This window comes from Microtus pennsylvanicus, chromosome 2, assembly GCF_037038515.1.
Source record: "Microtus pennsylvanicus isolate mMicPen1 chromosome 2, mMicPen1.hap1, whole genome shotgun sequence".
NCBI classification, from domain to species: Eukaryota; Metazoa; Chordata; class Mammalia; order Rodentia; family Cricetidae; genus Microtus; species Microtus pennsylvanicus.
Window position 1 is genome coordinate 129,370,047 of NC_134580.1, and position 142,582 is coordinate 129,512,628.

Here is a 142,582-nt window from a genome sequence, read left to right on the forward strand (position 1 = left end):
TTACATACCATGCCTGTCAAAACAGCTGACATCATACTCGAGGGAGATAAAATCTGGTTAGCTCCAGATTCCTGCGCCCATCTTTCTCATCCCTATGTAGACATTTCCGGTGCACAGACATACATATTTCCCTGAAATTGCTGGGACCTCATTTTGTTGGAATCAAGTTCCTTTCTCTGACAGTTAAAAATAATGCTTTCACAGGTGACAAAAAGCCAGACTAGCTCTGTTGAGCAGACGGAAGACAGAGTTCTTCTGGAAAGGAGGGCACAAAGCCTGGTGTGAGCTGAGTGCCAGCACAGGGCCTGGCAAGATGGCATTCTTGTCATTACTGTTGTTCCGTGGGCCCAGTGGGAACAGACCTGCTTCTTGCTACTTCAGCACGGTGTCAGATGCGCAAAGTCGTTTGCAGAACTGAGTTCAGGCTCCAGCAGTGGGTGGGGGAAGCTGAGTCAGGAGCCAAGAGCTGTGGATGGGGGTGATTACTAAGCTGGGTCTTTAACAATTATTAATTTAATAATTGATATAAATAATTAGTTATTATATGAGCTCCATTTATCTGTCCACTTTATAGGAGCGATAATTCCCATCTACTTCATCCTCAGGGTCCTTCAGTGGGAACTTAAATGTCATCAGTTGCATAACGGCCACGTTCCTGCATATGCGTACATTTGTGACATGCAATCCTACTTGAGAGTAAAATAAGGAAAAACATGCTTTTGAGCTAGTGAGATGTGGTAATGGGAATCATGATAATGTGGTAGAGATGACCAAACTCCTGTCCCTCAAGGGGCTGTGAGTGACTACTCTCTTCTCTCTCCATCCATCCATCCATCCATCCATCCATCCATCCATCCATCCCTTCCTCCCTCCGTCCTTTCCTTTTTCCCTGCCCTTTCGTTCCTTTTTTCTTGTCATTTCATGTATTGAAAGTCCTGATGCCATGATACCCCAAACAACTAGTATGTGTTGGCTCCTTTGTGTACTTCACCGACAAGCTTTGCACTCCACAAACACTTGCGGAAGACTCAAACAAAGTTTGCTTACACAGTTCTGTGCACTTCTAGTAACACACACATGATATTGATTATATTAAAACTTTCCGAGTAATTGCTTATGAGGCAATTGTTTGGAATACACAAACAGACACTTAAGTGGCCCTTGACTTCATTAAGACTTGATTTCCTTAGCAGTTCAAAGTTGATGAAGTCAGAAAAACCACAATCATCTTGATAAAGCGTAAAATTGCCCTAAGGCATTTTTCCCAAATGTTACTAAGAACAAAGCAATATTCTTGAGAATAACTTGTTACTTTAGCTACAGATAATTAAACTTCCCCCAGGTTTGCACCAGTGCATTGAATCTTGACCTTAGAAAGTTTAAATCATTTTGAAATAAATACCTTTACAACAATTGAATTTAGAAAATTTTATTTCATACTTTTTTATAGTTTTCTCACCATCACGCCTTCATTCTTCATATTTTCTAAACATGCTAATCATATTTGTAAACTTTTATTTTGTTTCATGTGTATGGGTGTTTTGCCTCTGTGTGTTTATATGGACCAGACATGTGCAGTGCCCACAGAGGCCAGCAAAAGGTGTTAGATCCCCTGGAGCTGGAGGTACAGATGGTTGGAAGTCACTAGGTGAGTGCCGGGAATCGAACCCTGGCCCTCTGGAAGAGTAGACAGTGCTCTTAACACTGAACCATTTTTCCAGCTCTGCTAGTTAGTATTAACCTCAATAACATTAATCTTGGGGAAGATCCAGAAAAAAGCAATCTTAGAACCAATTTCTCTATGCATTAGTAATCTATAAAAACACATTTGTTAATAGTCCCAAAGACTCTACAAAGTGGAGCTGAATCCGGATGAAATTTATGATGGAATGGGACATGTTAAGACCACCCGTCGTCACAGGCAAGCTTGAAGATGCCTGTTGCGAGCCTCTAAGGAGTCAACAATAACTTGCCTTTAAAATGACCAGTTTTATTCTTTATCCTTCAGCTCCATGCTAAGAGAGCAATTCCTGCAGAGTGAGGCTCTGGTTAAGACCTTGAGTAACAGGCAGATTCAGAAATGGGAGGGGGTGGGCAAAAATGTAGAGGAAACAGCCCCTATATATTAGTGCCATGAGGAAGGCACAAAACCATGCCCAAAATATTTATGATACTTTTTTTTTTTTTGATTTTCGAGACAGGGTTTCTCCGTAGCTTTTGGTTCCTGTCCTGGAACTAGCTCTTATAGACCAGGCTGGCCTCGAACTCACAGAGATCCGCCTGCCTCTGCCTCCCGAGTGCTGAGATTAAAGGCGTGCGCCACCACCGCCCGGCTATTTATGATACTTTTTACACATACATACTTTTAATTAGTCATGACAAGAATAAGTTGAAAATAAGCAAAACCCAAGTAGCCATATGTTTGCAACTCAGGTATTTTAAATAATTCTAGGAAGAGGGGAAGATTTCCACCATGTTCTCTTGGGTTAGATGCTCATCTTGGTGACTGAGGCAAGAATTGATTCTAGTGAGTTGTTTTGTCTCATTGCCATGTAATGAAAAGTCCTTCCCGGAGTGCCATAAATGGGCCAGCTAGCAACTCTTGGGGGGTCACATCCCGTGCCCCAAGTCAGGTTTGGCCACCTGCTCTCAGTAGGACAGTTGAAAGAGCCAAATTAATAAGGGAAAGCAGGGAAAAGAACTGATGTGGCCTAGTTTTCATTCTTTTGCTGTGTTAAAAAAGAAAAAACTGTGATCAAAAGTAATACAGGAAGAAAGGGATTTATTTGGCTTACACTGCCAACTCACATACATCATCGAGGGAAGTCTGGGCAGGAAGTACCGATGAAGAAATACTACTTTCTGGCTTGCTCACTAACTTCCTTACATAACCTGGGACCACTTGCTTAGGGATGGTGGCAATCAGAATGGGCTAGGCCTCCTGCATCAAGATAATTGATAATTACCAATTGATAATCAAGACAACTTTCTCATAGACATGCTCACCTGATAAAGATAATGACTCAATTTACACTTTACTTCCCAGGTGATTCTAGACTGTGTCAAGCTGACAATTAATGCTAACTATGACATGGGGCATGGGGCAAGAGGGATGCACAACTGAGCAGTCCTGGTCAATATGTGGTCCGATTGACCATTGTCTCAGCTCTGGTTCTGACAGTTATCTGATCAGGTCAAGGAAGTCCTTACCTCTGCCTCCCCTTGAAGTGATCAGGCTGGTTCTCACAAGATAATTTCTGCTCCAAGGTATGGCCTTATCTTTGTGGATAATTACCTTCATCTGGCAGGTGGATGATTCCCTAACTGCCTGTTACGGGGGGCACCATTGTAATGGACTGCTCTGTCCCTTTAAGAGACAAGCCATGCCCCTGCTCCTGCTTTCTTCTCCCTTTCAAAGAGGCAGCTTCTGTCTCTCCCCACTTCTCCCCTCTCCCTTCTGTCTCTTCTCTCACTCTCTCTCTCTTTCTCCCTGCCTCTCTGCTCTTCTTCCTTTCTTCCTTTCCCCTTCATATCCTACTAAGTAAATATCCAACCTCACTCTGCATGGCTTATCCATGTCTCTGTCTCTCGCCCACCACGTGTCTCCCTGCCCGGGACTAGACACCATCAGAGACCTGAGCGTGGTCTCCTGGCATGCCCATCTGTCCATCTCTCATTGTGGAACTGGCTGCCCCATTGAGGTTTCTCACCCACCACGCAACTCCCTGCCTGGGACTCGTGGCTCTGGGACTGGCTGATCATGGGACCCACTGCCCACTGTTGCTGCTTGAGAACCTGCAGTGCTTCTGCTGCTGCAGCCACTCAGAGATCTGCAGCAATTTTACTTTTACCATTACAGCCATGGCACCAAATACATCCTCCTGACTGTGCTCTTGCTCACTCTGCTGTAACCTCTCACCTAGTCTGTAAGAGAGACTAATGACTTGTCATGCCCTTGGCCCTCAGCTTTGCTGGCAGTTTGGGCCAGGAGAGGGCCACAACACATTCTTCCAGCATTTGTACTCATCCTGACCAAGGTCACAGCTTCAGGACTTTCTGAGTAGTACCAGATGCATGCTTAATCCTACTGTTCCAAGTCCATTCTTCTTCCTGCCCCAGGTGGGTGGACTCTGTTCTCTTCCCTCACCCTCCAGACTCACTGAGGATACCTCCTCCTCCATGTGCTCAGTCCCTCACAGGCTAGGCTTAATGGTCAAGGTAACAGTCCCAGGACAGATAAGTGTAAGACATGTGTGTCTTACAAAGTATTTTACCAATTTTTAAATTTTGAACAATTTGACGGCATATTAAACTCAAGAGCTCCAATCCCTCTTCTTGTTCATAGAGCTGTAAAGTAGACCTTGCTTTAGAGGCTACAGACACGACACTGATCAAACCAACCTTGTCAAAAGGGCCTGATACTCAACAGGCAACTCTATTTTGCATTAGCATGTAAGCACCTGCTTCTCCCAATAGTGAAAAGTGAGAGTAGAATGACCCCATTCCCCACCCAGGAACAGAAGGGCTGTGCCCTGGAACTCCCTTCCTTTATGTGGGCGGCTTGCCATCTCTTTAAGAACCTGATCATTTAATTCCATCATGGTCAAGGCTCTTTCCTCATTATGTGAGTTTGAAGGGCAAAAAAGCAGGGAAGGAGAGGAAAAAGGAAAGAGAGAGAACAGAAGCCATGTCATAGTCACAGAATCACAATGTCGTTTATGTGTGCTCCATTCTTTGAAGCAATCAACAATCCCCCTTGCTCTAGACTTAGGGGTGGAAACATAGCACCTGCCTCTTGGAGGAAGAAGCATCAGTGATGTTATAAGCACACACAAAAGAGAAGATGGCTACTGTGTGATCATCTCTGAAAAGTTCAACCTGTCTCAGCATCCCTCCCTCACCCTCTGGCCCAAGAGGCTAAGGATGAATTCACACAATAATATCTCTTCTGCCCTAGCCCTGTCATTAGCCACTGAGGGACCCTGGCCAGACCACTTTGCTTCCATTTCATCCAATGGTTGTTAGAAGGATTTAATTCTACTAAGTAGTGAATCAAAGGAACATGGCATGGGAATTAATGCAGACTATCTCCTCAGTAAACGGTAGCTTCTGTGTCTATCCACTTTTGCCAATTCATCTGTTAGAACACAGTTGGGTTCTAAACCCAGTCTGCCTGGATTTGGATGTTTTTCCCTGCCACTCACAAGCTGTGTGATATTGGGCAGGTCATTTTACCTCCAATTCCTCATTGCTTCCCTGAATTCTTTCTTTAAAGGACTTGATATTGCCAGGAGGTGGTGGCGCAGGCCTTTAATCCCAGTACTCTGGAGGCAGAGGCAGGCGGATCTCTGTGAGTACGGAGCCAGCCTAGTCTACAAAGTGAGTTCCAGGGCAGCTAGGGTTGTTAAACAGAGAAACTCTGTCTCAAAAAACCGAGAGAGAGAGAGAGAGAGAGAGAGAGAGAGAGAGAGAGAGAGAGAGAGAGAGAACTTGATATTAATTGTCACATAGCAAAGTTGCAGGAAAAAACCTCCCAGTTTTAACTACTTATGCAGAGGAGCTCACTGCCTTGTGGAGACTTCCCCTGCCAGGAACTTTCGTGGAAAGAAAGTAAGAAATTGCTGCTTTTACAGACAGGGAAACTGAGGCTTGACCCATCCATATGGAGAGTGATGGTGAGAATTGCACAAGACCCCAGGACTCTGGGGTCACACAGATGAGTGTTATCTAATTTATCAGCTGTTGTCTCCACAGGTGCTCGCAGTGAACATGAGACTCTTGTGGATGTTCCTCTTCCTCGGCTGTCTGGTTAACAAGAGACATCTTTTATTCAGCTACAGCTTAGGTGAGCCACCCCATCCTTCTTGGAGGTTATGTCAAAGGAAACATCCCAAACGACAAACTGACATCTCTCCTTGTAGCTGACCCATCAGAGTAACAAGATCTGCCAGTGTCTCCGAAAGCTTCTGGAGGCACTGTACTCTCTCTTAGAGACATCTTGTCCCTTTTGGACCACGTCATCCAGATCACCTATTTGATGTAAACTACTTTCTTTCCATTATTGATTGTCTCAACATAGTCTTCCATTTTTATACCCACTTCCCAGGTATGTCTTTCTAGCCTTCAGCTCTAATGATCAAAGTTTTCCCTAAAGAGCAAAAGCCTCAGTTCTGGTGCCCCAACATTGTAGGTCCAGCCACGGCCACAATATGCTCATTACAGACATGAACAATGGTGAGCAAGGCAGAGAGGGGAGATTTAATGGACGCATTTCGAAAGGAACAAATAAAGGAGTCTAGTGCTTTAGGACTAAGTTAGTCATCTTTAGGGCTCTAGCAAGGGGCAAGAGGACTGTATGATGAAGATTCAGGATCAAGGTGGGGTCTAGTTCATCTTTGTCTCCACCCTGGTTCTGTAGGGTGTTCTGAAGCTGTTACTGGTGTCATTACTCAAGGAGATTCATCTGGTTCTCACAAGACATCACTTTTGCTCTGGGGTGTGGCCCCCACTCATAGACAGTGGTTCTCATCTGCAGAGGGTCTGTCTTTTGAGGCTTGCTCTTCCTGGAATCCAGTTTAAGACAACGACCTATCCCTGTGCCTTCAACCTTACAGGGTAAAGAGCTAAGTTAGGAGGACAGATGATTGACATGTCCAGGAGGCAGAAAACAGGAGTCTGAGCCAAAGTCAAAAGCCCAGATGCCAAGCCAGGATTCTATCCTGTGGCCTCAAGCAGTCCTTAAGTGCCTGTTACAAGAACATAGGCAAGGGCTTAAGCAGCTACTAGGAGAACACACAACACAGACTTACAGCTTCTGGTCTTTACAAACCACTCCTACCTTCTGGGTCTACAGCTTGGTTCCATTATCTCTGAAGAGTTCACACCTTGAACCACACTCCTTGAGAAATTTCTATCTTAGGTCTAATTTTGATGGAAAGAACAGAAATTTCATCTAACAAAAGGAAATATATAGTTAGGAAAAACATTGATTAAAAGGGGAGAAGAGCTGTCCTATCTATGATTTCAGACATCCTCTGGGGCTCCTAGGTTGCTAAAGCCAAGATATAGAAGTAGGAGGATAGCCCAGTACTAGAAACAAGTGCTTACCCAACATTAACAAATCCCCAGGTTTCATCTCCAGCATTGAAATAGAAGAATAAGGTGTGTGTGTGTGTGTGTGTGTGTGTGTGTGTGTGTGTGTAAATCAAGATCAGGGAAGCTGTGAGCAGTCAAAGCAGCTACTTCTCTTCACCCTAGATGACCCAGTGTGGTCCTCTATCTGACTTTTCATTGCCTCCTGAGCTCAGGTGCAAGACTAAACCTTGGTTTTCCTTTTGTAAGGAAGCTGGCTCCAGGGTATGATCATAAGTGGCCTCGGGTTGAATACCTAATTTCCTGACCCCAATGGGAGCTTGTGTCCCAGGACTGAACCATGTGTCTTTGTATCAGCAGGCTTTGGAATTGGAGACAATAGTGGGCTGTCTACAGATCTTCTTACTGGTGACAAAAGTGAATACATTGATCTTGGAGCCAACAGTGGAAAACTGGCTCCTCTGACTATTGCTTCATCTGTAAAGGTCCCTGAAGTCAACCAAGACAGTGTGAGTGAACTTGATAATCTCAAGGTCACTGTTTCAGACTCCCTGGACACAGGTGGCATCACCAGCCAAGTATCCTTTGGTCAGTTGGGTCAAAAGAGTATAAGCAGTCCTGGATATTAAGGTCACAAGTGCTCAAGATAGTCCAGCCTTTCAGTGGCAGATGTCATGAACTTCACAGGCAAGGGCTACCGTTATGATGCTCATCCAAGAAGTGCTTCCAGGTCCGAGGTGGTAGCTCTGGTCTGTCTGGGGCTGTGTTATCTGGTGGCCCAGGTTAATCTGAAGCAGGGTCAACAAATGGTCGGCCTGGGATTGGGTCATCTGGTGACGTGGCTCAGTCTGAGCAGTTTGAACAAATGGCCTGACTGGTGGTGATAGGTCATTCTGGTTGTTGTGGTGAAGGTGATGTTGGATCAATTTTATGGAAGGTTTGATCACTCTGGAGCAGGACCGACAAATATCCACTATGGATTTAGGATGGAGAGTCAAGGGATGATCAATTGGGAGCTTGGTTTTCTGGGGATCTATTTAATCTGGAACAGGATTAGTGAGCGGTTTTCCTGGATTTGAGTTCATCCAATCGCCTTAATCAATCTTGATCATGAATGGTTATTCAGTAGACGCTGTTAGTTTGGGCTTAGGGTATCTTTTGGTTTTGGTCCCTTGGGCTGTAGGTTACATAAAGATTATGCAAATTCTAAGTCAAGGTCATCCTTGTGTTAGAAATTAAAGCAGGTTCACTGAAAGGCACTGACAGGAAACTACCTTTGGATGAGCTTTATAAGGAGAGTCACAGGCTCAGCACCAGCTATAAGTCTCAGATGTGGAAGAGCATTCTGGAGAGAGATATCACTAGGGTCACTGGCAGCCATAATTTGGCCTTGAAGCGAGAGAGGACCTTTCCTTCAAAATGATAAGACAAAAGTGTCTGATTCTTATAGGTTTCCAGGGGTGAGTGGGCAAATCTCATATCATATGTACTAGCCTGGTCTGGTTATGTGCCAGAGTCTGGAAGGCATTGATAAAAGTAAAGTTATAACTCAAAATTGACCTGGGTCTAGATATCAGCGGATGTGGATGGGCTCAAAGATGTGAGAGAAGGAGAACTGGATGTGGCAGAGGTTCAGTATGCTCTCTTATGACCTTATGACCTCTGTCTGGAGAGAGCTGTAGCCTGCCACCCTGGATCAAGGCTTGGTATCCCTAACTGCTCTGGTCTCACTGGGGAAGTACCATCTGAAGGTGTTGTCCACATGAAGGCTCCAGGGGATTATGGGGCTGCCCCCATCAGTTCATCACGATTAATGTGAGGGCACCATTTGAGAGAGCTGGCAACCTCCTTAACCAATAGTTGTCAACACCTGTCCTCAACCAGGACATCCTGAGCCAGGAAGGGCTGCTGAGCACTGTTATTCTCAACAACCAGAATCTAGTCCTGGAGAGAGAAGAGCTACTAACGCTTCTCCTGGGTGGCAGTCTATCATTTGGTATCAAAAATGACCTCCTGGAGGCAGCAGGGACCAAGGCTGTGGAAGGCCTGATCTGCAAGGGCTCCCTGGGAGGCCTTTGTGGCCATGGAAGTCTCTCTGGCATGAATGATGTTCTGAAGAACATGAATTCTGGGAAACTCAATGGCTGGTGAGTTTGAGTTCTTTAGCAATAAAACGACTCTATAAAGCATTGATCAGAGATGGTTCCAGACTCCCGGAAGACTTTGGTCGGATTGACTCTCTTTAAGAGGTTGGCACTGGGAAGTCACCACCTGCTCTTCCAAAGCCTTAGTCACTGCCTAGTGTTTCTCTAATGTGGTCCAACTTTTGGGTTTATGTGAGCTTGTCTGAGCTCTGCTATATTCTAAGTCACACCAGGAAAACATATCACAGATGCTCTGACCACTTATCTCTTATCACCTGTCCCCCAGTGAGTAAAAGAATCCCTTTGTTTCAAGATAATCCCATAGTTACCAGATGAGGCTTTCAACAGGGTATCTGCATTTTCTCTTACCATCTTAATCAACTGCAAAGACAGTTAATGGCTGACGCTTTCCTGGTTTAGGATTTGTAGGAATGGGACTCAGAACAGAAATCAAGGTTAAGGAGGGACAGGCATGGAGCAGAGGGAAGGGCAGCCGCTACAACCTGAGCAGAGAGCCAAGGAGACCAAACTGACTTTTCTGCTTCACCTCACTGTTCCTCTTCTGCAGGCTCAATGTCACCCGCTTCGATATTGTCCAATTGTCATGGAAGGTCTTTGCCTCATCTAGCCTTGAACTTGAACTTCAGACCAAGTTGACCATCAACTTTTCCGGGTGAGCAAAATGAGGAATGTTATGGTGTGAATCGGAACTGTCCTCTGCAGGCTCACTCTTTGAACTCTAGTGTGGTTTTGGGGTGCCATGGAACATTTAGGAGTCAGGCTGAAGTTTGTCACTGGAAGCAGGCCTTGGAAGATCACAGCCTGTCCTTGAGCTCCAGCGGCCTCAGCTCTCTTCTCTGCCATGACATGAGCTAGTGCCCTCCACCATATGATCCCATTGCCATGCCTTCCCCAGCAAAAGAATTGAAATGTTTCTAAACTGTAGATCAAAACACCATTTTCTGCCTCAAGCTCTTTCTGTTGGACATTTGATCACAGCGATGCAAAGTAAATAACATGGTGAGAAAAGCAAGCGGAGGAAAGTCCTAGAGATACCAAGTGGTTTTTTTTTTTTTGGTGGTCTTTGGTTTTTCTTAGCATTTTCAAAAGCTCTTGATACTGTCTGAATACGTATACAGTTTCTTGGGATGGCAGTAGTGGCGGGACAGAAATGTAAGGAAAGCTTTTTGCTTTTCTGCTGCATTCTGAGTCTGTGTTGAAGCAAACTTGGGGAGAAAATTAAAATGCAAAAGAAAACAGCCTCCAATCTTACAAAAGAGAGGCAGTGGCCTTTAAGATCTCAGTTGGTGTCTTTTCTGTTCTTTTCCCACAACCATTCTGAAAGATAATAAACATCACCCACAGCATGGTGTTTGTGAACTGTCCTGTGACTAACACCAGGTTGTTCACCACACAGTCTTTTGAATAACTCTGTGATCCGTTCAAGTAATGAATCTGTCAACTCTCCAATTGTTAGAAAGTCTCTTGAATACAATTCATAGCTATCTATCTATCTGTCTGTCTGTCTGTCTGTCTGTCTGTCTGTATGTCTGTCTATCTATCTATCTATCTATCTATCTATCTATCTATCTATCTATCTATCTATCTATCATCTATCTATCTACTATCTATCTATCTATCTATCTATCTATCTATCTATCTATCTATCTATCTATCTTCTATTTATTTGCTGTGCTGGGTGTTGAATCCAGGACCTCATATAAACCAGGCAAATATTCAGTTACTGAACTACATCACCACCTGTAATTTATAGACTTTGATAACCATTGCTAAATTATCTTACAGAGACCTGGCAATTGTGACGAAATGTGTCTAGCATTCTTGAGTACTTCACACAGCCCAGGTTGTGGGTGGTAGTTCCTCTGAGTTCTCTTCTCAATTCCTACCGTAGATCTCCAAGGGACGGAGATACTGCATCCATTTTACCGAACAGCCAATAGGACCTCAGAGACATTCAATCAGATTACACATAAAGACAGGGAGAGCGCTCGGTTGGAAAAATGCCCGTGACACAAGCTTGACGACACAAGTTCAGACCTGGGCCAGGATCTGTGCCTGTCACCCCAGTGCTGCTGAGGACAGAGATAGAGGGATCCCTGAAGCTTATTGACTGGTGGGCTAATCCAAATACATGAGCTTCAGGAACACACCATCAGATATGCATACACACCAACACACACACACACACACACACATAAACTGAATCACCATATTTCTCTCTCTTACATACATCATCATCGTTGCCATCATACATACACACCATCACACATGCACACACATAAACAATTATACACACACATTGCACGTGAATGGTTGTGGGCACACATGTAACTCCAGGAGAAGATACTAACACTGGTGATACTACCTGAGTTCAGCAGAGCTACTGGTGGACAGGGTAGAGGGCAGCCTTTCACTAACACTTTTTATCTTTGAGTTTTAAGCTATGGATAAGCATTACCTATTCAAATAAACTATTTTATTGATTTTATGTATATATATATAATGAAACAAATAAAACTTAGACATAGGAAATTAGGAATCCTTTTTGAATTATATCTATCAGTCACCTCTCACCCACAAGTATCTACCCTCTTTGCAAGTTACTGTAAAACCTTTACAGTATTCCCAGACATGCACGTGACATCTAACAGCCTTCTCCCATGCAGACATGCATGTGACATCTAACAGCCTTCTCCCATGCAGACATGCATGCGACATCTAACAGCCTTCTCCCATGCACCCAGGATGCTCAAATTTCTCAGTGGCTCCACCGTGGATGTGAACATCATGGTCCCCTTGAATTTGGAACAGACTGAGCCTGGTCAAGTCTCATTTTCTGTGAAGAGCTGCAAAGCAGTATTCACTGGGATCCAAGTCGAGACAGGGTAGGTAGAAACCCAGGAAAACTGGGTACCAGCAAACAGAACATGGTGTGCGATGGTGCTATGCATAGAGTAGTCTCCAGTCTCCCTGGTATCTGACCAAGATGCTAGCAAACTCTACCACTAGTGTTTCCTATTTTTTAATTCCCTCCTTCCAGTCAAGCTTCTGTCTCAAGGATCTTGGAATCCCAAGCAGAAGGGGATTCCTGTGGGCCAGAAGCACAGACCTCCCTGACAGTACCCACTTGTGGAGAATACTGGGTGCTCCTTTTTCCAAGTTCTCATGGAGAGATCCTGGGTAGGAGTTTTGCCACATCAATTTTCACGCTAGCCTGTCATTCCTGACATGCCTGTATGAGCTCTGTAGGGAAGAAGTTGCCTTATATTCATCATGCATTTCTGCAGAACATATTGAGCTACTAGATACTGTTGTTCCTGGAGACACACTGGGAAAAAAATCATGGGAGTGAAAATGAGGGGGAAATGAAGGGAAAGTTGGTTGGATGAGAAGTGGATGGATGGATGGAAAGAAGGAAGGAAGGAAGGAAGGAAGGAAGGAAGGAAGGAAGGAAGGAAGGAAGAAAAGTGAGGACAAACATGCATGGATAAATTCAGGGATGGATTAAAGAAAGGGTGGAAAAATCTAATCTTAAAAAGACATTAGTGGCTGGTCGGTGGTGGCGCACCCCTTTAATCCCAGCACTCGGGAGGCAGAGGCAGGCGGATTTCTGGGAGTTCGAGGCCAGCCTGGTCTACAAGAGCTAGTTCCGGGATGGGCACCAAAGCTACAAAGAAACCCTGTCTCGAAAAAAAAAAAAAGACATTAGTGGTCTACCTGAGAGATCTAAGCTAGGTTCACGGGGGAGGTCTGAAAAACACATACTTGTTTAATTTAACAAAGTGGTTCTAACCTTTCTAATGTATTGACACTTTAATACATTTCCTCTTGTTGTGGTGACCTGCAACCATAAAATTATTTTGATTATTACTTCATAACTTAATTTTTTCTATTGTTATAAATCATAATAGAAGTATCTGATATGCAGGATATCTAATATGTGACCCCCGTGAAAGGGTTGTTCAGCCACCAAAGGGGTCACAGCACACAGATTGAGAACCGCTGATTGAACAACAGAGACATAATCATTTTTCAGATTGTACAGCACAGTATTCAAAGCCCTAGTGGTGATGATCATCATCAGTGTTTCCCTTTCCCTTCCTCAGCATGTTCTCCTCAATGATGGAATCGATGATGAAGTGGTCCTTGAGCATGTCCTTGCCCAACATAGTAAGTCTGACAACATGGCCCCGACAGACGCTGAACACGAGATATGGAGAAGGCTCTGTAGCTAGCGGGATGGAGGACTAACCCATGTGGGCATAAGCCTGAGCTGTGTAGAGTCTCTTTCCTGTCCTTTGTCACAACCCCTGCTTCTGAAGAAGGGACAGAAAAAAAGACAACGTTTGAGAGGTGATTGTAGCAGGCAGCTTAGGTCTGTGTAAGAGGAAGATTGTGACGTGTTTACAATAGACTTTCTCCATCTTATGTGGAAGACTCATCCTGCAAAGTGTCCTAGATTACAAAGATTGATTCTGCATGTAAATACTCATCAGGTATGGACAAGTACCCTCTTAGCAAGGCCTCCCATCCTTTGTATTGCAGTTGTGCCCAGTGGTCCGATTCTGGTTTTACATCGTCAACCAACAGTTGGTCATCCTGAAAAGTAAGTAGAGCTGTTGCCTGCTCACGGCTTTGTTGTATTGACTGCTACAGTAGCCACAGCACCGACTTCTATACAGCTGAAGACAGACCTTTCTGTGCCACAACTCAGATCCCCATTTCTTGGGAAATCAATTTCACGCCTCAGGGCATGTTGTCAAGGTCTTTTCTGAAGCTGTCCCTAGTGTCCCCCTCATCTTCCTTTAGTGGAGTACCCAAGCTGCCTCCATATACTTCCTAAGGTTTGAGGACATAACGGCTGAGTTCTGCAGGACTTCCCACTCCAGCTAGTGATGCCTTAAATATCCCTTCTTCCTCCAGTGTAATCACCATGTTTGGTTCATCTCAAAGCCTTTAAAGCTCTCTCCCAGCAAAGCCCCTCCTCAGGACCCCTACAACCTTTGGGGTGTGTCATTATTCACTGCATTGTGTGAAATGTTTACTTCCTGGCTGTCTTTTGCAGTAGGCTGAAGCTCCTTGAGGGGGACTTGCCCTTCCATTTCTCTCACAGTCCAGATTGGGGACAGAGTAGACCTCCCCTCCCCCCCCAAATAAACTCTACTGGTGCATGAAATGGAAAGGGAAGGAATGGATGTGGTGGACATGAGTGAATGGGAAAGCAGAAATGGGAATGAGAGACAGAAAATAGTGAGAAGAAGATGGAGTGGTGGACACTTAGGAGGACTGAGTGGGGTTGCGGTGGATAGTGGAAGGCAGAAGGAGTGATGGAAAGATAAAATAAAATACAGACAAATGGGGATGGAAGGGAAAAGGAAACAGAAATAAAGGGATTTGAGGAAAGGGGAAAGGGAGGATTGATAGACAAAGAGCAATGGCGTTGCAGTGTGCATGCATGATATATTACTGATGGATAAGTGATAGATGGAAGGAAGGGTCTGTTAGCAGACAGGTAGGAAGACCAGGGGAGGTGAGATGGACTGTGACCAAGTCAAGGGAAAAGCAAGCTACTGAGATGGGTAAAGGGGGAAGGAAAAATGGGCAGATGAGTGGAACGAGGCGTGGAAGGGAAGTGGCAAGTGTTGTTGGAGGGAAGGAAGGAGTCTGGCGGGCCTGGGAAAGGAGAGGTCTACCTTGTAGGAAAGATGGTTTGCCATTGCCAGTCCGAGAGCACCCATCACCCTTAGTGGATGACGGTGGGGTTCTGTGTCCTCAGTGCGCACTCAGCAGCTGGGGATTAATCTTTCTGCTAGACACACCTGCTTGTGACAGGGATGCCAAGGGAGATGTATGAGCCTCTGTTTTCATCAGGTGCATGTCTCCTGTCTTTCAAGTTCTTTCTATTGTTCCCCGCTTCTTTTTCTCCGTCAGATATTGCTTCCTTCGGGATGTTGGGAGACAACAACCTGACCAGTACCCCACAGCCTCTACTATATGAACGCTCTTACCACATGGATTTTAAGGTATGAGTAGCCAGTTCTGTTGAGGACTCAGAGGACCCAGGTCTCCCCACCTGAGGTCTCCTTGGTTGGGATATGTGTCCAAGCGGCACCATTAAGAGAGCCAGCCTGAGCTTTGATTTTGAATGTCTGTGTAGCCACAAGCACCATGCCCTCACATCTGAACCGCCGTTTTCTTGTGTCGGGTAGGGTAATTTTCATAGCCACACATTTATCACCGTGGCTCTTCCAGGATACATGCTTCCCTATGTCATAGCATACCTCGAGTTGGTGTCTTGTATTCAACAGGAAAGCATGGTTTAACTGGCAAGTTTTACAATGTCTTACTGGCCCATTAAGTAACATGTACTTCGATTGATGGTGCTCAGTACTGTAAATATGATTCGGTGAGAAAGGGCCTGGCACACGTGGAACAGAGGAGGAACTATAAAACTATTGACTTACACTGTTTTGCCATTGATTTAAAAAAACCAATCAAGTTTATTTCTTGGCATCTTGATACACAGAGCCTTCAGGGTGATGGGGCAGCCATTCTTCATTCTGGTGGCCTTGGCTATATCCTCCCCACCCTAGCTGTCCAGGCTGAGACATGGCCAGGAACTTGGGGCAGTTCCTGGGTTCTTCTACAAGGTGGGATCTCGGGGTCAATAGTCCACTGCCTCTCAGCCCTCAGATGTCCAAGGGCAAAGTCTGGAGTCAAGAATTTAGGAACAGTGTTGTGACTGTTCAATGTTAGGCCTGGGCAAAGCCATTCCCATCTCCAAGTCTGCTTTTTTTGTCTGTTATCCTCATGTTGCAAAGTCGGTGCTATGTTTACATGGAACACCGAGCCTGGAACACAGTAGGTATACACTTGCTATGAGTTTTTTGATTTTTGCTTTATTTTTCCAGGACAAAAGCTTCCCGGCCTCTTTCATCAATTGGCTGATTAAAAGTAAGTTTTCTTTTTCATATTCATCCCAGAATGCCCCAATCCCACCTCTCTCTTCAGTGTTGAATATCCCATGGGAAGGATACTGGAAACAGGTATAAATAAAATCATGAAGCCATAGAACCAATGCCTGGATCAACCTTACCGCACGCAGCTGGGCTCCTGGAAAGTCAACTCTACAGTATTACACTGGGGTTCCTGAGATAGCCCATTCTAGAGGGGTTAGGTTGGTTAGAAGTGGGTTTCTAGGACTATTCACTGATCTATATCAAAGAGAAACTATTGGAGTTGTACACTCCTCAGTGCCTTAGCAAGGTTTCTGAGTTATACTTTAGTCATTAAGATTTTATTGTACAATATCCTTCGCAGTGACCAATGTGACACTGAGGTTCCCGAGACACTCACTCCATAGCAATTATGATTACAATAACTTTCTGAGGCTTTTCTATTGATAGTGACTCTTGTTATAGGGGTATTCCTGAAATAGTTTTTTTTTTCCCCATAGTGTTAAGTGTTAGGATGGAGTTCTGGAATGAACAGAACTGAGCTGGGCATTAGGGACAGACTTAAATCCCGGTTCAGTCGATATGTTAGTTACTTTTCCTAATGCAGTGACCAAATACGTGACAAGAAGCACCTAATGGAAGAAAGGGTTTATTTGGTTGAGGGCACAATCCATTATGGTGGGGAAGGCACGGCAGCAAGAGCTTGGGGTCACATTTTGTCTGTAATCAGGAAGCAAAGGTGAATGCTAGTGTTTCTCTTACTTTGTCCTGAATATGTCTTGGATCCATCTTCAGAATGATGTACGGCACACTCAGGTGGGTCTTCCCATCTCCATTAGTTCAGCATATCAACTATCTACTTGATAGGCCCAGAAGTGGCTCTAGACTCTGTCATGTTGATGATCGGCATTAATCACCACGGTCACCAACTTCCTGTGTCCCTTCTGTGAGCCCCATTCTTTCTTTTTCTGGGCTCCTTTACCCATCTGTTCAGGACCCTTGCTTCCTGATGACTTTTATCTAGTTGAGAGTATTGGGACGTGTAGAGGGGAAGAAGATCAGAACCTAGAGGAGTCTCCAGAAAAATCCAAACTGTGACAAGTATTCCTCATGGTGGCTAGTGTCTTCTAATGTCTAAAGTCTCTTATTTATGTCTTCTTGTCTCTTTGGTGTGAGATACAGATACTCAGTGACCCCCAGTGCCTGTAGGATATTGATGGGACCAGACAGGACTGTGATAAAAATGCTCAATTAAGTGTCACCATGGGACTCTCTGGCCCCAGCTTGGGTGACTCTGGCCTTAATCTCCTTTCTCTCCAGTGATTTTACACAGTCACCCCCTACCAGTCCTTTCTCTAGAGTTTGGGTTTTCACTTACTGAAGCTGACCAGGGGAAAGCATCAACAGACATGTATGTCAGCATAGGGCTGCTTCAGGAGGACCCATCTGTAAGAACAAACCAAAGGCATGAATGTGCTTGAGAAGGGACAGGATGGTGAATGGCCTCTTTAGTTCAGATAGTGGGCAGGACTTGCAGTCCTGACAACTCTCGGGACCATCTGAAGCCAATGCTGGTTCCATCCAGAGAAATGGCATGCCAGGAAGATGTGCCAACCAAGAGGTGGGCCTCATGTTTTAAACAGATGATGGGGAAAAAGCCACACAGAGCCCTGGCCCTGAACCCCAATTAGCTGCGCCTCTGTACCTGACTCTCCTCTCTTGTGTGAGAAATATACTCCCAAGCCGTTTTCTCTGTGTTTAAGTGTCACTTTGGGGTCTGCTTAGGGACAAGTAGAAGGGCAAGATACCGTGCATCTTAGTTGTCGTGACAGGAATGTCTGACTAATGTAACTGAAGGGACAGAGGGTTTATTTAGACTCAAACCTCACAGTGACCATCTATCATATGGGAAGTCACAGAAGCAGCAGCCTGTCACATTGCAGCCGCTCTCAAGAAGCAGGGTGATGAGGACATGCTGAGCTAGGCTAGCCTTTCTACGTAGCCCAGGGATTGGTGAGTGTGTGTGTGTGGGGGGGGGGGGGGATCTCTAACCTCTATCAAGACAATCCCTACAGGCACGACTAGACTGGGTGGTCATAAATTCTGTAGAGTTGACAGTTAATACTATCGCAACACTTCTTGAATTCCAGAAGGTTCAAAGTTCTGACTTCAGAGGCTCAAGGATCCCAGGACCTTTATGATGGGCAGCCATGAGTAGGCATGGTAGGCCTATGGTTTTATACTGTTGAAGCCTGAGAGTAAGGGTAACACCTGCCTCGTTGGGTGACCATGAAAAAATGCAGACAAATCTAGTTCAGAACCTGGACAGTGCAGCAAATGCCTCAGATTGTCTAATCTGCCAGGAAAGGGAAGAGCTGGAGCAAAGATGAAAAAGGAGAGTCTCAGAGACCGAGACGGGAGCCCTGGGTCTGAGACCATGCATCTCCCTCCTACCCCTCACCTACAGGCCCTGAACGAACGGAGAATGGGCATTATGTGCACTTCAGCTGCCCCTTTTCCTAACCTGGAAGAGCAATGGTGGCTGGCCCAGGCAAGGCACAAGCCCTGGGCTTGATTGGCAGGAGCTGGTCAGTTCCCAAATAGGCCACTAGAGGGAAGACATGATACTGCCAACACATATTTCCCAGATAAAAGCCAAATCTGTTGACAGGAGTCAGAATTCCTAGTTTCCAATTCCAGTTCTTCAGGGAGTATATTTAACCTCGCTGTGCCTCATTCTCTCCACTGAGGACTAATAAAAGAAATAAAACATTCACTTTTACTCTCACCAGCCAGATTATTTTCATTAGCGTATTTGATTGTAAAAAGTGGAGGTTTCAAGACGGCGTCCACATTCAGGTGCTTTGGCCATATTAACGCCCGCTCACTGTCCTTTCCTTCACCTTTCTTTCCCTTTTTACTTTTACATCATATACACGGACACACACACATTCTCTAACAGGTTAAATATTAGTAAGAATAATTTATCATGGGATGACAGAAAAGGTAAAAGTGTTTGCATGGCAGAGGAAGAGATGACCAGAATGAGATGACGACAGGAAGGGAGAGCATCTTTGCCAGCTATGCCTCCAACAAAGCATTAATGTCAAGCTTGTAGAAAGAACTAAAAAATTAATCTTTTCCCCCGAAATCTTTCAATCACTAAATGAGCAAAATTATTGAATGAGCAGTTTTCTTTTTTTTGTTTTTGTTTTTTATTTTTATTTTTTGTGTTTTTTTAAATTTATTTATTTATTAAAGATTTCTGTCTCTTCCCCGCCACCGCCTCCCATTTCCCTCCCCCTCCCCCAATTAAGTCCCCCCCTCCTCGGCCCGAAGAGCAATCAGGGTTCCCTGCCCTGTGGGAAGTCCAAGGAATCCCCACCTCCATCCAAGTCTAGTAAGTTGAGCATCCAAACTGCCTAGGCTCCCACAAAGCCAGTACGTGCAGTAGGATCAGAAACCCATTGCCATTGTTCTTGAGTTCTCAGTAGTTCTCATTGTCTGCTATGTACAGAGAGTCCGGTTTTATCCCAGGCTTTTGAATGAGCAGTTTTCAAAAGAAGAAATACAGAGGGGCTTCTTTAGGGAGAGCTGGAAGCTATTTATAGAGTGGCTGCTGAGGAGACTCCTGGACTCAGCTGAGAAGAGTGTTAATTGAGCAGCGTGGAGCAGGATGGTTCAGTCGGGCCGTGAAAGACTGAGGGAAGTGCTCAACTCAGCAAACTGGTGGGTGGCAGGAATTGCCAATGAGGCTGTTAAGTTTCCAGTTTTCTGGGCAGCAGATAGTGAGGCAGACACACCTGCACAGTTGGAGGAGGACGAGGAGGAGAAGGCCAGCAGCAAGCAGGAGGTTTCTGCTAACAAGTGAACCTATCCCCTCACCCCAAGACATTTCCAACTAGAAATGATGGCCAGCTTCACCCTGGCCTCACCACTACAGGATGGTTTTTTTCCCCTCTGTCCTTTTTTTTTCACCCCCTCCCCTTTGATGAGACAGGAAGTAAGTGGTTTATGTGCACAATCACATTGTTCTTTAAAAAAAAAACTAAACTTAATGGTCAGTCTTATGTTTCTGTTGACATTAAATGGAGAAGGCACGGAGATGTTCTGATTCTGCGGAAACCCTCTTCTTTATTAACGACACATCCATTCATCTTGTAGGCTTTAGATTCCAGTAAGTTGTTTTGTTCCCATTGTCTCAACAACAAAGACCCAACAGCATAATAACCCTTGCATACTTTGATTGGAGAACTTCGGTGTGTTTCATTTAGTATTGTAAAAGGGCAAGTTTATAGATTTTGTTGTGCACAGCTGTTACATGTGGGGCAACGCATCTTTAAGTAGGGGTAAAGTACTCTTTAAGATATGAGTCTTAGATAGTTTCCCCTTCAAATCAAGTGTATTGTTGTTTAAATCATTTTTATTTTGTTTAAAATGGAGAAAAAATAAGTACAAATGACCAATAAATATTTGGAGAAAATGTTCAGTATACTTAGCTGTCAGAGAAATATGCAAATCGAAATTACATCAAGGCTGTAACACACCCCAGTGAGATGCAGATGGCTGTGATCAAGAAAATAAATGACGACCAATGGTAGAAAAGGTGTACTGAACGGAGAACACACCCACAAACACACACACGCGCACGCACACATGCATGCACGCACACACACACATGCACACACACATATGCAGACACACACACTGGTGCAGCCACCATGGAAATTAGCATGGTCCTCAGAAAACTGAAGACAGAGCTGGGCATGGTGGCCTACACCTTTAATCATAGCACTTGGGAGGCGGAGTCAGATGGATCTCTGAGTCTGAGGGCAGCCTGGTCTACAGAGTAAGTTTTGGGACAGCCAATGCTAACAGAGAAACCCTGTCTTGAAAGAAAAACAAAAGAAAACAAAAAACTGAAGCTAGGACTCCCATATGACCCATCTGCTCCCTCCTAGATAGAGTCCTGAAGGAAACCGCACCAACGCACCACACAGACACCTGTACAGCCACGGCTACACTATTCACAACGGCCAGGACGTGGAACCAGCCTGGGTATCCATGAATGGATAATTATCCTTTGATCCGAAAAACATTCTGGTGTTTATATGTCCCAATTTTGTTTATTAATTGTTCTTCATCTGGTGTCCACCCAGGAGTCACGTGATAGTTGTTTTGGGTTCCTGGCGACACTCTAAGGGATTCCCTCAGTTTCCTCTTCCACCAGCAGCGCCTGTCTCTCCACCCACATCCTGGCAGTATTTGTTGTCATTGTTTCTCTGGATGACACCCTTTCTGACTCCGGGTGGGAAGCAATACTTCTTTTCCAAGTATTTCTTGGTCACTTGTGTTTCTCCTTTTGACAACTGTCTGTTCGTAACCCGTGCTCTTGTACTGACGGGATGTTTCTTTGGTCCTTGAGTCCCCTGCATTCCAGATGTTGACTCCTTGCCAGAGACTCTCTCCCATTATCCCCTCACTCTGGTGACCGCTTCCTTTGTTTTGCAGAAACCTTTGCCATCATGGAATCTCATTTCTCAGTGTTCACTCTCGTGCTCTGAGCTATCGGAATGGGTTCCCGAGAACCTATGCCTGTATCTTCTGGGAGTTTCAGAGTTTCGTATCTTACATTTAGATCTTTGCTCCACTTTGGACAAATTTTGGAGTAGGATGAGGGATAAGGATCTCGTTCCTTTCCTCTACATTGAATACCGAATTTACTATCATTTGCTGCGAGTTTTTAATTTTAATTTTTTTTGCTTCTTTTATTTTTAAATAATGTGTTGTCAAAATGTAGGCAACTGTAGCAGTGTGGGTGTATTTCTTTGTCATCCATTCTATTCCATCGATCTGTATTTCTGCTTTTACGTCAGTATCATGGTGTTTTTGTTACTATGGTTCTGCGGTCAAGTACTGAGATCCTGTCAGCATTGCTTTGCATTGCTTTGCTGTGAGTCATTTTATCCAGTGCTGAGGGCTACCCCAGCAGGTTATCTAAGAACTGAGGCTCAGGAAGATTAACTGTCAGGTCCATTTCCACACAGCCAGAAGGAAGGAGAATTTAGGCTCAAACACAGGTCTTCTTCAGAAGGGAGAGGCTGGAGGCAGTGTGAAGGACACCCTGCTGTGTCCTAATAGAGCGCCCTGTGCTGTCTTAGCTTCGGGGACTAGTACCTCAGTGGTTTGGGTAGGAAGTGGGGCTCCTTTGTCATTCTCTGGCTCTCTGACTCTAACCCTGAGGAAAATGTGTTGTGGCAGCCCAGCGACCACACCCTGAAGTCCCTGCACTGAAGGGGCAATCTGAGCCTCTGGAGTCTCTCCACCAGCACAAAGCTGCCAAATCTTAGGCTCCTTTGAAGACAGCAGACGCAGGCAACAGCATTTGTTTTTCAACCTTCTCTTGTCAGAGCTCTCTTTGTGAACGACTTCAGAAACTCTGCTGGCCTGAGGGAGAAGCCTGAAGCCAGACACCTGAGCGAGGATGGAGAAGGGGCAAGCGGAGTCAGCCTCAAGCCCAGACATGAAGGCTCAAGCAGAGAGCAAGGCCTGCAGCTCCCAGGGATTCAGCAGAGGCTCCTGGGAATCCCTCTACCATGACATGTTTTCTTCCTGCAGGTCATACTTGACAGGACTTGACTTACGCAGATCTGTCATGGTGTCCTGCACAGCCTTAATAAAGTGTCACGCTGTGGACAGAAAATTAACTAGAGCAAGTCCTCTCCCCTGTGTGCTGCTGCTAAGAATATAAGCAGAAATTGGCTCAAGCGTCTCTCGATTCAGGAAGAATAAAGGTCACGCTGGATTCGTGTCCGCCAGCTTCCTCCTACCTCTGTCCCCAGTTCAGCCAAGGTTTTACCATCCACACAAGCCACCTGTGTGCTTACTACAGCTTCGGGCAGAGTCTGCGAGGTGGGGAAGAGATTAGTGGTATGGGAGCAGAACGCTCGTTCTGGGCACACTTATTCTTCACCTGTGTGGTTTCCATGGTCTCTCCTGCAGACAGGTCCCAGGGGGTCTTCCACGGACAATACTAGAGGAAGGTAGTAGACGGGAACACGCACACCCTGGCCACTTTACCCCTAGCCGTGCTCTCCTATTCATCCACCCCTCCACCCTTCTGCCACGGCTTTCTCTGTGGGAACAATATCTTCATATTGAACCATGGGTCTTTTCCTTACTCTGGCTGCTACGCTTAGTTTAGAGGTCAGCGTGTGACCCTTACAGGGATGATGGGAATAAGCTTGAGAAGGCTTGAAGAGATATCAGGGAGAGATGTCTGCTTTCTGCTGTGGTCACTGGTTACTGGTGGCCATCTCTGCCATCCGCTCGGGCAAAGTCGGCTTGAAGTCAGGGCAGAAGAAACCAGATCTGAGTCACAGAGAAAACATGTCCTGAAGGTTTCCTTTGAGTGCTGGAATCCATAACATTTCAGGACCCTCTTTACTCCTTAACTCATGTCAGGCTGAACATTCTACTTTACAAGTAACCCAAGGAGCCTGACAAATGCAATTGACAAACACATTCCAGTTTGTTCTGTAGAAGTTGTCATGGGAAATGAGAGAGGAGTGACAGGCAGAGCTGTGTGTGTGTGTGTGTGTGTGTGTGTGTGTGTGTGTGTGTGTGTAGCAGAGAATGAGGTGGCTACAAACAAGGTGCTCTAAAGGACAGAGAGGATTTACAGGTGTGACATGTGGACGTCCTCAGGCCTTGTTCTGGTGCCAGGAGGAACTGATGCAGAAAGAATGAGAGGTCATTTCCTGGAGGATGTCACTGTAGAGAAGGTCTTCAAACTTGTTCCCTCCTCCACAGAAGTGATTGCCAGGGTTCCCGCTGCCTCCCTCCCCGAGGATGGTTATGTGCTTTCTGCAGCTGGAACAGAAGCCTTTGGATGGATGCATGAAGGTTCACAGGAGGGAGGGATCTGGGTCTCATTTCCAGCCTCATCAATTCAGTCAACTCCTCAGCCTATTCAGCAGCTGTTTCCCCACCTTTACCAAGTATGGTGTTTATTGGGTCTCACCAGAAGCCAGACGGTGGTTGTGAGCATAAAGAAGGAAGAATGAGGGTCCTAGTCTGAAGGAGTCTCAGGCTGGCAGAAGAGAAAAACCAACACACATTCCTTCAACCAACTATGTCTTGAAAAAGAAATACATTTGTATGTAGAATTTTTTTCGTTGGTACAGTGATCAGCTCTGTTCTGCTGCCACTTTCCAAATAATCACTCAGAAACTAATAATTAATTTTAAATGTTAATCCAATGGCTCAGGCTTGTTATTAGCTAACTCTTACAACTTAAATTAACCCATTTATATTAATCTACATTCTGACAAATGGTGTTACCTCTCTTTTATCTTGCACCTCCTGTTTCCTTTCTGTGTCTAGCTGGCTACTCCTCTGACTTCACCCTTTTTCTTCCCAACATTCTCTCTGCCCTGAAAACCCTGCCTAGCCATTGGCCAATCAGCTTTTTATTAACAACTCAGCAACACAGTTTTACAATGTACAAAAAAATAATTTCAACAGCAGTTCCTCCTTTTTTTCTAAATAAACAGAAAGGTTTTAACTTTAACCCAGTAAAATTATATACAACAAAAACAGTTATCTAGTTCATTCGTATCTGGCAAATTTAGGGAAAACATTCTATTATTTATCTTATCTTTGTGAGTCTGAAATTTTATAATTACTTTACCTTTTTATCATAACTAAGGAAAGCTTTCAATCTAGTTATTTAGTCTTTAACTTTATCAAAGATCCCAGAAGGATGTAATGTTACCTAACGACAAGGACATCTAGTTGCCTGGACAGTCACCCACCGAAAGTTCTTCTGTGACATTGGAACACCCAGCTTTGCTCTATAGACCCAGAATATATAACGGACATTTTTGAGAAGCAGGGGCTTTTGAAGGACTGTCCTATCTTGTCTAGGCAACATTTGGCAGTCACTTTCTTTTGCAACCTGCTGGTCCAGTTTGGACAGTATACTGTCAACAATTGAGGCAAAGGCAGTTCTGCTCAAATGTCTAGCTTTTTCCATAAAGAAAGCAAACTCCATATAGAGTTTCTTTGATGCACAACATCCTCTTTTGAAGCAATTAATGGTGCATATCTCACTTTCATGAAAGTCTTGGTTATTAAACATATTAAATGACATATTCTGTAGGTCTGAAGTGTTTGAAGACTATATATCCATCTTAATAGATCTGTTTAACCTTGAAAATATACCTAATATGATAACAAGCTTGATTAGTATATGTCACTAACTACTAACTATATTTCTTAATATATATTATATTTTAAATGAGCTGCAGAAGCACAATACCCCCAAACAAGAGTATATACAGTATAACAAAATTAACTTTGAATTTGTATCAGTATACCAAAATCCATACCAATGGAAAATATTTTGAGATTAATAGTTAATTTGGGATTAAAATAGGTTCAATAATCTATCTCATCATTTGAAGAGGTCTTCAGTCACACATTGTCTCCATAATACTGTTCCATTGTGTTAGCAAGTCTTTTTCCCCCAAAGGGGAAATCTCAGAAATTTCTGAGGATCCTCTATTTCAATAGCAGATTGAACGCCACACTCACAAAGTTAACTTCTGTGTCCCAATACATTTTGTAGATACATGGCCAAACATTCAATCAGTATTCTTGGCCCAGTTTCAGAGTAAATAGGACTCACTAAGGTCTGGAAATTTGTGTAACAAGTCTATCAGGAAGACAGAAATCACCAACCACCACCACAATCCCTTTCCTTCTCAGACTGCAGCATGATGACATCAGGGGGTCAGAAACACAAGTTTAGCAAACTCTCACTCCAACTCCTTTAGGGGAAGGTTGGAGCCCACAGAACTGGATCTGTTCCACCTTGACTAAAGATCAGAGAGTTCAGGATTCTTGCTCCTTCCAGGCTAATGACAGGAGGTTTTTGACTTAAAGAGTGACTACCAACAGTGTCTTGGCCTAGGATATGGTTACTTGGTGTTCTGGGTATTAGGATGGTGATTACTTTGTTTTTCCCTTGTTTGTATCACGGTAAAGAAGTCTTGCCTTCTGTCCACCCTTTTGGATTTGGATATTTAAAGTGTATGAGAAATAAACACAGGCAGATTCTGTATTCATTGGGTTGCTCTCCAACTCTATCCTGTGTCTCTGTCTATTTCTTTTGTATGTCTGTTTTTTTTATGACTAACATTTATCTATTTAATTAAAAAAGAAAGCAAAATATCTTTTTTCATTTTACACATCAATCCCAGTTCCCACTCCCTACCCTCCTTCCATTTCCTCCACCTAACCCCCCATTCCCATCCACCCCTCAGAGAGGGTAAGGCACATTGCTTTGCAGAAGGTCCGAGGCCCTCCCTATTATATCTAGGCTGAGCAAGGTGTCCTTCCAAAGAGAATGGATTCCAAAAAGCCAGAACAAGCAGTGGGGAGAAATCCTGGTGCCACTGCTATTGAGGGGCCCCGCAGTCTGCCCCAGCCATACAACTGTTACCCACATTTGAAGTTCTAGTTTGGTTCTATTCTGGTTCCTTCCCTGTCTGGCCAGAGCTGGAGAGCTCCCATTAGCTCAGGTAAGCTGTTTCAGTGGGCGTCACCATCACGGTCTTGAAATCTTTGCTCATATTCTCACTCCTCCCACTCTTTGGACTTTGGGAGCTCAACCCATTGTTCTGCTGTAGGTCTCTGCCTCTGTTTATATCAGTTGCTGGATGAAGGTTCTATAGTGACATTTAAGATAGTCATCAATCTGACTACAGGGCAAGGCTAGTTCAGGCACCCTCTCCACTATTGCTTAGGGTCTTAGCTGGTGCCATCCTAGTGAATTCCTGGGAATTTCTCTAGTACCAGGTTTCATGCTAGCCCCATAATGGCTCCCTCAATCAAGATATCTTTTTCCTTACTCTTTGTTTTTGTCCTTCCTGCATCTAGAAGATCCCATTCCCTCAAGTTCTCCTACCCTTCCCCTTTTCCTCTCCTCCTTCGTTTCTGCCCTTCCTTCTCCCCCAACCCCCATGTTCCCAATTTTCTCAGGAGATCTTGTCTATTTCCCATTCCCAGAGGTATCTCTATATGTTTCTCTTAGGGTTCACTTTGTTACATAGCTTCTTTGGGGTCATAAACTATAGGCTTATTATCCTTTGATTTGCAGCTCGTATCCACTTATGACTGAACATATTCCATACTCATCTTTCAGGGTCTGGTTTTCCTCACTCAGGATTTTTTTTCCAGTTCCATCTATTTGTGTGCAAATTTCAAGGTGTCATTGTATTTTACCACTGAGTAATACTTCATTGTGTAAATGTACCATGTTTTCTTTATCTATTCTTCAGTTTAAGGGCATCTAGGTTGTTTCCAGGTTCTGGCAATTACAAAAAATGCTGCTATGAACATAGTTGAATAAATGTCCTTGTAGTATAATTGAGCATCCTTTGGGTATATGCCCAAGAGTGGTATTGCCGGGTCTTGGGGTAGGTTGATTCCCAATTTTCTGAGAAACTGCCATACTGACTTTCAGAGTGGTTGTACAAGTTTGCATTTCCACCAGCAATGGAGGAGTATCCCCCTTACTCCACATCCTCTCCAGCAAAAGCTACCATTGGTGTTTTTGATCTTAGCCATTTTGACAGGTGTAAGATGGTATCTCAGAGTTGTTTTGATTTGCATTTCCCTGATAGCTAAGAATGTTGAACATTCCCTTAAGTATCTTTTGGACATTTGAGATTCTTCTGTTGAGAATTCTCTGTTTAGATCTCTATCCCATTTTTAAATTGGATTATTTGAGATTTTGATGTCTAATTTCTTGAGTTCTTTATATATTTTGGAGATCAGTTCTCTGTCTGATGTGGGGTTGATAAAGATCCTTTCCTATCCAGTAGGCTGCCTTTTTGTTTTATTGACAGTTTCAGGAGGTCCCATTTATTTATTGTTGCTCTCAGTGTCTGTGCTACTGGTGTTACATTTAGGAAGTGGTCTCCTGTACCCATACATTGAAGGCTACTTCCCACTTTTTCTTCTACCAGGTTCTTTGTGGTCAGATTTATATTGAGTTCTTTAATCCATTTGGACTTGAGCTTTGTGCATGGGGATAGATATGAGTTTATTTGTATTCTTCTACATGTTGGCATTCAACTATGCCAGCCCCATTTGTTGAAGATGCTTTCTTTTTTCCATTGTATAATTTTAGTTTTTGACGACATCTTCTATTTTCTTGCAGGTTATAGGTCTAGTTAAATTGTCCAAGTGGTCTTAATTTAATTTTGGTATGTGGTATCTATCCAGAAAATTGTCCATTTTTTTTACATTTTCCAATTGTGGAGTTCAGGTTTTTGTACTAACAATTCTCTGGATTTCCTTGGTGTCTATTGTTATGTCTCCCTTTTCATTTCTGATTTTGTTAATTCGGATGTTCTCTCTCTGCCTTTTGATTAGTTTGGATAAGGGTTTGTCTATCTTGATTTTCTCAAAGAAACAGCTATTTGTTTCATTAATTCTTTGTATTGTTTTCTTTTTCTATTTTACTGATTTCAGCCTCAATTTGGATATTTTCTGTTGTCTACTCCTCCCAGGTGAGTCTGCTTCTTTTGATCTAGGGCTTCCAGATGTGCTGGTAAGTCGCTAGTGTGAGATTTCTCCACTTTCTTTACGCAGGCACTTAGTGCTATGGACTTTCCTCTTAGCACTGCTTTCTTAGCATCCCATAGGTTTGCACACGTTGTACCTTCATTTTTGTTGAATTCTAGGAAGCCTTAAATTTCTTGCTTTATTTCTTCCTTGACTCAGGGGTGGTTCCATTGAGCACTGTTCAATTTCCATAAGATTGTAGGCTTTCTCCAATTCGTGTTATTGTTAAATTCTAACTTTAAACCACAGTGATCCGATAAGATACAGGGGGTTATTCCAATTTTTTTTGTATCTGTTTAGATTTGCTTTGTTGCTGAGTATGTGGTCAATATTTGAGAAAGTTCCATGAGGTGCTGAGAAGAAGGTGTATTTTTTTGTGTTTGGGTGAAATGTTCTGTAGATATCTGTTAAGTCTACTTGAGTCATGACATCTGTTGATTCTCTTATATCTGTTAAGTTTCTGTCTGGTTTACCTGTCCATTGGGAAGAGTGCAGTGTTGGAGTCTCCTATTATTAGTGTGTGGGGTTTGATGTATAATTTAAGCTTTACTAATATTTCTTTTACACATGTGGGTTATAGCACAATGCCTGCTCTCTGTGCTACGTGCTACTGTACAATTCACGAGCTGGGCAAGGGCCTGGAGATTGAAACACACACAGACACACAGAGACACAGAGACATGGGTAACACCAAGAATACTCCAAGAATGCCCTCTTTATTGTGTTCCAGCTTATATAGTGCTTTTCCCTGACTAATAGTCATGCCCTAACTCTCAGCTGCAAGCCCACCAGAAACCACTCCCCTGCCATCAGGAACGCTCATGCTCAGAGCAGCTGTAAAACAAGTTGTTTGCTCAGAGCAGCTGCAAACATAGAAAAACAAATTGTTTACTCTGGCAGGCAGGGGTCACAGGAAATTCAGGGCTTGGGGATCCACAGTCCCCAACAGTGGGTGCTCTTGCATTTGGAGCATAGATGTTCAAGACTGAGACTTCATCTTGATGGATCTTTGTTTTGATGAGTATAAAGTATCTTTCTCCATCTTTTCTGATTGATTTTGTTTGAAGTCTATTTTGTTAGACATTAGGATATCTATACCAGTTTGTTTCTTAGGTGCTTTTAATTGGAAAATCTTTTCCCAACTCTTTACTCTGAGGTTGTATCTGTCTTTGAGGTTGAGGTGTGTTTCTTGTGTACAACAGAAGGATGATTCCTGCTTTTATATCTGTTCTCTTAGCCATGTCTTTTTATAGGTGAATTGAGTTCACTGATATTAAGAGATATTCATGACCAGTGATTGTTAATTCTTGTTATTTTTTATTGGTAGTGTTTGTGTGTTTCCCTTCTTTGGGGTTTGCTGGTGTGAGGTTATCTGTTGCCTGTGTTATTGTGGGTGCAGTTACCTTCCTTGGGTTGGAATTTTCATTCTAGTACTTTCCTGTCGGGCTGGATTTGTTAATAGGTATTGATTAATCTGGTTTTTTCACAGAATATCTTGTTTTCTCCACTGATGCTGATTGAAAACTTTACTGGGTATAGTAATCTGGGCTTGTATCCATGGTCTCTTAGTATCTGCAGCACATCTGTCCAGGACCTTCTGACTTTCATGGTTTCCATTGAGCAGTTGGGTGTAATTCTGATAGGTCTGCCTTTATGCGTTACTTGGCCTTTTTCCTTTGCAGCTCTTAAAATTCTTTATTCTGTATGTTTTGTGTTTTGATTATTATATGGCAGGGGGAGTTTTTTTAATTCTTTGATCCAGTATATTTGGTGTTCTGTAAGCTTCTTGTACCTTCATAGGGATGTCCTTTTTTAAATTGGGAAAATTTTCTTCTATGATTTTGTTGAATATATTTTCTGTGTCTTTGAGCAGGAGTTCTTCATCTATCCCTATTATTCTTAGGTTTGGTTTTTTTTTAATGATGTCCCAGATTTCCTGAATGTTTTGTGTTAAGATATTTTGGATTTAATGTTTTCTTTAACCAATGGATCTATTTTCTTTACTGTATCTTCCACCTGAGATTCTCTCTTCCATCTTTTGTATTCTGTTGCTTATGCTTGCCTCTGTAGTTCCCATTCATTTACCCAGATTTTCCATCTCCAGCATTCCTTCAGTTTGTGTTTTCTTTATTGCCTCTCTTTCAGTCTTCAGTCTTGAACTATTTGAATTGTTTGCTTCACCTGTTTGATTGCTTATTCTTGGTTTCCTTTAAGAAATTTATTTATTTCTTCCAATTTTTTGTTTCTCTCTTCTTCCATTTCTTTAAGGGAACTTTTCATTTCCTCTTTAAAAACCTCCATCATCCTCATAGATTTACATTTAAAACCATTTTCTACTGCTTCTTCTGGGTTAGCATGATCCAGTCTTTCTGATGTATGACCACTGGGTTCTGGTATTACCATGTTTCTTTTTAGGTTGTTAAATAAATTCATACATTGGCACCTATCCATCTTTTTCTCCAATTGGTGCTGGCAGTGTCTTTGCCTCTTGATCCAATTTTTGCAGTTGCTGTCTGTGTGTTTGGGAACTGTTCTTGGTCTGCTCTGTAATGTCCCTGTCTATGTCTCAGTGAGCTGCTGAGGTCTCTTTTGGCCAGCTCTCTTGGTTTACTCTCTTAGTCCACTCTGTACAATCACAGCCTGTGCTTCAGTTACTCTCTTGGTCCTCTCTGTGTAGTTGTAGCCTGTGCTTTAGAGTTCCTCTGAGGTTATAGAAGGGTTTGGAGGCAGAGTGGGACTTGAAGTTTATAGGGTCTAATTGATGGGGTAGGGCTGTTGGAGAAAGCCTACCTGCCGGAGACTTGCCTGCTGGCTGGCTAGAGAAGCTAAAATTCTGCAAATGATGCATTTATTTTATATACTGACAGTCATTACATCTTTAAAGCTCTTCCCTGCATTGGAACTAGTAACTGTCAAGTTAAAATACTGTTTCAGCAAATTCAAGATGTCATTCACCTAGATAGTGTGGCTAACTCCACACTCCGATCTTCAGCCAAATTTTATTTGTTACAGCACAAACAAAATATCACCACAACTGCTGAGGTAGCTTAGCTTAGTGTATGTTGGTAAAGCATAATAAAGCAGACTATTTTACCTATTATTTAGGTTTATTACTAACTAGCTCTTACATTTAAACTAACCTATTTCTATTAATCTATGCATTGCCATGTGGACATGGCCTTTACTGGTCTGTTGGCATGCTGTTTCTTGGTGAGCTGCTCAAATCTCTTGACTCCACCCTTCTTTCTTCCTGTATTCAGTTGGGCTTTCCCGTCTAGCTATATTCTGCCTTGCTATAGGCCAAAGAAGCTTTTATTATCAACCAATGAGAACAACATATATTTAAGTATACAGAATGGTTATCCCACAGCAACAATGTGTTAATAAAACATTTGGTTTCTCTAGTGCTGTGAGTGTGAGGACATTTTGCCTTAAACAACTCCCACCTGGAATGGAATCTTGTTACCTCTTATGGTACACTACATAGCTAGACCTGCACATCCCACAGACCTGGGATTTTGTCTTCTAATCTCCATTTCTGATTTCCCATCCACACCTTTGCCCTGGCATCCAACATTTTGTTCTCTGCCCATGTAACCCCCATTTTGTTCTCTATGTATTTGAGTGCTGTCATTTTCAGATCATACCTGTATGTAAGGTTGCACAGTGTTTGTCTTTCTGTCTGGCTGTTCACCTCTACACAATGACCCTTCTCCATCACTGTTCTCCTCTTCTATGGAGACAGGGTGCTAGATAGACTCGGGAGCTTACCTTCAGTGGAAAGCTGACTACTGGGACTCATTGACTGTCCTGAAAGGGCCCCATAGTGACAAGAACTTAGAGTTTTCATCATTGACTCCAACGCAATACCAGCATCTAGTAGAAGCTGGCATACAGTTATCAAGAGGATCAGGGGTTCCAGTGTAGGACACATTGGGATGAACAAATGGAAGAAAGAACAGACAGATGCATAAAGGCAGGTTCAGTGCCCCAGGAAGGACCTGGAAGGTGATACAGTGATTATAGGACAAAAACCTTGAGTCAAGTTCATGAAGGCCAGCAATCAGCTGGCCATGGCTAGGGGCCACCCACCCTATCCTCCCTGTGGGAGCAGCTAACCAGTCCGTCATGGGCAATAAACTGTCAGGACCCCATGGAAGATAAAGAGAGTCCAATAACAGTGGGGTCCAACCCTTAGCATCATTACTCTCAGGACACAGCTGTTCCCACTCTCATTGTCTCTTACTCAGTTTCTACTTGCCCCCTTTCACTATCTCTTCTTCCTCTTCTTCATTTCAATAGCTCTTCCTTCTTCTTTTCCTTCACTCTCTACTTTCCTTCCTCATATGCTCCCTGTCAATCTCTCCTTCCCCCCTCCATTTTATCACCTTGCTTTTTCTTTTCTTTCACCCTTCTTTTCTCCCACAAACAGTTGTCCCCAACTGTAGCTCAGGTTCCAGCTCTAAAGACAAAGACGGAAAAAGCAAGACACTTAGCTATCCAGAAGCTCGGAGGACACAGATCCACCTAAAAAGTCTTTCTAGGTCAACTTTCTGGTTTCTTTGAGAGCTTTCAGCAAATGCTCAAAGAACAATCCACAACACAAGAAGAATCAAATCCTGGTTGAGAGTGGGCAAGACCTTTGGTTAGTTCCCATCTTCCAAGCCAAGGCCTGAAGGGCTTTTTGTAACCCAAATTCAAGACCAGGGCAACGTCTTTGTGTTTGTTTTTAAGATGTATTTATTTTATGTGTAAGTGTCTTTGTTTGCATGTGTTTATGTGCATCATGTGTGTGCAGTTCCCTGAGGAGATCAGAGGAGAGTTTGAAATCCCCTGGGACAGGAAGTTACAAGCAGTTCTGAACTGTATTATGGGTCCTGGGAATCAAATCCTGCACCTTTGCAAAGCAGTAAAGGCTCCTTGCTGCTGAGCCATCTCTCTAAGCCCAATGTTTTATGTGTATAAATAATATTTCACCATGCAAGATTGGCATTCCTGAAAGTTAAGTGAAAATCTTTAGACTCTAAGATTATAGAGTTTAACCAAGTGCTGCTTTTAGTTGTGATAAAATTGTATGTGCTTGATTTTCTGTTACTTTTGTTTATCTTATGTGCAAAGACGTCCCTGCTGGTGGCTCTAATGTGAGAACTGGGGTAGAGCAGATGAATTATCTTTCTTTCTCTGCCTCTCTCTGCCTCAGTCTCTCTCTTCCTCCTTTCTAAAAAACATTGCAGCTGAGTTGTAGCTCAGCAATAGAGAACTTGCAAAAGTGCAAAAGGACATTGCATTGGTGGATGGTGTTTCAGGCAAAATGCAAAAGGACATTGCATTGGTGTGCGGTGTTTTAGGATAGCTTCTTCTGTCCTGCGAGGAGGGTCTGGGGGCTGTTCTGTCCTTATAGGCAAGGAAAGTCTAGGGAGCAGAGCCCCTAAACTTCAGCCTATCCTGGTTCTTGTGTGGCCCCAGTACTACAGCTTGGCCTCTCTGGTCTCAGTAGCCTTTTACAGACAGGGAGCTGAGATGTGTTTGGGAACAAATACCAGCTCATTGCTTAAGTGCTGGAATCATTGGGACCAGGAAGTCGCAATGACTGGGATTAGCAGTCATGTCAGGGATAGGAAATCCTAGCCTGGGACAGATAATCCTTAATGCCTCACTGAATATTTTCAATGAGAAATTTATTCCACGACCCTTATGGGCCCAGTTTTTGTCCCCAGCAGAAAAGTACTTTACATTCTAGAAGACTTCCTGTATACAAAGAGGGATATTTTTTCCCAAGGTAACTCAGAGCAGCCAGCATAGACCTGGGATGGCCTCGGACAGTCCAAACTCTCCCCAACAAGAGCCCCTTATGTGAGCTATGTAACGTAACTGCAGACAGTACTGTCAGCTGTGTGTGCAGCCAGCCCAGTGTGAGCACATTCACATGTGTTTCTCACCTGTTTTCTCTGCACGTGAACAGCAGGGAGGTGAGGTGCAGTTTCCAGTTCCTCTTCACAGAGAAGGAAGAAGTCCCATCCCAGGTCACACGGCCAAGCAGTGGAAGGAGTGATTTGAACCCAGGTCCTCCTGGTCCCAGTGACAAGCTTTGATCTGATCCCTCAAAGTCCCCTCACCACCCTCATGATGCCCCAGTCACTCCCCTTCATATAATTCCAAAAACATCTAGGTACAAGTTGTTAGTTAACCTAGGTGAACTAGGGCTGGTGAACTAGGGCTGACCCATCAACAGGCCTGAGGTCACCACTCCAAATCCATCACCCCAGGCTGTGTTGCTGGGATGGGAAAAAAAACCCTCTAAAGGAGATTTCAGCATGACCCTCATCTCAACTGGGAACAGTTTGTGGAACACGGTGACAGGGAGACAGGAAGGAGTTTTGCATACAGAAGCGAGACATATCAAGGCCACAGTAGAACTATGATTACCGTAACTATCAGAATCACAAGGTCATAATACCCTTTGCTGGGCTTGCCAAGTCACAGTGTCCCAGCTCTGTGCTGCTCCCACCACCCCCCACCACCACCCCACTCGTTTCTCTGTTATTCTGGCTTGAGATGGCCTCAGGGCTTGGTGACCAATTCAAACAATGGGACCTGTGGAAAACAGGACATACAGGCCTAGGAACAGTCCTGCCCTGCCAACTGGCTGCAGTCTGATGTAGGAAAGACCCAGGCACTGGATTGCTGTCCTTGTATGACCTTACACCTGTGGGCCTTTCAGAAATCTGTTTTTTTCCACTGGAAAATGAGGCTATCAAGGCTCTCAAATCTGCCTCCTAATGACTTGCAGGCTCAGGAAAGAAGTGTATCTAACCTGAAGGTCAGATAGCCGGCAAATGGCTATATCTATCTCTAGGAAGAGTACTGATCACTGCTGACCCCAGGAGACTGCGTTCTGTTGGGGCAAGACCCTGCCTTCCCATCTCACCAAAGCCCCTTCCTGTCTGAACCTCCTTCAAGGTCATTGGGAGGTAGAACAAGATGAAGCAAGACAGTTCCCGGTGGCAAATAAAGGGCAGAAATCATTGCCAATTGTCTGCCTAAAGAGGCTTGTGCTTCTGCAGTCCACACTCTGAAGAGCTGTGCACATGAGCCACACAGCCACAGGGTTTGGAGGTAGAGCTGGGGATCTGAAATTCATAGTGGGGTGAGCTCACCAGATGTGAGATGGAGCTCACCAGATATGAGATGGAGGTCACCCTTGAATCCTATTGTTCAACTATTTCTGCCACTAGGGAGCCATATACCAACTTCTGTCAGAGTCCACAATGACATAAGTCTTTTATTTTTGTTTCTATTATTTTGTGCTTGTGTGCGTATGATGTTCATGTGTGAGTGCAGATACATGTGTGACTATATACCCATTGAGCTCAAAGGATAACCATCAAGAATTGCTTCCTCTTTCCGCCATTCTGTGGACTCTGGAGAACAAGCATTGGTCATTAGGCCTGTGGAGCAAGTACCTCTCCCACTGACCCATCTCTCAAGAATATGGCATTTAGATGTTTTAAAACTTTAGGATATTTTATGACAGTGAGACACATCTGCTCCTGGCAGCACCAGTCTACTTCAAAAGGAAGGTGGGCATTGAAGAGGCTCCTTTTGGAGTTTGTTAGATGAACTGGACATGCAGGATCCATAGAGAAATGACTGCTGAACTCGCCTAACGGTGAGACGATCCTTCGGGTGTAGTATTGAGCGAGGGGCCCCTTTGTTCCGTCCCGCCCGGCTAGCTTACAACCAAAATAATTACACAGAAACTGTATTAATTAAATTACTGCTTGGCCCATAATCTCTAGCCTCTTACAGCTAACTCTCACATCTTGATTCAACCCATTTCTACTAATCTGTATGTCACCACGAGGTCGTGGCTTACCGGCACGAATCTAACCCGTGTCCGTCTTAGGCAGGAGAAGCATGGCGTCTGCCTGACTCTGCTCTCCTTCCCAGCATCCAGCTCTGCCTTTTCCACCTACCTAAGTTTCTGCCCTATCAAAAGGCCAAGGCAGTCTCTTTATTCAACCAATGAAAGCAACACATCCTACACCATTTGGGGGTTCCTGCTTCATGAAAGAGCCTGTGAGACTTTCTGCAGGATACAGAAGAAAGTGACTGCAAACTGCAATAGAGGCAGAACTGTCTTTGAAATTTCCTGCTTTGTGGAAAAGTCTAATGGATACTATAGACCTGTATGCTGAAGATGGATGCCCCAACAGTACAGAAGAACTGTGGTGACTGCCCAGGTAGCGAGATATCTGTCAATTCTAGAGTTTTGAAAGTTGCTTACTTAGCTTCTCTAGGATCATGAATTATAGGCTCAATGTCCTTTATTTATGGCTAAAATCCACTAATGAGTGAGTACATACCATATTCATCTTTTTGGGTCTGGGTTACCTCACTCAGGATAGTGTTCTCTATTTCCATCCATATGCATGCAAAATTCAAGATGTCATTGTTTTTTACCGCTGAGTAGTACTCTAATGCATATATATTCCACACTTTCTTTATCCATTCTTCCATTGAGGGGCATCTAGGTTGTTTCCAGGTTCTGGCTATTACAAATAATGCTGCTATGAACATAGTTGAACAAATGCTTTTGTAATATGATAGGGCATCTCTTGGGTATATTCTCAGGAGTGGTATTGCTGGATCCTGGGGTAGGTTGATCCCGAATTTCCTGAGAAACCACCATACTGTTTTCCAAAGTGGTTGCACAAGTTTACATTTCCACCAGCAATGGATGAGTGTTCCCCTTACTCCACATCCTCTCCAGCAAAGGCTATCATTGATGTTTTTGACTTTAGCCATTCTGACAGGTGTGATGATCCTAGAGAAGCTAAATAGAAGGTGAACCCCCCCCCCCAAAAAACCATGTAGTTATCCTCCTGGATATTGGAAGTATACAAGATTTCCAAGCAAAAATAGAGAGCTTGGGCGTGGGGGTGGGACGGGGGTAAGGAGAGATAGAGAGAGAGGAGTGAGAAGGGGAAGATGGGGAGAGCGTGGGGGAATGGGACAGTTGGGATGGAGGAGGAGTGGATATGGGAGCAGGGAAGTATATATGTATATATCTTAATTAAGGGAGACATTTGATGGTTGGCAAGAGACTGGACTCTAGAAGGGTTCCCAGGTGTCCAAGGAGATGTCCCCAGCTTGTTCCTTGAGCAGCTGAGGAGAGGGAGCCTGAACTGGCCCTATACTATAGCCACACTGATGAATATCTTGCATATCACCATAGAACCTTCATCTGGCGATGGATGGAGATAGAGACAGAGACCCATATTGGAACACTGGACTGAGCTCCCAAGGTCCAAATGAGGAGCAGAAGGAGAGAGAACATGAGCAAGGAAGTCAGGGCCGCAAGGGGTGCGCCCACCCACTGTGATGGTGGGGCCGATCTAATGGGAACTCACCAAGGCCAGCTGGACTGGGACTGATGGAGCATGTGATCAAACCACTCTCTCTGAACGTGGCTGACAATGAGGGCTGACTGAGAAGCCAAGGACAATGGCACTGGGTTTTGATTCTACTCCATGTACTGGCTTTGTGGGAACCTAGTCTGTTTGGATCCTCACCTTCCTAGACCTGGATGGAGGGGGGAGGACCTTGGACTTCCCACAGGGCAGGGAACCCTGACTGCTCTTTGGACTGGAGAGTGGGGGAGAGGAAATGGGGGGAGGAGAAGGGAAATGGGAGGAGGGGAGGAGGTGAAAATTTGTAATAATAATAATAATAATAATAAAGAAAGTTGCTTACAATGCACTTCCTATTTACTTAGGTAATATTGTATCCTTCTGGAGTCTTTGATAGAGTTGAAGAATAGATAGATAGTTATAGTTATAGTTTTCCTTAGTTATGATAAAAGATTAAGTAAATAGAAATATTGTAACTGTAATTTTTGCTTGATAACTGTTTTGTTATGTGTAATTTTACTATATTAAAGTTAAAAACCTTCCTTTTTATTTAAATAGAAAAGGGGAGGTGATATCGGAGTCCCCTCTGTGTGCTGTGATTAGCATTAATGAATAAAGAAACTGCCTTGGCCTGTTGATAGGGCAGAACTTAGGTCGGCAGGCAAGACGGAACTGAATGCTGGGACAAAGAAGGGCCAAGAGGGATGCCATGGATCCGCTGCCAGAGATAGACATGCTGAAACCTTGCTGGTAGCCTATGACCTCGTGGTAATGCGCAGATTATTAGAAACGGGTTAAAGTAATATGTAAAGTTAGCCAATAAGAAGCTAGAGCTAATGGGCCAAGCAGTAATTTAATTAATACAGTTTCTGTGCGATTATTTCAGTTCTGGGTGGCCGGGACGAACAAGCACTTCCTTGCAACACCAGTTAAAGATTGTGAGCTTTCATCTCAAATCAGTTCTCCCTAACTTCCTTGGCTTATTCTCTTAAATCAGAGGAACTGGATTCCTCCCTCTCAGGCCACAAGCATCCTGACTCGTACATTCACACATCATCTACCTCCTGCCCAATGGTAACACAGTCACACAGTCACACTATAAACATGGCTGATATTGGTCAATCATTCAACCATCCTTGTTGGCTCTGTAAGGAAGAAACACTCGCCATGGTCGTGAACTCACTTATTTTTCTCCTTTTAATTTGTAGCTGTTGGTATTTTCTACTCAGAGAAATAATCACCTTGAGGGTAGATTAAACAAAATCGCATCGGCAGCTGGTTTATAATAGACATAATTCTGTCAGCAAGATGAAAGAGGAACTTGGTTATTGCCTCTAACAGAAAGCACCACAGTGGCTGACTCTGCTCAGGGGGATGACTGGAGCACTCAGAGAGAGGGAGCGTGCCTGGGAGGGTGGGTAGAGCAACATGAGAGCCACAATTCTACTGTGCTCATCGATCAACCAAAGCTGGTGGTTTCTCCTCTATGAGTTATCAAATTATGGGCTAGCCTTGACAAACACTAGGAGCCTTCTCAACAGAGTATTCTTCCATGGATACATTCTGAGTCTTCTTCCCAGCACTTACTGAATTGTTGTTACCCCTTGTTGGCGGCCTCAGGTTCAACAACTTGGGGCCTTAGTGTTGGCACAAGGTCCGTCACTGCCACTCAAGCATCCTGGGTGACCTTTGGGTTGGAATAACTTGGCTAACCTTAGGTATTTTCGTTGGAGTCTCCTTGAACTATCCTAGAAACTGGGGTTGCATCCCATCCTGCCATCACAATATAAGGGCCACTGTCACCCCTGCAACCCTAGAGAGAAGCAAGCATTCCCTGTGCATCCTTCTCCGATCTGTGAGTATGAGTTCTCCTAGAGTGACCCCTATGCCAGAGGTTGCAGGAGGCTTTGGGGGCAAGAAGCAGAAGGAAGACACTGTTTGTGTCAGGGAAGTTTAGACTCTAACAAATTTGAAGACACAGATGACATTGTGTCAGACTAGTGACAGCCTAGGTTCTTGTGGGTTCTGTTTACTGTTCAGATTTTATTCATCAATGACTTGTCTTAGTGTATGGAGAAAGGCTTCTTACCGGGGTCTAGGCTTAATGGTGACACAAGCCGTACTTATTTCCTTAAAGATAGTGTTGTACCAAGCTTGGTGGAGTCATGGTAGTGGGAGCCTCAATCTGGTTTCTGGGGAGGGACCTGGAATTAGCTTCATGAAAGGTGTGAAGTTTCACTGACTCTACAAAACAGATTTAGACGGCAAAATGGAGAGGAAATCTATTTCAGAGAAGGCAGCAAGCACAAAGGTCCCGTGCATAAAGAGCAAAGGCTAGAGTTGATTGGTTTTCCAAGCCCCACCCTCTACTCCCTGACCGTGTCTCTAAAGTTTCTCTACCTTCCCTGCCCTGCTTCCTTATTTTATTAAGTTATAATTGTATTTAATTATGTTTATAACTTTTTAAATTCACCATACAAATTGATGGGCTTACTGTGGCTTTTTCCTACATACTCAGTTCTTGTCTCTTTCCCTCCCCTGCTGTCATTCCCATCCCCACTCCTTGCTAATGGCTTCCTCCTCCTTTTACCTTCATGTCATGTGTATTACAAGCTCTTTCCCCCATCTTCTCTTCCCTCAAGATTTTTTCTTTTCCTCTCATAGTCTCCTTATTTTATGACCTCACACAGTCAACGCACACACATATGTATACAAACATACATACACAAACTGGAAACTCATTTGCATGTGGCAGAAAATAGGGTGTTTACCTTTCTGAATCTGGCCAATTTTGCTAAGCACAATGGCTCCAATTCCATGATTTCATTTTTTTTGTTATGACAGAATAAAATTCCATTGTGTACTTGGTCTCACTTTCTCTATCCTCTTCTGAGGGTGGGCATCTCTGCTGGTTTTATTTCTTACCTATTGTGAACAGAATCATGTCTGCCTTGTAGGAAGGTTAAGTAGGAGATGAACAGGAGTTCACTGTAGGTTCCTGTTCACTCTTCTTCCTTCTATTACCATCCAGGTATCAGCATCAAAGATGTTCCAACTCGGGAGCCTTGTTGTCCTCTGTGGTCTGCTCATTGGAACCTCAGACTCACTTTTGGGTGACTTAGGAAATGTTGTGAAGGATTTGGACGTTGGAAATGCTGTGAAGGATTTAGACGTTGGAAATGTTGTGAAGGATTTGGACGTTGGAAAAGTTGTGAAGGATTTGGACGTTGGAAAAGTTGTGAAGGATTTGGACGTTGCAAGTACTGTTGGAGGTGAGTCAATATAGGTCCCATCTGCCTGCTGGTCCTCGGAGTAGCCCTAATAAACACTATGCCTGCAATAGCAGAGGCTGCTGGGAGGAGGCAGTGTTGTCTTCTATGGGCATCTTACTGAGAAATGTACAGCACTTACTTATCATATAAGAAATAAACAGTGCCATGACATTACATCCTAATAGAGTCTTGCCAATATATATACAGAATAAATTCACCATAATGAGATTTCAAAATTTTAAATAGTATGTACATCTTAAGTAATGGTACTTATCCCACTTTCTCTAGCAATCTGTGGGAGCCTGTCCCCCAACCCTGCTTCATTTTAAGCACTAATATGGACAGCATTAACTGGTTTGCTATTATCAGAGATGAGCAGATGGAACTCATCTCACTTTCCATTTCCCTAATCCTAACCTGTTGTGGGATTTCCCTCTGTATGCTGTGAATACCATTGGTTAATAAAGAAACTGGCTTGGCTGATAGTGTAGAACAGAACTAGGTGGGGAAAACTAAACTGAATGCTGGGAGAAAGAAGGCAGAGTCAGGGAAAAAGCCATGGAGCTGCTGCTGGAGATAGACACGCTAGAACCTTGCTGGTAGGCCATGAGCCTTGTGGTAAAATATAAACTAATAGAAATGGGTTAAATTAATATGTAAGAGTTAGCCAATAAGAAGTTAGAGCTAATGGACCAAACAGAGATTTAATTAATACAGTTTCTGTGCGGTTATTTCCGGAGTCTGGGCAGCCAGGAAATGAACAAGCGGTCTTCCTACTACACTAATCATCCTCTCATTTTTCTCATCTTTACTACTGGTTTGTGCGTTTTAACTATAGTGTGTATCAAAATTATTAGAATATGTTTCTGTAGTTAGTTTGACATTTTCTTATTGGTCTTCATTGACTGGCTGGAAGTGACATCAACCCACCTAGCTTGGATGTTCATAAACTTCTTAACTTTTTACTTAATTGCGCCTCTGTTCTCTGCCGTAGAAGAACTGGGTTAACGAACAAGCAGTTCCTATAGGGACAGGAAAGCTCTGCACACACTACCTTCAAACCTTGCCAATGCTTAGGTAACTTTCAAAGATGAAAGTTACCTAAGAGCCATCCTCACATTCCACAGCTGGGGAACTGCAGCAGAGAGAAAAGGGTGTCAGATTCAAGGTTACCTAGGGAGTTGTATGGCAAGATGGAGTTGTCTAAGCAATGCTAGCTGCATCATTATCTTAGGTAGATTCTGTCAGCACAGAGCCAAGTAGAATTATTGTGTTTATATCTGTGTGACTAAAAGTGTTCTTAATATTTATTTTCAATTGTATGTATGTGTCCCTCTGTATATATCTGTCTGTGTGCCCCCAGAAGCCAGAAAAGGGTGTCAGATCCCCATGAGGTACACATAGTTATGAGCCATTCAACATGGGTGTTGGGAATAGTACTCTGGTCTTTTGCAAAAGCAGCAAGTTCTCTAATGCTGAGCCATCTCTCCAGTCTCATGACTGCATGGAGAACACAGAGAGTGTATGGTCATATATGAATACTTTTCTTTAAGAAAATCAAGCACACACACACGCATGCATGCACATATGCACACATACACAAACATGTGCACACACACACACATTACAAGCATTCTTAAAGGAAGAAGTGAAATATTTTCCGTGGAAAAGATACTCAGTACAGACAGGAAAGCTGTCTTCAGAAACAAAGGTTAATCTTAGTCTTCACGGTTGTGCAATTTCATTTCAGCAGCTAAAGCTGGAGAATGAGCTGAAACATCACGGTAAAACTGGGACAAAACATATACAACACCAAGTTTCTGATCCAAATGCTTTCCACACAAAGAAATGAAACAGGTTACAAAATGTGGAGAAATTAGTAGCATTATTGTGTTACAATAAATATTCCAAGGCAGCATTTTAAGCCGTGTGTCCTCTTGAAAGTAAGGGATTGTTGTTGTTTCATTTTGTTTGTCCCTAAGCTGGGATAACTTGCTTTCACAGTAGAGATAATTTTCTGCACAATCATCCCTCACACTTTACACACGCCTCTGGCACACGCCATTCATTTCATTAATTCCCTAGCTGTTCTCTGCGATCTTCTGTTAGGATGCTTTGCCCTCTTCCTCCGATGTCAATTTATTTTCTCTGGGCCTGATTCCAATCAGTCTTTGGGAATACCTGTTTTTCATTTTTACTGGCTGGAGCAGTATTCTCCCTCTATGTTTTCTCTTGGTTCTAGATTATTCCATTTCTTAGTTTATTCTCTCAATTGCTTGATTAAGTCTTTCAAACCCTTGTGAGCATCTCACTAAAAGGGACAGATCCTTAAGTCATCCCTGAAAACAGGTATACACAATCAACTTCAACTTCTTGATTGCTTTTTTTTGATAAATGCTCAATATGTATTAGTATTAGGACAACCTAATGGATGGAGCCATCTCTGTGGACACATTTCCTAACCGTAGGAGTCTCGGGTTTCTCTTCTGCACAGTGGAGATGGTGGCAATCCCTCCCTCACTGACCTGATGCAGAGACTGATTGCCACAGCACAGGGAAACTGACTTCCCTGAGGCCAGGAGGATGGGAGCTCCTTCCCTAGTGGTGCAGGCACTCATTGATGACTGTTTTGACAGATGTCCTTCAGAACCTAGATGTGGGATCTCTTCAGAAAACCACGGATTGGGCATTAGCCAAGAACAACATTCTAGGAGCTTTGAACTCATTGGACCTCAGCAAATTAAACCCCTTTTCATCTCAGAATGGTTACGGGTGAGTCGGTGCTTCTTTGCTCCCAGAAAAAGGACTACCTGACTACCCAGTTTCAAAGTCAAATGGATAAACTTTGTCTTCCCACCCCAGAGCTGAGGACTTCTGAGGCAAGGCTCATTAGAGCTTGAGTTAGTCTGAGCCAGGGCTACAGGGCCAGTTTGGAGAGTTTACACATCTGGATTCCCACATTCTGTAATTTCAGGTTGAAGGTGATTGTTTGTATCTTGGTACCTAAAGCCTTTCTTTAAGAATGACACGGCTCTTCTTGAAAGAAAGCTGGGAGTAAAAGTCCAAGTTCCTTCAAGGGACAGGAAACTAGAATCCACGCTCCTTAGTCCCAAGCTTCATGAAGTTTAGAGTCACACAGTCCTGGGTTGAAGTTCTGTCTCTGCTGACTATTGTTTCCCTGGCTCAGTCCACAGCACCTGAGAGTATAGAGACTCACACTTGTGACCAGGATGTGGTAGAACAGGAGGGCGATGGGCTGAGTTGCAAGGCTGCAGGGAGGAATGACCAGAGGGCAATGGGCAGAGTTGCAATGCTGCAGGGAGGAATGACAAGAAGGCATTTGTGGATTTTGGGCAGGTTGCGAATTAACAAACTCAGCTTCCTGAACTTGCAAGCTGAACCATCTTCCAACCTCCAAGGCATCAATCTGAAGCTTCCCCTGGTTTTGGATGCCTCTGTGACTCTGTGAGTATGTCACTTGGATTAGGGGGTGGAGTACAATATTAAGTAGGCACTTAATTCCTAGTTACTCTTTGACCTCTGACCCAAATTTCCTAATCTCTTAAAGACAGGACCCTCGGAGGCCTAAAATCTCAATCTTTAAATAGTCTAGTGAAAACATGCCATGTTAAGTGAATGAATGTTGATACAAAATGTGTGTGTGTTGCCTGTGTTCACTCGTGTGTGTTAAGTTTTACGTGCTCACTCACATTTGTTTGTGGAGTTGTGAGGTCAACATCATGAATCTGCCTGAACGTGGTAAGTACGCCAGACTAATTTCTCAGATGGATTCTCTCACAGTACTTGGAACTCATAGGTTTGGGCTAGACCTCCTGGATAAGTAAGATACAATTTTTAAAGTTTTCCATTTAAAATGAGAGACACAGAAAAATGGCCAAGTCAAGAACCTGCGTAGCAGAATCTCTAGAGATTGGGGGGTACCCTTCAAAGAGAGCACTTGCCCAGTATGTGTGAGTCTCTGGCCTCAGTCATCAAAAATGGGGGAAGTGGTGTTTGTATCCGATACACTTGTGAAGCCATGAGCTGTGTGATCCTGTGTAAGTTGTTCAGCTCTCTGTGACCAGGATTTCATGCTCAGAATTCAAGAAAGAATGTGATTTGTCTCCTAGAACCATTATAATGATTAGATGGATTATACCATATATAATATTTTAAATTAATGCCCACAGGTAATTTGTGTTACACAATGTTAGCAATTAATTTTTATTATTTGTCTCATGCCAACTAAAAATCTTGCATGTGATAATGATGCATGGCCTAGAGAAGTCTAATTTAAACATGTAAGTTTTGTAGAGTATTTGTAACATGTTGACATTACTGTTGTGATACTGACATTGTCCATAGACACCCTGCACTGTGTCCACCCTCGTAGATGAAAACCAGTGCAGAGCCTTCTAGACCTCTGCCTGGTGTGACTCCTGTTTTCTGCAGGCCTATCATTGGATCCATGGTTGACGTCTCTATTTCCTTGGACCTTGCAACTTCACTCGGTGTTCAAACCGATGCCAAGACTGGCCTTCCCACGCTGAGCATAGGGCAATGCTCAAGTGATACCGACAATATCTCCATTTCCTTGTTGGGCAGGTAAGGCTCATCCATCTCAGTAGAGCCAGGCTCTCGGGGGGCTTTAGGACCTCTGACTTTAATCCTATTCATATACCTGGGAAGTAGCATCATAAAATATACAATAGGACCAGCCTCAAGTGTCAACTCTGCCACAGCCATCAGCGCCATCACTCTGTATCCATCTTCGCGGCCTCAGTTTGCACATCTGTGGGTCTGAACAGTAGAAATCTGTACTCATCACCTTCTGGGATGGAGACATGAGAAAATACACATGTTTAGCCTAAAGCCTGGAACATGCTAAGTGCTCAAGAACCATGAGATCTACACTGAGTCTATAGACTATGTCTTTCCATTGCTGAGGCAGGAGGATGAACCTTTCCAGCCATACTATGCATGTGCCTATGGTACCTTTCAGCTGGGTCAATGTGCCTCATGCTTCTGAACATGTTAACATTACATCCACCTCCAGAGGGAGGCATTTGGAAAATTAGATGCTAGCATGGTCTCTGCTTGTCCTGAAGTAATCTCTACCCTCAGGAAAATCCCTAGAGTGGAATCTTGACATCCTAATCCTGTCATTTTCCATCACTGATTCCTGTTGATACTCATATCTGCACTTTTAATTGTGTGCTTAATATACAGGTTTGACTCAAACAGGGGTCAGAGGAGGTGAAGGTACCCAGTGTCTGGGGAAGGAAACATTACCCTTAAGTCAAGGACTGGGACTGGGAAGATTGGTCATGAATAGAGGGATGGCCCTTGATTCCAGCCTTGATAACTATGTCCTAAGGCCAACCATCCTCCCTCTACCAAAGACCTGATCTCAAACTAAAGACAGAACCACAGTCTGCCAAGCAGATCCAGGGAACTCATATTGTTCCACTGGGTCTGAATACCCATGGCCAAGAATACTCTCCTGAGGCTGGTCTGCCCTCATTCTCCTTTAGAACCACTGGCTTTTGTTCTGTGCTTCAGGCAAACGTTTTCCTACCACAGATAGTCTTGTTAAATAAAACAGCTTACTTGAACTCAATGTATCTTCTCACCTCTCAGGGCCTTTGCTAGATTTCTTCTCTTTTTCTTATAAGAATATTCCCTTGTCCTTCATAGTACTTGTTTCTGTTGTCACCGTGTGCATACATACTTTGTGACAGGGTCTCACTGTACAGCTCTCGTTAGCTTCAATCTCAGAGCCCTCCCTGCCTCTGTCTCCTGAGTGGTGGGGTCATAGGTGGGTGACACCAGACGAGATGTCACACTGTGTATTTAACTGTACCTGTTCTTTATTTTGTGTGTTGGGAGATGGGGTGAGTGCCTGTGGGCACACACGCACATGTGTCAGTGGCTGGAGATCACCACATAGGCTAAGATGACCGAGGAATCTCCCCATTTCTGTCTTCATGGTGCTGGATTACAAGTGTTTGTTATCAATTGGCTTTTCCTTCTTCCTTTTTGAAAAATATGAATACTAGAGCGGAAACTCGGGTCCTCATGCTTACAAGGCAAATATTTTGTGGCCTAGGCTATCTCCTTGCCCCTTCACTCTTTCTTTTAGTCAAATATCTGTGATGTTCCAGGCAGGCATTTTTTCTGAGCCCTGGAGATGGATTTGGTGAAAATGAACAGGCTCTCTGTTTCCTACAACACATCCTGAGGAAAAGGCAGGCCAAGGACTATTTGGTCCATCAGGGAATTTAAGGAAAATGGGGATACCTACACAGACCACCCTACTTAGCAGGACACAATGAAAGCAAACCTTCCCTTCAGTAAACACTCAGGATGAGCTACCCTGGGAAATGGCAGCTGGGTGAAAGTTGAAGGGGGAAAGGCAACCTCAGTGAGACTTCTTTATAAAAGAGGTTAAAAACTTATTAGTTATTTCCCCAGTGTCCCAAAGCTCAGTCTGGTGCTCTATAAATGAGGCTGGATGAATGAGGCTGTGTCAGGGTTGTGATAAGCATCTAGGCACTGAGGAAGCAGCTGCTTAGGCATGAGATGCTCAGATGTTCAGTGATGGTCCTTCCTGACATGGACCACTGGGAAACAAGCTGAGATGAGTCCAAATGAGTCTGCAGAGGAGAGTTGTGTGTCACATGACCTCTGGAGGACTATCTGGGTCACGCTGAACTCTTGACCAAGCTTTGCAAATCTCTTCTTTTTTTTCCAGACGAAGCACCCTTATCAACAGATTATTGGATGGTGTCTCTAGCCTCCTTACAAAGTCAGTGAGCAGCCTGCTGCAAAACCAAGTAAGTCACCAGTTCTTGGCACCCAGAGCCAGGCCTGCTGGGGGCACCTCCTCTACCCTCAGTAATTGGGCTACAGAGAGAGGAGGCAGAAATCACAGGTGCTGCCTTGAGCTGGTTACCACATCCGTGCTCCACCCGTGTGCGCCACCCGAGCACTTTAAGCTAATGTTTTCCTGTAGTCAACACACTTTTCATTTAAATGACTGTATTTAAGCACCTGTGAATGAGAAGCTGCAGGGAACTGGGCATTGGGGCTCCCCAAAGGCTTAAGCCTTCCGAGGATCTTGAATTTCCAGGCTCAAGAGTTCAAGGTTTAAGGAGTCGGGGGTATAAAGTTTCTGGATGGCGGATCTTCAGATCTTGAACTTCTGACATTTTGAGGTGGGGGGTTCTCAGAAGCCTGGGAGAGTTTTGTCTTGGGCTGCTGCAATTTCATGGTTCTAGATTGTTAAAGTTAACTGTTTTCAAGTTCCTAGAAATGCTTGGGGAGGCTGGGCAGTGTGTTCCAGCAAAGTCTCACTTTTTTCCTTTTCTATCCCCTTTTCTTTCTCTCTGCCTCTCAGATATGTCCTGTGATCGAGTTCATATTCAGCCAAGTGAATGTAAATCTTACTCAAGACCTCCTCTGTAAGTCACAGCTTGGGGACTGGAGTGCCTTCCATGGGCTAAGACAACAGCTGTGGGTGTGCCCCTGCCAGGAACCTTGAATCCTGACCAAGTTGGGTCTTTCACTTCTCTTCCCCTCACTGGGGCTTCTTTTGAGGCTTCAGGTCTCCATGATTGACAGGGTTGCTAGGGAAACAGGAATCAGGCACCCAGGGTGTCAGAACCTGGAGGTGATCCTTTTGTGGTTACACAGCCCTTCAATGTCTTGTGTGCGCTACCTCGTTGTGTCCTCAAGAGAGTCTGTATAGTGGGCCACTGTCATTGCCCACTTTAGATGAAAAGTGACACACTTGACGTCACAGAAGTGACAGAGGAATGAGCAGGAGGGAGGTAACAAGTTGGGTGGGCCTCTGTTCAGTTCCCCATGGTAAATACTGAGGTTTTGATCATGACTTGGTTCTTTCAGCTAATCTACAGTTGCCAGTCTCCCTCTGAAGAGGAAGGAGCCGAAGGAGGGACGCCATGGCACTCCGCTGGTATGGGAGTGTCCTACTTACTTTTCTATTGCTGTGACGAAACAACGTGACCAAGGGAAACTATAAGAGAAAGCATTTGTTTTGGGATTCAGAAGCCCAGGGGGTTAGAACTCATGACCATCAGACTGAGGAGCACGGCAGCAGGCACGGGGCACGGCATGGAGCATCAGCTGAGAGCTCATGTATTGAGACACAGTCACCAGTTAGAGCGAGCTAACTAGGAGAGGCATGGTCTTTTCAGATCTTAACACCCATCTCTAGTGACATACCTCCTGCAACAAGGCTGTACCTCCTAAACTTCCCAAACAGTTCATCTCACTGGGGACCAAGTATTCAAACACATGACTTATGGTGGCAGTTCTCATCAAACCCACAGGCAGACCCTGTCCTGTGCACAGCAGCCTGTCGGGAGCCAGGGCTATACTCGTTTTGTTTCTGTCACAAGAGAAAGTGAGACCCGATCCTGACTCCAGGCTGAACTCTGATTTTGAGTACACTGTAGCACGGCTAATAGAAACCCAGAGACAGAAATTGGGGTTCAACCTGAAGGACAGAAAAGCAAAGCAGCCAGTCACTGGCTCCTACTTCTACCTCAGTCTGAAATGGCGATTCTGCCTCTAAGAATCTCAGAATGAGACTGTGAGCGAGAGCTGTCTCCTCTCGTTTTATATTCCTCTCTAGTGCTGGGATTAAAGGCATGCACCACTATTGCCTGGTTTCTATGGCAAACTAGTGTGACTACTGGTCACCACGAGTGTGTGTGTCACCACCGCCTGATCTGTAAGGCTGATCAGTGTGACTGTATTACTCTCTGAACTTCAGGCAAGTTTTATTTATTAAAATACAAATACAAATGAAATATCACTACACTACACCCTGAACCCTGAGCCTGCATCATGAAGCAAGACTGAGCTGGGGTCTTTGCTACTAAAAGAATTTCCTGGGTGGTTTTGACTGAGTTCTGACTTTGAGCATAGACAGTTACCCATGGCCTACATCCAGACTCTGACTTTGTGGGCATGGCTTCTACTCAAAATCTTTCCCCATCTGCATCTGATCCAGAGGAAGGGATGAGAAGGGTCAGGGCCACGGGGGAGAACAAGGCCCCAGATCTACAGCTTTCCCTCTCTTCTCCAAGGACTAATGCATGTGGTACTTCAGGGATGAGTGGATATAGTGAGGCCAGGCTTCCTGGATCTTCTCACTGCCACTGTGACAGCTAATGGCCTGAGGCTGTATGTTCTCATTCCAGGTTAGTTCCCAGGGCCTTCATCTGACTTCCTGTGGCATTTCTCTCTAGAAATTGCTGCCACCATCTGTACAAGGTCTGCCTGAGCCCGCCTGAAGGACCCTCCCAGACTCCATTCTTCCTGTCCTCACCACCCCAGCATTAAACTATTAAATGCACCCTGATGTGTGTGGCTTCTTTTAATCCTTGCAATAGAAGTGGTTGGTAGGGTGTGTGGTGTGTGGGTGAGAATGCAGCTTAGTGGATGAAGCAAATCCAGAGCTGGAAGGCCCATTAGGGCCCTCATCACAGCTCTCTTTTATGGAAAGTGTTGTAGAAACATGGAGAGAGTAGCCACAAAGCCTCGGTGTAAGTGCAGCAGGACCCCAGCCACCAGTCACACATGTGCAACTGTGTATTGACATGTGCTGTGTGCTAGCCAGGTAGTGAGACTGGATTACCTTCGGTCACAACCTTACTCAGAGCTTTGCCATGTCGCCTCTATGCTCCTGAGGACTGGGGTTGAATGAGGACCACCCTGCTCAATGAGACCCAGAAGCACGGACAGACAAGTTCGGGTGGCTGTGGCCTTTCCTTCCTGTCTTGTCCTAAGGGGCATCTCAAGCTCTTACGGTCTCCAGCCTCACTTAGTAGTCCTCCATTGCTACTCCATTACTGGATATCAGAGTGATATATAGGAATCTTAGTCTCCCTGGAGATGCCAGGGATCTTGGCAACACCCAGCAGTTCCTGATTCCACTCTAGTCAGGGAGGCTGGCACTAGAGTGGTCTTAATACTTCTCTACATCCTGATGACGTGAGGATGAAACCGAGGTTCACCGAGGCAAAGTGATTCGGCCAGGTCACACAGGGAGCAAGAGCCAGAGCCAGGATGACATCTACCCTCATTTACATAATTGTGGTTTTGCTTTTAAAATGCTATTCCTGAGCTTCAGCACCAGAAGACCCCAGGCATGAGCTCGCTCCTAGTCCCCAGCCAAAATTAAAGGACTCTTACACTCTTCATTGGTTAATTAGTGTTGAGGTCTGTATCTTTCTCAGGTGGATGATATCACTTCCCCTATGGGCTGTGAGAAGCACGAGGAAGTTCTTTGGGGGCAGAATTTGTGGACATTCCACCTTCTCCATGAAGCCTCTGTTGGATAAACCTACCTACAACCCAGGGACAGTAACTGTTGGTTTGGTCCTTCCACGGCTTCTATGATTTGAATCTACAATGCTCTTTGCCATCACTAAATAGCTTGGGTGCCTCTTGCAAGCCCCCATGTCAAACTTGGTTTAACTGTTCCCTTTTACTGTTGGGGAAAACTCCTCCCCAGAACAATTAAACAGATAAAACAAAATTTTCAGGAGAAACCATAAAGTAAGTATTATGAAGATTATATCTGAACAAGAGAGACCTTGTTTAGAAGAGATGATAGCTCATCAAACAGTGTGGCCCTTCAATCTAAACTAACTTATAAAACTAACAATGCTTTGTTACATGAGGGCCTGCTTGTTGGGGTTTATGTCCTGCACAGTTCCCCACAGCTGGCAAGACCCAAAGAAAATTCCCTGCTCCCACAAACACTTGTCCCCAACTGTAGCTCAGGTGCCAGCTTTAGAGACAAAGATGAAAAAGTAAGACACTCAGACATCTAGCAGCTCAGAGAACACAGACCCATCTAAGAAGTCTTTCGAGGTCAACTTTCTGGTTTCTTTAAATCTTCCAGCAATTTCTCAGGAAACATTCCACTGAACAAGAAGAAGCAAATACCAGTCAAGTGTGGGCAATACCCTTTTTTAGTTACCATCTCCCAGACCAAGGCTTGAAGGGTTTTTTGTAACCCAGATTCGAGACCAAGACTTAGAGCAATGTTTCATTTTTTGCTTTTAAGATTTATTTATTTTGTGTGTAAGTGTCTTTGCTTGCATGAGTTTATGTGCATCATGTGTGTGCAGTTCCCTGAGGAGGTCAGAGGAAGGTTTGAATTCCCTAGGATCCTAACTAGAGGCAATTGTGAGATGCTATTTGGGTTTTGGAATCAAATCCTGGTGCTCTGCACAGTAATAAGTGCTCTTTGCCCAAGGGACATTATTATAGGTAAACAAATAACAAGTCGCCTGAAAGTGTCAACATTGCTGAAAGTGAAATAAAAATCTTCAGACACTAACATTATAGAGTTCACTGTCTCTTTCAGCCGTGATAAAATGATGGTGTTTGGACATATCATTTTTGCTTTTCTAATATGCAAAGACCTACCCGTTGTTGGTAAAGGGAATGGATTCTCTCTCTCTCTCTCTCTCTCTCTCTCTCTCTCTCTCTCTCTCTCTCTCTCTCTCTCTCTCCCTCTCTCTCTCTCTCTCTCTCTGTGTGTGTGTCTGTCTGTCTGTCTGTCTGCCTTTCACTCTCGTGTGTGCTCTCTCTTTCTCTCTCTTTCAAAAAACATCACAGCTTGGTTGTATCTTGGCACAAGAAAAGTTTCAATATTGCAAAAGACATTGCATTGATGGTTGGTGATTCAGGCTGGTTCATGCTGTCTTGTCTGTGAAGAGGACCTGGGGCCTTATGGGTAAGGGAATTCTAAGGAACAGAGCCTCTAACCTGCATCTGAGCCTGGTTTCTATATGACCCCAACCATATTGCTTGGACTCTCTGGTCTCAATGGCCTTGCCCAAAGATGGGGCTGAGTGGTGATTGGGAACAAATACAAGCTCATTGCTTAAGCGTTGGGGTCAGTGGGACCAGGAAGCTGTCATGCCTAGGATTAGCGGTCATGTTGGGGTATGAAGTCTTAGCATGGGACAGACAATGCTTCCCGGGAGACTCTGCATGAGACACTCATCCCACGACCTTTGTGGCCCAGTCTTTGACCCTGACAGACAAGTACTTTACATTCCAGGAGACTCTCTGTATGCAGAGGTGGATGCCCTTTCCAAGGTGAAAGGTGCTCTTTCCAAGGTGACTCGGAGCAGCCAGCACAGACCTGGATGGCCTGACAGCCAATCCCTGCACTACAAGAGCCCTTTGTGCATGCTGTGTAATATAACTGCAGACATTACTGTCAGCCGTGAGCACAACCTGGCCAGAGTGAGGACCTTTACATGTGTTTACCACATGTTTTCTCTGCACTTGGGGAGCAGGGAGGTGAGGTGCAGTTTCCAGTCCCACATCACAGAGAAGGAAGAAGCCCCATCCCAGGTATGAGTCAGCAGAAGGAAGAATGAGGATGTGAACCCAGGTCCCCCCAGTTCCAGTGATAGGCTCTGATGAGACCACTGCAAATCCCCTCCTCCTCACCCTCATGAGCACTAGGAACTTCCCTGCCCTTCTTACCAAGGAGATCCAGGCACAAGTTGTTCACCTGTGTAACAACTGAGACAACTCTGGTCTGGCCCAGCAACAGGCCTGAGGTCACAGCTCCAACTCCAGCATCCCCAGGCTGTGTTCCTCTCTTAATGAAGTTCCATCATGGCCCTTGGCCCGCTCTGTACCCCGTAGCTGGAAACAAGGTTTTCAAGAGTTTGTGAACCATGGTGGCAGGCAGCCAGGAAGAGGGTCTGCACACAGAAGCAAGCCTTGACAAGGCCACAGCAGGCTCTGGCTACCTGAACTCCCAGAAGGCACCTGAGTTTAAGGACAGGCTCTGGGGGCTTGCTATGTTGCTGTGGTCCAGCCGGAGCCGCCCTGCAGCCCGAGGCTGCGGTCCCACCTGTTTCTGTGTTGTTCCAGCTTGGTCTGGGCCCAGAATGTGGCGACCAATTCAAACAACGGGGCCTGTGGAAAACAGGAAATAGGATTAACAACCATAGGAACTGTCCTGCCGTGCCAGCTGGCCTCAACCTGACGTAGTTGGAAGGACCCTGACACACCTCTGTGTGACCTTGGGAACAATCGCCTCAGAAACGTCTTCCATCCACTGACTGGAAAACGAAACTCTCAAACTAACTTCCTGACTCGCAGGAGGTACAATGAAGAAGCGTATCTACCCTGAAGCCCAGGGAGCAGTAAATGTCTACATCTGTCCTCGGGTGGATGCGTGTTGCTCACTGCTGCCCCCCGGAGGCTATGTTCAGGAACAGCTGCTCCTGTGCTCAAGCAGGGTATAGATCCTGCCTAATCATCTCAGCAGAGCCTCCTCCTGTCTGAACCTCTTTCCAAGGTCAACGGGAAACAGAACAAGTTGGCAGGACAGTTCTTGGTGGCAAATAAAGCTCAGGAGTCATTGCCAGTCATCTGCTCATAGAGGCTTGTGCTTCTGCAGTCCACACTGGGAAGAGCTGGGCACATGAGCCACAGGGCTTGGAGGTAGATTGAAATTCAGAGTGTGGTCAGCTCAACAAACATGAGATGGAGGTCGCCCATGAGTTCTATTTTCCGGCTGTCTCTGTCACTGACACCAACTTTGGTCACAGCCCATAATCTATTAAACCTAAGAAGCATTAGTCTTTGAGGTTTGTTTGATTCTATTTATTATTTTGTGTCGGCATGTGTATGACGCTCATGTGTGAATGCAGAAACAGGTGTGGCCATGCATCTATTGAGGTCATAAGATAACTATCAGAAGTCATTTCCTGATTCCACCGTTCTGTGGGTTCTGGAGAGAAAACAGGTGTCATTTAGGTCCCCATACTGACCTGTCTTGCTGATTCAAGAGGAGACATGGGTTAGCATGAAGAAAACACAAATTCTCACCCTAAAGCATGGATTCCATGTCACAGAACTGTTTTAGATTCTCACTGATGATAATAGACTACTTCTCTACCCGTGTAGGAGGTCTTTTCACAGTACACATTTGTCTGTCTTCATGCATAATATTCCAGTCACAATTATCTGGCGAGGACTACCAGAATGAAGCCAATAAAGAAATTGGTTCTTCTTTAAGAAATTAAGGAAGTTTTTTTTTATTAAAAAAAAGCCAACATTTGAGGACTAGAATCCAGAAACCCTAAAAAAACACATGGAGTCTATGAGTTAGAAAACTCCAGTCCCAATTCTCCTTAGCATCTTTGATATAGTCTCTTAAACTAGGGGAGCTGAATTCCTCCCTCTTGGCTTGTGAGTTCACACACCATCTACCTTCTGCACAGTGGACACATGTAGGTCACACAGTCAAACTATAAACATGGCTGCTATCAAGGTAGGAAGGATGTCAATCATTCAACCATCCTTGCTGGCTCCATAAAGAAGAAAGACTCCCCGGGGGCAGCACGGTGGCCATGAACCCACTTATTTTCCTGTTTTTATTTGTAGGTTTGTAGGAATGTTCTACTCTGAGAAACAACAGTCTTTGCGGGGAGGACTAAACAAAATCAAATAGAAAGCGGCTTCAAAACACAGCTGTTTGAGTTAGTGAGACGGCAGGGTGACATCATTATTGTCCCACTCACAGTGGGCTCCGCCCAGGAGAGATGATTAGGGCACTCAAACACAGGGCAGGTGAGTAGAAAGGTTGGACAGAGCTACCTGAGAACCACAGTTCTACCCTATGCATTCCATGACCTCAAGCTGGTCGCTTCCCCTCTCTGAGTTTTCAAAGAGACAAATGGGTTAGTGTAGGCACACACCAGGAGCCTTCCCAACAGAACCTTCTTCCATTGATCTAGTCTAGGTCATCTTCCATGCCAATACAAAACTGACACCTTCTTGGCAGCCCTGGGTTCCACAGCTCACGGCCTTATCTAAGCAGAAGTTCCGCTCCATCCATCACTGCCACTCAAGTGTCTGGGGTGACCTTTGGGTTGGAAAATCTTGGCTAAACTTAGGTATTTTCTTTGGAGTTTCCTTAGAATGTCCTGTAACCAGGACTTGCTTCTCATTCTCTCACCACAATATAAGGGCCACTCTCACCCCTAGCAACCAAGGAGACTGTGCAGAGACCTGTGCATCCTTCTCCAAACCAGTGAGTAGGGGTTCTCCCGGTGTGCCCCCATATGAGGGTCTTCAGGAGGCTTTGGGGCATAAGGCAGAGGGAAGGCACTGTGTGTGTTAGGGAAGTTGGACTCTAACAAATTTGAAGATATAGATAATATTGTGTCAGAATAATGACAACCTAGGTTCACGTAGGTTCTGTTGTCTGTTCAGATTTTATTCTTCAATGACTTTTCTCAGTTTATGGATAAGGGCTCCTACCTAGAGTCTAGACTCAACAGTGACAAAAGTCATAGCTATTTCCCAAAGGACAGTGTTGCCTCAAGCTTGGTGGAACCAGGTAGTGGGAGCCTTGAACTATTTTCAGGGAGGGGTCTCAAATTCCCATTAAGGAAAGTTTGAAGTTTCATTGAACAAAGACAACAAATTTAGGCCACAGAGTGCAGAGGAAATATGCCTCGAGCCGAGAAGGCAGCAAGAACAAAGAAATTGAGCATGCAGAATACGAGGTCAGCTTGACTTTCCAAGTCTCACCCCATAGCATTCTGGCTGTGTCTTGGAAGTTTCTCTCCCTTCCTGACCTTGTCTGATCATCTCTAGAACAAGTCAACTTTTCCCCTCAGTCATAACTGTACGTAGTTATGTCTCCACTTCCATCCATTTCCAGAAATTTCATGATTTCAATTTTCTCTCTGGACTGAAGAAAATCCCCTTGTGCACTTGGCCCCACTTTCTTTTTCCACTCCTGAAGGTTGGCATCTCTGTTGGTTCCATTTCTTACCTATTGTGAGCAGAAGCACCTCTGTCTTGTAGGAAGGTCAAGTGTGAGGGTGACAGATGTTCACTGTGGGTTCTGGTTTTGTCTTCTTCCTCCTATGACCAGGTAGGTATCAGGACCGAAGATGCTCCAACTTGGGAGCCTCATTGTCTTGTGTGGCCTGCTCTCTGGGACCTCAGCCTTACTTTCAGGTAATATTGCCAGTGCCCTGAATAATTTGGAATTCTGAATTTGTCTTGAAAATGAGTCAATCAATGCGCTATTAGATGACTGATCCCAGGAGGAACAAATTAATCGCTAAACCTGCAGGGGCTGCTGGGAGGGGTGGTGCTAATCCTGTTTGGCCGGCTCACTGAGAAACGTGCGGCCATTCAATTCCTTCCTCACCCACTTTTCCTTTTAGAAATAAATGGTGCTATAACGTCATATCCTAATAGTGTCTCGACACTGTACGCACAGGATAAATCCATCAAAGTGAGATTTCAAAATTTTATGAAGTTTTCATTTTAAATTATGGTCGCTGTTGACAAGTATCCCGCTGTCCACTGTCTCTAGCAGTCCATGAAGGCACCCACAACCCACCCCACTGCTTCACTGAAAGCACCAACGTGGACACCTTTAACTGCTTTGGATTATCAGACACGAGAGCATGTGATTCATTTCACTTTGTGTTTCTCTAATCCCAACGCGACTCTCGTTTTTTACATCTTTACTGCTGGTTTACATAATTTAATGAAAGTGTTCTGTCAAAGCTGTTAACATATGTTTTTGTAGCTCTTCGGCTTTTCTTAGTGGTCTGTGTTGACTGGCTGGAAATGACGGTTATCATCAAGGTGTCCATAAGGTCCCCACTGTCTAGTGAACGGCACCTCTGTTCTCTGACTTAGAAGGACAGGGCTCCCTGACAAACAGTTCTTAGAGGAACAGGAAAGTTCTGCACACGTTGCCTTCAGCCTTTCAAATATAAAGAAAGGAGCCATCCTCTCATCCCCGGGCTGGGGAGCTGTAGCAGAGAGAGAAGGGTGTTAGGGCCAGGTTACTAGGGAGTGTGTGGCTGGACGGAGCTCTCTAAGCAATGCCAGCTGCAATTTTAGAGTCTGCGTCATTATATCAGGTAGAGTCTGTCTGCCACAGAGCCAAGCTGCAGTACTGTGATGACATCAATTTGATTGAAAGTGTTTTTAATAATTAATTTTTATTTATACATATGTATCTATGTATCTGTGTGTCCCCAGAAGCCAGAAGAGGGTGTCAGATCCCCTGGAGTTACAGATAGTTATGAGTCATCCAACAAGTGTGGTGGGAAATGAACTCTAGTCTTGCCCAAGAGCAGCAAGCACTCCTAACTGCTGACCAATCTCTCCAGTCTCACCACTGCATTGAAAATGCAGATTGTATATGCTCATACTTAAATGCTTTTTTAAAAATTATGTCTATATGTATATCACAAACAGCCTTAAAGCAACAAGTGAAATCTTTCACCATTACTTAAAGATATTCAGTACAGAAACAAGTACTAGTTAGTCCTCACAGGCGTATGAGTTCAGCAGCCACAACCAGAGGATGAGCTGAAACCCCACTACACAACCAGAGCAAAGCACACATGCTATCACAATTCTAAACCAAACCATCTTACAAGCACATGAAATGAAAGAGATTACAAAATGGTGGAGAAAACAGCAGGCACAACTGAGTTTCGATCAAAATTCTCAAACATCATGTTAAATCAAGACTCCTTTGTTGCGGTTTCCCTTTTTTTTTTTTTTGTCCCTTTGGTAGCATTGCTGTATTTCATAGGAGAGATATTTTTGACTCCTGCATCCTTAGTTCTGCACACGTGCCACCTGGCACAGGGCAACTGTGCATTTCTCCCCTGGTTCTCCTCTGAGATCTCCTGTTGGGACACTCCGCTCTCCTGCTCCGATGTCAATTACTCTTTTCTAGGACTGACCCCACGCTGTCATTGTGGGGCCCCTATTTCAGGCATTCACTGAAGTTTGGAGCAGTACTTTCCCTCTGTGTTTTTCTTTGTGTGAGATTTTTCCATTTCTTAGTTTATTCTCTTAATTGCTTGACTAGGTTTTTCAAACCCATGTGAGCATCTCAGTAAGAGAGGGACAGATCCTCAGGTCATCCCTGAAAACAGGTATACACAATCAACTTCAACTGATCAGTTGTTTTGCTGGGAAATGCTCAACATATATTAGTACAAAGTCTTCCTGGAAACCGTGTGGACACAATTCCCAACCTTAGGAGTCTCGGCTTCCTCTTTTGCACAATGGAGATGGTGGCAATCCTTTCTCACTGAGCTGTTGCCAAAAGTGAGTGATACAGCACAGAGAAGCTGACTTCCCTGAGACCAGGAGGATGGGAGCTCACTCCCTAGTGGCACTGATGGATAATGTTTTCTTACAGATGTCCTTCAGGACCTAAACCTAGATCTTACGTCTCTTCAAGAAGCCTTGAATTTGCAATCAATCAAGGACAACATTCTAGGAGCTTTGAAAACACTGGACCTTAACAGTTTAAACCTCCTTGGTTTACAGTAAGCTGCTACTACTTTGCTGCCAGAAAAGGGAATAATCCTCTTGGGGAGGCCAGTCCAGTGTGAAAGACAGATGGGTAGGCCTCTTCTTCCCCACAGAGCTGAGGAGTTCTGAGGCAAGGCTCGCTATAGTTTTAGTAAATCTGAGGTAGGGCTACAGGGCCAGTTTGGACAATTCACGTGTCTGCTTTCACAAGTCTGTAATTTCATGGACAAGGTCCCCATCCCCACCTGCATCTTGGTATCTAAAGCCTCTCTCTATGAATAACACTTTCCCTCTTCACATTTAGCCAGAAGTAAAAGTCCAAGTTCCTTCAACGGACAGGAAGCCGGAATCCACACCCCGTTAGTCCCAAGCAGTGTGGAGTTTAGAGTCACACAGTTGTGGATTGAAGTTCTGTCTCTGCTGACTCTTGTTTCCCTGGCTCAATCCATGGCACCTTAGAGTGTAGAGGCTCACACTTGTGACCAGGATGTGGTAGGACAGGAGGGTGATAAGCAGAGTTCCAAGGGCTGCAGGGAGGGATGACCAGAGGGTGGGGAACAGAGTTGCAGGGCTGCAGGGAGGGATGACCAGAGGGTGGGGAACAGAGTTGCAGGGCTGCAGGAAGGAATGACCAGAGGGTGATGGGCTGAGTTGCAAGGCTGCAGGGAGGAATGACCAGAGGGCGATGGGCTGAGTTGCAAGGCTGCAGGGAGGAATGACCAGAGGGCGATGGGCTGAGTTGCAAGGCTGCAGGGAGGAATGACCAGAGGGCGATGGGCTGAGTTGCAAGGCTGCAGGGAGGAATGACCAGAGGGCGATGGGCTGAGTTGCAAGGCTGCAGGGAGGAATGACCAGAGGGTGGGGAACAGAGTTGCAAGGCTGCAGGGAGGAATGACAAGAGATCACGTATGGATTTTGTGCAGGGTGAAGATCAATGAACTGAACATCTTGGACGTGAAACCTTCCCCGTTTCCCGAAGAAAATGCCATTGTCTTGGAGCTGCCTGTCAGAGCGAATGTCTCTGTGCTTCTGTGAGTATGTGTCGCTTGGATTTACGGGGTGGAGTGCTAGGTAGCTGATTTGAGTATGCATTTAATTCCCAGCTACAGTGTAGCCTTTGGCCCAAGTTTCCTAATTTGTAAAAGAGAGGAACATTGGAGGCCTAAAATATCAATCTTTAAAGTATTCTAGTGAAAACAGCCATATTGCTTCTTTCAAAAGAATGTATATATGTTTCTTTCAAAAGAATATACATGTAATGTGCTTTGCTGTGTGTGGTGCACATATATCCTCACGTGTATGAAGCTTCACGTGTGCACACACATGTGTCTTTGGAGACCAAGAGGTCAACCATGAGTTTTTGTCTCAATCACTTGCCACATTCATTTTCAAGTTCATGTCTCTTAAAGAACCTGGAAATCATAGATATGCCATAGACCTAACGGGTAAGAGTAATATAATTTTAATCTTTTTCATTTAAAAGGAGAGGTAAAGGAAAATTGCAGTCAAGATCCTGTGCAACAGAAACTCTAGAGACTAGATGTTTCTTTTAGAGAGAGCACGTGCCCAGCACACGTGACCCTGGCTTAAATCTCCAGTAATGGCGTACTTTGTAAATTAGATCCATCTGTGAAACCATGAGCAGCGGCATCCCCAGGTAGTTATTTAACCTCTCAATGCCCAGAACTGTTGACAAAATAGAGCGTGATTTCACTCCTAGCAGTCTTGAAATAGTAGAATGGATTAAGCCATTTTATTAAACCATGTAGAGTATTTTAAATGAGCGCCAACAGGTAATCTGTGCTACAAAAGAATAACAGTTATTTTTGTTCTTAGACATAGCCAAGGAAAAACCTTACACATGTTAAACAAGTATGGCATAGAGAAACCCTAAAGAAGCATGTAAATTTGGTAGAGAATATGTAACGTGTTGACATCATCCAGATAATGTTGCTATTGCCCATACATTCCCTGCACTGTGTCCACACAGACAGACGAAAACCAGGGAAACCCGAAAAGGCTTCTCTGTCTGTGTCTAGAGTCACTCTTGTTTTCTGCAGGCCTCTTCTTGGCTCCGCATTGGACGTCGCTGTTTCCTTGGACATCATAAATTCACTGGCTGTTCAAACTGATGCCCAATCTGGCCTTCCCACACTGAGTATAGGGCAATGCACAAGTGATACCGACAATATCTCCATTTCCTTGTTGGGCAGGTAAGGCTCATCCATCTCAGTAGAGCCAGGCTCTCGGGGGGCTTTAGGACCTCTGACTTTAATCCTCTTCATATACCTGGGAAGTAGCATCATAAAATATACAATAGGACCAGCCTCAAGTGTCAACTCTGCCACAGCCATCAGCGCCATCACTCTGTATCCATCTTCGCAGCCTCAGTTTGCACATCCGTGGGTCTGAACAGTAGAGATCTGTACTCATCATCTTCTGGGATGGAGATATGAGAAAATACACATGTTTAGCCTAGAGCCTGGAATATGCTAAGTGCTCAAGAACCATGAGATCTACACTGAGTCTATAGACTATGTCTTTCCATTGCTGAGGCAGGAGGATGAACCTTTCCAGCCATACTATGCATGTGCCTATGGTACCTTTCAGCTGGGTCAATGTGCCTCATGCTTCTGAACATGTCAACATTACAGCCACCTCCAGAGGGAGGCATTTGGAAAAATAGTTGCTAGCATGGTCTCTGCTTGTCCTGAAGTAATCTCTACCCTCAGGAAAATCCCTAGAGTGGAATCTTGACATCCTAATCCTGTCATTTTCTATCACTGATTTCTATTGCTCCTAAAAGAATTTACATCTTTAATTTTATATTTGGAAAAGTAGGTTTGGTTTAGGCAGGGATCAGAGAAAGTGATGCTACTCCATCTGGGAGAGGAAACATGGCCTGGAAGTCAAGTGCTGGGGCTGGGAGAACAAGGTCAGGAACAGAGGGATGGCCTCTGTCCTAGTCTTGATAACCATGTCCCTCTACCAAAGATCTGATCTCTAAGACAAGGCCATAGTTTTGGCATGAATACCCAAAGGCCTGGCTCCTGCTGGACACTTCCAGGTCCAGGGGGTCTGAATCCCCATGGCCATGAAGACTCTCATTACATGGTTCGACCCACACCCTCCTTAAAACACACTGGATTTTTTTGTGCTCAGATAGGTTTTTTCCTACCTTAGGACCTCTGCAAGGAAGTGGTGGCTATGTAAAACACCTTTCTCCTTTCTCAATGCACTTTTCATTTCAAAGGATCTTTGACAGATTCCTTCTTTTTCTTCTAAGACTATTCTCTTAACCTTCAGAGAACTTGGACTTGGCCCTGTTGTCATTGTGTGTGAATACATATTTTGAGACAAAGTCTCACTGTACAGCTCTGGTTAGCTTCAATCTCAGAGATCTGCCTCCTTCCAACTCTGAAGGATTAGAATCAAAGGTTGGTGACATCAGAACAGGTGTGACACTGTATATTTAACTGGACTTGTTCTTTGCTTATTTTGTGTTGGGGCAATGGGGTGTTTAGTGTGTGGGCACCCATGCACATGTGTCAGTGGTTAGAGATCATCAAGTAGGCTAAGCCAGCTGAAGAATCTCCCCTTCTGTGTCTTCAGTGCTCTGGATCACATGTGTTAGCTATCACCTGGCTTTCCTTTCTTTTCTTTCTTTCTTTCTTTCTTTCTTTCTTTCTTTCTTTCTTTCTTTCTTATACAACAGCTAGAGATTAAACTCAGGTCCTCATGATTGTAAGGGATATAATTTATAGACTAGTCTATCTTCTCGGCCACATTTTCTCATTATTGTAGTCAAAAATCTACTTAGTGTTAGGTGGGCATTATTCTGTGCCCCGGAGAACAATTTGGTGAAAACAAACAGTCTCTCTGTCTCCCAGAACACATCCAGAGGGAAAATAAGGCAGGGGAGCATTTGGTCCCTTAGTGGGGAGCCCTACACCGCCCACCATGCTTATCAGGGCACAAGAGGAGCAAACCCTCCTTTCAGTGAACACTCGTAATAGGAACCTGAGGAGATAATAGCTGGATGAGAGATGAAGATGAGAGAAGGCAACCTCAGTGAAACTTGTTAATGATGGAGGTTATTGCCCAGTGTCCCAAGGTTCAGTCCAGTGTTCTCTGTAAGTAGAGGCTGAGTGAATAACACTGTGTCAAGGCTGGGAAGAGCATCCAGGCACTGAGGAAGCAGCTATTTAGGCGTGAGATGCTCAGGTGCTCAGTGACAGTTCATCCTGACATGGGCTACTGGGCAACAAGCTAGACTGAGACCACAGAGCAGAGTTGTGTGTCATCTGACCTCCTGAGGACTCTCTAGGCCATATCGAACTCTTGACCAAGCTTTGCAAGTCCCTTCTTTTCCAGACGAAGTGCCTTACTCAACAGATTGTTGGATGAAGTATCTGGTCGCCTTACAGTTGTAGTGAGCAACCTGCTGGAAAACCAAGTAAGTCACCAGGTCTTAGAGCCAGGCCTGCTGGGGGCAGGAGAGGTACCTGTGGGTGTGGCTGTGTATTCAGGACACTGTCTCCTATGAGGTGCTGAGTTCTCTTCGGGAGGTCACTGGGCACCTCCTCTACCCTCAGTAGTTGGGCTACAGAGAGAGGAGGCAGAAATCACAGGTGCTGCCTTGAGCTGGTTACCACATCCATGCTCCACCCGAGTGCTCCACCCGAGTGCTCCACCCGAGTGCGCCACCCGTGTGTGCCACCCGTGTACTTTAAGCTAATGTTTTCCTCTAGTCAACACACTTTTCATTTAAACGACTGTATTTAAGCACCTGTGAATGAGAAGCTGCAGGGAACTGGGCATTGGGGCTCCCCAAAGGCTTAAGCCGTCCGAGGATCTTGAATTTCCAGGCTCAAGAGTTCAAGGTTTAAGGAGTCGGGGGTATAAAGGTTCTGGACGGCGGATCTTCAGATCTTGAACTTCTGACACTCTGAGGTGGGGGGTTCTCAGAAGCCTGGGACAGCTCTGATTCAGGCCATACAATCCCATAGTTCCAGATTGCTAAGGTTAACTGTTCTCAGGTCCTGGAAATGAGCCCCTCTGCTGGGGGAGGGTGGGCAGTGTGTTCCAGCAAAGTCTCATCTGTTTTCCTTCTCTCCCCTTTTCTTTCTCTCTCCCTCTCAGTTATGTCCACTGCTCCAATCGTTACTCAGCAACGTGGATGTAAAACTTCTTCAAGACCTCCTCTGTAAGTCACAGCTTGGGGACTGGAGTGCCTTCCATGGGCTAAGACAACAGCTGTGGGTGTGCCCCTGTCAGGGACCTTGCATCCTGACAAAGTTGGGCCTTTCATTTCTCTTCCCCTCACTGGGGCTTCTTTTGAGGCTTCAGGTCTCCATGATTGACAGGGTTGCTAGGGAAACAGGAATCAGGCACCAAGGGTGTCAGAACCTGGAGGTGATCCTTTTGTGGTTACACAGCCCTTCAATGTCTTGTGTGCGCTACCTCGTTGTGTCCTCAAGAGAGTCATTGCCCACTTTAGATGAAAAGTGACACACTTGACGTCACAGAAGTGACAGAGGAATGAGCAGGAGGGAGGTAACAAGTTGGGTGGGCCTCTGTTCAGTTCCCCATGGTAAATACTGAGGTTTTGATCATGACTTGGTTCTTTCAGCTAATCTACAGTTGCCAGAATCCCTCTGAAGAGGAAGGAGCCGAAGGAGGGACTCCATGGCACTCCGCTGGTATGGGCAGTATCCTATTTACTTTTCTATTGCTGTGACGAAACAACGTGAGCAAGGGAAACTATAAGAGAAAGCATTTGTTTTGGGATTCAGAAGCCCAGGGGGTTAGAACTCATGACCATCAGACTGAGGAGCACGGCAGCAGGCACGGGGCATGGCATGGAGCATCAGCTGAGAGCTCGTGTATTGAGACACAGTCACCAGTTAGAGCGAGCTAACTAGGAGAGGCATGGTCTTTTCAGATCTTAACACCCATCTCTAGTGGCACACCTCCTGCAACAAGGCTGTACCTCCTAAACTTCCCAAACAGTTCATCTCACTGGGGACCAAGTATTCAAACACGTGACTTATGGTGGCAGTTCTCATCAAACCCACAGGCAGACCCTGTCCTGTGCACAGAAGCCTGTCAGGAGCCAGGGCTATACTCGTTTTGTTTCTGTCACAAGAGAAAGTGAGACCCGATCCTGACTCCAAGCTGAACTGTAATTTTGAGTTCGCCCCAAACCTGAACCCACATCATGAACCCAGACACAGCTGGTATCTTTGTTACCAGATGATTTATCTTCCTAGGAGGGTTTTCTGAACTTTGAGTACAGACACTGGCCCATGGCCTGCATCTGGATCCTGGCTTTGTGGGCGTGGTTTCTACCCAATCGTTTCCCATTCAGAGCAAGGGATAAGTAAGGGCCTGGGCCAGGAGAGAGAACAAGACCACAAATCTATACATTTCCCTATCCTCTCCAAGGACTAATCCATGTGGCGCTTCAGGAGTGAGTGGATAGTTAGGCCAGGCTTCCTGGATCTACTCAATGTCGTAACAGTTAATGGTCAGATGCCCTGTGTTTCCATTCCAGGTTAGTCTCCAGTGGCTTCATCTGACCCCCTGTGGCATTTCTCTCTAGAAATTGCTACCACCACCTGCACAAAGTCTGCCTGAGCCCACCTAGACCCTCCCAGACTTCCTTCTTCTCCTAGTACTCTCCACCCTTGCTATTCCCACCTCAGCATTAAAACCCTAATTGCACCCTGGTGTGTGGCTTGCTTCAGTACTTGCATTAGGAGTTGTTGGCAGGGCGTGGTGTGTGTGTGTGTGTGTGTGCGTGTGTGTGTGTGTGTGTGTGTGACATAGGAACTGGGTGGTGGTTCATTCTGACCCTGGAGACTGATGCAGAATGAGGACCACCCTGTCTAGTGAGATCCAGAAGCATAGAAAGACGGGCTCAGGCAGGTGGCTATGGCCTTTCCTGTCTGTTTCTTCCAGAGGGGCCTCTCCACCCCTCTTTATCTCCAGGCTCACTTAACCCTCGCACTGCTCCTCAGTTCCTGAATGTCACATCCAGACTACAGGAATCTTAGTCTCCCTGGGGACACCTGAGATCCTGGGGACACACAGGGTTCTTGATTCCACCATTGACAGGGAGGCTGCAACTAAAGAAGTCTTTATACTTCACAGCATCCTGATAGCAAGAGGAAGAAACTAAGGTTCACAGAGGCATTCGGGTCTGAGCAAGGGCAGAGCTAGGATGGCACTGACCCTCCTCTACCATTTACGGAGTCATGGTTTTGCCTTTAAAATGCCATCCATGAGTTTCAGCACCAGAAGACCCCAGGAATGAGCTCACTCCTAGTCCCCAGGCAAAGTTGAAGGCTCTCACACTTCATTGGTTAATTAGTGTGGAGGTCTGTATCTTTCTGAAGTGTTTTATATTACTTCCCCTGTGTACTATGAAAGAGATGAACACGTTCTCTGGGGGCAAAATTTGTGAATAATCCACCTCTACCAGGAAGCCCCTGTCTTGATAAGCTTACAACTCAGGGACAGCAACTACTACTGGCCTAGTCCTTGGTGTCAGGTTCCTATGGTTTGAATCTGCATTGCCCCGCTCCCCATGGGCTCAAATGTTTGAACACTGAGTCATCTCCTGGCAAACCTGTGTTGGAGAACGTGGGCCCTTTGAGACCAACTCAGCAGGAGAGGGTTGCTGAGCACCCGTCCTCACACTCATTTGCCTCTCCAGTTCCACTTCTTGCTACCTGATTTGTCAGACATGTCAAAAACTGGTATCCCAGCAGACTCTCCCCCTCCCCAGCTGCCATATCCTCCCCACCATGACACACTTATATCTCTGAATCTGAATCCAAAGCAGCCCTTCCTGTACTGAGTTCTTTCTGTTAAGACTTTGACCACAGTGGCTAGAAAACACTTAATGCAGAGAATTAGTACCAGCAAGGGGGTCCACTTGGCTGGGAAGTCTGGCCATGTCTGTAAGAGATGCACAGAAGAGTCTGCACTGTGGACTAGAGAAATGCCACGGAAGCTTTAAGAATGGTTTAATGCACTGTACGGATGGGAGTTGGGAAAATCCAAATGTCCACAGAGAGGCTGACGGGAAGACCTGAGCTTTCAGAGTTTCAGAGGGGATAAGAAGGAAGCTGCGAAGAAACGAGCTAGAAGCCAGTTGTGCTACATCAAGAGAAGAATCTGACTGTGCTTGGTCCGTGTAACTAAAATCTGAATGAGGCCAGATTTTAAAGTAGTGGATTAATTTATTTCTCAGAGAAATTTCAGCACAACCCCACTCCGGCAATGACATGATTGTGAACTGCTACTTTTAGCCAGCTCTGTGGTTACATTTCAGGGCAAAAACTGAAACATGAAAATATGAAAACATGAAGTTTAGTGAAGTAAGGGGGTGGGTTTCTATGAGGACTTTGCGTAAGACTGGGAAGGTGAGACCCTAAGATCCTGGCAATGCCACTACTTAGGAGACCTGCAGACACCTGTTTTAGCTATTTTGCTCATGGATGCAACAAAATATTTGCCTGGAAACCATTTAAGAAAGAGGTTCTTCTGGCTTACAGTTACCGGAGAAATAAACATTCTATTGTTGCAAGGAAAGCATCTTGGGCAGGAGGCCAGCTAGTCACATGGCAGCCACCGCTGGGAATCGGGGTGTGTCCAGAAGACAGTGACAGGTTATAAAACCCAGGGAAAGTCCTAGTGACCAACTTCCTTCAGCAAGGCTCTACCTTCTGAAGATTCTCGTTTTTCAAACAACAACACCAGCCTGGGACCAGGAGTTCAAACAAATGAGCCTTTTCTGGTTACTTCACATTTAAGTTATGGCAGCCTCTAAGTGGAGCCCCTGTGTGCTGTAGGAAGCCTGACCACTGGGGCAGAGATCTCTAGGTAGATATGGATTCCTTTATCTGCAGGATCCTATGAGGGCTCGACAAGCATTGGGGCTACTGTGTTTGCAGATGGAGACTGAGGCCTGGAAAGATGGTGGGGGCAGTCCAGCATCAGACAGAAAGGGCTAAGTGGAGCCTGGTGGGACCTGAAGGCTCTACGGCCACAGGCTAGAGATCTGCAGCTAGGATCTCAGCCTTCTCCACAGCACCAGGAACAGTGTCCCCGATCAAGGTCTCAGAATCTATGCTCAGGCAGGATCTTGACACTCAGTTCTTCTGGAAGTTCTCCTCGCTTCAGTTAGCAGAGATTTGCTAGGGGATCCCAGAAACCCTTCCTTTGCCACCCAAACTTGTGGCTTTGAACCTCATGGGAATACAATACCCGATGAGATCCAACTCTCATGTCTTATGAAACACAGAAATAAGAGTCCCTTGCTAAGTCAGGTTAAGTCTCCCTCAGTCTCTCTAGTTTATGATGCAGGAAACTAATGTGGATGGGTTCAGTGAGACTCTGACGACCCAGGCTATCTAGGACTTAGGGAGAGCAGGGGAGCGCAGGCAGCACCCCCTCTTCTCCAGTGGGCTACCAGCTTATAGAGGTGGACAGGCAGATGACTATAGACCACAATGCAGACTTCCACTGTGCCACTCAGACAGACCAGCTGCTAAGAGATTTGCACCTCTTTGTAACTTGGGAAGAAGCCATTGCTCCTGCCCTGAGGTTGACATCAGCAAGACCAGGGGTACAAACAACACCTCCAGATTACTTTGTAGGAAACACTAAGAGAAAGGAGTGTGGCCCTGGAAAAGTGTGACGGATAATCTTGCTTGTTATCTTGATGGTGTCTGGAATGAGCTAAAGTCCAGATATGGAGGGCGTACCTGTGAGAGACAGTCTGCTTCATCTGAAGGCCATGAAGTCGCTTCTATTCTGGACCTTTGAGGTAAGAGGACACACCTGTGATCTGAAACTTGAGGTGGGAAGACAACACACCTTTGAACTAGGTCTCCAAGCAGGAAGACACACCTTTAATTTGGGCCACACCTTCTGCTTAAAGCCTATATAAGGGCATGGAAGAAGGACCATGTGTTTGTTTGGAGGAACTCTGATTTTGGTACTTTCAGTTTAGAAAGCAAGGGACTAGTTTAAGTACTGATTAGTGGGCCATACTAGTAGGAACATGGAAGACAGTAGCCAAAGAGTTATTTGAACTGTAGGGGGATCACTTAAGAGGTTTTAGAGGAGAAGAATTTTAGTATGTTTGCTACAGATTGTTCTTGTGATATTTTGGTGAAGAAAGTGGCTGCCTCATGTCCTAAGAGTCTGCCTGAGGCTAAAGTGAAGAATTTTGGATTAATTCTGTTGACAAAGGATATCTCAAAAACAGTATAAACTCTGTTGTGTGGTTTTTAGTGCTAACTCTAAAGATGTATAATGAAAAGGAGCAAGCTGAGCATAGTAAATTACAAACGAAAATTTTAAGGAGAAAAAGAGCACCAGGAAGTGGCATAGAGCTAAATCGTGTGTTCAAGGAGATAAATGGATTAAGAAATGGAATAAAGGTGACTCCAGAAAGAAACCGGCCCATCCTCCTCAGCGCCCGTCACTGCCAGGAACTCTCAGTGTGTCTTGCTGCTCTGCTGCTGTCTTTGACTGGTGCACTTCCCAAACCGCTCTAGCCAACACTGCAACAGCCCCAATTCCGCAGCCTCCCTCTGCCCTCCATTCTCCAGGGTCAGACCTCTGGGCGCCTGCCCTTAGGCTCCGCCCCTCGCGATGCCTCACACAAAGCCCTCCCTGTGGGAAACCCAGCCGCTTTCCGCCCTCTGGTGGCTACTATGCAAACCGCACCCTAGAGGCGAAGGTAGGAGGTAGGTGGATGTAAGGAGGGGCTGGTTTTCCCGCAGGCCTGAGGGATGTAGGACTCTTGAAGAAGTCAGATCCTGCAATTATTCATGGTCTCATCCTTTAATTTCTTTAACTTATTTACTTGTTCATTCATTTCCTTCCTGAAGCATTACCTGGTGCTGTCTATGGCTTGATGTTCTTCCAAGTACCTTGTCTTCTTGTTGCTTTTATTCTTTGAACCTAACAGTCCCATGCTCACAACCTCTCCTTGGTTTCCTCTCTTACCTTAGTAAAAGTCTCCTGGCTTGCCACTTGTGTACGAAAAAAAAAAAAAAAAAAACAGTCCTTCCAATCAATTCCCCGCCCCCCCCCCCCCCCAGACAGGGTTTCTCTGTAGCTTTGGAGCCTTTCCTGGAAGTACCCCTTGTATACTAGGCTGGCCTTGAACATACAGAGCTCCACCTGCCTCTGCCTCTGCCTCTGCCTCCCGAGTGCTGGGATTAAAGGTGTGCACCACCATAGCTTCTTCTGCTTCAGGCCCCTTACCCTTGATGGTCCTGAAATTGACTAAGTAGACATTGGTGCTTCCTCACTTCTCTTTACCTCTGTTCCAAGGGTTTTGTCGCAAACATATTCTGCCTTTTAGGTCCTTAAATTCTATGCTTTACCCTGCCTAGGATGTTTTTCCTTTCTGCTTTACTTTGTTAACTCTTGCCCATTTTCAGGTTTTACTTGCTAAGGGGCCTTGAGGAATTCCTCAGCTCAAATTCTGCTCCCTTTTGAGATAGGGTTCTCTAACTCACTGAGATCCACCTGTTTCTGCCTCCCAAATGCTGGGATCAAAGGTGTGTACCACCACCACCTGGCCTGACCCCACCTTTTTTGTTTGCTTTTCTGTTTTTGAGACAGGGTCTCTCTTTGTAGTCCTGACTGTCCCCTAGAATTCAGTGTGTAGCACAAGCTGGCCTTGAATTCAGAGATCTACCTGCCTCTGCCTCCCAAGTTGCTGTGATTAAAAGTGTACTCCAAGCCGGGCAGTGGTGGCACAGTCCTTCAATCCCAGATACACAGGGGAAGCCTGTCTCAAAGGACCAAAATAAATAAATAGATAGTAGTCAGACAGACAGACAGACAGACAGGTAGGCAGAGGAAGTGCACCACCACACCTAGTCTCTGGAGCCCTTTATTAAAGGACCAAAACAGACAGACAGACAGACAGACAGACAAATAAACAAGCAAAGGTGTGCACCACTCCACCTAGTCTCCCAACTCACATTCTGAATTCTAAATTTAAAGTGTGTTCCACCACGCCTGGCTTCCACCCCTCTTACTAAAATTGTTAATAAACAAAGTCCAGTTTCTATTAGCACTGTATTAGCACTGTAGGTATCTTTCTTGGATATTGGGAGGTATACCTCACCCTGCCATTCAGTCCACTCCATTCCCTGTTTCTCCCCTATCCCCTGCTCATTCTAAGCTCCTTCCCTCTCTAGCTCCACCTCCAGCCCTTCCCTCACCCAGTCCCACCCAGCCTTCCTTTAACACTCCATCTGCTGTTGCTTCTTGCCTGGTGGTTCCATTGTGGTATAGACTGGAGTTTCCTGTGCTGACGAGTCTACAGACTGAGGATGGAGATGGAAGATTGACAGCCAACATGATCGCGGGCCATTTCTATTTTCCTTAATATCTGCTCACCACCTACTTCTGCATATGACCTAAGATCCTAGTTGATGTGTTTGTTGTTGTTGTTTTGTTCTTGTTTGTTTGTTTGGTTTGGTTCTTTTGAGAGCCATGGAGCCTTCCTTGTTTCTTGGTAGTCTTGATTTGGGGAGGTAGGGTACTTTATGGACAATGGTCCCCAAAGCCACCCCATGCCAGTGGCTTCCCAGTTCATTGTTTCACTCTCAAGATGAACAAGAAAACACAGATAACTAGAAGAGAGAACTCCCAAAATGGGGCGGGGTCTCAGGGAAGGAATCCTGCAGGGCTGCCTGCCAGGTGATATTTTGTGGATCTAGGGTGGGAACTGAATGGAGACTGAGATCATCTTTATTGTGATTGGCCAGTTTTGGATGCCTGGAAGGAGCAGAATAAACTCCATTTTGAGAAAGAACTCTATTTTAGACAGGACCTAACTAAGGGGGCCAATGCAGCTCAGCAAAGTCATAAACATTCCCAAGAAACTGTGCCAGCCCTGGTCAAAGTGACCCCACCAGGGTGCCCAAACAACATCTGTTTACATCAGCTTGCTTCAAACGTTCTTGTAGGTACCTGATTAACTGCTGTTTTGAAATTCCTCTATGCCCCAACCAAGGAGCTCAAAAGTTGTGTACTTTTACCCAATTCCAAAACGCCAAGACTTGTGCCACCCCCTCCACCATCCCCACTTTGCGGGTTTTCCCCTTTAAACCCCTCTTTCCCTGAAGCCCCAGGGCTGTTGTCCCCCACCCACTGCAGGGGCCTGTAGGATTGCTGTTCAAGCTAGCTTGTTTTCATCGGATGCTGGCTTCATGGAGGTCTTATTTGGGGGTTCTGTGACATAGGCATAACAGCCTCACAGGGTGAGCTGATGCAGGGTGACAGACATATGTGGTTTCAGCAGCTCATGACACATTACGATCTCTGCCTTGCTGCCTAAGGGAAGCTAACTCTCATCTCTTTATGAAGATTGAGATGTCAAAAGTGTGGGCTGTATTAACTTAGCAGACCACTAGCCTGCATGAACTTTAAAACTGTTCACAGATAGCACCTGAACTCTATAGGCAGATGCCTCTCTGCTTTGCTGTAACCCACTTTTCTGAATCCCCATTAATATATTTGCTAAATGCATTTATTTCTGACTTTCTTCTGTCAAATGACCACAGAAGTTCACATGAACCTCTTCCATAGGGGAACATGTCATTATGGGCAATCTGAAACATTGTTCCTGGGACATGGTCGCTCATATTTAGCTCAGAATATATTGTCTCCGGTGCCATTTGGAATAAGATCTGTGCTTTTAAATTTAAAAAAAAAAAATTGAGGCCAGTTGTGGTGGTACATGCCAGGTGATTTGCTGAAGGAGACACAGCCAGCACGGGTCATCTGGCAGGTCTGGTCTTTTCTAGACAGATACCATATATGAAAATTAAATCAAGACCAGATGAACAATTTAAATAGACCTATAAACTGCAAGGAAATAGAAGCTGTTGTCAAAAACTTCCCAACCAAAACAAGCCCACGGCGGGTAGTTTTAGTGCAGAATTCTACCAGAACTCCCAAGAAGTGCTAATACCTATACTCCTCAAAGTGTTCCACATAATAGAAACAGAAGGAACATTCCCAAACTCTTTTTATGAGGCTAGAGTTACCTGATACCAAAACCACACAAAGACCCAACCAAGAAATAGAATTATACACCAGTCTTACTCATAAACATGAATGCAAAAATACTCAATAAAATACTAGCAAACTGAATCCAAGAACACAGCAACAACAAAAAACATCCACCATGATCAAGTCAGCTTCATCCCAGAGATGCAGGGGTGGTTCAACATATGAAAATGTATCAATGTAATCTATCATACAAATAAACTGAAAGAAAAAAAACCATATGATCATTTCATTAGATGCTGAAAAAGCGTTCTACAAAATCCAACACCCCTTCATGATAAAGGTCTTAGAGGGAGCAGAGATACAAGAAACATATCTAAACATAATAAAGCAATATGCAGGACTACTGAGAACTCAAGAACAATGGCAGTGGGCTTTTGATCCTACTGCATGTACTTGCTTTGTGGGAGCCTAGGCAGTTTGGATGCTCACCTTACTACACCTGGATGGAGGTGGGTGGTCCTTGGACTTCCCACAGGGCAGGGAACCCTGATTGCTCTATGGGCTGACAAGGGAGGGGAACTTGATTGGGGGAGGGGGAGGGAAATGGGAGGAGGTGGCGGGGAAGAGACAGAAATCTTTAATAAATAAATAAACGGAAAAAAAACAAACAAAAATAGAGCAATATGCAGCAAGCCGACAGCCAACATCAAATTAAATGGAGAGAAACTCAAAGCTATTCCACTAAAATCAGGAACAAGACAAGACTCTGCTCTCTCCATATCTCTTCAACATAGTTCTTAAAGTTATGGCTATAGCAATAAGACAACAAAAGGAGTTGAAGGGGATTCAAATTGGAAAGGAAGTCAAACTTTTGTTATTTGCAGACGATATGATAGTATATATAAGTGACCCCAAAAACTCTACCAGAGAACTCCTAGAGCTGACAAATACCTTCAGTAATGTGGCAGGATACAAGATCAACTCAAAAAAAATCAGTAGCTCTCCTATGTACAAATGATAAAGAAGCTGAGAGGAAAATCAGAGAAAAATCACCTTTCACAACAGGCACAAATAACATAAAATACCTTGGGGTAACACTAACCAAAGAGATGAATGACCTATTCGACAAGAACTTTTAATCCTTAAAGAAAGAAATTGAAGAAGATACCAGAAAATGGAAAGATCTCCCATGTTCTTGGATAGGGAGATCAACATAGTAAAAATGGCAATCCTACCAAAAGCAATCTATAGATTCAAAGCAATCCCCATTAAAATCCCAACACAATTCTTCAAATCAGGTATACATAATAGATTAGGTGATAGCCCTCAAACCCTCAGAGAGATCTGCTGAATACAGCATTTAAGGTGTTTAATGAAAAAGGTTTCCCATGATAGACAGAAATACCAGCTTCTCATCGCAGCAGCAGAGGCTGTCTCCAAAGAAATGTTCAGCAATGGACTCCGCCTGGAGCTGCTTCAAGCGTGGTAATGCTGACCACTGGGCAAAGAAGTGCTCCATGTCTCACACAACATCAGGGCCCTGCCCAAACTTTGAACACTGTTGATTTGACCACTCAACTTTCCCTTGCCAAGGTAGCTCAAGAACTTCCCCAAGTTCTCACCCCACAGGAAAATCCTTCAGACCTTCTGGGTCTGGCATTCAAGGAATGATGGTGCCCTGTGTGGCCGTGACAGGCTTCATGCTATCCTGCATGATAGCCAAAGGCTAATGGCCTCTTCCCCCAACAAAGCCACTAAAACGCCATGGGTGGCGTCTATGTGGTGGGTAGGTCTCTGATTATTTCAGTTGATACAGAGGCTTTTTGGTTTATACTTCCTGCCTAAATTTAGCTTTCTCAGATCTCAGTGACTGCTTGATGGAGAAGCTAAGTTTTATAAGACTCAGAAACAGCAGGACAGCCATGGCCAGCTCCACTCCTCAAGGTAGAAGCTGCCTACTCTGTCTATTTCATATGTAAAAATCAGACCTTGTTTTCCTTAAGCCTTCCACTGAGAAAGGCAAACTTAGACATGTCTACCTTCCTGACAGGTTTCAGGCTGAGAAAGAAAACTTCACAAAACAGGTTTAAATGTAAAAACGAACTCATGCTACCATGCTGTTGTAACATTTTACTTGAAAGCACCAGGGTCTGAACAAGATACACCAAGGCCAAGTTCTCAACACAAAGATATCTTAGTATTCAGCAGAATCCTAAACAAGTAGTCTCTAACACTAGTGAAGGAATGGACGTGAAGTTTAAGTGAGAGCAAGGAAGAAGAGAGAGAGCTTCTGTGCCCTATATGAAGGTTTCAAGAAGAATACGTGGTTGAGATTAGAGGTGTGTTATCCCACCTCAGTGATCTGGATCAGAAGTGGATCGTCCCACTTGAAAGGATCCAATCAAACAAACAAAAAAAAATCACTAACAGGTGTGCCCTACCAAATTTGGCTCTAGCTAATTCCAGATGTAGTCAATTTGACAACCAAGAAGAGCTATCACACACTCCATATTCTGTATATGAAGGTCAGATGAAGGGAGATTGAAAAAATTTATCATGTACAGAAAGAAGATGGCAGAGCCAAAAAAAAAATCGACATCTGTCTACCACAGATGCAGACTGTAACCGTGCACTGCCAGGTCACTAAATGTCATTGGGGATTGGTGAGCAGGTCCGCCCTAAGGAACTGACTGCTCTAAACTCCCAGCAGAGCAGAAAAAGTAAAGAAAAGCTGTCAATGAAGTGGCTGAAGATAGCCAGTGGCCAATTAGTAACTCCTGCCCCAGGGCTCTAGCTCTAAGTCTTTTGGCTCAATATTCATCACTGCTGTCCTCCCATTGGTCCTTGAAAACCTTGCTTAATCCATTCAAACTATTCTCAACTTTCTCCATCATAGAAGTCCCTTTCGCATGCTAGACACAACCCTGCAGAGGAGCAAGAGCTGAGCCACCAAACAAAAGGGTCAAAGTGAAGGAGCAGTTCATGTGTTGGTGTGATTATAAACTTGAGGGTGGGAACACAGAGAGCGCTGACCTCTTTAGCATCCCTATGTGTGTCCTTCCTTCCTTCACTCCTCTGTGATTTTGTAGTTAAGCATCTGCAAGGGGCCAGCCACTGTTGGACATTCTAAGACCACCACAAGGAAGAGCACCTACAAGGCTCTCTGTGTCCCAGGGATTTTGTTCTATTCTATCTAACTAATCATGAATGGAAAAATTCAAAGCCTACGGCATTGTAGAGAGGGTTTGATATTTTAGGAAGACAGAGCAGGAGGCTATGAGAGTAAGAGGATTGGAACTGAGAAGCTGACAGAGACAGAAGCAGTTCGAGGATGAGAACTTCCAGGTGAGCCGTAAAGGGTAACACAGAAGGAGCTGTGCTGGGGCACAGGTGGAGGGTGAGAGGCAGGAATGAATGGGTTTTCTTGTTTAAGCAAAGAAAGAAGACGCAGTGGCTGGCATATAGAGGGACTTCACAGTGAGAGGACATTTTACAAGCATGATGTTTGAGGAGGCTCTCTAAGAGGCGCTGGCTCTGTTCATCTCATGGGTCATGTACTCATTTGTGACTTCTCTGTGCCACTTAGACTCTTCTCAGATGCTGCAACTCGAAACTCCTCAGAATGATGCACCAGAGCTTGGGACATGACTTAGCCGAAAAATTTCTAGCCATGCAAGCATGAAGACCTGAGTCTGAGTCCCAGAACTTCCATCAAAAAGTCAGGATGGTGCTATACGCTTGTGGATCCAGTGCCGGGGAGTGAAGTTAAGAGGATCTCTGGGGCTAACTGACCAGCCAATCATGAACACTCAGTGAGTCATTGGTCAAATGAGAATCTATCTCAAAATTAAGGTGGATGGGACCCAAGTACCAACTCCCAACATTGATATCCAGTCTCCATGTGCACACCTATCCACACATTAACACACACACACATAACACACCTGCACACACATGAACACATGCACACCATCCATTGTCTTCTGTGGCTTCCTTTTCTTCATAAACCCCATTCCTGTGTGACTTACTGCAGTCTCAATGCTCATTTCTGCCTCACCCACTAGAATGTAGGCATGTTCAGGCAGAAGATGCTATCTGCTGATTTACATCAAGTGCCAGGATGACTTTCAGAGTCATAACCTGGCAAGGGGAAAACAATTGAAACATTTGTTGTAGTAAGTGCTAGTGTGCCAAGCGCTATGGAAGCAGATGAGCGAGCCCCGCAGCCATCACAGGGTCTTCAGGAAGCTTTACTGAGATTGTAGCTTACTGGTAAGGATCCAGTGTCTCCCTCCTTCAGCAGCTACATGACATCTCTCTAACTCTGCCTACACTCGCTCTATATCTCTTCCAGTGTGGCTACACTATGCCCTGCTATAGGCCGAAGGAGATTCTTTATAAACCAATGGCAATAAAACATAAGCATAGTGGAGGCTGCTCATTCGTTTCTGGCTGCCCAGACCTGAATAACACACAGGAACTCTATTAATTACAACACTGCTTGGCCAACAGCTTAGGCTTCTTGTTAACTAACTCTTACATCTTAAATTAACCCATATCTATTATTATTCTGTGTATCACCACAAGGCTGTGGCTTACCAGGTAAAATTCCAGCATCTGTCTCCCTTGGCAGCTACATGGCATCTCCCTGACTCCTCCTATTCTCTCTACATCTCTGTTTGGATTTTCTGCATGGCTTTACTATATTAAGCCATTGGCCAACAGCAGTTTCTTTATTAACCAATGGCAACAAAATATATTCACAGCATACAAAGGGGAATCCCACATCAAATAAGAAAAAGGGTTAGGAGATGGTTCAGTAAAGTGCCTGCCTTGCAAGAGCAAGGAACTGAGTTTGAGCCCCAGGACCCACATAAAAATGCTGGTTGTGCTGGTTCATGTAATTCTAGTGCTGGGGAGGCAGAGGCAGGAGACTCTGTCATTTGATGGACAACCAGTCTAGCCTAATCGGTGAGTTCCAAGTCAATAAGAGGTCCTGTCTCAAAAGAGGCAATAGCATTCCTGAGGGTGACCCCCTGATGTCGTTCTCTGGCCTCTAGTCACATGAACATATACATGCATACACACACACACCCAACACACAGGTACCTCCCTCCATACGGAAACATGCATGTGTTTTAAAATACAGGAAAGCAAGAAGTTAAGACATCTGAATTTGCAGATGGCATGATTCTATAATTAAAAGACCCTGACAACGCCACTTGGGAACTCTCAGACCTGACAGAGACTGTCAGCAAAACAGCAGAATACAGAGTCAACATAATAAAAGCCAGCAGCTGTTATATATATGCCAATATAGAACTTCTGTATATGCCAATAAGGAACTTGCCAGGAAAGAAACCAGAGAAAATAACCCCATTTGCACTAGCTTCAAATAAAATTTTCAGAAATAAACCCAGGCGTAGAAGTAAAAGACTTCTGCACTGAAAATATAACACACTGAAGAAGACGCTGGAAAGGCATTTCATGCTCATGGATGGGCAGATAACATTATGGAATGTGTAACAGAAGTTTACAGATTCAATGCAATTCTCAACAGTTAGATGAAATTCTTGAGAAAAAAAAAGAATCCTAAAATCCTTATCGAAGCACAAAAGACCCTGAACAGTCGAACAATCCTAAGCAGAAGGAGAAACGCTGAAGCTATCTCGGTACTTGATATCAAATTATACAACAGATCCATAGTAATCAAAACAGCAGCTAGCAAAAAAACCAAAAAACAAAAAACAGACAAATAAGCCAAGGGAATAAATGTAACAAATAAACCCACAGTTAGAGCCACCTAATCTCTGACAAAAGGTGTCAAAAATTATGCATTGGAAAAACAACAGACAAACAAAACAAAAAAGAGGAAAAAAATTATTTTTACCCACTAGTGCTGAAAACACTGGATAACCATGTATAGAATAATGAAACTAGATCCCCTTCTGTCACCCAGCACAAAAATCTATTCAAAGTAGATCAAATGCCTTAAAATCAGGATCTGAAACTTTGAAATCACTAATGGAAAGCATAGGCAAACACTTCAGGACTAGACAAGGACATTATGCAGAAATTAAAATTGGGGTTACACAGAGTTAAAAAGTGTCTGCAAAGCAAAGGACACCATCTCCATTCTCACAGCCCAGATCCAAACCACCCTGCCCTTCCCCATCTCCTCTCTCACAGCCCAGACTGCCCTGCCCTTCCCACCACGCTTCTCCACATGGGACAGTTGGTATTTACGTCATTCATTGTTGCTTTCATCTTATTCTGATACCTTCGCTGGCAACTCAGAATTAGAGTGTCCCTTCTCCGAACCAGGCTTTGTGCGTGTCATGTGGTTGGCATAGGTGGCAGAGAGGGGAGAGGTGTAATAAAATGGTTGCTTGTTCATTCCCCGCTTATTTGTTCCCAGCCGCCCAGACTCCCAAAATAACCACACAGAAACTGTATAGCTCTAACTTCTTAACCGCTAGCTCTTACATATTAATTTAACCCATTTCTATTAATCCGTGTATTGACACGAGGCTGTGGCTTACCGGGTAAAGTTCCAGTGTCTGTCTCCAGTAGGGCTACATATGCTTCTCTCTGACTCCGCCTCCTTTCTCCCAGCATTCAGTTTAGTTTTCTCTGCCTAGCTCTGTTCTGCTCTGCTCTAGGGCCAAAGCAATTTCTTTATTCATTAATGGTAATCATAGCACACAGAAGGGACTACCACATCAGGGAGGGGTACTCTGGCACTCACACAGAAGCCAGAGACATAGCTCCAGATTCAGGGAGAGACTCTATCTCAAAAAACAAGGTAGAAAGGAGTTGAAGATACTATGCATCAATCTCTGACCTTCCCAGGCACAAGGTGGATACACAAAGAAGTGTATGTATACCTACATACACACACACACACACACACACACACACACACACACACACACACACCATGCACACAGGGGCGGGGGCAGAATGAATCAATTTTATCCTAGTCAAACTGCTTGAAAAACAACCTCCCTAGACACAAGTTTTAGCATTAGGTCAAAGAACAGCCTTAGGGGGTCCAGAATAATTCTGGTACCAGGAGTCACATTTTAAACTAAGTGTTCAAAGATAAACTGAAGTAGTCATCATATTTTCAAAGTGCTACCCCTTCTTAAGAAAATAAGGATAAAAAGCTGGTGCTGACGAAAGCTGCTTAGGAGCTGGAGAAGTGTGCCTGCATCAGGTCTACTGCTGTCCAGGTGTGATGCCTCTGAAGGAGCTGGCATCTTGGGCGGGTCTGGAGAAGGGAGAGCCCACTTGGGTAGCAGTCTGGCCAGGGCCTGGCTGGAAGCTTGAGCTGGTTTCTCTGCCTCCCAGGTCCCTCGCTCAGGTACCATGGAATGGTAGAGAGAGCTGGCTAGGCTCAAGGAAGGAGCCCTACCACAACAGCAGCGCCCTCTAGGGAGTTACTTATGAAAAGCATCCCTTATCCCACATCATCTTCTCTTAGAGCAACCAGAACGCAATGTTGCACTGGTCAGCCAACTTGTGGTCTTCCTATGGGTCTCAAATTCATGTCCCCAGAGAAATCTTTCCCCAACACCCTCACTGGATAAGTCTCTCTCCCTGTGCTACCCTCCTCCCCAAACAGGACACACCTCCAATCCCACCCAGCTGCAGTGGCATTTGAAGACTGTCAGTCTGTCTCCATGTGAGCATGCCCCGTGAGGACAAAGACCCTGCCTGGCCTCTCACCAGAATACTGAAAACAGCACCCAATGACTTTACCACCTCCACCCAGGAAGTTACATTCTCATTAATGGCAGTCTTTATCTGCCACTTATTCCTCATGTCTCAGGCGCTATCTTGGGACACCCATGCTTTCTGACATTTGTTATGCTGTTCTGGTCTACAGATGAGGAAGCTGAGTCTCAGGAAGATACGGACAAGGATGCAGCAGATGAAAGTCTATGAGCACACTCCCTTCCGTGCTCACCCAACTCTGACATCTGTACTGTGGTCTTCTGTCCCCTCAGCCAAGAGGCAGAGGCAGGAGCTGAATCTTGTCTTTGTGACTGAAACGCATGCTCTCAGCTACATGTCATTCTGCAGCCAGCTGGTTCCCGAAGCAGCAGCCACCCTGAACACGGCCCTCTCATCCCTCCTACTATGGTCTTGTCAAATGCCAAGGCCTGTGAGACTACACTCTCCACGTTATCATGTCATGAGACTCTATGACCCTGAGAACTACAGTTATAAGAACAGAAGACAGACAGCATCCCAGCCACCACCTCTCCCCCAGGCACCTAAGAGTCAGAGCACCAAGTTTGTCCCTCAGGAATGCCCACTCTGCTTCACTTTTCTTGACAAAAATAATGAAATTCTAACTACTTACATAAGACCAGGAAAGGCACCAAAGTGCACTAGGAAGTAACTGATATTCTTCAAACATTCTCAAGGGGGGCATTAACTCTGAGAAAGGATCTCAAACAGTGCAATGGCAACACCCTGAGCTAAAGTTCTCAATATGATCTCTTGCAAAACCAGAGTGCACGGCCCAGGGTGGGCCAGTGCTTCTGTGAGATCTGTTTTCCATCACTTGACCTGGCCTGTCCCCCCTGGTGTCAGAGAGAGCACACAGACAGTAGCAATTCCTTTGAGGAAGGCTAGGGAGATGACTTAGTTAGCAAAGTGCAGACAGACAAACATGAGGGCCTGGATTCGGATCCCCAGTACCCATGTAAAAAATAGGAGCTTCAGCTGGGATTATGGGGAAATGGGTAGATCCCTGGAGAGCATTGATTAGCCAGTCTAGCAGAATCGATGAGCGCCATGTTCAACGAGAAACTCTGACTCAAAAATTAAGGTGGAAAGTGATTGAGGAAGACACCCGAAATCAACTCTGGCCTCCACACACATACACATGTGTACCTCCACACACAGAGAGACAAATACAGATGCTAAACACGCCACACAAGGCAGATAGGATAGGCAGTCCGAGAGGGTGCAAGGACCCTGCTAGGCTTTGAGTGGGGGATACATAACGTTTCTTGTTGTGTGTAATAGCAGAACTTCAAGCAGAGGTGTGGCATGGTCTGATTGACAAAATAACAGTTGCCGTGGTCATGGCGTCTCTTCACCACAGTAGAACAGTGATGAACACAAAGGGGTTTGTTGTGAAGATGAGCAGCTGACCTTGCTTCCTGGGTGCCATCTGGTGAGCACGTTTCCTCTGCCATATGTTCCCCCATAATAGAGTACCCCACCGCAGGCCAAGCAATCAGTGACTGAGACCTCAGACGCCAGAAGCAACCATTAACCCCTCTCCTTTTGTTTGCCTTAGGTATCTTGCCACTGTGGCTTAAACTGAGGACCAGGGACACCTTCCCTTCTCTGTTCAGCTAGTCACTCAAAATTTCATTGGCACTTAGTCTCATTAGTCCTTTCTTCCAGGAAAGTATACATCTTGGTCCAGATTAATGTTCATCTTTCCCCCCAAGAAAGTATAAGCCTAAGCCTCTTTTAAAAAACTTCCACATGCAGAAGAATGAGACTAATCTAGGCATGGTGTTATAGGCCTTTAATCCCAGCACTTGGAAAGCAAAGATAGGTAGATCTCTGTGAGTTCAAGGCCAGCCTGATCTACAGGACCAGTGAGTTCCAGAACAGCCAGGGATACATAATAGAGAGAGCATGTCTCAAAAAACAAAAACAATGTAGAACTGTCAGCTACCTCTCTGAAGGCTGCCTGCACAATTAAAATTAAAAAAAAAAGAAAGAAAAGAAACTCAATCCCTATCATTTACCACACCAAGAAAAAAAATCAATTTAAAATTGATCAAATACCTTAACACAAGACCCGAAACTTTGAAGTTGATAGAGAAAAACACAGGGAAGACATTCAAACTATATCCACAACTAAGGGCTTACTGAACAGTACACTGATAGCACAGGAAATAATCCCAACATTTGGAAATGGGATTCTATAAAACTTAAAAGCCTTTGCACAGCATAGGAAATCACCACCAGAGAAAAGACACAACCCATGGAAATAGAGGGAAAATCTTTTTTCACAACACATCGGATGGTGAGTTAATATCTAGTATTTGCAAAGAACTACGAAGTTGAATATCAAGACATCCGATCGTCAGGTGGTGGTGGTGCATGCCTTTTATCTCAGCACTTTGGCGGCAGAGGCAGGTGAGTCTGAGAAATGTTCACCTAGGCAGTGTTTATCTGGATGGAATATTCCTAAGTCTTTGCAAAGAAGAAAATGCCACCATTTCTGATGATGTGACCAAACCAGGAGGCTATTCTGCTATGTGAAATAAGCCAGATGTTGAAAGACAAACACTACACGATCTCACTTTTAAGTAAGTTCTTTAAAAGTAGAAAGCGCAGAAATAGTAGAAAAGGGCCTACAATGGGGGAGGGAGACAGGTGAGGGTTCAGGGAGATAGCTTTGCAGTTAGGAGATGAATAAATTCTGGAGGTCCCCTCCCCCCCAAAAAAGAAGAAGGGAACAAGAAAGTTCTATTCCATTTGAACAGTGCTGGGCTGGTCAACCCCACTCACTGAAGGGTCTGTGCCAGGGTCAGGGAGAGGACTCCTACTGGATGACCCAACAGTAGCTCTGGTGAGCGTCTCCAAGCAACCAAGCTTGCCTCTGCAGCCCTGGCCTCTTGCATCTGCTGGCCATGTGAGCTAGCCCTGGGAGCAGCTGCCAGAGCCATTTGCACCACCTCCCACAGCATGCTGGGGGCAGCTGTGGAGCCACCTGCCTGAAGAAAGCCACAAGCCCACCCATCTGGGCGGCCATACTCACAGTCAGCTGCCTGGCTCTGCTGGACCCTTGCTGACACCTGCAGGCTCAGGTGCCAGCTCCTGAGATGAATCCACTCTGCAGGTTCCTGGTCCTCCTCCTGGCATTGTTAGCCTTGCCCTCAGGCCTGCTCAAGCAGCCTTGGCCCGGACTGACCACAGCCTACAAGGATGGAAGGCCTACCCTAGCGAGAAGTGAGCTTACCCCTGGGCATGGCCTGCTGTCCATAGGGTGTGGGGAAGTCACAGCCTGGGCCTCACCACTAACTGCTGAACCACCTTGGGTCAGCCTCTCATCTAATCAATTCATTTATTTATTATTTGTTTGTTTGCTTGCTTATTTATTTATTTATTTATTTTTCCCTTTTACCTTAAGTAAACAAAATCAAGTCTGAGTTACACTTTTCCAATTCATGGCATACAGTCTCTTGTTTTATGTCATTTTCTCTTTCTCCCTTATCCTATTCCTATTCCCTTACAGACCTTGTCAGGAACTGCCATGTACTTAGCATGTGTGTCTATGTCTGTATCCAGCAGGGCATGGTTGTGCATGTCTTAAATCCCAGCACCTGAAAATCAGAAACAGACAAATCTCTGAGTTTGAGGCCAGCCTGGTCTTACATGGTAAGACTCTGTCTTAAAACAGCAAGCCATGCCTGCATCCTTTGCAGGAAGTGTTTTAATTCATATGACCCTGACTGGTCACTTGCTCTGCTTTTCACTTCTCGCTCTACAGCTGGCATCTCAGTTGCCTTGGCTGCTGCACAGAAGCCCACACATTCATTACCTCCATGTAATTAACTGCTCCCTCGGGCCTGTCACCTAAACTGTATCTTCCCATTGCTGTAAGCAACAATGACATGAATGACCTTGGACATGTCCCTGTTAGAACACGTGGGAGAACTCTTCTTGGATAGAGATATCCAGAAGAGATGTAAGCTCGATTTAGTTAAAAATGTTGGAGTCTTCTTTAAACTGCTGTGCTGTTGTACACTCATCTCACTTGTAAGAGAACATATCTCCCCACTACTGGAGGGCATCCACCTGTATCAACCAGTCAGTGCTGCCAAAGCAAGATGCCATAGGTAGGGTGGACCTGGGGTGGTGGCAGTGGAGTCAAACAACAGATGGCTATTTTTCACATAGTTCTGGCAGTTGAAAGTTCAAGTTGAAGCTTCTGATATGTTTGGTATCTGGGGAGGGACCTCTTTTGCTGGCTTATGGATGGCACCCTCTCATAGTCTTTCAGAGAAGGATTATACCTGATGTCTTCCTCTTCCAAATACACCAGTTCTATCAAATTAGGACCAACCCCATGACCTTATTTAAATGTATTTACTACCAGGAAGGCACTATATCAAACACGGTTGTTCCTAGATACCCATGGGGATTGGTTCCAGGTTTCCCCTTAGATCCTAGAACCTTTGGATGCTCAAACCCTTTACATAAAATGGAGCAGTGTTTTCACAGAACTGATACAAATCCTTCCTCCCACTTGAAACCATCTCCAGATTACTCATTAGATCTTAGACTATGCAAATGACATGCAAATAACTGTTATGGATTATTCAATAGATAACAGCAAGAAGAAAGACTGGGGATGCTCAGGACACAGGCAAATTTTCCAGATATTTCCAATCCATGGTTGATTGGATCTGCAGACAGAACAGAAGGTGGGCAGTACTCCTGCAAAATGGCACCTGTTGACTTCACCAAACAAGAACAGTTTCAAAATCACCAATATCTCATGATGTAGTTTGTGTTTTGAGTCTGAAGGTCTCCTCACATCCGGGAATCACTCTAGGTGTCTCTTTCAACACTGTTCTAGTTTTACCTTCCACACTGAGGATGTTATTCCGCACAATGAATATTTATCTTTGTGTGCATCTGTGCATGGAAAGTAAAGAATCAACTTCATTTCTGCCCACATGAGTCAGCTTCCCAGACCATCTACTAAACGGCCAAACGGCCAAGCCAAGACTCCTCCTTGTTCTCCACCTGCTTAGAGAGCCGCCTCTGTAACCTAACACTTTCATTGTTGCATCTTTGTGGATCACTGCTTTTTCTGACAGACTTTTCCTATTCTTACGTATGAATTTTCAAGGGTGTTGAGTTGTTCTCAAAGTCTTCCTCTGGACATCTGATCACACCCACATTCAATCTGTCTGTATATTTAGAAGAATGAGTTTCTTCACATTGGGAGACCCTGCCCATAGGCTTAGTGTGTTGTTAATCAGATTTTGTTCTATGCCCCATAAAATCTTAGAAAAGTTTTGAGCATAGTTTCTCAAGTTGATTTCTTGAGAATGTGTAGTTTTTGTTGCAGAGTAGATGACTTTCTTTTTTAATTTCTTTTATTTGCTTTTATGTGCATTGGTGTTTTGCCCGCATGTATTGTGAAGGTGTCAGAGATCTTAGAGTTACAGGCAGTGGTTAGCTGCCATATGGGTGCTGAGAATTGAACTCAGGTCCTCTGAAAGAGCAGTCAATGCTCTTAACCACTAAGCCATCTCTGCAGTCCATTTCCGTATCATAATCCAAACTGATGGTTTTGGTTTTTGCTTTTGGTGTTGTTGTTGTTGTTTCGGAGAGATCCTCAGCCACAGTTTCTACTAGGAAACTTCTTAAAATGGATTCATTTCTTCTCTGTGGGAGACTTGGAGACATGAATAAGTGCTCAGAAGAAAGAGGATCCCCTGGGCTCACACCAGGCCTATTTTCCCTGTACCCCATTCTTACACAGCAATTTGAACATCACCATCCCTTCTCCATTCCCAGTTATTGCGCAGGGCCTCCTGAAGCACAACGCTGAAGGCCGAATCCAGAGTATGCAACTCCTGGACCGTCTGAATGTCTCAGGGATAGTGGCCCCAGGGATGGTAGGCTGGCTGATTGGTGGCGTGAACTTTCATCAGCAGCAAGAGATCAGGTGAGACCTTGAATCCCTCTCTAGACTCTGGGGGCACTCTGGGGGCACTCTGGGGGCACTCTAGGGACCTCTGGGTCAGAGGACAAAACAGAGAGCAAGGCTTCTGAAGAAAGAAGGCATTCAAACTCAAGGAAGGCAAGACACAAAGCCCGAATGTGAGCAAGCTGGAGGCGTCTGTGGGGAGCTGTTTAGGAAGGTGGCACAGCAGGGCGGTTAGCAATAACAGCTCAGTAGCAGATATGTCTGCGGTACTTCAAGCCCACCTTTGCCGCCAACTTTGGGGAAATTGTTTGGCCATTCCAACCTCACCTGTAAAATAGGGACACAAAACAGAGCCTGGATAAACATCTGGGTATCAAACAAGGCCAGGGCTGCAACTAGACCCTGGAACCCCTATTCAAGTGGGGCATAGCTTTGTGGCTCTGCATAAGTAGTAGATTACACTGCTCACAAATCTTGGGTTCTCATTAGGTAAACAGTCACAGTGATAGTCCCACTGGAGGAGAGGCTAGAAACCCTGACAGTCCTGCACAGAGCTTCTGTGGTAAATACATGGGATAGATAACCCTTGGGAGCTGGGGTTTCCATGGCAGTACTGGATACATCCCACCCAGAGCCACTGAGACTGCTCCCTTGAACCTTCTACTTCCCAGGTCTCCGTTCCGCCCTGGAAGTGCCATTCTATTGTACAGTTTGTATCTTATTCCAAGAGTAGGGAGGAACCAGGGGACAAGGGGCTGTATGAAGGCCACCCAGGCTGCCTAGGTAACCCAGGAAGGAACTAAAGAGGTGGTGTGAGCGGAGGTGCTCACACTCATGCATATTGCAAGTAGGTCAAAGTGGTTTGCAGGCAGCAAGTGGGGGTGGAGTGTGGAACCGAGGAGCTTCCCTGCGGAGTCCCAGACAGATGACACAGCAGTCTATCGTGAAGGGAGTCTTGGTCTGAGAGGGGGCCCAGTGTCCTGGGATGGAGGGTCCTGTCTGTCAACATCTGGCTCTGGACTGCACAGTCCACAGCTGTGGGGAATGTTTCCGGAACCCTGGGAAAGCTGGCCGCCCAGGCTGCCAGAGTCTCCTCACCAAGCTCTGATTCCCAGCCCCTCCTTGCAGCCAAGGCTGGCCTCGCTTCTGAGTTGCCATGCCTCACCTTGGTGGGGCTTCTCCTTTTTCTACGGGTAGCATCAACATCACCAATGTGCAACTGGACTGTGATGGGATCCAGATGGCGCTGCCTAAAGAGTGGTTCTCGACAAACATCACACTGGAATTTGACGTTGAATTCCGACTGTGAGTCCTACCCAACAAAGCAGTGTTTCTCAGGCACTGTTCCTCCTTCTTGGGGGACCTGGGAGCTCAGGGTGGGGTGAGGCAGGGTGATAGACTAGGAAAGCCATATCAGGGGGCCCCAACTCCAATCCTGACTCCCTGCACTGACATACTGTGGTCTGGGATGAGTCACTCTGCCCTGAACCTTGGTTTCTTCTTCTGCAGCAAAGATAAGATGACGCTCATAGTGAAGGGGTCATTTGTGAGATCAGCAGGAAGGTCCCATGGAAGAATGGGGTAGCCACTCTTCCTCTCCCTCTGCTCATTTCTCTCCTGCTCAAACTTCCTGTAAGGGAGTCAGGAGCTGCACCCACTTGGAAAAGTTCTTAAAATAGCAGCTTACTCTAAACTCTTGAATTTCCCAAAACTCCTAAAATGACCTCCTTAAGCAACTTTCAAATGTCACTCCAAGTTGGAAGTGGGGAGGAGTGTGGGAGTGGGCTCAGGGGTAGAGCCCAAGCTTAGCCCGCCCGGGTTTTGCATTCTGTTTCCAGCACCAGAAAAAGAAAACCAAGCATAGAGGTATCCACGGTCCATGGCTGCTTTCTCCTTACTTAAACCTAGGCTTTAGCAGACACGGTTGTTGGGAGGACAGTGGGTGGTGCCTGGCTTTGCCGCTCTTCTTGCTGGCTTCCCCCACCTCCTTCTCCATCCCTTCTGCCTCCTCCTCTCTCACCACAGGCCTTTCAATTCTAATATCATCAAGACGCATGCCCGCATGGGCCTTGCTGCAGAGTCCTGGCTGGAGAAAGATGAGTTTGGCCGGAGGGAGCTGGTGATGGGCAGATGCCACATGGAGCCCAACAGTGATGGTGCATCTATGTCCACTGAGTAAGGCCTCCCGCCCTTTTGGGGTATCCCAGACCCATGAGCAGCTGTGGCTTATATCGTCCCCCTGTGTCCTCATGAGGCCAAGGCAGACTTCATCACTTCACCAGGACTTGCTCCCCCTGTGCCCCTCTCACAGAAACCCTATGGTCACTGACCCCACCCCATTCTCCACCCACCACAGAAATAAGTATCTCCCCTTGGTTCCCACCCCAAAACCTTTGAGGAGAATAACAAATTCAGGAAAGCCTCCTGAGCCTTCTGTCCTTACCCCTGCCTGGTTCTGTGACCATTGATCCTCTGCCACCTGTCACTCGCATAGCGATATCTCTCCGAGAATGCCTTTCTGGTCTTTTTAAGCATCTTATGAAGATATGTCCAAGTATTGCTCCAGAAGTCCCTAGTGCCAGGCTCCCAGCCTAATGAGACACCAGGAGTTGCAGGGAGGTCTAGGGATGGCGGATCAGCTGTGTGTCTCAACACACCACAGTGAGGAGTATGCTTACTTCTCCCTGTAATTCCCGAGTGCTGGGCCACAACGCTTTCATGCTTGCCCACATAATCATCAGGCTGTGGTGCCAGCTTAGGCTGCAGCAGACATTGACAAGGAAGAGGAAGACCATGAACTCTGATGCTTTCCTGCCGTGGTCCTGCAAGAGTCAGCACTTACTCTCTGTGTGACCTTGGCCATGTCATGCCACCTCTCTGGGTCCCCATTGACTAAGGCTAGCAAGAATACCTCCCTAGAAGGTCAAGTAAGGATTTGGAATAGGAGAGTGTATTCAGTACCTACCTCCCAGCGTTGGTGTGGCCTGGACTGATTTATTCTGTCCTGAATTCCCACCTCTTTTCCTAGGGAAGTCCCACCCAAGATGAAACATTTTCTCCACAACCTCCGAGAAAGCCTGGGGAAAGTTATTCCGAACCTAGTAGAAAGTCAGGTAAGGTATCCAGGAGTTCCACCTGCCCTGCAGGCTTCCATGAGTCTGAGGATCAAGGCACACGTCTGGGTAATTTAACAGAGATCTTCTAACCCTGGGCTTTGGGCCTAACAGCAAATCCCAATTGCCATGAGATTATTATTATTACCACAAGCAAGGGACAGCCACCCTAAGTGTCCCATATCCTCATGTGTGGCACAGGCAGCTGAAGTCCCCACCTCAGAGTTGTGAGGCTTTAGGATGTGGGGCATGGATGTGCTGTTCATGGCTCCTAATGGTTGACTGAATCCTACTAGAATCCAGGGGTGCAGGGGTTTCTTGCCTCAGAAACCTCAGTTCCTTCCTATCGCTGATTAATCGTCTTTGTGGTGGGGACCTAGGTATGTCCTCTGATCGGTGAGATCCTCCAGCAGCTGGATGTGAAGCTGTTGAAAGGCCTCGTGGGTGAGTTGGGGTCCAGCCTGGGAGGTCTCTTTGGGACTGGCAGATACTAAGGGAGGAGCCCTAACTCTCATATACTGTGAGAATATACTATAGGGACTCTATTGTAATGTCCCCCCAAGAGAACGAGAAGAATAGAAGGAACCCCTGCCAACCAGATTGTACCCTACCCAGAGAGTCTAGCTTTCCCCAAGAACTCTATAAGTCTAGTAGGGAGAACACTCTGATCTAAACTCAAGACTACTCCTGCCCCAGAGACAGGTGGACTGCTTCAGCCCCTGCCCTGATGGAGCTCACCGTCTTGGGAATAGAAGGCAGGAAGTCATCCATCAGGGATGTCATTCTGAGCGAGTGATGGGAATGTTCTTGGCCCCAGTCCTTGGAGGATGGACGGGAAAACTCTCCCTTCTCTGTGGACCTGGGGATCAGAAGGGTCACCTAGAAACCAAGGCTCCCCTTCTCCTTTTAGAACAGGTGGCTGCTCATAATCTTGGTCAACTCTGAATTAGCCAAACCCCTCGGGTGCCAGGCTTGAGGGGCCTCCCACTGCCTGCCTTCGGTCAGAAGAAGGTACTTCCGGTTGAGACCCCAAGTCTCTCTTAATGTGGGTTTTCTGCTGTCCCCTGGAAACATGACCCCCAGGTTCCAAGACATCCTGTCCTCTCCAACAATAAACACTAACTCTGAAGGATACACTAGCCCCACCTGGAGGGTACACCACCACCTCTTAACCCAACCCTGCCTTGAGCTTTAGTGTAAACATCCCTGGTTTGCTTGCCAGCCCAGTAATGGTGGGGAATGCCCACTCTAGCCTGTTGTTGGCAGCCAGGGACCTTGCTCAAAGCAGGGAAGGGCCAGTGATGTCTCCCTCCTCATTTGCTTATAGATGTTTAGCAAGCACCTACTCTGGGCCATGTCTGTTGCTGTGCTCCCAGAGGTCACAGAGGAAGCATAAGAGCAAGAAATCAAAAGAGACCCAGGATCAGACCAGATTCAGCTCTATAAAGGCAACCAGTGTCCTCAGTGCCCACGCAAAAGAAGGCAAGAGGGCAAGCTCAGCAAAGGTGGTTTGGGGCACAGATGAGTGGGTGACTCCTGACTTGAGGACTCACTATCTGTGTCTTAGACAAAGACCCGCCCCCTTTGGTCATTGTCACCTGCAATGTGGGACTAACGGTTTTTCAGGACCCACAGCACACTGCTGACGTCAGGGAAATCACACCAACACTTCAGGACACTGGCCCCATTCAGTCAAGCTGAGCTTTGCACCTGGTTAGTCATGTGGCAGAGTCCCCACAAGGTGTCAGAAGACAAGGGTGTTGTGGTAGCCATGCTTACAATAGCCCTAAAGCAGCAATATTCCTGGTCAGCTACAGAGGACCGACAGGCAGGTAGGAAGGCAGCAGAGCCACGTGCTGTGACAAAATAGTTGACGAAAATGGCAGCCCACTTAACACAACAGTTTGGGTGAACACCAGAAAAGTCCAACCTGAAGCGCACGTGTTGCAGCTCCAGTGACACCGGACAGAAACAACAAAGCTAACGCACACTGCTAGAGGGTAATTACGGTAGGGCGAGGCCCGGAAACAGGGAGGGACTTCCAGAGAAGTGGTCATGGTCTATTTCTTGGCCTGGTGCTGGCTGTGTGGAAAAGTGTTCCATCCGTGGAAAGCTCATTCAGTTATGTGTGTATGTACCTTTTTATAAGACATAATATATTCTAACAATGTTTAAAATAAAATATTTAGCATGAAGCACATGTGTGGGGGGTATATGAAAAAACATTTGCAAGATATTGTCTATGTGGAAAATGTTTATTCAAGGCCATTGAGTTCATTGTTAACTATCCGCCTCTAGCTACTCTGTGATTGAGTGTTGATTCCCACCGTAATCCATCAAAAGTTGAGGATCAATATTAATAATAACAGCATGGCTAGAAAGATGGCTCAGTGGTTAAGAGCTCCTACTGCTCTTCCAGAGGTCCCAGTTTCAGACCCCAGCACCCAAACTTAACTGCCTGTAATTCCAACTCCAGGAGAATCCAGTGCCCTCTTCTGGTTTCCATGAGAGTACCCATGGCATACACACACATACACAGAAATAAAAAGAAATCTTTAAAAGTAAATAATAGTAGCACATGTTACAAGCACATGACAAGTCTTCAGCGTCTCATTAAATGCCTCACAGCGACTCTGTGAGGTGTGAAACTGTCTCCTAGCTTAAACATGAGAATTCCGAAAGAGAGAGTCACTCGCCTAAAGTCACACAAAGAGGAACTGGCCATGTCAGCCCGGTCAACCCCATCAGTTACGCGCTGGCAGCAAGATTCCAAAACTCAGACTCTTAATTGTGAACCCCAACCCCCCAGGTCTTTCCTCCCTCCCTTCTAGCCCCCCTCCAGCCCTCCCTCCCACTCATTGTCACCTGGGGGGGGGGATGTGATGAAATTCAGGCTCAGGAGAATTGACAAGCTCAAACAAGGAAGTCTTAAGTGCTCAGAGCTGAGAAGAGGGCCAGAGAACTCCTCGTCTCCATCTCTCAATTCAAACTCCCTAATCCGAAATGCTTCACCGGGGATTTGCAACCCTAAACGCCATGTTCCTGAACATTCCACTTGATAGCCTTTGGCTTACCAGGTTCTTCCTGCTCTTGAGTCAAAGAACAAACACAGGAGGGCCAGGCCGAAAGGCTGCCTGCTCCTTTGGGGGACGGCTTTTGTCTGTATTCCTCCTGGCACCTCCGGGGTTGGCTCAAGGTCTCCATCAAGATGGCTCCTTGGTGTTCTCCATCCTGTCTTTGTTTCAAGGTTCGCAGAGACAGTGCCTTTCCACGCTTGCTTCCAGAACACCTTGTTTGACTATGGACCCCTCTGGTGCTCTTGGGGTCCACAGTGATGGGTGGATAAAGCAGATATTTATCCCCAAATAGTCAGAACTTTTTTACACGTCCTACCTCTGGGTGCCTTAAACCTACCTTGCCCTTTGGTGTCCAGGCAGCCTTTGGATCAGCTATGTTGCTGGCGCTTACACCACTTTCCCCAAACTTTAACCTCTCACAGCCTTGGGAGGTGTTTGTGGTTAACTCCATGTTATAGGTGAGGTAACCTAACTCAAAGACAAGCCTTGAAAATGTTCTAGAGATTTCCCTCATGGTCCCTATGGCTAGCATTGTTATATCTCACATTCTAAAGTCCACAAAGGGAGTAGCCTTCAGCTTGAGTTAGTGCCCCATTTTTTTTTAATTTAAAAATGAATGAAACAGAAAAGAAAGAGAAAAAGAAAAGGAAGAGGAGAGAAACGTTTTTTTCCCAGCATCATTCAGTTGGTGATGAGTCCTGTCAGATCTGGAACTCTGTGCTCGCTGACATCACGGCCCATAGGAGGCTTCCAGAGAAGACGGTCAGTTCCTTCAGAACTGAAGACTCTGTAAACTTGTTCTTGAAAGCCACTGAAACAATACAGCCCTAAATGATGACAGCCTGTTGTCACCTTTCTCTAGCTGAGGTGACCTCAGGCAGGTCACAGCCTTATCTGAACCTCAGTTCCCCTCTCCCAAAGGAGTGTGATAAGTGGTTTAAGTCCCCAGTGCCTCCTCAGAGGGCTTTGCCACTGCCTGTCCCTGATGCTGGTGAGGTCAGTCTCAAGGGGAGTTTGCCTGTGGCTAACACTCCTGAGAAGACCCATTTTCTCTTCAAATTCCCCCTCTCCCTTCCTCCCTCCCCCAACCCCTCCTGCCCTCTGGAGTTTCCAAGTTCATCTGAAATCCTTCTCAAGTTTACCTCTCGTGTATCCTATTCCCAAGTTCTAGAGAATGAACCTAGAATACAGTTTCCTTTTAACAAGAAAATTCCGCTTTGCTCTTTAAAAATGGAGCCTATGTGGGATGGGCTGTAACTCGTGGCCTTTGGGGTGTCTTCTACACCACTCTGCTATATTTTTCTTAAGAAAGCACCCTGATAGATTTTTCTTAGGCCTCTGCAAACTATATCCTTCTGTTTGTAGTTAATTTAAAAAAACAAAGCAGAACTGTGATGCACGCACACCACCAGTATAGGCTCCTACGTACGATCCCTCGGGCGGGGAGTGGGGGAGTCGTCTCTGACATGTGGGCCTCATCGGTGTCACCTGGTACGGAAAGCTGGGTCTGGAACATCAGCTGTGAGTCCTTCTGTTGAGTGTCTGCTCGGGAACTTCCCTTCTGGCACACCAAGCATGCAGCCCATGGAACGCCTCAAGGAGCAATTCCAGCAGAAGCAGAAATAGGGACTTTACATCTCCTAAGTCTAGGGTTTGGGCCCAGTTAGTGAGAGCAGATGGGTGGATAGCCAGGACAGAATGGATGGGAAATGTTTCAGACCGACATGTCCTGGCCCCTGCTATGATGGTCGTATAAAGCCGTATTAGGTGAGAATTCATACAAGTTCACACTGAAAGAAGAGCACCTTTACTGAATGCTACCCTAGTGTGTTTACCTCAACTGGGATTTTTAAAACTCAGGGCAGAGAGCTGAAAGTAAACACATGAGGACGTAAAACAAGAGAGCTCACCCTCAAGACTGGACAATTTCCTATCTTGGAATGGGGGTAGGAGGAATGCGAGAAAAACTGAAGAGAACACAGCTCCAGGGGGCCCAAAAGGCATGACACACTGCCTCTCTCCCCGCAAGACAGAACTCAGCATGGATGGATGCAGGAAACTCCACAGACGTGCTGAGTAGGGGACAGAGGGTGCCTGTGCTCACACCCCTGCCCAAGGCCAAGACGATGAGTGTCTCAAGGAGAGCTGGTGAACCAGAGAGCTTAGGTGGGGATGGGCAGCTGAGCCAACAGCCCCCCATAGTCTTGCCTGAGAGTCTGGGCATAGACTATGCTGGGTGTCCAAGAAGGAGATGGTAAATGCTAAATCGGAGGAAGCCGGGTGGTCCATGACGAGTCTGTTTTTCCAGTCAAGTCTAAGGACAAGGTATCCTTCTCTGAGCACCATAGTACAGGTAAGGCCCCTGGAGCAGAAATGAGACTTCAAAGGGAAATGAAGACATTTCTGTAACTGAGCAAAATGCTATCAGAAATAGCAGGTGTTGGGCAAATGGGAGGAACGTGTAGACGCCTACACTACCAAACGAGATGCAGGCCTCTCGGCAAGTGTGTTCTCCTCATAGCCCTGAGCTGTGTGACGCCATCTCCATCTTACACAAGGGGTGAAAGTTTCCATATCTGGAGGGGGCCCACCCAGGTCAGTATACAGCTAGGACCCAACCTGCCCTGTTTTCTGCTATAACCCATACCCAACCTCTTAACTTTAAAGATTTCTATTAGCCGAATACACAACCTCAGATCTTTTCCAGGCCTTATCTGCCTCCATTTACCCAAAGGTTAGTAGCAAGACCTACCCTCAGACCCAGCTTAGGGGCATGCCTGTCATCCCAGCGCTCAGGAGTCTGAGGCAGGAGAATCAGTTCAGGGCCAGCTTGGGCTTCATAGTGATTTCAAGGCAATCCCATGTGATATCGCCTGGCCTGGTGGTTCTCACAATTCAAGACCTTGGTCTATACCTGTCTTGGGTTTTCCCTTCTTAGTCCTCATAGTCCTAAGTAGTGGAAAGCAGTGCTTTATTATTTATCTGAGGAAAGTCTAGGGCTAAGGGGGAGATCAGGAGGCTGCATGATAGTACCAGAAAGATGTTTCCAGAACCAAGAAGAGGGAAGTATAATGTGGAAATCAAATTGGAGAGAAGTGTGGGGAAGACTCAAGCCCCAGTTTCTCACTAAAGAACCCCCCCCCCTCGCCAGGATGAATGGGCCTGGCACAGGCTGGAGCCCGGCAAGTATTCACTCCAAGCCTTGGTTCCGTGCCATTATTATCCAATGAGTTGACTTCAAACTCTACCACTTCCTCTCTGGACCACTTGTGCTAACCAGGCCCCAGGTTCCTCCTCTGTAAGGAAACAGTAGTGACCTTTTTGTCCCAAGATCTTATGAGTACCTACAAGCACGTGATTGCAATGTACTAGGGGCTTGAAAAACAAAAGATCCACGTCATACATGCACACAAATGAATCTGAGGGGTGGTTCAAGATGGGGGGCAAATGTGGTTTGACTCTTAACACTGTGGGAACAGGAGTTTGCCAACCATAGAAAAAGAATGGGACCAGGGGCAAGAGCACACAGGCTAGAGCCAGATCAAGGTTCCTGAGGGTTCTGACAGACTGTTCCTTTCAACACTGACCATCTCATCTTCCAGCCCTGTGAGCGTGGGTCTTCAGCCTCTGCCTCATGCATGAAACCATGAAGTCTTGAGTAAGCCTCTATCTCAGATTTTCTTGTTTAATTTGTGGACTGAACAGCTTACCTGACTCACCTGTTAATGTGATTGACAATTATTTACTTTGGAGAGCCCTGAAAGACACTTCCACATTGCAGAAATTGGAATTATCTCGAAGCCCATCAACCAATATCAGGTTTCTCAAGTCCCATTCTATAAAAGAGGCTGATTCCTACGGGGCAGAAGCAGACAGGAGAGAAGCCCAGGACAGCCGCTGAGATCTCGAGACTCAGGTGAGACCTGCCCCTTCCTCTACTCCACAGATGTTCTGGGGAGCAGGAGGCCATGCGCCTCACTGTAAGCTCTTGCTGGCAGATGGTACTGTCACTAACTGGGGGCCTTCCACAAGATACAGGGATGGCCTTGGTCAGGGGCAAGGGACTCTGTTCACTCACCTTTCCTAGAGAGGGCAACGTTGATGGAGCAGTGGGCTCTCAACATGCCCGAAGTCAAGGCTGGAGGGAAGGAACTTTAACTTCAGGTTCCATCACAGTTGAGAAGCTGTCTATGGCCATGTGACCTTGGACATTCCATGGCTCTTGATGATATCCACAAACCATCATGGTCCGAACCATCCAAAGACCAAAGACACCATCGCTTAGCAGAGGTGATGGCCGAGCAGATCAGATCTTCAGCCTCTGCCATGTTGGAGCCTCTTCATCCACACTGGAGAGTCAGGCCACCACAGTCACATGCCCCAGCCCCAGAGTAACTCTGACGGTCATTTAACTACATAGAAGCTTCTAGATCAGGCATGCTTGACTTCAGCTCCTCTCTCTGCTGCAACCTGTGACACTGGGGGAGACTGCCTGGAGTCACCGGGCCTCTGCTCCAACTGTGCACTAGAGGTTGTCCTTGCCCGCATCTGAGGATGTGGTGACAATGAAGCTGGTGACTGAATGGCTCAGCCTGGGGCCTGGGACAGACAACATTATGGCAGTGTTAGCTATTGTTGCTAGTTATCACTCCCTGGGCTTCAGGGGGGGAAGAAACCCCACACCTGGGGACAGGGCAGGCAGTGCAGAGAATCCTCTGATACCCATACCAAGGTGACTTATTCTTTCTGCAGATACCAAGAGATGCTTCTAGTCGGGAGCCTCGTTGTCCTCTGTGGGCTGCTGGCCCAGAGTTCAGCCCAGCTGGCAGGCCTGCCCTTGCCCTTGGGCCAGGGTCTGCCCTTGCCCCAAGACAAGGGCCTGCCTTCAGATCCCACAGGTCATCTTGCTGGAAGCTTCACAGATGGTGAGTCTATGACAGTCTCTTTCAGGGTATGTGTGGATGCGTGTCTGTGTTTATACATGTGTGCTCTCGTATATTCAACCTCCCAGTACCAGGAAGGGAAGCATGAGTGAGAACGAGGCTGCGAGGACCTAAGGCAGCAGATGTGACCCCCTAAGGACCCTTTTCTCTTTTGCAGCTCTCAGTGGTGGCCTGCTATCTGGAGGACTGCTGGGCACTTTGGAAAATATTCCACTCCTGGATATTATAAAGTCTGGAGGAGGGACTTCTTATGGCCTGGTTGGGGGCCTGCTTGGAACACTGACTTCATCAATCCCTTTCCTGAACAACATCCTTGAGTGAGTTTCCAAAAGAAGGATTTGGTTCCCACTAACAGCTGAATACCTGCCAGCCCCAGGCAGCAGCCCTACAGAGAGAGAGAAGGGGGTGGGGATTGAGCATGAAGCCAAGGCTCAATCCCCAGGCCTCTCTCCACTCTATAAGGAACAGTGGCCCTTTTGACCTGGAGCTGCCCCCAGTCCTAAGGCACATCCTGGGCTCCAGGAGCAGCTATTATCCCCATGACAACCCTTCCATGTCAACTCCAGTATCCCCAGTTCCCAGATGGAGAAACTGAGGCACAGAGATATGCCTGTGCTCACATAGCTAGGGTGATGCAGAGTCAGGAGTCTAACTCAGACAAGCACCAGCCTGGGGCCTTTTCTGCCCACTGCTCATCCCTTCTGGGGAATGTGGGCTGTCACTAGGCTATCCTCCTCAACCGTATCACCTAAGGGATGTGACTGAGACCTGATGTGGGGCTTCCCATGAGCCACTCAAGAGCTTCCTAGGCACAAAGCCACAATGTGGAGCTTATTGCCAGTGACCAGATATCCAAACCTGAGTCCTTAGTAAGACCAGACCAAAGCCATTGTCAGGATTCCCAGCCTCCCAAGCCTTTGCTTCCTGACCTGGAGACAGTAGACAGGCTTCAGTTTGATTGCCGTAAGACTGTCTGTGCTGGATGATCCAGAAGCAGGTCCCTAGTCTCCTGGGCTTGATTTTTCCATCTGTGAGATGGGGTTATACACACAGAGAAAGGATGTGGAGACCAGGGAAGGGCAAATACCTGGCAACATGGATGGCTCAGGGAAAGGTCCCTCCCACCATGTAGCATTTTTCCACCCTCTCCTCTTTAATCCTTGTGATAATAATTGAGAGCTGATATGCTATTGCAGGTTACGATAGAACAAGTGATTTCTGCCAGAAGTTCTGTACAGGGTTTGTACCCTAGTTGCCCATGTACCTTCTATGACAGTCCATCCCTCCACCCACCCACCCACCCACCTACCCACCCACCCATCCATCCATCCATCTATCCATCCATCCATCCATCCATCTATCCATCCATCCATCTATCCATTCATCCATCTATCCATCCATCCATCTATCCATCCATCCATCCATCCATCTCTCCATCCATCCATCTATCCATTCATCTATCCATCTATCCATTTGTCCATCCATCCATCCATCTACCCACCCATCCATCCATTCATCCACCCATCCATTCATCTATCCATTCATCCATCTATCCATCCATCCATCTATCCATTCATCCATCCATCTCTCCATCCATCCATCTATCCATTCATCTATCCATTTGTCCATCCATCCATCTCTCCATCCATCCATCTATCCACCCATCCATCCATCCATCCATCCATCCATCTATCCATCCATCCATTCATCTATCCATTCATCCATCTATCCATCCATCCATCTATCCATCCATCCATCCATCCATCTCTCCATCCATCCACCCATCCATCCATCTATCCATCCATCCATCTACCCACCCATCCATCCATTCATCCACCCATCCATTCATCTATCCATTCATCCATCTATCCATCCATCCATCTATCCATTCATCCATCCATCTCTCCATCCATCCATCTATCCATTTGTCCATCCACCCACCCACCCATCCATCCATCCATCCACCCACTCACCCATCCATCCATCCATCCATTCATCCATCCATCTTCCCTTCCTTTCATCTAACTACTTGCTCTTCTCTCCACCTTTCTACACATCCAATTACCCATCTCCTCCCAGCCCACAGAACCATCCACTTGCTTTATAAGATTCCGTGTTGTTATGTGCAGTCTCTTTCATCAAATACCTCCTAGACTTGAAATGGACAGAGAGCCTCGTGTGTCAGCATTCAATCCAGGCAGAATTTAAGGAAGAAGGATGTGACTGAAAGACTCCTGTCTTCCTCATCTTGAGGGGCCAGCTCTCCCCCCGAGATGGGTAAATCTGCGTGATAGCAGCTCCCAGGCTTCAGACCTGAGACACTGATTTCTGTCCTCTCATGTTGTCCCCTGAACAGCCTAAAAATCACTGATCCCCAGCTGCTGGAACTTGGCCTTGTGCAGAGCCCTGATGGCCATCGTCTCTATGTCACCATCCCTCTGGGCTTCATAGTCAAAGTGAAAACGTGAGTAGGGCTCGAGGAGGCTGGAAAGGGGGTGGCTCCCAAAGGGAGAGCTTGATGGCTATGGAACTGTAAGTGTCTGGGCTGCTATGTTGAGCAAACTTAGCCATGTAGTTTGACCTCTCTGAGCCTTGCTTTCTCCTTCTTGGGAGATAAGAACAACTAAGAAAACTATTGGTAAGGTGAGGCTGGCCCTGCTATCAAGAAGAAACCCTCCAAGTGCATAAAAGGGATGGGTGCCAGTAGGGTTACTTCCTTCTTTTCTGGCAGGCCCCTGGTTGGAAATCTTTTGGAATTGGCTGTGAAGCTGAACATCACCGCGGAAGTCTTGGCCGTGAAAAACAATCAGGGGAGGGTCCACCTGGTTCTCGGTGACTGTACCCACTCCCCTGGCAGCCTGCAGATCATCTTGCTCAATGGGTGAGGCCAAAGAGTTAGCTAGCTTCTCCCACCCAGAAACAAACGGCAGGGTGGAATCACAGAACAATGGAGGACAGATGGGTAAGAGGATAAAAAGATGTGCACGCGAGGAGGAGGATGGGTAGGTAGACTGACGTATGTGTGTTTGGAGAGAAGGGAAAGACAGACAGACATGGACAGATGGGTAAGCCAATGCATACATGATGTTCACTTATCCCTTGTTAGACAGAATGGCCAATTTTTAGTGCTATGAAAAAGCAGCGGTGTACACATCAGCGACCTGAATGCTTTTTGTCTGTTTTGCCTACTTCATGGACTTTCACCGACAGTCTATCTAAAGTTATCTAGTTATTACAAAGAGGCAAATTTCACTGCTGTGAGTTGCTCAAAAAGTAAGGTAGATGGTGTTAGAGAACATTATTCTGCTTATTATGCCATCATATTTATAATAGGGTGGCCAATTTTATAATGGATTAGGCTATAAATAGTTTGAATTTCAGTCCCACCTATCACAGGGGATGTGAGCTTCACTGGCATTTCTCCAATTTTGTCTCATATTATTTACTTGTAATGCAAAACTACATTGAGATGATTGGCAGAATCCTCCTAAGCGCTATCTAGATGTAACACCTGTTTGGATTGCTTGCTTCAGTTGCCTGTCACATGGCATGTCATGCAAGTACATAGGGCCTGTCTGCAACATGGCTCACACTTGATAAATACATATATTGGGTTTTGTGTGTATCTTTCCATTGAGTCCCCATAATAAGGAAAAAACTAAGATCTGCTCATACATTCATGGATTTCACAGTCTTGTTATGCACCTACTACGTCCCTGAAATGTGTGTTTACTCTACATTCACCTATGTGTGCATGTCTGGCTGAGTGTAACTCTTCAACTAGGATTCTTGCTCTTCCATCTGCCAGGGACATGAGTGTGCCAGATCTGGTCTCAGTTGCCCGGTGCCAAGACTGAGTGTGCGTAGTGGCTGCTGGACTTCTGCAGACCAACCCCCAAGCCTCTAAGTCACATGCTTGTCTTTCTCTTCCAGATCCACTCCCCTTCAAAGCTTTCTAGACAGCGTCACAGTGATATTGACTAAAGTCCTCCCTGACCTGGTGCAGGGCAAGGTAAGGGATCAAAGTGACTGACCTGCTCATGGGTCTTAGAGCTTCTCGGGCTGAAAGAGAACCCTGGAGTGAACTAAACTGAGCAACTATATATGAAAAGTGAATCCAGCCCTCAGCCCATCTGTCCTGTGGTCCGCCCCTCCAAACACATTGGTTGGCTTCTTCTAGGCTGTAGAAAATATCTCTGAATATATTCTACCCTGGGCATGCTGCTTCTCTGAGGGTCTCCTTGCCGGAGGTCTTGTATCTAATTCCACTCTCTGGCCTGGGTCAGGTGTGTCCTCTGGTCAATGCGGTTCTCAGCCATCTGGATGTCACTATGGTGCACGACATTGCTGGTAAGTGCTGTTTCCAGGTCTTCTCCCACTCCAAGAAAGTATCAGTTTCCCCCAAGGAGTTTTGTCCCTGAACATCAGGAGACAACCAGACCTCATTGACTTCATCCCATTCTCTTTGGGGATGTCTTTGTTCCCATGAATGATCCAGATGAGGTTGAGGTAAAGCCTGCCTCCCCGTCTGATTGGCTGGGCTATCTGGAGGAGGAGGAGGCTCAGCCTTCCCCACATACCTGAGCATGGTGAGCATGACCGGTGACCAGAGCTCTTGCTGGACTTCTTCACAGCCAGAACGTGACTCTAATCTGACTTTTGTGTTGTTTTTGTTGTTCAGAATTACTGATCCATGGACTAAAAATTGTCATCAAAGTCTAGGCCTCCCAGGAAGGGAGGATCTGCCTTCATTGAGCTGGTGAGCACTGTTCCACATTCCTCAGTACTGGAGGATAGGCCATTGTCCTTCGAGAAGGAAGCAGGACCTAGGGGCAATGTCATCTCTCAAAAGACCCAAGATAATCAGCTTATAAAGATGAAAGGGTTTCTTTTGGCTTACAGTTTTGCAGACCCAGTTCATGACCAATCATTCTATTGCTTTGGGACTGTGATAAGACAGTGTGTTTTAGTGGAGGAAACCATTCATTCATTCAGTAGCCAAGAGGCACCAAGAAGTAGAATTCCAATTCCCTCTGAGGGAAAGCTCTAGTCACCTAAAGGCCTCCTGCTCCCCAAAGACCCCACTCCCACTGGCTCCAGTGTCTCCCAGCATCACCGCTAACATCTGGGCCCTTAGAGGAACGTCTAAGATTCAAGTTATAGCAATATCCAAAGAGAAACAAGCATCCACACAGTGACACACAGAAATATATACAAAGGTCCACAGAGAAGCTGATAGAGGTGGAGAGACACAGATGCCGCATCAACACAACAGCAAAGAAAAACTTGCAGCATCATGGATACACACACACACACATGAGCCAGATATATATGTGATACAAATGCATGCAGTCTCACACCACTATACTTACACATATGTGCAAACATATACAGACTCACTACAGTCAAGTCTACACAGGTCCAAAGACAACACCCGCACCAAGAGTCAGGCTCCTTACGGCTGAGGTCTTATCCTTGGGTCTCAGCATACCTCCATCCCTCAGAGGCCAGTGTGATGATGAACAATACCAGTGAGAATCATTGGCTTCACGTCTCCCTCCTGATCGAATTCTTCTCCCAACAGAGAAGAACTGTGGCTGCTCAGTCTACTGCTTCTTGCCCAGTGTCCCATGGCTCACAGAAGGGGGCCCCTGTCCTGGAAAAAGATACGCCTCCCCAAGGATCCCGATCTCTTCCTTTCCCATCAAGAATGATTAATCCCATGATTATCACTAAATAAAATGGCTCTTCATCTGCACTAATGGCTTGAGTTCTTCACTATTACTTGAGGCTGTAGAAGCTAGAAAGAGCACTACCTAGGCAGTCAGGGCCATGCCCTAGAGACTCATTCTGAGTCTGAGTGATCTTGAAGAGCAGAGGGCTGGGTTCAGGTGAATGGAGATTAGGGTGGCTGCCCTGCTGTGCTTAGGTGGTGTGAATAAACACTCAGGCATCGATGTTCACACACAGGTTCCCACTAGGAGGGAAGCAGCCGATAGTAGATGAGCTCCAGGACTGGGCATGAAAGAGGGGTGTGAGGACATATGTGTCTCTGGCTCTATCTCAGGCTGGGTGCTGGAAGCAACCAGGAATGTGGGAAGGTGTACTGATCACAGCAGGAAGAGAAGGCTTGAATGGGGGCCACTCCATGTGGTGATGCTTGGGAGACCATGAAGTAGACACCTGGAAGGCTAACGGACGTTGTCATACTGGCCTCTTCTCTGTGCTTCCGGCAACAGAAGGTCAAAGAAAACAAGCAGAATGAAGAGCACCATGGTCCGAGTGTTAACTGCTTGTGAATAGCAGGGCAGAGGCTAATGGGGGTTGTCATCTTTTTTAGGGGAAAAACTTAATTTACAGGAAAGTTGAGAGGGTATAAAATACTGAAAACTTGGATGTAAGAAAGGAGTCTCAAGAAGATCAGAAAATCAAAAGCCCACAGTCTTGGTTTAAAAAAAAAAAAAAAAAGCAGCCAGTGGACACCAGAGCCAAGGAGGGGGTAGAGCAACTCCAAGGCCTCTTTCCCAGTGCAATGACAACATGTGACCTGCTCACTGGGTCCCTGTAGGGTCAGCTTTTAAGTTTTCCTTCATTTGACCTGACTCAGAGTTCACAGACTAGAAATACACAACTTCTCACATATGCATTTGCTGAGAAACACTGGGGGGGTCTTGCTTAGCACTGCCTGAGGTGGTGGTAACGCTAAACACAAACAATGACACACCTGTGATAAATCTCCAAAGAAAAATCCAGGAAATAGGATGTAGGCTTTGAAAATGGTCAGCACATTCTTGGGATTCCGGGAGGCCATGCCTGCATATGATGGGGAGCTGCCTGGGTCCAGCGGGCCCCGTGGGACTTTAGTTGTGCAGAACTATCAGTACGTCCGGGCACACACTCGAATCTTGGACCACCTCTGGTTGTTCACTCCCTCCTGGTGAGCTGGCTGTTTGATGGTCGAGCCTCCTGAACCCTAGAGTTTCTGACTGGGACACTCTTGTCTGTGCCAATTCCTTTTGGAGATACAGTTCTGTTGAGTCCATCCATTTGTATTGCTGGGGTTTCACTGAGTGCCAAGGGTTTGTTGTAACCCCCTACCAGCCCTTGTGCCTTGGAAGCCTGCTGAACTAAAGTGGCCTTTCCATTGGGACAAGGTTGTTTGTGACATTCCTGCCTCGGTAAGTACGGGATAAACAAAGGAAGCATCTCGTTTCCCTCCAGCTACACAGCACAGCTTTTGCTGACTAACCCACGGGGGCTTGGCTGGCAGGCAGTGGGTCACACCCCCTCCTCCTATGGCTCAAATCCTTAACTATGAGCAGGAATGTTCCCTCGGGTGCTGGCGATGTTATGCTCCACAAGCAGCCAATGTGTCCACGCTGTGATGTATTCAGCAGTCACCAGCACTCAAAACCATCCAAAGGGCCCCGCCCATATGCACATAAGCACCACAGGCTGAAAAACACCCTGCGTCAGCAAATTAGCCTCAAATTACCTGACGTCACCAGTTCCATTGTCTCGTCGGGAGACCAGAAAATCTTGTCATGAAAGCATCTGCAAAAGCTACAGCAAAGTCTACATCCTCCTCTTGCATCTTTCTGTCTTAACAGGGAAAGAAAGCCGCTGGTCACTTGGCCCCCATCCCTTAGAGCACCATTAGGCCTAAGACATTTGTATCAACAATGGTCCTTTATCCCACATGCACCAATCAGGCTGTGGTGTGAGGCTTCTCTGGCCTTTTGTCCATATCTGTTCTTTCAGTGTCAAAGCTCTCCCTCAGAAAATGACCTGCTTTTAAGTCTCATTCGCACCATCAATGCATGAAAACAGGTCTTCCTAGGGGACCTCAAGCAACCCAGACCAGGGTAGGGGGGGGTTCCCTGCACAGGCCCCTCTGCCTGCTCCAGGCATCATCTAGGAAGTGACGAGAGCTTATGCTCACCACCTTATCCCTGCAAAGCCAAAGGACAGCCAGCACCTCAGTCAGCCCATCACCCACTCCCCGCTGCTAACCCCATTTGGAGCAAGGACCTATCATTTGACAATGCCATGACTTGTTTCCTTGGTAACCCTGCTCACTGTGCCAGACTGATGAGCAGACAGCACACAGTGGTCCCCAACCCAAGAGCAGAATTTAAACACTTATACCCAAGGCTTGCTGTTAATGACATGTTCAAGGGACACACAGGAGAGTCAGGGGCTGGCTAGGACAATGCTGATGGTTTCTAGTCATTGTGGCAAATGTCTGAACAAATCAGTAAGTGACATTATTTTGACTCACAGTTTCAGAGGTTTTGGTGCATCACAGTGGGAAGGACAGGGTTGTGTGGAGCAGCCCACCACCTAGTGATCAGGAGGCAGAGAGGGACCAGGTCTGTGCTAACAGAATTCCCTCTCTATCACCCAATGAGGGCTCTAAGCCTATGGCAGAATGCCATGGGTATAAGTGTATTAGTGGTCTCTGGGACACCCCTCACAGACATTCGTATAGTGAACTTCACTAATCGGATAGGTACTTCCCATCCAAGCAAAAGGTCGGGATGACTTGTCACAAATGCTTTGCTTACACGGGGGAGAGGAGGAGAGAGACCACACTGGCAGCCAATGCCAGCAACTAACCAGGATCACCCTGCTGTGCCTGCAACTAACCAGGATCACCATGCTGTGCCAACAACTAACCAGGATCTCCCTGCTGTGCCAGCACTAACCAGGATCACTCTGCTGAGCCAGCAACTAACCAGGATCACCCTGCTGCGCCAATAACTAACCAGGATCACCTTGCTGTGCCAGCACTAACCAGGATCACTCTGCTGTGTCAACAACTAACCAGGATCACCCTGCTGTGCCTGCAACTAACCAGGATCACCATGCTGTGCCAACAACTAACCAGGATCTCCCTGCTGTGCCAGCACTAACCAGGATCACCCTGCTGTGCCTGCAACTAACCAGGGTTACCCTGCTGTGCCTGCAACAAACCAGGATCACCATGCTGTGCCTGCAACTAACCAGGATCACTCTGCTGTGTCAACAACTAACCAGGATCACCCTGCTGTGCCTGCAACTAACCAGGATCACCCTCTGTGCCACACAGAGTCCTGTCCCTCCCTAGTGGAGTCTGCACATTGAAAGCTGGGCATGTCTGAAGCCATTGACACACACACTGAAGCAGAGTGAAGAAGAATTCTCTAGAGCAGAAGGGTCCCCATGCAAGGCACAGATGCTGTGGCCTCTTTTTCATGCAGTAACTGAGTCAAGACAGAAAGATGAGGACAAAACGTTGTGGGTCATTAGAAGGAAAAGCTACTCCTCATTCAGGTTTGGTTGAAGACTTTCAGCAGCTGAGAGTAATTCTGGTATGGACAGCATTTTCTCTGTAGGTTGCTATAACATAGAGACAAACTGCCTTTTCTATAGAAATATTTTCAGGTGATAATGCTAGACCACCAATAAACCATGCTTAAGGCCAGGCTGCATACGGCCTCAGGCAGAGCTTCACTCCTCCCCCAGATACTTTCTGAGAAGCTCACAAAAAAAATACTATACCTGGAGACACAAATACACTAACTTCTCACATCCCTATGGTCTAAGAAGTTATTTATTCACCATAATCTTGTCTGCTGCATCTCAGGAGCTATGCTGTTACCTCATTTAAATTCCTTGGCAACCATTTTAATACAAAACTTTCAGAACCTACCAAAATTGCATATATGACAATTATATAGAAGACGAAGCCTGGCTCCACTTTGAGAAGCCCACACCATTGCTCAGTATGCCTCAGTCTTTTCCTGAATGCCTCCTCTCTCATAACGCCCGTCTGTAAATCTAAGCATCTCCTTCTTAATAAACTCCAATTTCTCTTCATACAAGCTCCTGCTGGGATCCTTTTCTCTGGCAAAACCAAGGATCCAGTTTTACCTGAGAGCAGAGTCTGAAGAGGAAAGGAACTCTTTAGGCTGCTGCAGACAACTCACAGCACGGAGCAGAATCCACCATGGATGAAAGCATGGAAGTGTCCCAGGCCCAAGGCTCATCTTAACCTCGCCAAGCAAAGGGTCAAAACACTGTATGCAAAAGACAGCCACTCTTAGCACAACTAGGAATACACACACTACACAGAAGAGAAGCTTACAGAATTAAGATTAGTTCAGTCATTAGGCAGACACCTAAAACAACCACTATCCACAAAAAAAAAAAAAAAAAAAAAAACTTCTGGAGAGAAGGAACAATTCAATTTGCAAAGTGGTTGTATTATATTTTGAAGTATGAGGCACAGAGACACGAAGCAGCAGCTGGAGAAATGGCTCGGTGGTTAAAAGCACTTACTGTTCTTCTAAAGGACCCAGGTTTTGTTCCCAGCACCTACGTGTGACTCACAACCATCTGTAACTCCAGTACCATAGCTTCTGGCACCCCGTTCTAGCCTCCGTGAGCTTTGTGTGCACATGATGCACAGACATACATGCGGACAAAACATTCACATGTGCAAAATACAATAATTGTTATATTTGTAAAATGTATGAGGCACACAAAGGAACAAGAAAATATGGCTCCTACATTTGAGAAGTACCCAAGGACTCTCAGATGTTGGACTTACAACACAAAAACTTAAATTTTCTATTTTAAATATATTCAATAAACACTCATCTAAGAAACTATTTTAATCACTGTTCTATTGTTGTGATTAAAAATCATGGCCAAGACAACTTATAAAAAGAAGCATTTAATTGGGGACTTGCTATACAGTGATCATCATGGCAGAAAGCATGGCAGGAGTCAGGCAAGCATGGATCCGAAGCAGTAGCTGAGAGCTCACAACTGATTCAAAGGTTTCAGGAGGCAGAGAGACTAGGCCTGGCATGGGTTTTTGAAACCTCAAAGCCCCACCCCCAATGACACACTTCCTCCAACAAGCCACACCTCCTAATCCTTCCCAAAAGGCTCCACTAATCAGGGCCCAATCATTCAACTATATAAGCCTGTGGGGGTCATTCTCATTGAAATCCACAGAAACCTTGTGAAAAAAATTACAGGAAAATATCAGAACAATGTCTTCCAAATGAACCCATGACCTTGGGCCTGCTCAGCACACACTCAACTAATGAGCTACATCCTCATCTCCTATGTTTTTATTGATATGTCCACAATCCTACTTCAGTGCCCAATAATTAATGTCGGGAAAGTGATGAGTATACTACTAGTGCCCCGCTGGACGCTAGTCACACTCAAAATAAGTTTCTTCCAGAAAGAAGTCTGGGCATGTACGAGCCTTAATCATTAGAGGGCTTGCCTACCAAGAAGGAAAGCCTGGACTCGACCCGTAGCACCATGTAAAACAGAAGTGGTACATTCCTGCAATCCCAGCATTCGGGAGGTGGAGGCAGGAGGATCAGAAAGTCAAGGTCATCCTTGCTTACGTACATTTTGCTTACGAGTTTTGATGGCATCCTGTGCTAGAGACCAGCTTGTTCTTTCTTTGTTTCGAAAGTACTAGACTCGCCGGGAGCCCATGAGTTTTCCATCGCAGCGAATTACCTGAGTGGTGGACCTTGGCTGCTGTTGTCTGATAGACCCATTGCTCACCAGCGGTTTGACTTTGGGCTTTCAAGTCTCCATATGTGAGGAGATGAGATCAAATCCTTGCCAGACATCGAGGTGATAGGCCAATCCCTTTTGCATAAATGGTTAAGAGTTAGACTCTCTAAATACAGGTGACAGTTGTATGGCTGGGGCAGACGGTGGGGCCACTGACAGTGAGATCAGGATTCATCCTTACTGTTTGTGCTGGTTTTTTGGAACCCATTCTCTCTGGAGGAACACCTTGCACAGCCTAGATATAGTGGGGAGGGCCTTGGTCCTGCTTCAAAGCAATGTGCTAGACTTTGTTCACTCCCACGGGAAGCTACTTTCTCTGAGGAGTGGATGGGGGTGAGCTGAGGGGAAGGTGGAGGGAGTGGGAGGAGGAGAGGGAGTGGGAAGTGGAAATGGTATGTAAAGTGAGAAAAGATAGGGTTTTTTTTTCCTTTTTTAAATAAAAAAATAAACTAAAAAAAAAGTTCTTTCACAGGCCTGGGAGGGTGGGGGGAGACCAGAGTGTAGATCACCTCCCTCTTATCGTTGCAGAGGAAACTGCACATTGATGCCCTATGAGGGGCCTTTAGATCCTTGCTTCTAGAGACCTAGGGCGGGGTCTGGCTAGGCCCCTTCATTACCTGCATTTATATCATTGTTCCTCTAAACGGTCTCTCTACTTTTTGAAGGAGAAAAGAGTTACAGGCAAAAACACATTCACACTGTCTTGTGCGTGACAGGTGCATATGTGTTTTATGTGAGTGTGTTTGTGTGTGTGTATGTGTGTGTGTGTGTGGTGGCTACTGTCCCTCAGAGACTATCCACATTATTGTTAGAAAGTCTCTCAATAATGTAAAATTTGCCAAGAAGGTTAGGCTTGATGGGCAGTGAGTCCCAGAGATCTGCCTCAGCCTCTTTAATGCTGGGATTATAAACATGTGCGACCATGCCAAGCTTTGTGTATGTGTGTGTATTTGTATGTTTATGTGTGTGTATATGTGTATCTATATGTGTGTGCTTATGTGTATGTGCTTATGTTTGTATATGTGAGTGTGAGTGTCTGTGTGTGTTTATGTGTGTATGTGTGTTCTGGAGAACAAGCTTCAGTTCGTGCAAGGCAACAGGTTTGCAAGGCAAGAACTTTACCTACTGAGCCACCTTCCAGTCTTACCATCTTTTAGATTTGGGGTTTTTTTGTTATTTTTGTTGTTTCTCTGTGTAGCCCTGGCTGCCCTAGAACTCGTTCTGTAGACCAGGCTGGCCTCAAACTTACAGAGATCCGCCTGCCGCTGCCTCAGGAGTGCTGGGATTAAAGGTGTGTGCCACCGCCTCCCACCTGCCTTACCATCTTTTATACTTCCCTATTACTCATAAGGTGTTCTTTATTTCTCTTTATTTATTTATTGCACTTTTGCTAACTTCCATTCTCTTTCAGCCTGAGGGACCCCTTTAGGGCATGCTTAGTACTGTTCAGCTTATTGGATTGTTTTCATTTTTTCTGTTTCTCCTGTGAAAGCACTAACATGTACCTACTCACCACAGACAGGGAAGCTGCACTGAGAGGAGACCACTGTGAACATTTAGGCAGAAGGGATTTAAGTTTGCCAGGTGTAGTGGTACACACCTTTCAACCCCTCCCAGCACTTGAGAGGCAGAGGAAGGTGGATCTCTGCGAGTCTGAGATTACACCAAGAGACCCATTCTAAAATAATAAAAACTGAGAAATACCTGCATTCTAACTCTGGGCTCAGTGGTCCACCAGGGATGAATTAAGTGGAGGCTGAGGCAGCATGGTTTGGAAGATGGTAAGGTGGTGTTGGTTCAGCCATGGTGGCTTGCCGTGCCACCTCAATGAAGAGGACTGTAGAGCCTCCACAGCATCTGTACAGGCTCCAGTGGCCACTGCCAGAAGATTCTGAGAATGGGCAATGGCAAGACACTGATTTGGAAAGAACTTGATTAGCTACAGCTCCATGGAGGAATTTGAGGAATGTTGTTTCTGTGGTGAATTTGCTCCAAAGGCTGACGCATCCAACAGCACCCATGACTATGATGGCATTAGCCATGCAAACAACACAGTCCTTGTGTTAGCCACTGTTCTGTTGCTGTGCTAAAATGCCATGACCAAAAGCAACCTACAGGCAGAATCTGGTTTGGCTTATGGTCACAGAGGGCAAGCCCACGATGGTGGGGAGGCATGGCAACAGACAGCTGGGACAGGAAACTGGCTGATCACATGCCTATCAACATGCAGGAATCAAAGAAAATGAATGGCAAGTGAGGTGAAGCTACAGAATCTCAAAACCCACTTCCTGTGATGTACTTCCTCCAGCAAAGCTCCCAAGCTTAACAGCCCCATAACCTCCTGAAACAGCACCACCTGTGTGTGCATGTGCCCGAGGAAAGACACGGGGCATCAGATCCACGGGAACTAGAGTAGGGGGGTGGATGCCAGGATCCAAATCTGGGTCCTCTACAAGACCCACAAACACTCTTAACCAGGAAGTCCTCCCTCCAACCCAAACAAATCTTTATTAGAAGTGGGAGGTGTGAGTGGGAAAGCCAAGAGCGAGTAAATTAGAGGCTTCATCTCCCAGTACGCTGATTGGGAGAAAGACCGAGTGTGAGTGTCTCTCTGTCCGGCCACCTCACACTTGAGCCCCAGCTCCCATCGTCAAAGCTCATTCCCACCCCTGGGCTCTGAGGGCCCGCACGTGCTCCATGCTGCCTTTATTTATATGCCATTGCTATCCAGTGAGTTGACTTCTAACGCTGCCCTGTGCTCTGGGTCATTTTCCCTAGCTGGACCTCAGTTTTCTCCTCTGGAAACAAGCAGCATCCCTACCAGGAATCTGGTGAGGACCTACAAGCACCGAACCATCATGCACTAGCGACTTAGAAAACAGCATCCACATGTGTGCCCTCACGCCTACACATGTGTGCATGGAGTTAAGGGATCGTTCAGAGCTGGGAAGGCCACATGTAGTGGGTGAGCAAAACATCACCAAACAGAGAAAAGGAACGAGACCTCGGAAGGATATGGACTGAGAGCAAAGAATGAAGTCCTGACGAGGCTACTCTGGCTGTTCCACTCCATTCCAAGCCTGATCTTCCTGCCACTCATGAGCGTGGATCTCCAACGTAATCCTCATGCATGGGACCATGAAGTCTTTAATAACCTGCCATCTCAAGTCGTCTTGCTTAACGTGTGGATCAAACAGCTGACTCACCTGATTAAGTGATTGGTAATTGTTTACTTTGCAGAACCCTGAAAGACACTGCCAGATTGCAGAATTGGGAATTATCTAGAAGTCCATCATCTAATCTTGTGTTTCCTGAGTCTGGTTCTATAAAAGAGGCCCTCAGCTCCTCAGCAGAAACAGATAGAAAAGAAGCCCAGGACAGCCGCTGAGACCTCGAGACTCAGGTAAGACCTGCCCCTTCCTCTGCTCCACGGGTTCTCTGGGGAGCAGGAGGCCATGCCCCTTACTGTAAGCTTGTGCTGGCAGATGGTACCGTCACTAACTGGGGGCCTTCCACGAGATACAGGGATGGCCTTGGTCAGGGGCAAGGACTCTGTTCACTCACCTTTCCTAGAAAGGGCAACATTAATGGAGCAGTGGGCTCTCAACATGCCCAAAGTCAAGGCTGGAGGGAAGGAACTTTAACTTCAGGTTCCATCACAGTTGAGAAGCTGTCTATGGTCATGTGACCTTGGACATTCCATGGCTCTTGATGATATCCACAAACCATCATGGTCCGAACCATCCAAAGACCAAAGACACTATCGCTTAGCAGAGGTGATGGCCGAGCAGATCAGATCTTCAGCCTCTGCCATGTTGGAGCCTCTTCATCCACACTGGAGAGTCAGGCCACCACAGTCACATGCCCCAGCCCCAGAGTAACTCTGACGGTCACTTAACTACATAGAAGCTTCTGGATCAGGCATGCTTGACTTCAGCTCCTCTCTCTGCTGCAACCTGTGACACTGGGGAGACTGCCTGGAGTCACCGGGCCTCTGCTCCAACTGTGCACTAGAGGTTGTCCTTGCCCGCGTCTGAGGATGTGGTGACAATGAAGCTGGTGACTGAATGGCTCAGCCTGGGGCCTGGGACAGACAACATTATGGCAGTGTTAGCTATTGTTGCTAGTTATCACTCCCTGGGCTTCAGGGGGGAAGAAACCCCACACCTGGGGACAGGGCAGGCAGTGCAGAGAATCCTCTGATACCCATACCACGATGACTTGTTATTCTTTCTGCAGATACCAAGAGATGCTTCTAGTCGGGAGCCTCGTTGTCCTCTGTGGGCTGCTGGCCCAGAGTTCAGCCCAGCTGGCTTATCCCTTACCCCTAAGCTATGACCTGCCCACATCTGTGGGTCACTGCCGGCCCTTGCACCTGGACCAGAACCTGCCCACATCTGTGGGTCACTGCCGGCCCTTGCACCTGGACCAAAACCTGCCCACATCCATGGGTCACTACCGGCCCATGCACCTGGACCAGAACCAGCCCATATCCATGGGTCACTACCGACCCATGCACCTGAGCCCGAGCCCATCCTACACAGTGACTCCAGTTGTAACAACATACCCTACACACCTTATTGCTGCAAACTTCAGAAATGGTGAGTGAGTCTGCGACAGTGTCTTTCAGGGATGTGTGTGTGTGTGTGTGTGTGTGTGTGTGTGTGTGTGTGTGTGTGTGTTATATAGTGTGTGTTGGTGTATGCTGTGTATGTGTGTGTGGTATGGTGTACAGTGTGTGTGTAGTGTATGGTGTGTGTGTGTGGTGTGTGGTGTACAGTGTGTGTAGTGTATGGTGTGTGTGTGTGTGCTGTGTGGTGTACAGTGTATGTGTGTGTGGTGTGTGTATGTGTGTTTGCACACGTGTGCTCTGGTCTATACAACTTCCTGATGATAAGAAGGGGAATGAGAAAGAATGGCTAAGGCTCTAGAGCAGTGGTTCTCGACCTTCCCAAAGCTGTGACCCTTTAATACAGTTCCTCATGCCGTGGTGACCCCAACCATACAATTGTTTTCATTCTACTTCATAGTAATAATTTTGCTACTGTTATGAATCATGATGTAAATATCTGTGCTCTCCGATGGTCTTAGCAGACCCCTGTGAGAGGGCCATTTAACCCCCGAGGGGTTGTGACCCATGGGCTGAGAACTGCTGCTCCAGAGTTAGCAGTGTGAACCCTGCGATTCTCCATTTTGCAGCTTTTAGCCAAGGTTTGCTGTCTGGGGGCATTCTGGGCTTTCTGGAACACATGCCTCTCCTGAGCTATGTGAGACCTGCAGGAAGCAACGCCGGTGGTCTGGTCGGGGTGATTGGAAGAGTGATTTCCTCAATCCCAATCCTGAACAACATCCTTGAGTGAGTTTCCCAAAGAGGGATTTGGTTCCCACTGACAGCTGAATACCTACAGAGAGAGAATGGGGCGGGGATTGAGCATGAAGCCAAGGCTCAATCCCCAGGCCTCTCTCCACTCTATAAGGAACAGTGGCCCTTTTGACCTGGAGCTGCCCCCAGTCCTAAGGCACATCCTGGGCTCCAGGAGCAACTATTATCCCCGTGGCAACCCTTCCATGTCAACTCCAGTATCCCCAGTTCCCAGATGGAGAAACTGAGGCACAGAGATATGCCTGTGCTCACATAGCTAGGGTGATGCAGAGTCAGGAGTCTAACTCAGACAAGCACCAGCCTGGGGCCTTTTCTGCCCACTGCTCATCCCTTCTGGGGAATGTGGGCTGTCACTAGGCTATCCTCCTCAACCGTATCACCTAAGGGATGTGACTGAGACCTGATGTGGAGCTTCCCATGGGCCACTCAAGAGCTTCCTAGGCACAAAGCCACAATGTGGAGCTTATTGCCAGTGACCAGATATCCAAACCTGAGTCCTTAGTAAGACCAGACCAAAGCCATTGCCAGGATTCCCAGCCTCCCAAGCCTTTGCTTCCTGACCTGGAGACAGTAGACAGGCTTCAGTTTGATTGCCGTAAGACTGTCTGTGCTGAATGATCCAGAGTCAGGCACCTGGTCTCCTGGGCTTGATTTTTCCATCTGTGAGATGGGGTTATACACACAGAGAAAGGATGTGGAGGAGACCAGAAAAGGGTAAATACCTGGTACCATCCATGGCTCAGGGAAGGTGCCCTCCCAACTCTTCTGAATTCTTCCCAACAAGTCGTGTCATTTCCTTTGACAGCGCATCCATCCATGTATCCATTTTTTCCTTCCTTTCCTCTAACCACTCCCTCTGCCATCCACCCTCCCCTGTACCCAATGACTCATCTTCCTACCAAGTTAAAAGTCAGCCTTTTTCTTTGAAAGGCTCCAAACCAGCATACCCAGTCTCTTTCCTCAAATATCTTTTAGGCTTGAGGTAAACAGAGGATGGGGTATGTCAGGATCTGATCCAGAAGGAAGTTGGAAATGATAGAGGCATGGCTAAGAACCCCGGGTAGTTATGACTCCAAGGCTGTCCTGACCCCAGGTGTCCAGCTCTCCCTCCATGACGAGCAAATTTAAAGGTGGTTCCCTGGTTTGAGGCTCAACATGCTAACATTTCTCCCTGACTAGCATAAAAGTCACCAATCCCCAGCTGCTGGAACTCGGTCTGGTGCAGAGCTATGACTTCCACCGCCTCTACGTCACTATCCCTCTGGGCTTTGAACTCAAAGTGAACACGTGAGTAGGTCCCAGGGTGGGTGGTGGTGGGAGGAGGACTCACAAAGGGACAGCCTGGTGGCTGTGGGGAGTTGCAAAGGCCGAGCCTCGAACCTTACCTATTCGATGTGTTGAACAAACTCGGGTCATGTGGAAAACACACAATCTCTCTGAATCTCGGTTTCCCCTAATGGGAACAAAGATCAATACCACTGTGACAAAAATGGAGTTAAGGTGAGGCTGGCACTCCTGCCAAAGAGAAGCCTTCGACCTTGAAATGGGAGAAGTCAGATGCCATTTCTGAGCTGTCTCTGCCTTCTCTGTCAGACCGCTGATTGGAAGACTGTTGGAGTTCGCTGTGAAGCTGGATCTCACTGCAGAGATCTATGCGGTGAGAGACATTCAAGGGAGGAGCCGTCTGGTCATTGGTGACTGCATTAACTCTCCCGGCAGCTTGCGTATCACACTGCCTAAAGGGTAAGACCAAAGGGCTGGTTCTCCTGCCCCGAGAGAGCAGGGTAAAATGATGGGATAAGAGAGGATGAAGGAGTGAGAGAACAGGAAGAAAGATATGTTGGGAGAAGGAAGTGTGGATGGGTGGGTGGAGGATGGATTGATGGGCGGGATGATGGATGGATGGATGGATGGATGGATGGATGGATGGATGGATGGATGGGTGGATGGATGGATGGGTGGGTGGATGATGAATGGGTGGATATTTAGATGGATGGATGAATGGGTGGTAAGACATTTGGTGAGCAGGGAGAAAGATTTATAGGCAGGTGTATTGGTAAATGAGTAAATGGATGAATAAATGCTCACTTACCCCTTATTAAACCAAGATGATCAATTTTATGTTGAATAGGCAATATAGAATATGGTTTAAGACCAACATTCATAACCTGTTGAGGCAAATAAGAGCACCTCTGACATGAACCTGGCTAGGGTTTCTCTAATTTGGTCTCACCTTGCTTATCTTCAACACAAAACCATGTGATATTATTAATAGAATCTTCCTAAGAGATAAATAGATGCGCACCTATTTGGATGCTTGTTCCAGTTGACTGCCCCATGAGAAGGCCCAGCCATTCATAGAGTAGAGGACCTGGTCACACCACAGCTCACATTTGCTAAACTCATATATCGAACATTGTGTGTATCAGTTCATTGAATCTCCATGACAACTACAAACCAGGTGCTTTTCATACATTCACGGATTCCAGTCTTGTTGTGCACCTACTGTGTCCCTGGAATGTGTGCTTATTCTATGTTCCTCTGTACATGCACAGCTGGTCTGGGTGTCACTCTCTTCATCTCGGGTCCTTGCTGTTAAATCTGCCAGGGACATGAGTGTGCAAGGCCTGGTCTCAGTTACCAGTGACAAGACTGGGTGTGTATTGTGGCTGATGAACTTCTCCAGACCAACCCCAAGCCTCTGGGTCACATGCATGTCTTTTTCTTCCAGACTCAATCTACTTCAAAACCTGATAGACAGCCTCACAGACATCTTGACTAAAGTCATTCCTGGCCTGGTGCAGGGCGTGGTAAGAGATCAAAGGGAGAGTACCCTGCTCCACGAGTCTTAGAGCTACTTGGGCAGAGCTAAATTGGCTACTCTAGATGGGAAATATTCATCCATCAGTCCGTCTGTCCTGTGATCCAGCCATCTGTGTTACGTCTTTCCACACCTCCAAACACATTGGTTGACTTCTTCTGGACTGTAGAAAGTATCCCTGAATATATTCCACCGTGGGCATGCTGCCTCCCTGAGGGTCTCCTTGCAGGAGGTCCTGTGCCTCACTCTCCTCTCTGCCCTGGGTCAGGTGTGTCCTGTGGTCAATGGAATCCTCAGCCTCTTGGATGTCACCCTGATGCATGACGTTGCTGGTGAGTGCTGTTTGTCCCTACACACCATGGGATGCCAGGTCTCATTCGCCACTTCCTCCTTGGTTGGGGGTGTCTTTATTCCCATGAACGATCCAGATGAGTCTGAGGCACAGTTGGCCTCCTCCTCAGCCTGACCTGAGAACAGCTGGGCTGGCTGGAGAGGAAGACCTCGTGGTTTCCCGACGTGTCTGGGCACAGTGAGCATGGCCGCTGCTCCAGAGCCTCGGGTGGCACTCAGGTTCTTCTGAACTCCTTCGCCTCCAGATCATAACTTTAGTCATTTTTTCTTCTAGAATTGCTGTTGCATGGTGTACAATTTGTCATTAAGGCCTAAGCCTTCCCTGAAAGGACCTGTCTCTGCTGCGATGGTAAATGCTTCTCTCATTTCCCAGGATCTGTGGACTAGCTGTCATCCTCTAGGACAGGGAAGCCAGGCTCTTGAGACAACAGCACCCACAGCAGCTCTCCTGGCAGCACCACTGTGGGCACAAAGCCTTTAACGTGGACTTCAGGAGAGGATGTTAGATTCAAGCTATAGCAGCAATACGCCAGGAGAGAGACAAACATGGATGTAGACACACAGAGATGCATGAAGTCCATGGAGTAACTGACAGATGTGGAGATGGACCAGAACCAAAGCAATCCAGCTTCAAAGAGAAACATATGTGATCACGGGCACACAATCAATCACATAGACTTGGCAGTCAAACACTCATCCACACAGGCACACATATACAGACTCACTAGTCAAGTCCCCGTGAGTACACAGACACACACTCATACACATACACAAGCAGCCATCAAGACATAGCCTTGAGTCTCAGCATGCCCCATCCCTCAGAGTGCCAGGTGATAACGGAGCGGTATCAGTGAGAGTCACCGACCTCAAGGCTCCCTGCTGATTGAACTATTCTCCCAACAGAACCATTTCTTGCTGCTCTGTCCACTTCCTCCTGCCCAGCTTCCCATGGCTCACAGACGGGGGCCCATGTCCTGGAAAATGGCATGACCATCTTCTCAAGAAACCTGCTCTCCTTCTTTCTGAGATGAATAGTCTGTGTTCATAATTAAATAAAATGGCTCTTATTCTACACTGGGGTCTTATGTTCCTCCCATCTCTTGAGGCTTTAGAGGCTGGTGATATAGCTATACCAGAGCTGGACCTCACATCACAGAACTGAATGGCCTTGAAGAGCTGAGGGCTGGGGTTCAGATGACTGCCCTTCTGTCCTTACAAAGTGCCCATGAGGAAGCTGGGAGTGGATACATATCCACGCATAGATGTTCACACACACAGTGCTGTCACACAAAAAAAGTGGAGTAGCATATTGAAGAATTAGCCACGAGCTCGGCACAGAGGAGGTGTGGAAGGACATATATGGCCCCAGTCTGCATCTCAGGCTAGGGATCCAGCTATCTTACCCAAGGATAAAATTGCTGTAATAAAATACCATGACCAGGGCCTGGAGAGATGGCTCAATGGTTAAGAGCATTGCTGTTCTCGCAAAGGATTTGTGGCATCCACATGATGACCCACAACCATCTATAACTACACTTCTAGGGGACTTGGTGCCCCCTTCTGGCTTCTGGCAGCACCAGGCATGCACAGGGTACACATATGTACATGCAAGCAAAACACTCCGATAGATAGATAGATAGATAGATAGATAGATAGATAGATAGATAGATAGATAGATGATAGATAGATAGATAGATGATAGATAGATAGATAGATAGATAGATGATAGATAGATAGATAGATAGATAGATAGATAGATAGATAGATAGATAGATAAAAGATTTTAAAAAAAAAACATGATCAAAAGCAAAAGCCGCTTCGGAAGGAAAGGGTTTCTTTCACTCCATAGCTTATAGCTCCATCCCTGTAGGAAGCCAGGGAAGGAACTCAAGGGAGGGATCTGGAAGCAGGAAGTGAAGCAGAAGCCATGGAAGAACGCTGTCTACTGCATTGCTCCTCAGCCTCCTTTCGTATATGCTCCAGGACTGCCTTCCTGGACTGGCATCACCGTCAGTGATTTGATCCCTCCCACATTAATAATTAATCAAAAATGCGGTACTGGGGCATTTTATCCATTGAGAGTCCCTATTCCCAAATGGCTCCAGTTTGTGTCAAGTTGACATAAAACTAGCCAGCACAATTGACCCCTTGTCAACTTGACACACAAACACATTTAACTAAAATTAAATTAAATTAAAATTACCTAAAATTCTCCTTTCTCATTTTCCCCAAGATGGTATGTTAATGTTAATATAACAATATAAAACATCAACTTTGAAAAATCTCAGTCTTTAGAACTGTTAGAGTTCAGTCTCTCTAAGATTTCAACACTTATCAGTTGTGGGCTCCTGTAAAATAAAAAATAAATTAAATCCTTTCTTATTCCAGGAGGAAAGAACCAGGATACAACCACAATGCAAAACCAAAGTCCAACCATGTAAGGCTCAGAGTCAGACTTCTGGGACTCACTCATAATCTTCTGGGCTCCAACAGGCTTGCCACAGAACAGACAGTGCTCCCTGGGGCTCAAGTCAGCCCCATTTCTTGGCTGCTGATATTTTTGGTCACATCATCTGGCATCTCCAAAATGTTGGCATCTCCCCAGCCACTTGGCTGCACTGTCACCAATAACCTCTCCTGAGCCTTCTTTAGGGACTCTGATCCTGCCACACATCAGTGCCAATCCCCATATCCTCTCCATGACCTCTTCAGTTCTGGTGCTTCTACTACAGATAAGTCTGAACCTTCACCAATGGTCTCTCCCAGAATCTCTTCAGGGACTCAAGTCCTACCAAAACAGTGCCAAGTCCAAATTATTCTCCATGATCCCTTTATGCCTTCAAAACCAGCACCACCTGGGAGACTCTTACACACTAAGTTTGGCTTCCAGCACAGTATACAGCCCTGGCCCCCTCTGGACCACAGTTTCCATGAGATGGCCCTGCGGGAACACTTCCCAGATGATTTGGCTTCAGCGATGCCAGTCTCATCTTAATCACCACTAATTCCTCAGCTTCTGATGACCAGCATTGATTGTCCCTGCAAAGCAAAGTTTTCTCTTTAGTGATCCACGGCTAACCAGAACCATAGATTCTTAATTCGAAATATTGGATGGCCCCAACAGAGTCCTTAGGGGACTCTCATACCTCCCTCTGGAACTTCACAAGGCAGACCTTCATCATCTGCTCTCAACATTTTTATCTTCCAAGTTCCCATCAAATAGCCCACTGAGGCCTAAGCACTCCATGGCTGTTCTAGTCCAAAGATAAAATGCCACCACCCTCCTTCCAAAAACATATGATCCATTCTGTCATGGCAATACCCCATGACCTGGTATAAATTGATGCCTTAGCTAAGGTTTCTATTATGTGAAAAACACCACAACCAAAGCAACTTGGAGAAAAGGGTTGATTTCAGCTTAGGGTGAACCTGGGTGCTGCTGTCTTAGATGCAGAGATGAGGACCAGGGAGAGAGAGATTCCTCTCTTCACATTACTTAAAAACGTAAACTTACTAACATCTGTCTCACTCGTATCTGCTTTGCAGTCACCTTTTATTAATACAGTTTGCTTCTGAGGGCTTTTAAACTTAATTCCATCAGGCTTGTTAGGTGGCTCAGTGGGTAGTGTCACTGACCCCCCGACGACCCGAGTGCTGGGATCAAACCCAGGTCCTTATTTCTTTTTACAAGAACTCTACAGACTAACCAATCTCCTCGAAATATAGATGTCTTGAAATAAAAACTGGGGACCATTTAGAGGAATGTGTGAAGTAAATAAGGGAGATGGTGGAGCCTCACCACCCTATCTAGACTTCTTAGAGCCCAGGAGATGTCAGGCCACTAATCTGGCATTGGAGTGCAGTTATCTCTGTAGCCACAAGAGGGAGCAAATACACACGCTATTCCCCACTGCAGTTGATAAAGAACTGACTTTTACAGTGTGTGTGTGTGTGTGTGTGTGTGTGTGTGTGTGTGTGTTCACATATGTTCCACATGTGTACATCTCAATACAACTTCTTAGAGTCAGTTTATTTCTTCCACTATGTGGGTCCTAGGGAGTCCGTGGGTTCTTGACCCAATCTCCTAGAACTGAGCAAGCAGACAGCAAAGTGTACAAACATGAGATACTCTTGCCAGTTCAGGGGTAACAACCTTTAAACTGGTAAAAAAACAACTTACATTGCCATGAGGGGTTAAAATGAACCGAGTTGAACTCCCCATAGGTGACGAGAGGTTACTGCTTTGGAACTATGGCAGCTCGCATTTCTCAAGGCAGCAGATGCCAATCAAGAGCCTTCCTGGTGTTCGTAGGTGTGTGGATTGATATCCGGGTCTTCGATTCGGTTCCATTGGTCCTCCTCTCTGTTTTTATGCTAATACCAGGCTGTTTTCAACTCTACTGTAGCTCTGTAGTAGAGTTTGAAGTCAGGGATTGTGATGCCTCCAGAAGTTCCTTTATTGTACAGGATTGTTTTGGCTATCCTGGGTTTTTGCTTTTCCATATGAAGCTGAGTACTGTTCTTTCAGCTTACTCTTTATACAACCCACTAGCCCGGGGTGCATCACCTGCAGTTGTTTGGGCCATGCCACATTGATCAATAATCAAGGAAATTCCCCCACAGACTTGCCTACACACCAATGTGATGGAAGCATCTTCTCAATCGAGGTTCCCTGTTCCCAGATGATGTGGGCATATGTCAAGTTATGAAAAAAAAATTCTAACCAGGACAGTCCCTAAAGAGTTATAGATTTATCAACAAAAATATAGGAGTTGAGGGTGTAGCTCAGTGGGTGAAGTACATGCTGAGCAGACCCAAGGCCCCGGGCTCCATCCTCTCTACTAACCTTAGGCTGGTAATCCACCAGGCTGTCAATCAAACTGATGTGGATTCCCCTCTGTATGCTGTGAATACCACTGGTTAATAAAGAAACTAGCTCGGCCTGATAGGGGAAACAGAGCTAGTTGGGGGAGTGTGGCGGGGGGGGGGGGGGAGGAATCAAACTGAATGTTGGGCAAAAGAAAGGCAGAGTCAGAGAGCCGGGTGGTGGTGGCTTTAATCCCAGCACTTGGGAGGCAGAGGCAGGGGATCTCTGGGAGTTCAAGGCCAGCCTGGTCTACAAGAGCTAGTTCCAGGACAGGTGCCAAAGCTACAGAGAAACCCTGTCTCGAAAAAAAAAAAGAAAGAAAGGCAGAGTCAGAGAGAAGCCATGGAACTGCCGCCAGAGACAGACATACTGAAACTTTGCTGGTAGGCCATGACTTTGTGGTGATGCTCAGATTATTGGAGATGGGTTAAATTAAGATGTAAGAGTTAGCCAATAAGAAGCTTGAGATAATTGGCCAAGCAGTGATTTAAATAATACAGTTTCTGTGTGACTATTTCGGGGCTAAGCAGCCAGAAACTAACTAGCAGCCTCCTCCAACATCAAACAGGGGCTGGGCCTGCAAAGTTGATGGTGATGATTGGGTAGTAGTGAAGGGGCGGTGATGGTCCAGCCATGGTGACCCTCCATGCCGCCCTGAGGAGGGATTAGGTTGTGCTCTACAGCAGATAGCCAGAACAAGAAACTGGCTGAGCACAGTTCTATCAACACGTAGGAATCAAAGAAAGTGAGTTTCAGGAGAGGCAAGGCTAGATCTCAACGCCCACTCTAATAGAGAAGTCTCTCCAAAGGGAGCACGGACGTTCAGCTCCGGGGATGGCTGTCTCTGAAGCTGCCCAAGGTTGCCAACTTTGTGAGCATGCTGTGTCCACACATGCACAGACACAAGGTTGGTATTTATTAAATAATAAATTTAAGGACCACATCAGTTTTGCTGGCTGTAGTTTGGCAAGCACTCATGATTTCTCTTGATCACTGGCCCATGGCAAACCAAGGTCTTTTATTCCAATCTCAATTATTAATATTGACTCTTAGATTATGCCTCCCATAGCACTAAATTGTATCTGTGTTTGTGTACATATGTAGATTACAGAATGGCTGTGAAAGGATTAAAGGGCTACAGAGGTCAAAGAATTCTAAGAACCCTAACTAGAAGTTGACAGTTGATGCAAACTCAAAGAGTCACTGCAAATGATTAGAAAAGACATCAGTGAACTAGCTGGAAAGATGCAGGAGGCCTCAAAGCCAAACCACAGGGTGGTGTCAGCAGGATCACAGAGAGTTGTGAAGGTGAGATTCAGGACTGGATCCTGATGGATGGGTGGGTGCCAGGGACCCCACAAGCCTTGTCAGGGTAAAGAATAAAACTGGAGACAGTGCCATCTTTGCAGGAATTGAGCCAAAACATCCAGGGTCTGACCTCATGACTTATCCCTCTTCTACATTTGAGCACAGTAAAATTTTGGGACAGGATCTCCTCCACATGACAATTATCACAACAAAGCTCCAGAAACTCCCTAGCATGGTAGCAAAGCGCCTGGGACCTTTACAATAAGAATGGGTTCTATTGGCTGATAAACAGTCTCAGGGCTAGACCTAGAATAAAGATCTGTGATAAGCATAAGGATGGATTTTGTTGGTGGAGGATGCAAAGTACATGGGGCCTCTGTCATAGGGATGGGTTCTGCTCACTGAGAGACAAAGCTTGGAATTAGGATTAGGGCCTAAACAATGCTTGGGATATTGCAGGGTTTCAGGTGGAGGCTAGCTCCTAATAGAATCTTATACAGAAAACATTTAATTGGGGTAACTCAGAATTTCAGAGGTTGAGTTCATTATCCTCATGGTGGGGAGCATGGTGGCTGGGACTATGGCAGCGTGCAGACAGACATGGTGCTGGCTGCATCTTGACCAGAAAGCAGCAAGAAGTAGACTGAGACACTGGGCAGAGTCCTGAGCATCGGAAACCTCAAAGCCTGCCCCCACAGTGACACACTTCCTCCAACAAGGCCTTACCCACGCCAACAAAGCCACACCTCCTAATAGTGCCACTTCCTATGAGACTATGAGGGAGTCAATTACATTCAAATACCACATACGGCTACCTTGTTCTGATTACCTTGTTATGCCCACCTTGCAGCCATATCTTTGTCTCAGGAGAGACTAACTTGCTATGCTCATATTCTGCTCCTGTAACCCCGCCTATTTTACCCACCAAATCCCCCATTTGGAAAATCCCTACTCCTGAGCTACAAAAGCCCTGTTTTCCTCACATCCAATGATGACCTCTCTAACCCCATCTGAGGGAGAGAAGCCCATGGACACGAATAAAAAAGTTTGCTTTAATTAGTTGCTTGCTTTAATTAATTTGGCCATGACGATTTGGGCCGGGGGTCTTTCTCCTCCCATCTTTGGGGCTAGCACATGCTCTGTGGCTCAGAGAGATGCTCCCTTCCTCCCACCTACCTCAGCCCACCTGATGCAGAAGCAGAGAAAGAATGGGTTACCCAGAAAAGATAAAGAATCATGGAAAATAACTGGTGGACACAGGGGAATAAAGGATTCTGTCACCCCACACATAGCAAACATTACCAAGGGACTTTGTGACTCGTTGGCACCTCAAAAGACAAGCATAATGCCCTAGCCACTTGTGCCTTTGGGGGACAACAAGAAAAACAAAAAAGGATCTTGAAGTCCTCAGTCCAAAAGGTCATGAACTCCTGCCGCACTGTTCCTGTGACACTAACTAGGCCACCACCTCTCCTTCATCTTGCGCAAACCGTGGACACATTCTGAGGAAAAGGGCTGGCACTTGAGAGCTCTCGATTGCTTCCTTGTTACAGATGTAAACATCTTCTGGTGTTTGCTGACACCTCTCAGGATGAATAAGGGCCTACTCACCCAGGCTACCAGAATGCAAGAGCTTGTTCCCTAGGAGAAACTCCTCCCCTCTGGGTCTCCACAGCCTGGAGAATATCCTGGGGATAAGGTCGCTTACACTATGAGCTGTGAAATCTTGAAAGTTCTCTTCAAACAGGAAAGAACAATAGCTTAAAGCCATGTGGAATGAAGAAAGGACACATTACAGTGAGGCTGGGACCAGGTGGACTTCTGCTCCCACCACAACCTAGGACCACTGCGTGCTTATTAGGTACAGCACAGGGGAAGGGGTTAGCTAGTCCCTAGGAGGTCTCTGTAGGGAACAGGTGTGGACTGTAACATCCGAGAGGAAGAAGCTGCAGTTGCCAGTCCTTGCACACATTGATCAACAGTCCATAAACACTCAGACTCAGATCCCCAAAGAGAAGCTTTGCCACTTCTCTTGAGCCTGAGTAACAACTCTGCCAATTTCCCATGAGTCAATTGGCCTTGAAGTCCTCAACATGGCCATGCCCATGCTAAAATACAAATCTACCTAAGACTTCACTCACTCAGGGCTTCGTCAGCTCCCTACATATTAACCTCTTAAAAGCTATAAGTTCCATTTCTAATTGCCCCAGCAGCTGCAACATTGCTTTAGGTTCCAGTCTGCTTCATGGCTTTTCCTTTAGACACAGTTCTGTAGTCTCGGGTTTTGACGATTGCATCGTGATTAGCAGGCACCTCGTGAGAGAAGAAAATGTGAAAAGCACAGCTGGCTTTGGTGTCAGTCTTGAGATCAGGCAAAATCATCTGCTAATGCTTTATTGCTTACGTATGGTTAAATGTTTCCTCTAAAGCAGAAAGGTTTCAAGAGAAAGCCAAGACAATCTTGGAGCACACTTGCCAAATGCCCAAGTGAGCATGGCCTTAGTAAGACCAACCCTTCTTTCCCAGATGTAAAGTTTCAGTTTTCTGGGAATCTCACAAACAAGACTCTAAACTTTACTTATGGGGAAAAAAGTGTCTTAATTTCCTTGTGTAACCCCTGTGACCTATGGTTTTACCTTACCAGCTGCAATCCTATCCAGTGTACCTTGGGAGCTAGCCTGTGACCTCATTTACCTAAAAGGAAAAAAACAGAAAAGGGCTAAGAAAGTGGCTGAGCGGTTAAGAGCTGCCCTTGTGGGGGAGCTGGGCCTGGGTCCCAGCACCCACGTGAGGGCTTACACCAGCTCTAACCTCAGTTCCAGGGGGTCCGACACCCACTTCTGTCCTCCTCAGGCAGCAGACACACATCCATACAGGCAAACGCTCAAATATAAACAATAAAAACAAATAAGTGCTATTTTAAATGGTAGAAAAGTTCTTCCTAAACCCTTTGAACAACATAAGAAGAAGCCACCAAAACAGTCTATCACTTGACCACAGTTCTCTCACACCTGACTGTCCCACTCCTTTCCTAAAAACACCCATCCCCACCTTGCAGGCACATATTAAAGCTGTTTCCTGATAAAGTCCCAGCCCTGTTTCCTACTGGCTCAACCTGAAATTCATTCCTGGAGCACAATAGAGAATCTGCCTTGACCTGAGTAGAGATCTCTGCTACAGGCCCTGTGTGGAGCTGTGACTCTGGTTCCGCCATGCCCATTCCAATGTGGGACTCTCCAGGGAGTTTCCAGGCTTTCAGCACCAGCCTGGGACTGCCAGAGCACCGCCTGCATCTCTGCCTCTTCTGCATGCAGACAGCCATTGCTGACAACCCAGCCATTATCCAATTAATCTCCCTTTATGGTAAACAGCCTGTTGGTTCCGTTCCTCTAAAAAACCCTGCCTGAAACAGTCAGAATATAAAACTAAAATGCGTGCTCACAGACCCAGAAATTCTGACCCCAGAGAACCTGTCCCACCTGTCCCCAGAACTAACTGACAACAATGGGACTATTGGAAATAAGAATGACCCCTCTCAGGGAGAGAAAACTGCAGTCGGGATGTAATATATGAGAGAAGAATAAGTTAAAACAAAAACAAAAGAATGTCCTCCTCTCAGAGCACAGTGTCAAAGCGGCAGCTGTGACATATTTCAGTGACACTGGGATCCTGAGGAAGAAGTGATGTCGTATGTTTGGATGGTAAGGGAAGGGAACCCCAAGGCATGCCCATGCCCCCAAGATAGAAGACCAGGGACAGAACACTGGAGTCCTTTGTCCTGGGTTTGTCTGCAAGGCGCACCACCTCCTGCTACTCCGGTGAAGGTTAATCTACCAGGTGAGCCTCTTTCCCCAAATGTAGTAGGGAGCAGGGCCCCTTGTTTGTCCCGGCTGCCCCGCTAACTTACACCCAAAATAATCACACAGAAACTGTATTCATTTAAACACTGCCTGGCCCATTAGCTCTAATTTCTTTTTGTCTAACTCTTACATATTAGTTTAACCCATCTCCATTAGTGTGTATCGCCACGTGACTGTGGCTTACCAGCAAGAGTCTAACCAGTATCTGTCTCAGGCAGGAGGACCATGGCATCTGCCACACTGTCCTTCCCAGCATTCAGTTCTGTCTACTCCACCTACCTAAGTGCTGCCCTATCAAAAGGCCTAGGCAGTTTCTTTATTCAACTAATGAAAGCAACACATAGACAGAAGAACCTCCTATACCACCAAAACATTTTATGAAACAAAGATCTGGGACTGGACCACTGGTTCAGTTGGTCATGTGATTGCATAGCATGCATGAATCCCTGAGTTCAAACACCAACCCTGCATAAACGGAGTATAGTGACCTAGCACCCAGGAGATGGAGGCAGAATGGTCAGAAGTGTAAGGTCATCGTTGGCTGTCTACAGAATGGACTGCAGGAGGTTCTGTCTCAAAAATAAACAAACAAAACCTAAGTCTCCACACCTGCACACAATTTGAACTGTGTAGCATGTATGCTCCCATACAGCTGCTCTGCTTGCCAGCTCACAGTGTATCTACCCATACTGTCCTTCTACCCATGTACGTGCACCTCATGTGTACAGTGCCTGCAGACACCAGAAGGGGCGTATGGTCATCTGGAGCTGGAGTTACTGGTAGTTGTAGCCACTATGTTGGTGTTTCGAAACCCTGTTTTGAAAAACCGAAAAAAATCAAAAAGTTACTTAAATCCTTCCCCAAATTGTACATGACACACCAATAACTGGAACCAATACATTCTGTACTAATACAAATAAATCAAAAAAGGCAAAATTATGACTCTGAGGAGAGCATGACTTCTTGGTGGGATATCAGTGTCTGCTTAGGCTTCGAGGAGAGGAAAATACCTAAGCTGAGCTCTCAGTGTCTATCTCTGTCTGCCTCTCTCTCTCTCTCTCTCTCTCTCTCTCTCTCTCTCTCTCCCTCCCTCCCTCCCTCCCTCCCTCCCTCCCCCCCTCTCTCCCTCCCTCTCTCCCTCCCTCTCTCCCTCCCTCTCTCTCTCTCTCTCTCTCTCTCTCTCTCTCTCTCTCTCTCTCTCTGTGCATGCGTGCATGCATGTGTGCGTGTGTGTGTGTATCTGTCTGTCTGTCAGTCTCTTGAATGTCTGATCCCCCTGCCTCCAGTTCAAACTCAGGGCTTTATTCATGTTAGGCAAGTACTCTGCCAACTGAGCTACATCCCAACTCTTAAATTGAGTCTTTAAAAACAAATGAGACATCTCCAGACTAGTGAAGCAAGAGTGCATTGCAGATGAGGAAACAGCTCTGTAAGAGTAAAGGAAAAGGAACTGCCTGATCACACACAGGAGAACTATAAGCATCAATTAGGAGAAAAACATGGGAAGTGCAAAACTGGTCAAAGATGAACTGATCCATGGAGGATTTGAATACTGAGTCAGGAACCAAATCTTCTCCTGAGAATCACAAAGAGTCTTGTAAACCACAGGAGCTGACATCATCAAATGTCAGGGAAGGGATGGACTGACAGAACACTTGTAGGCTTCAGGTGAACAAGTAGAGTGGTACCCACTTTGGGAAGGTTCTGGAAGTTTCTTCTATAGCTAATTGTACACTTAGTCCTATGACCAAGCAATTTCACCTCAGGAGGAATATTCAGAAATTGACCTGCATAAAACATTTATAGAAAGTATACCCACAACTGGAAACTGCTCAGGGGGTCATTTGAAAGAAGAATGAACAGACACATTTTTGTCAGGTTCATACAATTGAAGACTGTGCCTGTCAAAGGCTCAGCTACAGCCCAGATGCTACCAAACCATTACCAGTGATAACTCATGGCTGAACATGGTTGAGGGGCACATGTGTGCTTGGAACTGTAGAACAGACAAGACTAATCTATGGTGGAAAAAGTTAGATCCTACCCCTGCAGTCAGAGTTCAAGACAAGGGTTGAACTGGGATCTCTCTGAAGTGATGGTGACATTCTGAATCTTGATGGGGGTGGATTACATGGGCATATTCCTTTGTCACACTTTACATTTGGTTTTTCTCTGTGTTCTGCAGTATGACGATAAATGTCAACCATGATGTCATGAGAGCGGCAGCCATGAGCATTGCATCACACAGACTGCACAGTTCCCCGGACTGTTTTATTTGTTCCAGAAAGTTCTCTTGTCTAAGGATAGATACCAGCTATGTCAGGCACTGTTGCCAATCTCACCAAGGGTCTATTCCCACCAAACTTTATGTCTATGTGCCTCCTTTTGTCTCTGGGGACCTTTGATAAAGGAAGTCATCTTTCAGGCTGGCCCCATCCATTCTGAGCATCCTCTGCACTCTGAGTTTAAACCCTCCCAGCTGCCAGTTGCTTTGAGGCCCAAAGGGTGGCGTCGAATTCCACACCAGGTGCCTGACTTTGATTTCCCGGGGACCAGCTCAGTGGGGTGGCAGAGGTGACTAGTATCAAATGAACCCGGATATTGAACAAAGAAAGCTATATGATAGCCTCCTCCAAGCTGAAACCAGACTGTTAACAAATATTGAACTCCAGGCTCTAAAACATCGCCACAGTATCGAGGGAAAGGGCACAGACATCTGCAGCCTTCCTTGGAATACCTCAACCAGCACCACAGGCAGACGGCAGGCAGGGAATAAAGCAAGCACAGGCAGGTATCCATAGTGGCACAGCAGCGCCCGATACTCCATTCACAGAGGTCTGCAGTAAATCAGTGGGGTTAGGCAAGATGGCTCTGGTTACAGAGACAAGAAATCAATCTGACAGCTGGGTGGAAGTCAGGGAGAATAAATGAAGAGACCTGAGGGAAGGCCTAGCAGCAGCCAGAGGCCCCATTTGTAGGCGACTTGCGGGGACAGAGACCGAAGTGAAAAATGACCAGAAGTCAGGTCTATTCTAGAGAAATGTCAGGAGCAGCAGAGTGGAATGAAGAGGGATGGCTGCAGAGAGGGCACACTGGAAGAGGGCAGGGGAGGGATCACAGCCAATCCCCTACTTTTCAGTGGTCATGGCTCCCCTTTGTCAAGGGCTGAACTCCTGATTGCTTCTTTGTCCTGGATGACCTGGTGACCCAATGAGTAAATGTTAGCACAGAAACCCAACCCTGTCAAGGGGACCACAAGGGAGGTTCCCCTGTGCACCCCTGCTGGTCCACAGGAGGTCAGGTCAAGCAAACACCAAGATGTTCAAAGCCTTGGGAGGGCCCATGCTGCAGAAGAGGTGAGGGAACTCGCTTCACTTGGGCATCAGAGACTCTGTCACTGGACACAGCCGTCCCAAGGTGAGAGACTGCAACCCTGGTGTTACGGGCTTGGAATGTCCTCAGAGCATTGCTGATGTTGGATATCTGGGGAGGGTTTTCTGGGATCTACGCTGCTATGGCACTGTTGGGTGGCCCTGCGGCACCATCATTCCTACTCTCTCTGTCTTCGTGATGGCAACTCAGAGAAAGACTGGACATGGTGCTCATGTGTTTTCAACACATCTCCAGCCATTCACTGGCTCTTCCCTTGGAGAGGAGAGAGCAAAGGCCCAGACTGCTTGCTCAGACCTGGCTTCTGGGTTCAATCCCCAGCCCTGTGGTGGGGGAGGAGTTGTCGCCAGAGGTCAATAGCATGCTTCTGTTTGCACCAATGTTTAGAAAAGCCATTTCATCTCTCTCTAACAAAGGTTTACCCAAACCCCATCCATGCATGTCCAGGCACCTGTCTGAGGCTGCACGGATGAAAACAGCAAAGGCAAAGGACCTGGCACCCATCACACCGTAAATAACTGCTAAGCTTGGTTATTGCCATCACGATGGCCCTCCTTTAACTTTCTACTGATAGACAGTGACATTCTTCACATTAGGGAGTGAGACACACTTTCCAATTAGAAAAGATTATTGAACTTATTCAATTTTTCCGATGTGACTTCATGGGGCAAAATGCATGTTGATATAAGAATCTCAAGCAGTTGGTAGGTGGGGTTATCTGAGGAGGTTGTGGGCAGGAAAGGATGGCACCAAAACACAGGTGTCAGCAGACACTGGCAAAAGGACAAGAGAGCAAGTGTTGGAGTCACACACCCTGGCTTCCTGTGGCGGGTGAGCACTCAGAGTGGCAGGGCCAGCTTGTTCTGCATGCCAGGCACCCTCCTTGCTTCTGTAAAAAGAAACCTCCAAAGTTGTTTGTAAACCCAAATATGTGAAGTTGAACAGAGAGATGTGTGTGTGTGTGTGTGTGTGTGAGAGAGAGAGAGAGAGAGAGAGAGAGAGAGAGAGAGAGAGAGAGAGAGAGTTGGGTAGAGGACCCATCCACTTTCCAGTAGGAATAAAACCTCCTTGACCTCCACAGCACCCCAGTGACCTCTCGGGTTGCCTCTCTGTTCTAGCCCTCACACTGAGAATACAGAGCACTGTGGTCTTATATCACTTAGTCCATTTCTAGTTCACTCCGTTTTGCCCAGAAAACTTTAGTCTAGGAGAACATGTCCCCTGCTGTGTCCAAGGCATACGGAACTCTGATCCCACATGGGGGGAGGTGCCACACTTTTGCTGGCTAGCCAGCTCAGCTCTTGGCTGGATCTCCTCTCTCTCTCTTCTCTCTCTCTCTGTCTCTCTCTGTCTCTCTCTCTCTCTCTCTCCTCTAAACTTCTAAAGAAACAGAAATTCCAGTGAGAGATGCTGCTCAGGTGAACTCCTAAGACCACATAGTGATGTCTCAGGCTGCATCCCTGGCCTTCCCTGGAGCAGAGTGGAAGGAGCTGCCCTGAGAGTCTATCTTCACCATGGCTAACGGGGGCGGGGAAAGGGGGTGAGGCTAGCCTCTGAAAGCCTCCAAAGGGAAGCTCTCAATTTGAGTGACTCATCATTCAGAAACATCCTCAATGCAGAGATCCCCCATTCCATTCCCTAGGCCCCCAGCACACACAGCCACACCTTTATTCTTTATTCTCAGAAGCCTGGACTTTCCAGAGCACTGGGCTTTTCCTTTTTCCAGCCATGGACACGCACAGCAATCTCAGCACGTGCGGTAATGATGTCAGAGGTGCTCAGGTTAGTCCCTTGATTTGGGGCTGTAGAGGTGACTCTGCTATTTAGAGCACTGTTCCTCCTACAGAGGACTAGCACCCATGTGGTGGGTGACAAGCATAGGTAACTCCAGTTCCAAAAGATCCATCACCCTCTCTGGCCTCCACAATCACCAGGCATGCATGAGGTTTGTGTACATATAGGCAAGACACTTGTACACATAATAAATTAAAAACAAACGAATGAACTAAACCCTGCCCTGGGCCCAGGCCCTGCTCTAAGCCAACACTTTGAGCTTTCCAAGTCCATCCCTGAGAAGTGCTACCCAGTCAAAGTTAGACATAGCTGGGTGCCCAGAACTGGGACATTGAGCCCCTCTGCCAGGCCCAGGCTGTATCACAGAGAGCTGAGGACACGTATCCAGGGCCACATAATCGGGATTGGTCTCCTGCTTTATCCAGGTACCAAAACCTTGCTCTCCGTGGTTCCTCAGCTCTATCTCAGCCTCTGTGGTGGCTGGCACAGAGATGCGCAGGAAGAGGGAAAGACACTAGAAGGGAAGGAGAGAGAGGTAGGGAGAGATGTGGGACCCGGCAAGATAGGTATGAGAAATAAAGGAAGAGAAAGAAGAAGACAGAGAAAAGTGACAGGCTTGGAGAAACCAGACACAGAGAAGGTGAACTGGGGCTAGAGATAGAACAGCAGTTCTCCAAGGCATGACTCAGAGAGTCAGAATCGCACCCAGGGGAGGTTCTGGTGCAGGCTGCGGCGTCCTGAGATGAGCCAAGGGTCCCTACAATCTACCCTTATCCTTGCCACAGGGTTTGAACAAGCTTCTAGACTCATTGTTTTGCCCCAGTGGGGCCCCTCATGAAATGCCTCCCTCCCTATATAGCCAGCTCTTAGTTATTACCCTCTTCCAGCCCAGGCAAACGTCACCACTTCCAGAAGCTATCTCTGATCTAACTCCTCTCTGTGCACCTGTTCCAGAGGCCTCAACGGTGATTCTCGGGACAGCCACACCCTAGACAGGTGCCAACCTCCGTCAGTACTGATCTTCCACTGTGGGTTGCTTTTGTCCTCACACTGCTTGTGCGCCACATCCCAGGCCCTGACAGTCCCCATGCCAAGCTCCGTGCTAGCATGCCACACTTGACCTGGACTATGCCTCACCCTGTTCCAGGTCCTGTCCTTACAGCACCCAGTCTCTGTCCTCTGATAGCATGGAAGGAAGTGCCAGCACCAAGCCCCACCATTGCCTGCCGTGACCTCTGAGAGGCCACTCAGCACCTGCCAGGACCTGACTGTGAACCTCACCAGGGCAGGTCCCTGGTCCTCATTACCAGGCAGAGCTGGGACGGAGCCTGGTTTAGCCATGGGTTGTTTGCATTCAATGTTATCTATTCCTGCCCTACAAAAGAGAGATTATACCCAAAAGGTTCCAGAACGGGGTTTCCGGACTGATGTAACCTCGCTTTTGTTGCACGTATCAGCGGTGGTGTGGCAAAGTTTCCAGCTAATTTGGAGTGGGCAGGGCTATGACTCAGGCCCTGGGAAGGGCGGAGCGGGCAGGGAGCCTTCCTGCACTCCTTGACCTCTGCCAGCCTCCTTCTGCTCATTTTCAAGTTGTTTAGTGTGGTAGTTTGCTAATCCAAAAAAAAATGCTTTGTGTAAAAAATATTTAAATCTTAAAATCACCAAGGAAGTCATAAAAGTCACCTGGGACCATGTCATCAAAAAGAAAAAAAAAACCAACAAAACAAAAACCAGATGTTATCTCAAGGGACCAGATCCTTCCAAACTCTCTCTAGGTTCACTTCTCTTGCCTCAGTCTCTGGGCATGGTTTAGTGACAGCTGTCTCGTGGCTGGGGGTTGAAAAGATCTCCAGTTACATGAACATTTATGCTAGCCCTGCTTTGAGACTAGTACAAGTAACCACACTACAGGCATCAGCCTAACAATTCTTTTCCCAGACTACTGGGCAATCCCCTCAGCAGAGCCTTGCTGTTACCTCCAAATCAAGGGGCTGAACCTATCTCAGAACACACAGACCCTGACCCTGAGCACATCAACAACCATGACTGGGCTAGGCACAATAGTGAAGGCTCGCTGGGGCCAAGAAGAACCTTTGTGTAAAGGACTTGAGTCTGCATCTTGAATTCTTGCCTTCCTTCATCCTGAATATTAGCTAGTTCCCTCTGCTACAGACAGGCTTAGACAAAGCAGCCCGACCAACGGGCTCACAAAACCAGCCTACATCTCTGTTTTGCATCTGGGGAGACTGAGGCCAGAGATAGGAACCAACTCATCCGAAATCAATCCGCTGGAGGCAGAGGCAAACTCTGTGTCCTCTGCAGGATCCCCATTTACATTTCATCGTGTCTTTGGGGTTTTACACGGGCAGACAGTCTTAACAGGGAGGGGGCAGGAGGTAGCGGTTCAACCTCTGTGTTGTTTATGGCAGACATTACTAATCAATTTCTAATCCTTTTCTGCTCGACCCAGACCCTGACCCTGAACACATCAACAATCATGACTGGGCTAGGCACAATAGTGAAGACTCTCTGGGGCCAAGAAGAACCTTTGTGTAAAGGACTTGAGTCTGCAGCTTGAATCCTTGCCTTCCTTCTCACCTCTCTTCTGGGCAAGAAACAGTTTGCAAGCTCTCTGGTTTCCACCTGACCAACCCTGTCATGCCACGCCCTCCTATGCCTTCTGTTTCTATGCAGCCACAGCCTTCTCCAGAGACACTGCCCCCGTTGCAGCTGGGCAGGGTGGCAGAGCGGGGGAGGGGGGAGTCAGGAAGAGCTGATCTAGTTTCTACCTAGCCCAGGCTTTAGGGCTGTGGGAACTCAGTCAGGTCTCTGCTCTTCTCCTAGACTCCAATTCACCTGGGAAAGGGGAGGTGCTAACACTGCTATTTTCTCCTTCCTGGGTCTGTGTGACGGTAGAGTAGAGGCTGGTGTTCTTCTACTCGCTGCCTCTTGCTTTGCTGGGACGATCAGCTTTGACAAGACATGGCCTCTCTCCTCAGCCTTAATCCAAGCTGCCTTAGATGACGGGCAGCTCTGCTCCTCTCGCCATCTGGGAGTGGAGTACAGATATATGGAGAAGAGGAAAGGAAAGTGTAGCCTGACTGGAGCAAGGTGCCCTTGCCCTCTATACAGGATGTGCTTACAATAAGCCTCAGTGGCCCTTTGTGGGAGTTTCCCTAAGGCTCTCTGCTGAGCTTCCCAAGCTGCAACCAGTCCAAGGCAGAGCTCCCTGCTGTCCACCCTGCACACCAGACATCCTCTCCAGCCCTCCCTGGTCCTCCTCGGCTCTCTGTTATCATCTCAGCTCCTCTCCAAACCATGATTTCTGACAGGCAAGAACCCTGTCCTGCCGTGTCCATACCAGCCTGGGTGCCATCCACAGCAGTGACTTCCCAAGCATGTCACTCTGCCCTCTGCAACTGCACAGAACTCAGTCCGTTGTGTGTCACATTCTAGGAACACAGCTTCAAGCTCCCAAGTGGTCTCGGGACCTCCCTCTCCTTCTAGAGCCCCTGCTCCTTTCTTGGTAGACCACAGCCGTCCCTTCGGGAATGACTTCACAGAGATGGACATGGTGGTGCACGTTTGTAACCCCAGCACCTGGGAGGCAGAGGCAGGAAAACGGAGAGTCCAAGGCCAGCCTGAGGGACATAGAAAATCCTGTCAAAAAGAGAAAGGGAGGAGAGAAGCAGAGATTGGTGGAGAAGGAGCCAGCCTGGGAGAAGCCCCAGCATGTGCAAAGGCCCTAAGGTGGGATAAAAGGAAACAAGGGCAAACTGGTAAGAAATGAGGGCTTAGGTGAGCAGCCAGTCATGCTGGGTCCCCTAGAGCTTGGGTCTCACGCAAGAGCACCGTAGGCTTTGGCAAGCTTCATAAAGACTTTACAAAGTTTACCAAGGGCCCCTGGCTCTGCAGTTGCGGTAAGAGGAACTTAAAGGTGAGGACTCAGAGACTAAGTGAGGTCTGTAAGAGAACAAAGAGAGGAGGGAAGCAGGGAGTGGCTCCATGCACAGTTTGGGTCCCCAGCACCCACATAAAAGCCCAATACAGCAGTGTGTGCTTGACAATACTGGCCAGGGCCAGGAACAGGCAGGTTCTTGGGACTAACTGGCCAGCCTGTCTAGCTGAATCAGCGAGCTCCAGGTCCAGTGAGAGAATGTTTCAAAACATAAGATGGAGATGGGGCTAGAAAGGTGGCTCCCTAGTTAGAGCATGTGTTGCTTTTCCAGAGGTCCTGAGATGGTTTCCAGCACCCACACTAGGCGACTCATAACTGCCTGTCACTACAAGCAAGGAATCTGTTGTCCCTGTCTGGCCTCTGTGGGTACCTCCACACACATGCCATACATTCATACAGACATAGACACATAAATAAAAACTAAAAAACATTTTAAAAGGTAATAAAATAATAAGATGGAGAGCTCTGGAGGGTGTAGCAACAGAAGTAGACAGCCCACATCAACCTCTGACCTCTGCATACACAGACATGTTCACACACACACATACACACACACACACACACACCACATATACAGACATGCTAGCACACATGCACATGCTCATTCACACATACATATATACACACCACATCCACAGACATGCTTGCACACGCTCATGCACATACCACATTCACACACACACACACACACACACACACACACACACACACATACACACACTAAATAAATAAATAACCTTTAAAAGACTGAAGTAATAAGGAATAATGGAGGGACAGAAGGCAATAACACTTCTCAAGGCACAGGGTTTATATCTTGGGAATGGAATGTGGGCTTTGAGGACTCAGGAGGGTGAGATGACAGGGACCAGACTGGGCAAATATTCCCTTCTGGATTGGACCTTGGAGGTAACTGGTGAGGGCAGTTCTGTAATAGTGGTGGAAATGCCATTCATTGGGTGAAGATCCAGGCATTTTCTCCTCAAAAGGGAGCAATGTTCAGTGAGGCCACAGCATGGCACAGGAAACTCCAAGGTTTCCTTCTGGCCACTACCACAGAAGATCTTTTTGTATTTCCTTTAATTTTTTTATTGTGTGTGTGTGTGTGCATGAATGTTTTGCCTGCGTGCATGTCTGTGCACCAAGTGCGTGTCTGGTGTACAGAGACCAGAGGAGGGCACTTGATCCCCTGGAACTGCAGTTACAAACAGTTGTGAGCTGCCATGTGGGTGCTAGGAATCAAACCCAGGGTCCTCTGTAAGAGCAGTCAGTGCCCTTAACCACTGAACCATCTCTCCAGGCCCATGAAGGAGCTTTTGTGAGGTGTGAGGAGTTCCAGGAAGGGAACACACACAAAGAAAGTGAGACTCTGAAAGAGATGAGACAATAGGAAGAGGTGCAGGGCAGGGCCACATGGGACTGGGTACACAGCCCAAGGAGGGGCGCAATGACTATTCTACCCTAATAGGTAAAGCCAACAGACAGGAAGCTGGAGCAGACATGGGCATTGGCCTTGGCACCAGCTCCACCACCCCACAGAGGGACATTGTCCCTGAGCAGCAGGCATGGCAGCTGAGGAGCCAAGCAGGGGTGTGTGTCTCTCTTCACATGTGCTCAAAGCACTGGCGGGGTCCTTCCGGGTAGCCCTTCTGGCTCTGGACCAGCTGCCTTTGGTGTTCAGAACCTATTGAGTGTTCCAGACACGGCAGGATGCAAACCACATTTTCCTCCGTGACCATTCAGGGCCTGTGTGACCTCATAGACACTGCCCCTCTTTCCTCACACCACAGATGGGGACAAGACTCAACAATGGATCTCCTCACCCTAATCCATAGTTTATCACTTCCAGACAGAAGCCAAGACATGTGCCCATGTGCTATCCAAAGGTCACATCTTTATCCCTACTGACCCTAACATTAACCAGGAGTCAATAAGACAGTATGGCTAGGAGTGCATGGTCTGCACGATGCGCTCAAGTCCCCTCTCTGATACCCCATCACTGTCCCTTGAGCTTTCAGTGCTCCTAGGAAAAGCAAGACTGTTTATTCTCCTTGGGTGCTGTGTGGCTACATGAGACTAGCTGGTGCCCAGGCAAGGGTGGCCAGGGTTCCTCTGGCATTCACGCTTGGTCCATGGTCCATCACTCATTGTTCTTCCAGTCCACAAGCATCCACTGCTTCTCTGGCAGTGGTGAGGCAGAGAGGTGCTCAGGTCATAAAATGACAAAATGAAAGTCCGTGACAAGGGCATATGGCCCATAGCCCAGCTGATGCTCTCACCAGCCTGATGGACAGCTTTACCATGAGCCCCCCCTGGACCCAGGAGATTAGAGAGGCCCCGAGAAGTGAAGTGCCCTGCCCAGGGGAGCGCAGCAAAGAAGTAGCAGAGGTGGGAGTCAAACCCGTTCTCTTGAAGGAATCGGTGAGTGAAGAGGTCCTCGCGAGGAAGAGGAGGAAGTGAGATGGGCAAGGCTGTGCCCTCCTTCTCTCCAGGTGTTGCCTTGACTAAACTGTTAATGCGGCCTCTCTACAAATCTCATCCTGTTGTAAGCAGTAACAATGACGAGAGGCCCAAATGCACTGTTACTGAACGTTCCTCTGAGGAGGCCCAGTGTCCCCAACTCTGTGCCCTCTAAGCAAGAGGTGCTTGAGTATGCCCATTTCACATACGGAAACAGAGAGGCTCAGAGTCCCAAGCTGCTCAGAGAGAAGAAGGTGAAGCCAGGACTTGAATCTGGTTTGTCCCCTAATACACATCCTGTGTCCACCAAGCTGTGGGGATGTCCCCAGATGACTTTTAAAGCCAGATCTCTGCTTACTATCCTTGCTCTTCTGTTTGCTGACTGCGGCAGCTGGTTCCTCCTCAAGTAGACTGGCTGACCATACATAGGGATGACGCCCATCAACCTAACTGATGGAACGCAGGGACGACGCAGCCATGTCAGGAATGTTCATCCTTCACGACTGCTGCTGAGGTCACTATGGTGCTGTAGGAAGCAGAGAGGTCTCTGTGCTCACAGAGAAGCACAGGAACCTGGAATATTACACACACAAGGGTGTTCCTTCAGGGGAGGGAATGCATAGCCTGCGATCCTCCCAAAAGGCTGAGAGAGGACATATTAATTAACTTGGTGACCTTTGCTCTATCTGTGTGGCTGGAGACTCTTTCTGGCACCAAGACCCAAATTTGTGTTTCTTGGTCAGTCTAAAAAAAAAAAATCTATCTTTTTGGACTTTACAAGAGTTTCAATGGAGTCATGTCTGATCTATATTTAGCTTACTTTGTTCCTCAAAGAGACTTATAGATGCTTTGTTGTGAATACAAGACTCAGTTAACTATCATCAGAATAAGTTTTCACCAAATATTACTATGCTTAAATATGCCCCAAATAAACTACGCACTGTCAGACTCCAGAAGTTTGACTCATCACCAGCTGCTGAATCCTACTGAACTGAACTGCCTTCTTGCCTCCTGCAGATTATGACTCTGCTGGAGGTTGCAGAGACCCCTGCACAGTCCTGCAGCAGTGACTTCCCGAGATGCAGGTAGCCCCCTGTGAGGCTGTGTGTACCTGAGCCACCTCCCTGCCATTTGCCCCAGTGCTCCCTCTGCCCTTCCAGCTATCTTGGACCCTCATTTCTACAACCCTCGGGAAGCTAGAGAGTTCCTAGACTGCCTCCAGGAAGGGCTCTGGTTCACCAAGAACTGCAAATATTTACCTTGGAGACCTCAGCCCAGCCCGAGGTCTTGGCCCACATGCTCAGGGTGGCTGCCCGAGTCAGCTTTGCAGGATATAAGGCTGGGTCTCCAGACCCACCACCTGGGAGAGGAGCAGGCAGACCCAGGACTCTAGCACATCCAGGTAAAACGTGGGGAAGGGAGAAGCCTGGGCAGTCAAGACTGTTCCTCACAGGGGACACCTGCTGGGGTCAGCCCAACTGCTGAGGGAGGACTGAGGCGCCTGATAACGCCCCTGTCGGCTATGGTTTCTGGGGGCCAAGGGGAGAGGCAGAGAGGTGCTGGTGCTCTCGTCAAAAAGCCATGAGCAAAGATGGAGGCATGAGGCAGGTTGGTCTTTCCCAGTCCTCTCAGTCCAGGGACTTCAACCTGCTCTGCACACACTGGTTGTGCCGTGCCTATATGTGCTGAGCTCTTTCTGGGGACGAAGAGAAGCATCAGTCACAGCAGTCATCAAAGAACTCCCAAGGGACCATTGTGGGCCTACTGTGTTATAGGAAAGCCCAGGACCAGAGAGAGGGCAGTCAGAGGAGCTACCTCCTGGAAGAGGTAGCTTGTGGGATGCAAAGCTGGGTGGATGCTAGAAAGGAGCAAAAAGCATCCTTGAAGAGGGCAGGGGCTGAGGACCACGTGGTGGGTAGACGCAGGCTGGGATTTGCAGGAGACAGTGTCTCCCATGAGAGGTGGCGCTACAGGTCTTGGG

General features: G+C 46.3%; 6 protein-coding genes across 6 annotated transcripts; all 6 read left to right on the forward strand.

The window, feature by feature from the left end:
* The first annotated feature begins 5,761 nt into the window (after positions 1-5,761).
* Positions 5,762-23,010, forward strand: LOC142845135 (uncharacterized). Its single transcript, XM_075963898.1, has 10 exons — positions 5,762-5,845; positions 7,453-7,670; positions 8,953-9,239; positions 9,805-9,909; positions 12,002-12,142; positions 13,364-13,427; positions 13,803-13,863; positions 15,189-15,280; positions 16,169-16,211; positions 22,624-23,010. Exons 1-10 carry the CDS (start codon positions 5,770-5,772, stop codon positions 22,635-22,637), a joined length of 1,101 nt encoding a protein of 366 aa, XP_075820013.1. The 5' UTR covers positions 5,762-5,769; the 3' UTR covers positions 22,638-23,010.
* A 16,987-nt stretch (positions 23,011-39,997) lies between these two features.
* Positions 39,998-49,532, forward strand: Bpifa2 (BPI fold containing family A member 2). The gene is made up of 8 exons (XM_075963899.1): positions 39,998-40,117; positions 41,294-41,534; positions 44,171-44,306; positions 44,892-44,999; positions 45,987-46,139; positions 48,289-48,370; positions 48,934-48,997; positions 49,443-49,532. Exons 2-8 carry the CDS (start codon positions 41,309-41,311, stop codon positions 49,469-49,471), a joined length of 798 nt encoding a protein of 265 aa, XP_075820014.1. The 5' UTR covers positions 39,998-40,117; positions 41,294-41,308; the 3' UTR covers positions 49,472-49,532.
* Positions 49,533-57,514: 7,982 nt separating this feature from the next.
* LOC142844406 (BPI fold-containing family A member 2-like) lies at positions 57,515-81,929 on the forward strand. The gene is made up of 7 exons (XM_075962838.1): positions 57,515-57,615; positions 60,845-60,952; positions 61,982-62,134; positions 64,296-64,377; positions 65,064-65,127; positions 70,550-70,687; positions 81,871-81,929. Exons 1-7 carry the CDS (start codon positions 57,515-57,517, stop codon positions 81,927-81,929), a joined length of 705 nt encoding a protein of 234 aa, XP_075818953.1.
* Positions 81,930-84,844: 2,915 nt separating this feature from the next.
* Bpifa3 (BPI fold containing family A member 3) lies at positions 84,845-91,745 on the forward strand. The gene is made up of 7 exons (XM_075962839.1): positions 84,845-84,971; positions 87,555-87,705; positions 88,885-88,992; positions 89,713-89,862; positions 90,716-90,800; positions 91,181-91,244; positions 91,711-91,745. The coding sequence occupies exons 1-7, from the start codon at positions 84,845-84,847 to the stop codon at positions 91,743-91,745; spliced, it is 720 nt and encodes a 239-aa protein (XP_075818954.1).
* A 6,894-nt stretch (positions 91,746-98,639) lies between these two features.
* LOC142845137 (BPI fold-containing family A member 1-like) lies at positions 98,640-103,542 on the forward strand. Its single transcript, XM_075963900.1, has 7 exons — positions 98,640-98,802; positions 98,978-99,137; positions 101,177-101,284; positions 101,552-101,701; positions 102,754-102,832; positions 103,107-103,170; positions 103,502-103,542. Exons 1-7 carry the CDS (start codon positions 98,640-98,642, stop codon positions 103,540-103,542), a joined length of 765 nt encoding a protein of 254 aa, XP_075820015.1.
* Positions 103,543-114,661: 11,119 nt separating this feature from the next.
* On the forward strand, positions 114,662-119,282 carry LOC142845138 (BPI fold-containing family A member 5-like). The gene is made up of 8 exons (XM_075963901.1): positions 114,662-114,801; positions 114,943-115,013; positions 115,612-115,768; positions 116,975-117,082; positions 117,389-117,538; positions 118,527-118,605; positions 118,885-118,948; positions 119,242-119,282. Exons 1-8 carry the CDS (start codon positions 114,662-114,664, stop codon positions 119,280-119,282), a joined length of 810 nt encoding a protein of 269 aa, XP_075820016.1.
* Positions 119,283-142,582: the final 23,300 nt, after the last annotated feature.

Coding starts and splice junctions, on each gene's coding strand:
- LOC142845135 (XM_075963898.1), top strand. CDS start 5,770: ATGAGACTCTTGTGGATGTTCCTCTTCCTCGGCTGTCTGGTTAACAAG. Junction 7,671..8,952: donor CAGGTGGCATCACCAGCCAA/GTATCCTTTGGT, acceptor CTTAACCAATAG/TTGTCAACACCTGTCCTCAA. Junction 12,143..13,363: donor GGGATCCAAGTCGAGACAGG/GTAGGTAGAAAC, acceptor TCCCTTCCTCAG/CATGTTCTCCTCAATGATGG.
- Bpifa2 (XM_075963899.1), top strand. CDS start 41,309: ATGTTCCAACTCGGGAGCCTTGTTGTCCTCTGTGGTCTGCTCATTGGA. Junction 44,307..44,891: donor TCATCTCAGAATGGTTACGG/GTGAGTCGGTGC, acceptor GATTTTGGGCAG/GTTGCGAATTAACAAACTCA. Junction 48,998..49,442: donor TCTTACTCAAGACCTCCTCT/GTAAGTCACAGC, acceptor TGGTTCTTTCAG/CTAATCTACAGTTGCCAGTC.
- LOC142844406 (XM_075962838.1), top strand. CDS start 57,515: ATGCTCCAACTTGGGAGCCTCATTGTCTTGTGTGGCCTGCTCTCTGGG. Junction 60,953..61,981: donor GCGAATGTCTCTGTGCTTCT/GTGAGTATGTGT, acceptor TGTTTTCTGCAG/GCCTCTTCTTGGCTCCGCAT. Junction 64,378..65,063: donor GCAACCTGCTGGAAAACCAA/GTAAGTCACCAG, acceptor TCTCCCTCTCAG/TTATGTCCACTGCTCCAATC.
- Bpifa3 (XM_075962839.1), top strand. CDS start 84,845: ATGAATCCACTCTGCAGGTTCCTGGTCCTCCTCCTGGCATTGTTAGCC. Junction 84,972..87,554: donor AAGGCCTACCCTAGCGAGAA/GTGAGCTTACCC, acceptor CTCCATTCCCAG/TTATTGCGCAGGGCCTCCTG. Junction 87,706..88,884: donor CATCAGCAGCAAGAGATCAG/GTGAGACCTTGA, acceptor TTCTACGGGTAG/CATCAACATCACCAATGTGC.
- LOC142845137 (XM_075963900.1), top strand. CDS start 98,640: ATGCTTCTAGTCGGGAGCCTCGTTGTCCTCTGTGGGCTGCTGGCCCAG. Junction 99,138..101,176: donor TTCCTGAACAACATCCTTGA/GTGAGTTTCCAA, acceptor TCCCCTGAACAG/CCTAAAAATCACTGATCCCC. Junction 103,171..103,501: donor TATGGTGCACGACATTGCTG/GTAAGTGCTGTT, acceptor TTTGTTGTTCAG/AATTACTGATCCATGGACTA.
- LOC142845138 (XM_075963901.1), top strand. CDS start 114,662: ATGCTTCTAGTCGGGAGCCTCGTTGTCCTCTGTGGGCTGCTGGCCCAG. Junction 117,539..118,526: donor CGTATCACACTGCCTAAAGG/GTAAGACCAAAG, acceptor TTTTTCTTCCAG/ACTCAATCTACTTCAAAACC. Junction 118,949..119,241: donor CCTGATGCATGACGTTGCTG/GTGAGTGCTGTT, acceptor TTTTTCTTCTAG/AATTGCTGTTGCATGGTGTA.